The sequence below is a fragment of the Musa acuminata genome, chromosome BXJ2-11, assembly GCF_036884655.1.
Source record: "Musa acuminata AAA Group cultivar baxijiao chromosome BXJ2-11, Cavendish_Baxijiao_AAA, whole genome shotgun sequence".
Taxonomy (NCBI): Eukaryota; Viridiplantae; Streptophyta; class Magnoliopsida; order Zingiberales; family Musaceae; genus Musa; species Musa acuminata.
In genome coordinates this window covers 9827083-9971261 of record NC_088348.1, presented here as the reverse complement: position 1 = coordinate 9971261, position 144179 = coordinate 9827083, and the positions used below count along the sequence as shown (strand labels likewise).

General features: G+C 39.2%; 6 protein-coding genes across 15 annotated transcripts; 5 read left to right on the top strand and 1 right to left on the bottom strand.

Moving 5' to 3' along the window:
- The first annotated feature begins 44313 nt into the window (after nt 1-44313).
- LOC135627247 (uncharacterized) lies at nt 44314-45658 on the top strand. The gene has a single exon (XM_065133262.1). The coding sequence runs from the start codon at nt 44338-44340 to the stop codon at nt 45397-45399; it is 1062 nt and encodes a 353-aa protein (XP_064989334.1). The 5' UTR covers nt 44314-44337; the 3' UTR covers nt 45400-45658.
- Nucleotides 45659-48400: 2742 nt separating this feature from the next.
- LOC135626738 (mitochondrial import inner membrane translocase subunit TIM17-2-like) lies at nt 48401-51910 on the top strand. The gene is made up of 2 exons (XM_065132316.1): nt 48401-49233; nt 51589-51910. The coding sequence occupies exon 1, from the start codon at nt 48471-48473 to the stop codon at nt 49200-49202; it is 732 nt and encodes a 243-aa protein (XP_064988388.1). The 5' UTR covers nt 48401-48470; the 3' UTR covers nt 49203-49233; nt 51589-51910.
- A 653-nt stretch (nt 51911-52563) lies between these two features.
- LOC135627429 (indole-3-pyruvate monooxygenase YUCCA2-like) lies at nt 52564-60298 on the top strand. 2 transcript variants are annotated; one of them, XM_065133531.1, is made up of 5 exons: nt 52564-52711; nt 55211-58854; nt 59372-59620; nt 59713-59835; nt 59926-60298. In XM_065133531.1, exons 2-5 carry the CDS (start codon nt 58129-58131, stop codon nt 60142-60144), a joined length of 1317 nt encoding a protein of 438 aa, XP_064989603.1. In that variant the 5' UTR covers nt 52564-52711; nt 55211-58128; the 3' UTR covers nt 60145-60298. The 2 variants fall into 2 exon arrangements, with proteins under 2 accessions (XP_064989603.1, XP_064989602.1); XM_065133530.1 differs by having other exon boundaries at nt 52565-52711; nt 59920-60296.
- Nucleotides 60299-63573: 3275 nt separating this feature from the next.
- LOC135627990 (helicase and polymerase-containing protein TEBICHI-like) lies at nt 63574-101981 on the bottom strand. Of its 8 annotated transcripts, XM_065134497.1 has the most exons (29): nt 101754-101981; nt 101185-101645; nt 100779-101004; nt 99965-100694; nt 99702-99895; nt 97258-97322; nt 96303-96408; nt 96005-96205; nt 93944-94153; nt 87592-87753; nt 87258-87494; nt 78546-78758; nt 78091-78441; nt 77826-77978; nt 75581-75802; nt 74584-74802; nt 74363-74480; nt 71995-73034; nt 70008-70205; nt 69648-69907; nt 66837-67026; nt 66653-66766; nt 66223-66575; nt 65402-65510; nt 65191-65331; nt 64735-64831; nt 64555-64653; nt 63934-64148; nt 63574-63843 (listed from the first exon to the last, which is right to left on the bottom strand). In XM_065134497.1, exons 1-27 carry the CDS (start codon nt 101787-101789, stop codon nt 64571-64573), a joined length of 6489 nt encoding a protein of 2162 aa, XP_064990569.1. In that variant the 5' UTR covers nt 101790-101981; the 3' UTR covers nt 63574-63843; nt 63934-64148; nt 64555-64570. The 8 variants fall into 8 exon arrangements, with proteins under 8 accessions (XP_064990569.1, XP_064990566.1, XP_064990564.1 ...); XM_065134494.1 differs by having other exon boundaries at nt 63934-64476; nt 99702-100694; XM_065134492.1 differs by having other exon boundaries at nt 99702-100694.
- A 29083-nt stretch (nt 101982-131064) lies between these two features.
- LOC135627280 (protein BUNDLE SHEATH DEFECTIVE 2, chloroplastic-like) lies at nt 131065-134024 on the top strand. The gene is made up of 5 exons (XM_065133314.1): nt 131065-131298; nt 131368-131397; nt 131467-131536; nt 132711-132807; nt 133801-134024. Exons 1-5 carry the CDS (start codon nt 131137-131139, stop codon nt 133886-133888), a joined length of 447 nt encoding a protein of 148 aa, XP_064989386.1. The 5' UTR covers nt 131065-131136; the 3' UTR covers nt 133889-134024.
- Nucleotides 134025-135094: 1070 nt separating this feature from the next.
- Nucleotides 135095-140257, top strand: LOC135627521 (uncharacterized). 2 transcript variants are annotated; one of them, XM_065133650.1, is made up of 10 exons: nt 135096-135330; nt 136002-136138; nt 136226-136399; nt 136678-136914; nt 137000-137100; nt 137169-137241; nt 137521-137589; nt 137703-137810; nt 139413-139538; nt 139994-140257. In XM_065133650.1, the coding sequence occupies exons 1-10, from the start codon at nt 135174-135176 to the stop codon at nt 140186-140188; spliced, it is 1377 nt and encodes a 458-aa protein (XP_064989722.1). In that variant the 5' UTR covers nt 135096-135173; the 3' UTR covers nt 140189-140257. The 2 variants fall into 2 exon arrangements, with proteins under 2 accessions (XP_064989723.1, XP_064989722.1); XM_065133651.1 differs by lacking the exon at nt 137521-137589 and having other exon boundaries at nt 135095-135330.
- Nucleotides 140258-144179: the final 3922 nt, after the last annotated feature.

Here is a 144179-nt window from a genome sequence, read left to right as displayed (position 1 = left end):
AACAAATGTGAAAGAGCATTCCAAGATCTGAAGGTTGTTGTTATGGAAGAACCAGTGCTCAAATTTCCAAACTATGGGGAGCCTTTTGAAGTCCATACAAATGCTTTGGACTTCTCTATTGGGGGAGTACTCATGCAGGAAGGTCATCCGGTGGCCTACGAGAGTCGCAAGCTCAACGAAGCCGAGCAGCAGTATCCAGTGCACGAGAAGGAGATGATAGCGGTGATCCACTGTCTATGAGTTTGGCGATACTACCTTCTCGGATCGTGATTTGTGCTTAGGACAGACAACATTACTCTGAGCTATTTCCAAACACAGAAGAAACTTTCCCCAAAACAAGCACGATGGTAGGATTTCTTGGCTGAATTTGATATGACAATGGAGTATAAGCCTAGGAAGGCAAACGTCATGGCCGATGCATTGAGTCGGAAAATAGAGCACGTGAATGTAGTACAATTGGAGGGCAGAGGCCAAGCAAGTCAATTGCACTCTAACTTCCTTTCCAAGATCAGGGATGGACTGTATAGTGACCCCCAGGCAGTTATCCTGATGCAACTCATCAAAGAAGGCAAGACACGACGATTTTGAGTCCAGGAGGGACTCGTTTACACAAAAGGGAATAGGGTTTATATTCCCCGAGTGGATAATTTGAGGCATGAACTCTTAAGAGAGTGTCACGATTCCCTTTGGGCTGGACACCCAAGCATTCATAGAACGTTAGCTCTCGTGGAGAGGGCCTTCTATTGGCCGAAGATGGGGACTGATGTGGAGGAATATGTTCGAACATGCCTTACTTGCCAACAAGACAAGGTAGAGCAACGGAAGCCGGTGGGACTTTTGGAGCTGTTGCCCGTACCAAAAAGGCCGTGGGAGAGCATTTCCTTGGACTTCATATCAAGCTTGCCACTTGTAGGGAGACTCGGATCGATACTCGTGGTGGTCTATCGGTTTTCAAAGTATGCAACTTTCATTGCTACTCCCCTACACTGTTCAGTAGAAGAAGCGGCCAAGCTGATGATGAAGGATGTTGTGAAGTATTCAGGAGTCCCGCACAATATCATTAGTGATCGAGATGCTCAGTTCCTGGGACGATTCTGGACCGAGCTATTCAAATTGTTGGGGTCAAAGTTATACTTCTTCGTAAGCCTCCACCCCCAAACGGATGGCCAGACTGAAAGGATAAACTTACTCCTAGAGTAATATCTTCGGCACTACGTGAGTGCCAACCAACGAGATTGGGTGAAACTGTTAGACATTGCCCAATTCTCCTACAACTTGCAGCGGAGCTCTGTATCCAACAAGAGCCCCTTCGAGATCATTACAGGACAACAACCGTCGACTCCGCACACCATGGCAATTAGGTATACTGGGAGTAGTCCGTCAGCCTACCACTTCGCAAAGGAGTGGCACCGAAATGCAGATATTGCGCGGGCTTACTTGGAGAAGGTGGCAAAAAGGATGAAGAAGTGGGCAGACTTGGGAAGGCGACCGCAAGAGTTCAAAGTTAGCGATTTGGTATTGGTAAAGCTCTAACCAGCATCACTCCAATTCTTTAGGAACAAAATCCACAAAGGATTGGTGTGCAAGTATGAAGGGCCCTTTCCAATTATCAGCAGGGTAGGCAACGTCTCTTACAAGTTGCAACTACCGGCGTGGTTCAAAATTCACAACGTTCTTTATGCTAGCAACCTAAAAGCCTACCACTCGAATCTGCAAGATGCTTCCCGAAGTATTCCAACTCGGCTACCTCCTATCACAGCCTCCTAAGAGAAGCGAGTTGAAACCATTCTGGCGGACCGCAAGATAAAGCTACCTAATGGAGCTGAGCAGACAGAGTACTTGGTGAAGTGATGAAAGCTTCCCCGAACTAAAGCCAGTTGGGAGCCTGAAGACGCCCTACGACATGAAGAAGCAATCATCAACAACTACAAACAAGCGTCGACGAGGGCATCGATAGTTTAAGTGGTGGAGAATGTCACGAACGGTCGTCGCACACCCGCAATAACTCCGTTCAACGAACCGTTCGTCACTCTCATCTACATGTACAACTACTTAGCAGCCTGTTTTGCCTTGGTTTTGAGTCATTTTTCTTGTAAAAATGTAAGTTCGAACAAGTTACAGTGCTATAAAGCGACCGCTCACCGAACCGAGCAAAACAGCCCCAAAACAGCTTCGTTTTCGTGTGCCGCGGGCTGTTTTCTATAGCCCGCCTCCACTCACCAAAACATCAGCCATCTCAGCCCCTTTGAAACCCCCAAGTGGCATAGGGCTGGATGGGGCTTCGGTATAGTGTCAGGCATTGAACAACCTTTCGCAAGTTCGCACGTTACCTTGACGGGAACTTGTTGTCGCGCCCGGCACCAGGTGAGTAGTTGTTTGTGGACTTGCAACTATTCGTTCAACCCTCTAAAGTCTTTGTTTTCCCCCTCTCCCTCTTTTCTCTTGTGCACTCAAGGTGCTCATTGAATTGCTTGTAAAGCTTTCTCTCTTTTCGCGAGACGTCGGGACTTGTCCGTCGCTCGTTCTTTCGAACTAATCAACTTTCTCTTTTATAGGTCCTTCGGGACTTGCAAGAGGTTGCAAGTGGGCTGATCTTTGCGAAGCAATATCGCAAGGGCGAAGCACGACTTAGGCAACGCAAGCTAAGTTTGCATCTTTGCCACAAGGGTGCCTCGCGACTTTGGCAATGCAAGCTAAGTTCGCGTCTTGGCCGCAAGGGTGCCTCACGCCTTAGGCAATTCCAGCTAAGTCCGTGACAAGTTGGCAATTCATTAATTGATGTACGTGTTCCAAACTTATGAAGCCTCATTTTTCTAGTAACTTGAAACTTTCAAGATTCAAACTTAGTGGAAAGTGAACCTCTCTAAACTGAAATATAGATAGTGGTAATTTTTTTTGTTCCAAAACTTAGGTATGCTTTGGCATTTCCTTGTCATTGTCCATATGTCTTTGTTAGAACATGTGAAGCCATGAAATATCATAACATACAAAACTATTTCAGGACTCATTAACATGAATTTTAATCTTGAAATATTTCATAATTGAACCTCTAAGTGCTTGTTATTTCACAAACTGTTACCATGAAGACAAGTTGCATTGGCTAGTTTACACTAGTATTTATTTGAAGCTAATAAGGAAAAGTTTATTCTCACAAGCACTTGGTCTCTAAATCAACATCTAAAATTAAACTTTATTTAAGTTGTTTGTGTAGGGAAATCTTGGGGGTGACATCACATGCGCAACAAAAGAATAAAAAATAAAATCTTCAATTCCTAAAGATATGTTCGTTGTTGTGTGAAGATTGGTGCGCAAAAATTTACGAAATAGAAAACACACGGGTGAGATAGATTGTGTTACATAAGGAGATCGTATATCCATGAATCCCTGCAGATCTCTAGGAGAGGGTGAAGGAGGTCAAGCGCTCTCCTCTCTAGTGGTGATCCACACAGTAGGGCTGTGATGACGCTTCTCAAATCTTCAGGCCTGCTTTGAGGTAGAGAGGAGAAGGAGAATAGGAGAGGAAGCAAAAAGGTCTAGCCTATAAACTATTAAAACATTCATATTTATAAAAGTCCCTTGTCAACTTAACCCTAATGGATCCTCCCCTATTGGGTATCGAATCTTCATCCAACTACCTAAGCCTCTTAGATTAGTGGATCTCTATCCAATAATCTCTTATGGGCTCTTATTGGATCTCATCCATATGATCCAATAATTCGGGGGCTTATTGAATATCCAATAAGATAGGGGCTCTAGCGGATATCTCATATCCAAACCTCTACTTATCTTAATGCATACTATATATGTGTGACCCTCTAGGCCCAATATCGAGCTGGTCTTGAGTCATACCTATCAGAATTCCTTCTGACTCAATGAATTATTATCTCCATAATAATTCACTCGACTCATCGACTACGAATGTACTAGACCACTACGTCGTAGTCCCCAAACAATATAGGAGAATCCAATCAGTCCCTCATCTATATAATATTCTAGAGACAGTATACCGGGTATGGTGTTGTCAGACCCATATGGTTTATACTCGAGTCTCGCTCTAATCGGATTCTCCCGGAGAACTCTTTCTCTCTTATTCCGAATGACCTTGGCCAGAGATTTGTCTAAGCAAGAATACATGAGACATTCCTCTCATGACACAAAGAGTGGAAGATCCTCTATCGACACTCAATAGCCCTCGTAAGGTTGACTACCACTCCCGATGAATAGCTGTGTTAAATCTGGGACATCCAAACCTATAAGTCTGGTATTAAAAAAGTGGAGCACTCATACAGTACATCCTTGGTGTCTCAAGTTTAAGGACCAAATATACCACTGGTACTACGAAATCACTATTTGACAATAAGGCATCATCAACCATTCAGCATTCCGTAAGCGAATTAATCAATGAACTCATTCCCGAATAAACACTTGTATTATATCCCTAGTTTCCCTACACAAGCAGCTATGAGACTATTGAATCTCAGATTTTGATGATGATGTCAATTGTCATTTGTTATCTAATCCATATGTCGAGATAAGTGTGCAGGATTAACTACAATGAAAGTAAGACATGCAGTAGGAGTTGCGCCGGAGTCAAGACTATGGTCACGTTGGGAGTTCGAGAGCTCGACGGAAGTCCGGACGGTCGTCGGAGGTTCTACGAGAACAAATTCGAGAAGTCCAGGAGCTTGCCAAAGAAGCTCGTCGGAACTTGCCAAGTGGATCGTCGCAAGTCCAGGAGTTTGCCGGAAGTCCGCAGGAGCATCACCGAGGGTTCATCGGATGATCGACGGAAGCTTGCCGGAAGAAGCGATTGACGCACCGGAGCAAGTTGCAGTAAATGTCTTAAGAAATTCGTAGTTAGCACGATGATTAAGTTAGAAATGGGAGGTGATCCCATTAACTTAATCTTGGGGCAATTGGGCCCTTGACAGACCCAAATTAGGCCGAATGGATTAGCCCATTCGGACCCAAATTACTTGGCCAGAGGTGGCACCGCTTGGGTCGACGGTGGCACCGCCCAGGGCTCAGTCTCTGAGCTTTGGCTGGGCGGTGCAACTGCCTCTAACAGAGGTGCAACTGCCTGAGCTCGATCTCCGAGCTCTAGTTGGGCGATGCAACCGCCCCAGTCAGGCGGTGGCACCGCCTGAGCTCGGTCTCCAAGCTCTGGCAGGAGGTGCAACCGCCCTTAACAAGCGGTGGCACCGCCCAGAGGCTCAGTCTCCAAGCTCTGCCAGGCGGTGCAACTGCCCCAGTCAGGCGATGCAACCGCCAGACCCTGGAATTCCGGGAGATGCAGTTTTGAGCTCAGAATTCAAACTGGTTTGGGGCCTATAAATACCCCACTCTTTTAGCAATGAAAGAGCACCCAAAAACCACCGAAATCTTGATCTTACTCTGTGATTTTTAGAGCTCAAAAGTGTTGTATGAGTTAAAAATTCTCCTTCCTCTTTTCTTCAAAGTTTTGATTTGTCAAGAGAGGAAAGAAAATTTTGTAAGGGTTGTCTCCTAAGCCAGTCAAAAGGAGTGAAACTGTAAAAAGGTGGTTGGCCTTCGCCTATTGAAGGAAGGCCTCTAGTGGACGTCGGTGGAGGAAGCCAAAAGTGGATGTAGGTCAAGATTGACCGAACCACTCTAAATCTCAGTTTGCATTTACTTTGAGCATATTATCTTTACTGCAAACCTCCTCAATAGCTTACTGTCTTCTGCGCATTTACGATCGTGTTTTAAAGTTCAGTATTTTTCGAATCGGTATTTAGACGTAAATCAGTTTTATCGTACGAACATCATATTTCAGTTTACGCTTACATTCTAAGTTCCATCATAACTGCAAACTATCTTCATAGACTTGCTTTAACTGTATCTTGCTTGATCACAAGTTAAAGTGATTTACGAATCAGCTTTTTTATCGAAATTGCTCTTATCGTACGAACGCAGTTTTAATCGTCGAAAGTTTTCCGCTGCACTAATTCACCACCCCCCCCTCTTAGTGCTCTTGATCCTAACAGAGACCACCTGCATCCATCATATGGATGGGTATATAACACACCAGTCTATCCGGTTATCTCGATGTCCCTCTTGAGTAATTTATGACTGGGATTACTTAGGATCTGTGTTTAAAGGTGAATCGATCACATTATTGTGATTTTATCACGATCCAATTCCTATTGCACAGATCCAATGACATCACAATATATATATATATATATATATATATATATATATATATATATATATATATATATATATATATATATATATATATATATATATATGCAACAAGCAATATATAGTAATAAATGCCAAAATATAATAAGCAAAAACACTACGTGTCAAGTCACACATGCCATCACTCACGTGATTGGCTTACAGGGCACCTATGACTAGCAATCTCTCACTTGACCTAAAGTCAATCACCTATGTGTATGATCCCCATCAGACCTATGTAACGCTCAAAGACAATCTAAAACAACGGCTTTGTTAGTGGATCTGCAATATTATCTTTGATTGAAACTCTTTCCACTACTATATCTCCTCGGTTCGTGATCTCTCTGATCAAGTGGAACCTCCTCAAAACATGCTTAGATTTCTGATGAGACTTGGCTTTCTTTGCTTGAGCAATCACCCCGTTGTTGTTGCAATATAAGGGAACCGACTCCTTGCTACCTGGCACGACTCCTATATCTATGATGAACTTCTTCATCCAGACTCCCTCTTTTGTTGCATTTGCTGTAGTAATGTACTCTATATCTGTGGTCGAGTCAGTAGTAGTATCTTGCTTGGAACTCTTCTAGCATACTGCTCCTCCATTCAAGGTGTATACATACCCCGAATTTAACTTGCTATCATCGATATCGGACTGAAAACTTGAGTCCGTGTAGCCTTCAACCCTAAGGCTACTACCTCTATATACTAGTAAAAGATTCTTAGTCCTTCTCAAGTACTTAAGGATACACTTTACTGCTTTCCAGTGCTCCAAGCCTGGATCCGCTTGATACCTACTCGTGACACTCAAAGCATGCACTATATCAGGCCTGGGACATAGCATGACATACATGATAGACCCTATTGCTAAGGCATAGAGTATCCTACCCATGTTCGCCCTTTCTTTAGGAGTCTTTGGGGACATGTTGAATCTCGGATTTTGATGATGAAATCAATTGGTAAAGTGTTTGATCTAATCTATATGTTGAGATAAGTGTGCAAGATTAACTATAATAGTAGTAAGGCATAAAGCAGATGTTGGGTCGGAGTCAAAGATCGAACGATATGTCAAAGATTCGGACGATGTGCCAGAATTTTACTAGAAGCTCACCAAGAATTCGTCGGAAGATTGCCAAGAGTTCGTCGGGAGTTTGTTGAGATTTCATCGGAAGTTCATCGAGAAGTTTGCCGAAAGAACAATCAACATACCAGACAAGAGATTGCTTGTTTAAGTGTCTTAATTATCGTAGTTAGACCTTAAGTTGAGTTAGGATTAAGAGGTAATCCCACTAACTTAATTAGGGGCCAATTGGGCCCTTAACAGGGCTGAATTGGGCTGGTTGAACAACCCATTTAGCACCTGAACTCACGGTTAACGGTGGCACCACTTGGTGACCCAATCTCCCAAGTGGTATGGGTGGTGGTACCGCCGATAGTTAATGCTGCTAGCAGTGGTACCACCCTTATCAGGTGGTGGCACCGCCATAGCTCAGTCTTCGAGCTCTATCAGGTAGTGGTACTGCTCAATGTCAATCTACAGGCAGTAGTACCGTCCAATAATAGTGGTGGTACCGCCAGTACCCCGAAATCTAGGGATTGACACTTTTTTGCTCCAATTATAAAGTCATTAGGGCCTATAAATACCTTACCCTTTTCTGCATTAAAAAGCACGAAAGTGTGAATAAAATCTTGAATTCTTAGAGTGTTAGAAGTGTTGTAAAAGTACAAAGAGTCCTCCCTTTCTAGTATTGTGATCATTCAAGAGAGGTGTGAGACTTGTAAAGGTTATTTCCTAAACCTGTGAAAAGGAGAAAGCGCTGTAAAGAGGTGGTTGGTCTTCGTCTATTGAAGGAAGACCATTAGTGGATGTCGATGACCTCGACGGAGGAGGAATCGAAAGTGGATGTAGGTCACACCAACTGAACCACTATAAATTCTAGTTTGCATTTCTATTATTGCTATTTACTTACTTTGCAATAGCTTCACTTCCTTCTTACTTGGCTTTCACTACCCTTATGAACAAATACGCTTTCAAGTTATCTTCTGAGATCGTTCTTAACATACAAAGATTTTTAAATCAACGTTTTAATTTGCTGCACTAATTCACTCCCCCCCCTAGTGTCGACTCAATCCTAACAATTGGTATCAGAGCTCAGTTACTATTGATTTGGTTTAAAATCCAAAAGCGATGGCTTTTGTCGACAATCAAGAGGGTCATTCAATTACACATCCACCTATTTTCAATGGGACGGATTATACATATTGGAAGACTAGAATGAGGATCTTTCTAATTTCAATGGATTTTAAGTTATGGAATCTTATGAAAAATATCATTCAAAGGTCTTCTCTTCTAATGAACGATTGGAATAAGTTGGAGAAGAAAACTTTCGCTTTAAATGCCAAGGCTATGAATGCCTTGTTTTGTGCTTTAGATAAAAACGAGTTCAATCGAGTGTCTATTTATGAAACAGTTTTTGATATTTGGCACACACTCTAAATCACTCACGAATGCACTAGTAGAGTAAAGGAGTCGAAGATAAATCTTTTAGTTTATACTTACGAATTGTTTTAGATGAAGCCAAGTGAAACTATTGTCGATATATACACCTATTTTTCAATAGTTTAAAAAATCTTGGCAAATAATTTTTAAACTTTAAACTTATTAATAAAATCTTGAGATCCCTTCTAAAGAGTTGAACCCTAAAGTAACGACCATTCAAGAAACCAAGGATTTAAATAACTTTCCTCTCGAAGAACTTATCTAGTCACTAATGACCTATGAGATGACTTGTAATGCTCATGAAGAGCTTGAGAATAACCTTCCAAAGAATAGGAAGGATATGACACTAATAACTCATGAAGACCACTTGAGAGAAAATTCAAGTAATGAGGACTATGATGATGACTTAGCACTCTTGACAAGAAAGTTTAAAAAATTCATAAAAAGGAATAAATTTAAAAATGATACTAAAAATAAAATTGAACCCAAGAAAGAACAAGTTATATGATACGAATACAAGAAGCTAGAATATTTCAAAAGCGAATGTCCCCAAGCAAAGAAGAAGTAACCAAATAAGAAGAAAGCTCTTAAAGCAACTTGGAACGACTCAAGTGCATCAGAAGAAGAGGAGCCAACCAACACAGAGCAAGTTACTCACTATGCACTAATGGCTATCGGAGATGAGATAAGTAGTTCATTAGATGCAAATTTATCTTTTGATGAATTATTAAGTGTTTTTCATAATTTATTTGATGAATGTAAATTAGTTAGTAAAAAATATAAACTATTGAAAAAAGAGCATGCTTCTCTTGTTAGTAATTTTAATAGATTAAAAATTGAGCATAATAATAGTTTAGCTCCTTGCACAAAATGTGATGAATTAGAAACGTTTAAAAAGGAGAATTTGTAACTACATAAAACCTTAGAAAAATTTGAAATAGGTAGCAAATCCCTAAACATGATTCTTGCAAGTAAGAATCATATTCATAGAAGAGATGAAATCAGCTTTGTGAGTAACACTCATAAAAATCCAACCATCTTTGTTAAATGCCCAACTTTTCATGTTTCATCCCGAAACAAATGCAACTTTTATTACAAATTTGGACATATTGTCTATCAATGTTTGTTTAAGAGATATAGTCCACACAAATTGATTTGGGTTCCTAAAATAACCATTAAGAACTCCATGCAAAATGATAAGTTAAATCGACTAATTTTTTAGACACCCAAAGTCAAATGAGTACCTAAAAATCACCCTTTTTTGTAGAAATATTTACTATCATAAGCTAGGAGCAAGAGATGGTACCTTGATAGTGGATGCTCAAGGCACATGATCAGAGATACATCTCAATTCTCTAAGCTCACTAGCATAGACGAAGGGTATGTCATCTTCGAAGACAATAACAATGGTAAAATCATTGGCAAAGGAACCATAGGTAACAAATCCAACTTTTTGATTAAAGATGTATTGTTGGTTGATGGCTTAAAGTATAATCTTTTGAGCATTAGTCAATTATGTAATAAAGGATACATCATTAGATTTGAATCTAATGCTTGCATTATTGAAAAATCACACAAAACACATCTATGATTGCCCTAAAATAAAATAATGTATACACTATCAACATTGATGATCTTTGTGATAAAATATATTTTTTGATTTTGAATGATGATGCTTGGTTTTGGCATAGGAGATTAGGTCATGCTAGTATGAAACTAATCTCTCAAATCTTATCTAAAGAACTTATAAGAGGTATTCCTAACATTAAGTTTGTTAAAGATAATGTGTATGATGCATATCAACTAAGAAAATAAATAAAAGGTAGTTTCAAACCAAAGAATCAAATAAGCACCTCTAGACCATTATAATTGATCTATATGGATTTATTTGGACCAATCGATATATTAAGCGTTGGAGGTAGCAAATACGCCTTTGTCATTATGGAAGATTATAGTATATACACTTGACTTACTTCTTGGCACACAAAAGTGATTGCTTTAGGTATTTTTTTAAGTTTTATAAATTTATTCAAAATGAAAAAGGCTTTATGATTTTATTAATTCGGAGTGATCACGGTGGCAAATTTCAAAACCATGATTTCTAAAATTTTTGTAAATCAAATGGATATAACCATAATTTCTCTACTCCGAGAAATCCTCAACAAAATAGAGTAGTAGAAAGAAAAAATAGAAATTTATAAGAAATGACAAGAACTATGTTAAACGAACATAGCCTACCCAAATATTTTTGGGCCGAAGCCGTTAATACGATATGCTATGTTATGAATAGGGTTCTAGTAAGGCCATTGCTTTTCAAAACTTCTTATGAACTATGGAATAACAAAAAGCCCAACATTTTATATTTTAAAGTTTTTGGTTGTAAATGTTTTATCTTGAATGAAAAATATACCTCAGGAAAGTTTGATGCAAAATACGATGAACGAATTTTTCTTGGCTATTCTTCTATTTCTAAAGCATTTCATATCTTTAACAAAAGAACTTTGGTTATAGAAGAGTCTATTCATGTTATCTTTAATGAAGTTTTAGAACTTAAAAAAAATGAGTTTGATGATGATCTTAATTTTGATGCTTTGAATTTAAATGAATCCTCTCTTCAAACTAGCAACTTGGATACATCTTTCGAAATATCACCCAAGGAATTGAAGTATGTAGAAGCTCATCTTGAGGAGCTAATCATAGGAGACACATCAAAAGGGGTTCAAACTCGTTCTTCTCTTAAAAATTTTTGTGCCAACATCGCTTTTCTTTCTTAAATTGAACCTAAATGCATTGATGAGGCCTTGAAAGATGATTTATGGGTTATCGTAATGCAAGAAGAGTTGAACCAATTTGAGAGAAACGTGATATAAAAGCTTGTTTCTAGGCCAAATAATTATTTAGTAGCCAAGAGTTTCAACCAAGAAGAATGTATCGATTATGACGAAACCTTTACTCCTATGGCACGATTAGAAGTCATAAGGATGCTCCTTGCCTATGCTAGTAGTAATAATTTTAAATTATTTCAAATAGATGTCAAAAGTGCTTTTCTTAATGACTTTATTTTCGAAAAAGTTTATGTTGAACAACCTCCCGGATTTGAGAATGATAATTTTTTAATCATGTGTTTAAATTGACTAAAGCTCTCTATGGATTAAAACAAGCCCCAAGGGCTTGGTATGAGAGACTTAGCTCATTTCTTATCCAAAATAATTTCTCTAAAGGCAAGGTCGATACTACATTGTTTATTAAAAATTTTAAAAATAGCTTTCTTATTGTTTAAATTTATATTGATGATATTATTTTTGGTTCTACAAATGGATTTTATGTGAATCGTTTGTCAAGAGTACGAGGATAGAGTTTGAAATGAGATTAATGAGTGAACTAACTTTCTTTTTAGGCTTACAAATCAAACAACTTAGTGATGATATTTTTCTTAGTTAAATTAAATATGCATTAGACTTGCTAAAACGATTTAATATAGATAGTTCAAAGACTCTCAATACTCCTATGAGTACCTCCACTAAGTTAGACATTGACGAAAGTAGAGAAAGCTTTAATCCAAAAGCTTATAGGGGTATGATAGGTAGTTTACTATACCTCATCGCAACTAGATCGGACATCATGTTTAGCATAAGACTTTGTGCTAGGTTTCAATCTAATCCTAAGCCATCTTATCTTAAAGCAGTTAAAAGAATTCTTAGATATCTTAAAGGAACCACTAATCTAGAATTATAGCATCCAAAATCCAAAAACTTTGACCTAATTGCTTATGCTAATGAGAATTTTGCTGGATATAGAATGGATAGAAAAAGCACATCCGGAACATATCAATTCTTAGGTTATGCACTTGTCTCTTGGTCTTCTAAGAAATAAAACTTGGTTGCACTATCTACAACCGAAGCCAAATACATAGCGACGAGTGTATGCTATGCGCAAGTTGTATAGATGAAAAATACATTAGAAGATTATAAGATTTACCTTAAGAACATTTCAATAAAATGTGATAACACAAGTACAATATGTTTAACAAAAAATCATATTCAATACTCTAAAACTAACATATTGACATTAGACATCATTCCATAAGAGATAATGTTAATAACTATGACATATCTTTAGAATTTATTGATACGAAACATCAATTAGCCAATATCTTTATAAAACATTTAAATAAAGAATAATTTGATTTTATTAGAAGAGAGTTAGGGATGTTAAATTATCCGAATGCATGAATTTGATGTATATCTTTTTCAAACTTTTTTGATTTTTTTAAAAAGGCTTTCATGAAATTATTTCATTTCATATCTAAGGCCTTTATGAAATTCGGAATATCAATTTACTTGGTATCAAATTTATTTCATACCCTTGCTCCATCACTTAATGATTCTTGATACACTTAATCACTTCACTCATAGAATTCATTGATAAATGCATCTCTCACGAATTTCACTCTTGTGAATGTTTAATGAGAAATAGATTTGATTTATGAAGTTTTATTCATGAATTTATTTTTCATGTGATGCTCCTCTCCCATGAATTCTTCCTTATTCTTCTCATGAAAGATGAATTTTATGAATTCTAATGGATATCTTGATCCTTGAAAGATGAATTTTAGTGTGTAATGATTATTTGCAAGAATGGCTATTTGATTTCATATGGAAATCTTGATCCTTTTCTTGAATCCCTTCTCTTTGTTAAAATTGAAACATGAGTTAATGAAACTCATTTATTGTTTTGAATTTGACTTGATTCAAATCATTTCATGTATTTTGTTCTTAATGGATTCTTTCGTTACCTTTCTTTCACTTCTTCTTATTTTTATGATAAAAAGAAGAAAGAAACCTACATATCTAAAAAAAAAAACCCAAAAAGCTCTTGAGTAAAAATATTAGTTTATCCAAAAAAATTATCATGCAAAGTTTTTGCTTACCTTTCTTTATGGCTTGGATAAATTGGTGTGAAACTTGCTTAATGGTTCTCCTTTTTGTTTATCACACTTGCAGTGTTGAATGGTTTGGTTCTCCTTTTTGTTGATAACAAAGGGGGAGAAATGATATCAAAATGTGGCAAATTGATGATAAATTAGCATTGTAAATGTATGCAATGTATCTTATCATAAATGCTTATATCTTATCTTATCTACTTGTATGTTTTGCGAATGCTTGAAATATAATTGGAATCGTCAAATACATCGCAACACATCGCAAATGCTTGAAACATATCAAAATGTATTTTATATGCATTGTATATACTTGAAATATTTTATAAATGCTTGATAATTATCTATCATTATGATAAGATATCATGAGCTCAACTTGCTATTTATAATTGATATCTTGCCATGGAATGATGAATTGCTATCTTTGTCATCTTGCTAAATTTCATATTTGAAATTTGTATCATACTTGAAAATGATGATTGTCTATCATCATTAGACTTAAAAATGGATGCCAAACCTTAACATCATTTTTTATTGATAAAAATATGGTATCGTATTGATAAATCATGATAAGTATCATGATGTGCATGTTTGATAAGTTTAAAGAAATATAACTTATCGATTTGATGCTTGAATTCAAAGGCCTTGAATTTAAGAACATCTTTTAAGTATGGCATATAGATAGAGGGAGTTAAGGTTAACTTCGTCATTAATTGATTGTCATCATAAAAAAGGAAGAGATTGTTGAATCTCGGATTTTGATGATGAAATTAATTGGTAAAGTATTTGATCTAATCAATATGTTGAGATAAGTATGCAGGATTAACTACGATAGCAGTAAGGCATAAAGCAGATGTTGGGCCAGAGTAAAAAATCAGACGATACGTCGAAGATTCGAACGATGTGCTGGAAATTTGCTGGAAGCTCGCCGAGAGTTCATCGGGAGCTCACCGAGAATTCATCAGAAGATCACTGAGAGTTCGTCAGGAGCTCGCTGAGAGTTCGCTGAAAGTTCATAGAGAAGTTTGCCGAAAGATCACCGAAAGAACAATCGACATACCAGACAAGAGATTGCTTGTTTAAGTTTCTTAATTATCATAGTTAGACCTTAAGTTGAGTTAGGATCGTGAGGTAATCCCACTAATTCAATTAGGGGCCAACTGAGCCCCTAACAGGGTTGAACTGGGTCGATTGAACAACCCATTCAACACCTGAAGTCATGGCCAACAGTGGCACTGCTTGATAACCCAGTCTCCCAGGTGGTCTGGGTGGTGGTACCACCCAGACCGGGTGGTAGTATCACCGGCAATTAATACTGCCAACAGTGGTACCGCCCCTGTCAAGCAGTGGTACTGCCAGAGCTCGGTCTCCGAACTCTGTCAGGCAGTGGTATCGCCCGGTGTTAATATGCAAGAGGTAATACTACCCAATAATGGCGATGGTACCGCTAGTAGCCCGAAATCTAGAGATGTAATACTTTTTTACTCTAATTCTGAAGCCATTGGAGCCTATAAATACCCCACCCTTTTTTGCATGAAAGGGCATGAAAGTATGAACAAAATCTTGAATTCTTGGGGTGTTAGAAGTGTTGTAAAAGTGCAAAGAGTCCTCCTCCTCCCTTTCTAGTATTGTGATTATTCAAGAGAGGTGTGAGACTTGTAAGGGTTATCTCCTAAACCCATGAAAAGGAGAAAGTGCTGTGAAGAGGTGGTTGGTCTTCATCTATTGAAGGAAGACCATTAGTGGATGTCGATAATCTCGATGGAGGAGGAATAAGAAGTGGATGTAGGTCACATCGATCGAATTACTATAAATTTTGGTTTGTATTTCTATTATTGCTATTTACTTACTTTGCAATAGCTTCACTTCCTTCTTACTTTGCTTTCACCACCATTACAAACAAACATGCTTTCCAATTATCTTCCGAGATTGTTCTCAACATACAAAGATTTTTAAATCGATGTTTTAATCCACTGCACTAATTAACCCCCCCCCCCCCCCCCCCCTCCCCTCTTAGTGCCGACTTGATCCTAACAATACTCCTAGAAAGCGATATCCCATATCTCATCGGTATAAGACCTTTCTTAGAATTTTTCATGTCAAACATTTTGATAATGGTGTCTATGTACTTAGATTGGGACAATCCAAATATCCTCTTGGATCTATCTCTATAGATCTGAATCCCCAAGATATAGGATGCTTCCCCTAAGTCCTTCATGGAGAAGTGTCTAAATAACCAAGCATTTACTATGGATAGCATTCCTACATCATTCCCAATGATCGGGATGTCATCCACATATAACACCAAGAAGGTGCTAGTGCTCCCACTTACCTTCCTATATACATAAGGCTCATCTTCATTCTTAACGAAGTCATAAGATCTGATTGCCTCATCAAATCTTATGTTCCAACTTCGGGAAGCTTATTTTAGTCTATAAATGGATTTAAGCAACCTACACACCTTATCTAGGCAGTCCTTGGATACAAATCCCTCGGGCTACATCATATATACCTCCTCCTCGAGATTGCCATTGAGGAATGTGGTTTTCACGTCAATATGCCAGATCTCATAATCATAGTGTGCTATAATAGCCAATAGAATTCAGATGGATTTTAGCATGGCTATGGGTGAGAAGGTTTCGTCATAGTCAATACCTTGCCTTTGACAATACCCCTTAGCAACTAGCATTGCTTTATAGGTTTCTACCTTTCTATCTACTCCGATCTTTTTCTTAAAGATCCACTTGCAACCGATGGATACAATACCCTCGGGCACATCAACTAGGTTCCAAACCTTGTTGGAGTACGTGGAATCCATCTTAGAATTCATGGCTTCTTACCACTTCTCGGAGTCTATACTCATAATAACCTCCTCGTAGGTCTGAGGATCAATATCCTCAATATCCTCTTCTCCAATATGTCCCACATATCTCTCAAGATGATGAGATACTCTGCCGAACCTACGTAAAGTTGGAACTTGTGTGTTAGGTACCTGAACAGACTTGGGCGATAGAGTGATTCTTGAGCGACGTTCTCCAACCTTGCTCAACTCTATCATGCTCACACTGTCTCCGCCAAGAATATGTTCCTTCTAAAGAAACATCGCTCTCTTGGCTACAAAGACCTTTTGGTCCTTGAGATGATAGAAATAATACCCACAAGTTTCCTTGGGGTATCCCACGAACTTGCACTTCTCTATTCTTGATTCTAACTTATTGGGGTATCTTTTAATGTGGGCAGGGTAGCCCCAAATCTTAACAACCTTAAGATCGGGCTTTTTCCCTTTCCATATCTTATATGGTGTAAACACTACCGACTTAGTTGGAACTCTATTCAAAATGTAAGCTGCGGCCTCTAGGGCATATCCCCAGAATGAGATGGGTATGTCAGCGAAACTCATCATGGACCGTTCCATATCTAATAGCATATGATTCCTCCTTTCAAATATACTATTAAGCTGAGGTGTATGAGGAGGTGTCCATTGTAATAGAATCTCATGGTCCTTGAGGAACTGGGTAAACTCTGTACTTAAGTACTCACCTCCTCGATCTGATCAAAGATTATTGATACTCTTTCCAATCTGGTTCTCCACTTCATTCTTATATTCTCTGATTTCTTAAAAGCCTCAGACTTATACTTTATTAAGTACACATGTCCATACCTTGAGAAATCATCAGTAAAAGTAATGAAATAGGAGTAACCACTAATGGCATGAGTTGACATGGGTCCACATACATCACTATGTATGAGTTCCAATAATTTAGTGGCTCTTTCTTTAGTTCTATTAAATGGAGAGTTGGTCAGTTTTTCACGAAGGCAAGCCTCGCAGGTTACATATGACTCATCGAATGGATCTATATATCTATCCTTTAACAACTTTTGAATCCTTCCCTCGTAGATGTGACCTAGCCTACAATGTCACAAGTATACACTATTCACCTCATCTCATTTCCTCTTAGACATACTCACATTCATGATATGTGGAGTAGTGTCTAGCATAAATAAACCATTATGCAATGTTCCTCTTGTGATGATCTCATCATCTAACAATATTGAACAACCATCGTTCTTAAAAACTAATTTATATCCACTAACTATCAAACATGAAATGAAAATAATATTTTTGATAATAGAAGGAATAAAATAACATACATCCAATACAATAATAGCTCCACCAAGCATATGTAAGGTGACCTCACCAACAGCTATTATAGTAACTTTTGCTTAATTATCCATCTTGAGGTCCATCTCGCCTCTCGCTAGTCTCATAGGCCTTACCAAAACTTGTAATGAATTATAAATATGATAAGCACTACCACTCAATGTAGAGAACTGGCTTCTCTTTCTTAATAGTGCTCTCTACCTCCCTCAATATATTGAGGAGCTCCGGGAGAGTCACATCAAGCTTGTTCATTTTAAATTTCATTATGAACTGTGAAAAGGAATTTGGTAGGGACTGAAGCACAAGATCCACACACAGGTTTTCCTTTAGGACCATTCTTAGACCTGTGAGTTTCTCTATCCACTCAATCATCTTTAGGACATGGTTCTGAACCGGTGTCCCCTTAGTCATCCTAGCATGGAAGAGGCTCTTGGATAATTCATATCGCTGAGTCATTCCCTGTTCCTTAAACAGTTTATGAACATGTAGGAGAATGAATCTGGCATCCATCATTTTATGTTGTCTCTGTAACTCAGGAGTCATGGAGCCCAACATGTAACACTGAGCAAGAGTGGAGTCATCAATGTACTTCACGTAGCGTATGATCTCATCCTCGCTTGCCTCTTCCTCGGGCGTAGGCATCACTGTATCAAAGACGTACGCGATTTTCTCCGCTGTGAGAATAATTCTTAAGTTGTGGAGCCAATCCGTATAATTTAGACTAGTGAGGCGGTTGACATCAAGTATGCCATGTAAGGGATTTGAAAGCGATATTTTCTAAAAATAAAGATGCAGTAGAAATAAATAACATGCAGATTTTACAAAAATAAACAATCAAGATATGGACTTCTATCTTCTTAATATGCTCCAACTATTTTATTGGTAAGTCACGTGACACCCTCAACACATGAAACAGAAGTCTCCAACAAACTTCTAGTGGGGATCGAGATCCAATAAGTATCTTAGTGTGACCTCTATTAGGATTGAGTCCGCACTAAGAGGGGGGGTGAATTAGTGTAGCGGATAAAACACGTTGATTCAAAAAATTCTTCTTACGATAAAAACCAATCTCGGAAAGATAACTTGAAATCTCATTCGTATATGTAGTGAAAGCAGTCGGCAAGTAAAGTAGTTTGTAGTAAAGGTAAATTGCTCAAATATAAACGCAAATCGTTTTATAGTGGTTTGGTCGTTGTGACCTACATCTACTCCATCGATTCCTCTTTTGTCGAGGCCACTGACATCCACTAATGATCTTCTTTCAATGGGTGAAGATCAATGCCCTTTTACACCCCTCTTCTCCTTTTCACAAGTTTATGAGATAACCTTTTACAAGCACTCACTCCCCCCTAAATAGAATTCTAAACTTAGAATTAGAGGAGGGATTCTCTTAAGTGATTGCTACAGCGTTTTCCCACTTTTAAGCTCTTTATGCTTGTGTCTCTTAACCAGGGATGAGAGGGGTATTTATAGGCCTCAAGTGGATTCAAACTTGGAGCCTAAAAGAGTCTCATCTTGGGTTTCCTAGGTCCTGGTGGTACTGTTGCCTGTAGCACTGATACTGGGTGGTACCACCACCCAGTGTGGTGGTACAACCACCTGACACCCTGTTATTGGGCGGTACCACTACCCAGTGTAGTGGTACCATCGCTTGACAATCTCTCGGAGACTGTGTTTGGGTCATACCACTACTTGACACAGTCTCAGAGACTGTGCCATGACCGTTTCACCTATTGGGTCATTGTTTGGGTCTTCCACTTGGCCTAACACAGCCCAAACTTGGGCTTAGTTGGCCTAATTACATTCTAAACCAACTCAATTAGACTCTAAACTAACTCGATCTAAATATAATCAATTACAAGCAAATCCTATGTTGTTCGACATGTCATTGGTTCTTCCGGTGCTTCGTTTGATCTTCCGGCTCATCGTCCTCTCCTTCAGTGTATTGCCCAATCAGCATGTTGTCTTCTCGTAATATTTGATCTCCTTGGCATAATGTCCGGTCTTCTTGGCCCGATGCCCGAATTCATGAACGGAAGCCTTATGCCGACACGTCGACCGATCCTCTGGCCCGACGTCCAGTCTTCTGACATGTTTGCTCCGGCCCAACATTTGATTCCTCCTACTTTAATTGATTTACCTTTTCTAATTGAAGCTAGTCCTGTATCACTTAAACACATATTAAATCATGAACACTATCAATTGGTTTCATCATCAAAATTCGAGATTCAATAACCTCGAGGGACTCGACCAATCACACTAAGCCCGAAAGGTAGGCAACTCTTGCCGATCACAACTCCTTGTGATTTTCGTCCCGTTCGGCCCCCGAATCACCATGGTCTCGAGGGACTCGACCAACCATGATATTCAGTCAAGTTAATACCATTGTTACAAGATAAGTCTAATTCGATGATATACCCTTGAGGGACTCAACTAAGTATACCATGTCCTCAAGTCACCGGTGGCATCTCTATGCCATAGGCAAGATAGCGAATCGCGATATAGGTGAGTCTCAAGGACTCGACCAACTCAACCTACACCAAGAATCGCTCCCTACCTATAATGATGGAAGGTCGCGTGGGTCAATCTAATTGCCTCCCGTTTACCGACTTAATATTATCGAGAGAGGGGTTTTTTTTATTTGGTCTCCTAATACGATATATCATACACATACATATTTAATATATATCAACATCGCATGCAAATATATATATATATATATATATATATATATATATATATATACATATCTATTGTGTATATAAACAATCACACATCACATGAGCAATTATACCATATGATCATGGACCATAGTCTAATGTGATCAGGCCTGAGCCAGTGGGTATAATCACTCACATCAAGATCTATGTGTGCAACGGTGCATCTTCATGCCTTATTATCCTCCATCTCTTCATCGTCAGTTCCATCGGCATCTCGACGCATCTCCATGCATCGCGATCGTCCGTCTCGTGGGTCTCGCTATCGCTTCCACGCTCCCGCTGCGCCTTCTCTTATGATTACAACTTAATCATAGGCAAGCAGGCTTGACAATAAATGAGAAATAAAATGGAGGCTCGTAGGTCCCAATAATAATAATCACAAGTACACAAAACATACGGTCTATGATCATTCGTCCACGTATCGTACATCACATGTATAAATCATCATCATGTAAGACTACTAAATAATAATAATAATAAATAATCAATTAAACTTTTTAATTAATTAATTTTTTTTTTTTAATCAGGGACATGTAGGAAAATTTTTAAATTGTGAGGGGTATTTTCATAATTTGGGTAAAAGATAGAATCTGAAATTTCTAAAATTCCGAGGGGCAAAACTATATTTTGCCCAGAAAACCCTAAGCCCCTTTCTCCCTCTTCCCTACCATAGCCACCGCCACCGCCACCGCCACCGCCACCGCCACCTTGCAGACGGTGGCCTGTGCGGCGGGGGGGTGCCGCCCTTGCCCACGTGCAGTATGCCCGCGGGTAGGCGCCCCTATGGGCGCTGCCGCCTCCGCAAGAGGTGCTGCCCTACTAGGCAGTTCTGTCCGCGGGCGCAGCACCTACAGACACTGATGCCCTGTTATCACAAACAAAATTCTAAACAGGATGTTTAATATAATGCTTATGTATGTCCGTGTCTTTTGGTTTGTTCATACTTTGTACAGCATGTAGAGAGACGGTCGAAGGCTTAACAGCCCCATTTTAGTTGGATTTGGTGGCCTTTTTAGGCTTGTAAATAAATGTTGTGTCATGTGAACACTTGTGATAGATATTCGATCTATAGTGGACCATTTTGACCCTTTGTTGTGCTATCATTCAAAGCTTATAAAGTCTGTTTATAATTTGTATTGGCTATGACGTGTTTTCAAAAATGTTTGCTTGTAAATCCCGAGTAAGGCGCTTTCTCTAATCCGTTTTTTCTTTTGTAGTTCCTAAGGGACCATGAGAGGTTTCGGGGAGACTGGCCTTTACGAACGGACACGCAAGGGTGCCGCATAACTTAGGCAAAACCAGCTAAGTCTGTGACAGATGGTATCAGAGTGGGATAAGCACTCATAGAAACACTTGGCATGCAAACATAGGGAACCTAGCTGGGCTGCGTTGAGGGCAGTCAACACGCGCGACCATTTGAGGGAAAATGGGTATGGAGATGTAGGGAAAAGGAAGCGCTTGGAGGAACGAGCATCTGAGAATGGCATTCAGAGGAATGGCTAACCCTTCGCGCAAGAGGCACCACAAGAACAAGCAAGCTTGGAAGAATGCATAGCGCATAAAAGTTGGGATGGCTGAGTTCGAGCTACGGCTCAACGTTGACAACTATACTTGATGGTGCTCAAGGCAAGCGAGACATTTGGTAAAGGATGAGACTATGCAAGGTGAAATGGGTTGCTCAGTAACCAAAAGAGTTATGCAAAGCTCACAAAGGTGAGGGGAATTGCTAACTCGAAGAATTCGGTACTCATGCAAGGGCTTGTATGTGGACGATGGAATGTTTGCGGTTATCCCAAGGCGACCGAAACTCAGCGTCATGGAGCATTGAAACTTTCTTTTCAGCATGAGAAGGATACGTCCGTAGGAAGCTAAAGTGTGTAGCGAGTTCAACATATTGTTAGACTTTGAGTGGTGTAACGGGGGTCGTATTGATGTGGAGTCATAATTTAGCAAGTGCGTTTGCAGGAGGCAGAACAATGCATAGTTTGTTCAGCAAGTCAGAGTAGTCCAAGGGGATGGTGGTCTCCGAAACTTTCAGAGGGAAGGAAACGAAGAGAGATGTTGCTCCAACGGAATAGATACCCAAGAGGGATATGTCCCGACTCTCTAGAGGGAGAATCATGTGCAACGGACCACACATGTTGAAGAGGAGTACCTCAAAAACAACAACTCCACAAAGCTCAATGGACCGAGTGAGTGGCAAGGAGTCGTCGCATGATCTCGCTTGAGATAATGCATTGGTGGATGCATTGCGAGATCAAGTGGGGAAGCGACCCAAAGCAACACAAATAAAGGCACACTTGGAGTCAATATAGAGATTAGACTCAAGGGAGGGTTGACCCATGGAATGGTGGGTGCGAGGGTCACCATCAACTCAATGCAAAACGAGGAGCGGAGCAACCTGGGTGTAACTTGGCGAAGTACCCAAGTCGCATGAAGGGAGCCGACATAGAAGATGGAACATGGAGCGGAGGCACAAAGCTTTCCTTGGACAGAGGTCAAGGACATAAACTCTTGTAAAGGCAAGACCAGGATCATGTTGTTCCATGGGTCCCTCATTCTGATAGAGCAGGCTCATCTTGCATGATGCCAAAGACAAAGAGAGCTTCTAGGCACATGCACCTTACCTTAGAGAAGCATTTGACGAAAGAACTAAGGTGACTTAACTTATAGAGGTATAGTTGGGTTCAGAAGGCCTTGGCATAGGGCAAGAGGACACGGAGGGCGGTACTCTTAAAGAATATGCCACAATGTTGTCATTCAAGTTGCCATGAAGGAAGCAGTGTGTAGCAAAGACTGTGTTGGTAGGGGCAGAGGCCCAGGATCTAAACAATGGTGCACTAATTTTAGTAAAGTCGGTGGACTTCGAGAGCTATTAGGTGAAGTACTGTCTTAGAGTGGTGCTTTGTCCAAGTGTGACCCGAGAGTAGGGGAACGAAGATTGATTACCAAAAGAGCAAACACAATTGAAGGTGGAAGAGGCCTTGTGATGTATTGGCAAAGGCCACACATGGAGGGATCACAAATCAAATTTATCACACAAGGATCATAATGCAATGGAAATGTCACCAGGAGGTGACATGGTGCATCGGATCATGGTGGAACAGTTTGTGGCAATACGATACACATGAATCTAGTCACATGAGAGACTATATCATACAGAGGTATAATCGGGAGCTAGTGGGAGCTCCACTTCGGTTAATAACACGACGGCAAGAAGGGCTATGGATTCAAGGAGTGAAGGCCATGGTATCGCAGAGGCGGGTCTTCCGTGCGTACATCAAATTTTACATCAGATGAAAGCCTTTGTCATCAACATATGAGGGATGTGTACTACCGAGAGAAAAAGTTCGAATGCAAGTACCAGTGAGTCCCATGGGAAGGACATGATCATGGAGAGGTATGATCGAAGTAGTTGGAGAGTTGGACTACTCCAAAGCCCATATTCGCTTAAGAGAGTCTAACAAGTCAGAGGACAAGATCGAGTAAGCGAATGTTGCTACCAAGAAAGCTAAGGAGAACAGAATCAGTGTGAACCCTATAATATGATGGTAAAGACCATGCATGGGAGTTGTAGTCTATCTTTCCATCGATCAAGAGGAACTGCTTGGAGAGCACAGAGGTGTTGAAGCAGAGGATCAAAAGGGGCGAGGAAGTGACAACGAGTCCAGAGGGACTTAGCTACCCAAAAACCAAGCATCGGTTAGAATGAAGGTGGACTCGGAGGAGTGTCATAGTGCTATAGAGGCAAATCTACCGATCGTGAAGAAAGAGATATAGATGTGAGGCGACCAAAACTATTAGAGACTTACTCCAAGTTGGGGTGAAAACTTCCTGTATTCCAGAAGTTCGATGGCATTAAGAAAGTGAATCACAGTAGCCAACTCAACGCAAGGAGTGCAAACACTTCAAGTGCTTTAGAAGTGTGAGTAAAAAGCAAGCGAAGGCCAGTAACTAGCTCGATACATAGAGTACAACCCTCGAGGAGGTAAGCAAAATCAAGTAATCTTTACCTTATCAACTCTTAAGAGAATGGGTGAAACCGAGTACCCCAATTCTCTTATTTATCCAGCAAAGGAGCTCTACATAGGTTCAAAGACCCTTCGAAGATAATGGAAGATAATAATTGTCAAATCCTCACCAATGGTGATCATGCTAGTCATAGGTGCCCAGCAAGCTAATCACGTGAGTGATGGCACGTGTGACTTGATACAAAATCTTTTTACTTATTATATTTTGGCGTATATCACTTTATATATATATATATATATATATATATATATATATATATATATATATATATATATATATATATAGTGATGTCCTTGGATTTGTGCAATGGAAATCGGATCGTGATGAGATCACGATAATGAGATCGATTCACCTTTAAACACATATCCTAAATAATCCCGGTCATAGGTTACTCGAGAGGGACATCGTGATAACCGGATAGACTGGTGTGCTGTATACCCGTTCATATGATGGATGCAGCTGGTCTCATAGCTGCTCATGTAGGGACACTAGGGATACAATACAGGTGCTCATTGGAGAATGAGTTCACGGATTGATCCGCTTATGGAATGCTGGATGGTTGATGATGCCTTATTGTCAGACAGCGATTCCGTAGTCCTAGTGGTGTATCTGGTCCTTAGACTTGAGACACCAAGGATGTCCTGTATGAGTGCTCTACTCTTTGATACCGGACTTATAGGTTTGGCTGTCCCAGTTCTAATACAGCTGGTCATTGGGAATGGTAGTCGACCTTACGAGGGCTATTGAGTGTCGATAGAGGATCAGCCACTCTCGGCGTCATGAGAGGAATATCCCATATGTTCTTGCTCAGACAAATCCCTGGCCAGGGTCATTCGGGTTGAGAGAGAAAGAGTTCTCTGGGAGAATCCGATTAGAGCGAGACTCGAGTAGAAACCGTATGGGTCTGACAACACCATGCTCGATATACGGTCTCTGAGATATTAGATGGATGAGGGACTATAGGTACACGGTAACTGAGGACAGATAGGTCCAATGGATTGGATTCCCCTGTATAATCTGGGGACTATGGTGTAGTGGCCTAGAACGTCCGTAGTCGATGAGTCGAGTGAATTATTACAGAGATAATAATTCACTGAGTTAGAAGGAGTTCTGACAGGTATGACTCACGGCCAGCTCGATATTGGGCCTAGAGGGTCACACACATATGGTAGGCATTGCGATGAGTAGAGGTTCGGATATAAGATATCCAACGGAGCCCTTGTCTTATTGGATGCAGATCCAATACCCATTAGGGGAGGACCCATTAGGATTTGACAGGGGACCTCTATAAATAGGAGGGATTCAGAGTCTCATAGGCTAGAGAGCCTTTGCTTGCCTTTCCTATTCTCCTCTTCCTCTCCACCTCAGAGCAGGCTTGGAGTTTTGAGGAGCATCGTCGCAACCCTACTGTGTGGATCACCGCTAGAGAGGAGGACGCTTGACCTCCTTCACCCTCTCCTAAGGATCTGCCAGGCAACAGGGATATACGATCTCCCTAGGTAACACAACCTACTTTATACGCAGTTTTAAGTTTCGCGGATTTTGCGCACCAATCTTCGTACGACGACGAACATCTCTTTGGGAATCGGGGATTTTGTTTTCTTGTTTTTCCGCTGCGTATGTGATGTCGCCCACATGATTTCCCAACAGTGGTATCAGAGCCAGGTTGTTCGTGCGAATGATTGGTTTTGAACTGCGTGTGTTGTGTTTAGGAAGAATTTTGACGTCAAAATCGTTGACGCAAAAGCGAGGAAGGGCAGCAACAATTGCTGCCCTCGATCTACATGCATGCAGCCACCTGCAGCTACAGCCGCAACCGCAGCCAGGCAGCACAGCGTCGGCGCATGCGCAAGCGCTGTGCCTGCAGCAGCCGGCCGTTGGTCAGCTTGCAGCAGGCTTATGGCCGGCAGGGCTGGCAGCCCGCGGGTAGAGGCGCCTGCGGCCGCTGAGCCCGCGGGCAGAGGCGTCACGGGGCAGCAGCGCCTGCGGCTGCAGGCTGAGGCACCGCAGGGCAGTGGCGCTGGTGGCCGCTGCTCCCACGGGCCAAAAAAAAACCCGCAGGGGCGGCCGCCTGCGGGCGCTGCCTCGCGGGCAAAACCGCCCGCGGGGGCGCCCACCTGCAGTGGCAGCGCCGCCAGCGGGCGTGCTGCCCACAGGCGAGGGCAACGCCCAACCCCTCGCCGCACAGGCCGCCGCCAGCGGGCGTGCTGCCCGTAAGTGAGGGCAGCGCCCAGCCCCTCGCCGCACAGGCCGCCGCCAGCAGGGTGGCGGCAGCAACAGCAAAGGGTAGTAGGGCATTAGGGTTTTCTGGGCAAAAGATAGTTTTGCCCCTCGGAATTTGAGAAATTCCAATTTATTTCTTTTGTCCAAATTATGAAAATACCCCTATAAATTCAGAAATTCCCTACATGTCCCTAATTTCATAAAATATTAATTAATTCAAAGGTTTAGTTGATTATTATTTTTATTATTATCTAGTAATCCTACATGATGATGATTATTTATACATGTGATGTATGATGTGTGGACGGATGATCATGGACCGTGTGATGTGTGTACTTGTGATTATTATTATTGAGGTCTGCGAGCCTCCATGATATTTCTCGTTTATTGTCGGGCCTGCGTGCCTATGATTAAGTTGTAATCACATGAGGAGGCATAGCGGGAGCGTGGATGCGATAGCGGGACCCACGAGACGGACGATCGTGATGCATGAAGATGCATCAAGATGTCGACGGAACCGACGAGAATGAGATGGACGATCACAGGGCATGGAGATGCACCGTTGCACACATAGATCTTGATGTAAGTGATTAGGCCTACTGGCTCAGGCCTAATCATATTAGGTTGTGGTCCATGATCATCTGGTGTGATTGCTTATACACATACTAGATATGTATATATATTTGCATGCGATGTAGACATATATTAAATATGTATATGTGTGACTTGTCATATTAGGAGATCAAATCATAGAAACATCTCTCGATAATATTTAGTCGAAAAACGTGAGGCAATTAGATTGACCCACGTGGTCTTCCATCGTTATAAGTAGGAACCGATTCCCGGTGTAGGTTGAGTTGGTCGAGTCCCTCGAGACTCACCTATATCGCGATTCGCTATCTTGCTTACGATATAGAGATGTCACCGGTGACCTGAGGGCATGGTATACTTGGTCGAGTCCCTCGAGGGTATATCATCAAATCAGACTCATCTTGTAACGAAGGTGTTGACTTAACCGAGCATCATGGTTGGTCGAGTCCCTCGAGGCCATGGTGATTCGGAGGCCGAACAGGACGGGAATCACAAGGAGTTGTGATCGGCAAGAGTTGCCTACCTTTTAGGCTTAGTATGATTGGTCGAGTCCCTTGAGGTTACACTAAGACGCTGATTGGATCCTGATCCCCACTAGAAGTCTGCCGAAGACTTCCGTTTCACGTGCTAAGGGTGTCGCGTGACTCGTTAGTAAAATAGTGGGAGCATATTAAGATAGAAGTCCATATCTTGATAGTTTATTTCTTGCAAAATCTGCATGTTATTCATTTCTGCTGCATCTTTATTTTCAGAAAATGTCACTTTCAAATCCCTTACGTGGCATACTTGATGTCAACCGCCTCACTGGTCCAAATTATATGGATTGGCTCTATAACTTAAGAATTGTTCTCACAGCGGAGAAAATCGTGTACGTCCTTGATACAGTGATGCCTGCGCCCGAAGAAGGGGCAAACGAGGATGAGATTGCTCGCTACGTGAAGTACATTGATGACTCCACTCTTGCTCAGTGCTATATGTTGGGCTCTATAACTCCTGAGTTACAGAGACAACATGAAAAGATGGATGCCAGATCCATTCTCCTACATGTCCACAAATTATTTGAGGAATAGGGAAGGACTCAGCGATATGAGATATCCAAGAGCCTCTTCCGCGCTAGGATGACTGAGGGGACATCGGTTCAGAACCATGTCCTAAAGATGATTGAGTGGATAAAGAAACTCACAGGTCTATGAATGGTCCTAGAGGATAACTTGTGTGTGGACATTATGCTTCAGTCCCTACCAGATTCTTTTTCACAGTTCATAATGAATTTTAATATGAACAAGCTTGAGGTGACTCTCCCAGAGCTCCTCAATATGTTGAGGGAGGCAGAGAGTACTATTAAGAAAGAGAAGCCAGTTCTCTACACTGGTGAGACCAAAAAGAAAAAGAAAGCAGAAAGATCCCTTAAGAAGGTTAAGGGCAAGGGCAAACCAGGTAAAGCAAAGGTTGCTAAGAAAGACCCAGCAAAGGACAAAGGCCAGTGCTTCCACTGTGGTAAAGATGGGCACTGGAAGAGAAACTGCAAAGAGTACCTTGCAGAAAGGGCGAAATAGAAGCTTGGAGAAGTTTCAGGTACATTCATGATCAATCTCCAATTGTCAGATTTTTGTGATAGTGCATAGGTATTGGATACCAGTATTGCTTATCACATCTACAATTTATTGTAAATTCTAGCAATGTTGAGGGGAGATTGACGAGAGGAATATTGCATAAAGGTTTGTTTATGCAAGACACTACTCCATATATCATGAATGTAAGTATCTAGGAAACGAGATGAGGTGAACAGTGCATACCTATGACATTATAGGTTATGTCACATCCATGAAAGAAGGATTCAAAAGTTACTAAATGATGAATATCTAGATCCATTCGACTATGTGTCATATGCAACTTGTGAGCCTTGCATTCGTGGAGAACTGACCAACTCTCCATTTAGTGGAACTAGAGAGAGAGCCACTGAGTTGTTGGAACTCATACATAGTGATATATGTGGACCCATGTCAACTCATGCCATTGGAGGTTACTCCTACTTCATTACATTTACTGATGATTTCTCAAGGTATGGATATGTGTACTTAATGAAGTACAAGTCCGAGGCCTTTGAGAAATTCAGAGAGTATAAGAATGAGGTGGAAAACCAGACCGGAAAGAGTATCAAAACTCTTCGATCAGATTAAGGAGGTGAGTACTTAAGTACAGAGTTTACTCAATTCCTCAAGGACCATGGGATATTATCCCAATGGACACCTCCTTATACACCTCAGCTCAATGGTGTCTCTGAAAGGAGAAATCGTACGTTATTAGATATGGTACGGTCCATGATGAGTTTCACTGACCTACTCATCTCATTCTGGGGATATGCCCTAGAAACCGCAGCTTACCTTCTGAACAGAGTTCCAACTAAGTCGGTAGTGTCTACACCATATGAGATATGAAAAGGGAAGAAGCCTGATCTTAAGGTTGTTAAAATTTGGGGCTGCCCTGCCCATGTTAAAAGACACTACACCGATAAGTTAGAATCAAGGACAGAGCGATGCAAATTTGTGGGATACCCCAAGGAAACTTGTGGGTATTATTTCTATCATCTGGAGGACCAAAAGGTCTTTGTAGCTAAGAGAACAGTGTTCCTTGAGAAGGAACACATTCTTGGCGGAGATAGTGGGAGAATGATAGAGTTGAGCGAGGTTGGAGAACCAAGCTCAAGCACCACTCTACAGCCCGAGTCTGTTCAGGTACCTAATACACAAGTTTCAATTTTACGCAGGTCTGATAGAGTATCCCATCCTCTTGAGAGATATGTGGGACATATTAGAGGAGAGGATGTTGAGGATATTGATCCTCAAACCTACGAGGAGGCTATTATGAGTATAGACTCTGGGAAGTGACAAGAAGCCATGAATTCTGAGATGGATTCTATGTACTCCAATAAGGTTTGGAACCTAGTTGATGCGCCCGAATGTATTATACCCATCGGTTGCAAGTGGATCTTTAAGAAAAAGATCGGAGTAGATGGAAAGGTAGAGACCTATAAAGCAAGGCTAGTGGCTAAGGGGTATCGTCAAAGGCAAGGTGTTGACTACGACGAAACTTTCTCACCCATAGCAATGCTAAAATCCATCAGAATTCTATTGGCTATTGCAGCACACTCTGATTATGAGATCTGACAGATGGATGTGAAAACCGCATTCCTCAATGGGAACCTCGAGGAGGAGGTGTATATGATGCAACCTGAGGGATTCGTGTCTAAGAACTGCCCAGATAAGGTGTGTAGGTTGCTTAGATCCATTTATGGACTAAAGCAAGCTTCCCGAAGTTGGAACATAAGTGTTAGGACTCTAGCTTGGAGAGTCCTAATTGAGAGGGACATTCATGTAAAACTGTTAGGACTCTAGCTAGGAGAGTCCTAATTGAGAGGGACATTCTGTTAGAACTCTAGTTAGGAGAGTCCTAATTGAGAGGGGCATTCATGTAGGAGGTTTTTTCTTAGAGAAGAATTAGGAGTTGTAAGGGAATAGGAGTCTTGAGTAGGAGTCCTATTAGGAGTTGATTAGAAGTAAGAGTCTTAAGTAGGAGTACTATTAGGAGTTAGGGTTTAGAAGCCCTATAAATAGCCATGTATTCCTTCTCTTTTTTTAAGCAATAGATGAATCTTTTCTGCAGCCTTTGAGCAACAACTTGGAGGGAGGAACCCCTATAGAGTTCCAAGGAGGCCGATCCCCTAAAGAGATCAACCCTAAGTCTAAAATTTGCAAGGGTTCTAACACCTGGTATCAGAGCAGTGTTCTTGGCATCTTGTTGCCCTTTCACAGCCATCCATCAACCCTCCACAACCGCTTAAAGCAATTCCCACAATTGCTTAAAAGATCGTCACCAAATTCTGTCGTCATCTCCACCACCGCAGATCATCCTTTGATCTCCCCGTGAATTGCAATAGGTTCTGGTTTCCTACCTTACTGCTGCTGCAATTTAGTTATCCTTATTCAAAAATCCAAAAAAAAAAAAAATTATTTCTATATTGCTGCATAAACCTTTCGTCACAAAGTTTTCATCTCTACGACGAAAGACATATTGTAGAATTCCAACCGCATAGCACCATTTGTTTGATCTTGCTACTATGCTTTTTCTATCCAAATTTTTATGAAATTTTTATGACATCTTTGACACTTCCTAACAGCAGATTTCCCTTTGGTTTTTTCAAAAAATTCTCAATATAAACTATTGATCTTTTACGTCTAATCTGCTATACTTAAAAATATGCACTGTAAAATTTCAGCTGCATAGCACTGTTTGTTTGATCTTGATACTATATTGTTTCTATCCAAATCTGTACGAAATTTTTATGATAACTTTGAAACTTCCTAACAGTAGATTTCCCTTTGGTTTCATTAAAAAATTCTCAATATAAACCACTACGTCCAATCTGCTATATCTAAAAATCTGTGCTGTAGAAAATTTCAGCCGCATATTGTTGCCTTAACCCATCTATTTGCAATCTTTTTTTAATGAAATTTCTTATACACTTCATAGATCATCTTGGCTTCCATCTAAGATTGATCTATTAAGAAAATTCATCTCTAAAAATGATTTTATGTTACTGCAAATTTTCATCGTATCCCGCTAAAATTTTTGACGAGAATTATGTAATTGCAACTTGCACCAATTTCCTTGCTGTTATACTATCGAAATTTTCTTGATTAAATTAGATATCCTTGCTGTCATATAAACTGTGATTTTGCTATCAATTCCCTCCTCAATTCTCTCAAGTTTTTGATGGAAATTACGTCGAGAAATCGTTGTTTCTTCGACGACAATTCTACTCTTACAAGACAGCACATACTTGCTGCAACTTCCACGGATTTCTGTCAAACCTTTGCTATCATCTACCACAGATCTAAAACTTTCATCCATAACCCTAAAACTCTGCCAAACCACACCCTCAAACTGCACCCAAAACAGCCACAAAACAAGCCTAAACCACATCCTACATCCACCAATCCACCAACCCTTTCAACCATCACTTCTCTCAACCTATACATGCCTTTAACCCAACAACAAAAGAGAGATCTTAATATCATAGATTTGGGGGCATATACTATGGCATCTAAGGAGGCAATCAATGCTAAATTCGAAGCCTTGGAGGCGCGAATGGAGGATAAGATTCGGATGCTCTTTACCGAACTTAGATTGGGCCGACCACTAAGCCCGAAGAAATCATATCAAGGAGAGAGCTTTGCCCAATCACACCAAGCCCGAAGAGATGACTTCCAAGGGAGGGGAGGCTATATGACTGACCCCAACTATCCATGCATGAGAGTGGGCTTCCCTAGATGGGAAGAAGGAGACCCGATTGGTTGGATCTCGCGCGCGGAGCGATATTTTCGGTACCACAAAATCGCGGATGTATCTATGGTGAAAATTGCAGCTATACATCTTGAAGGGGATGCTATACAGTGGTTTACTGGTTTGAACATACTTATGGAGTCCTTTCATGGCGACAATTCAAAGTAGGACTACTGATTCGCTTCAGACCAACCGATTACAAGAATATTGACGAACAACTAGCAAAGATCCGACAAACCTCCACCATTCAGGAGTACCAAACCAGGTTTGAAAGGTTATCTAATCAAACTCATGATTGGTCTCAAAAATAGCTATTGAGGACCTTCATTGAGGGCTTGAAGCCGGAGATCCGAGGAGAAGTTAAAGCGCGACAACCGTATACGCTTATGGCAACCATCTCTTTCGCACGACATCAAGAGGAGCAATTGAACCATGAAGCTCGGAGGACTAGGGTCACTCCTCAACCAGTAATATTGAAGCCCTCAGCCCCCCCTACTATTGACCAAGTCCCTACACCAAAGAGGTTAACAAGAGAAGAGCTTCGGGAGCAATATGCGAAGGGGTTATGTTGGCATTGTGACGAGCCGTGGAGCCATGAGCATCGCTGTAGTAAAAGAGGACTTCTTATGATTGAACCGATAGAAGAAGAGGTCATTGAACATTTAGAAGAGAGCCTTGAATATGAAGAAAAAGATGCAGAAGAAGAGCCACAACCGACCGAAGTTACGGCACATACACTAGCTGGCTACTCAAACCCGCAAACGATGAAAGTTGGAGGCCTTCTCAAACAACAACCGATCACTGTTCTCATCGAGACGGACAGCACTAATAACTTCATAAATAGTAAGGTTGCTGTCCGTATGAACTTACCTATTGAGAATTGCAGCAGGTTTGTCGTTAAGGTCGCCAACGGACGGATTTTGAAGTGTAATCATAGGTGCCCGCAGGTGAAACTATTGCTGCAGGACCAAGAGATAATTGCATATTTCTTCCTCCTCCCTCTTGATGATCATGAGGCCATACTCAGAATTAAATGGTTGATGACATTAGGTGATATTTCTTGGAATTTTATGCAACTAATTATAAAATTTTATAGTAAAGAGAAACAGGTGATACTGCACAGGAAACGTAAGGGCGATGTAACGACGATTTGCACACAACAAATGGAGAAGGTTTTGCATAAAGCATGCAGCGGCTTTTTGGTACAACTTGAGCAGCAAACTAAGGGAGAGCCAACAAAATTTGAAGATCCAAATCTACTTCCTTTGTTTGCTGAATTTTCAGATATATTTGACGAACCGCGCAACCTACCTCTTACCCGTCGGCATGATCATTGTATAACGATTCTTCCAGGCAAATCTCCAACAAATGCTCAGCTATATCGGTATCCACATCTCCAGAAGGATGAAATAGAAAGGATTGTAAAAGAGATGCTCAAAACAGGAGTTATTCGACCATGTTGCAGCTCCTACTCCTCACCGGTGCTCCTCATACGAAAGGATGGAATATGGCGATTATGTGTTGATTACCGAGCTCTCAATGACATAACCATCAAGGATAAATACCCTATTCTAGTAGTAGATGAGTTGCTAAGGGAGCACAAATCTTCACAAAGCTAGACCTTCGATCCGGGTATCATCAAATACGAGTATGCGAAGAAGACATACCGAAAACCACCTTTTGAACACACAACAACCACTATGAATTTTTGCTTTCTTCAAAAGAAGGTGGAATATCTTGGGCATATCATATCAGAGGAAGGTGTGGCAGTAGACCCCTTCAAAATTGGAGTAATGCAAAACTAGCTGACCCCGAGGAACATAAAATTGCTATATGGCTTTCTGGGTTTAACAGGCTACTACTTCAAGTTCGTGAAAAACTATGGAGAGATTAGTGCACCAGTTACTTCCTTACTGAAAAAAGATGTCTTCCAATGGTCAGAAAGAGCCTCCGCTGCCTTCGACAAACTTAAGACAGCCATGACGACGACGCCGGTGCTAACACTACCAGATTTCAACCGACCCTTCATTATTGAGGCCGACACATCTGGAGTCGGAATTGGAGCCATTCTCATGCAAGATGGTCAACCACTTACATACACTAGCAAGGCATTATCTCCCTCCCATCAAAATAAGTCAACATATGATAAGGAGATGCTTGCCATTGTGCCCACAGCAACGAGGTGGAGACCCTACTTGATTGGTCGACGATTTCAAATTAAAACCGACCATAAAAGTCTCAAGTACTTTTTAAAGCGAAAGATATCATCCCCTAAGCAGCAAAAATGGGTAACAAAACTTCTTGGATTTGATTATGAAATAACTTACAAAAAGGGGAAAGAGAATGTTCTTGTAGATGCGCTTTCGCAGCTACCTGAGCAAGCTGAATTTTCGATCGTTTTACTTCCAACCAGCGACTTCCTTGAGGATATTAAGATGGAATGGCAGGAAGATTCGGAGACCAGTAAGAAAAAAAAAAAAATAGAGGAAGCACCAAGCTCCGTGGCTCATTACAATCGGGACTCAAAAGAATTATGCTATAAGGGACGTATTGTGCTTGTGACAAATTCTACTTGCATCTTCAATAGCAGATTTTGGACAAAGTTATTCCATATGCAGGGTACTAAATTGAAAAAGAGTACGACATATCACCCACAAACCAACAGCCAGACGGAAGTTTTAAATAGGTGCTTGGAGACAGCCCAAAGCCACCCACCAAATATGACTACCCAAAGAGAACTCCAGACCCAGCCAAATGCCATTATTGATCGACGGATCGTGACTCGACGATGACGACCCACTAATGAAGTGCTAATACAGTGGGTGAACCTACCAATAGAAGATGCCACTTGGGAGAACTATGACGATTTGAAGATCAAATTCCCAGAATTCACGAATCATCAGCCTCGAGGACAAGACTAATTTGAAGAGGGCGGGTCTGTTAGGACTCTAGCTTGGAGAGTCCTAATTGAGAGGGACATTCATGTAAAACTGTTAGGACTCTAGCTAGGAGAGTCCTAATTGAGAGGGACATTCTGTTAGAACTCTAGTTAGGAGAGTCCTAATTGAGAGGGGCATTCATGTAGGAGGTTTTTTCTTAAAGAAGAATTAGGAGTTGTAAGGGAATAGGAGTCTTGAGTAGGAGTCCTATTAGGAGTTGGTTAGAAGTAAGAGTCTTAAGTAGGAGTCCTATTAGGAGTTAGGGTTTAGAAGCCCTATAAATAGCCATGTATTCCTTCTCTTTTCTTAAGCAATAGATGAATCTTTTCTGCAGCCTTTGAGCAGCAACTTGGAGGGAGGAACCCCTATAGAGTTCCAAGGAGGCCGATCCCCTAAAGAGATCAACCCCAAGTCTAGAATCTGCAAGGGTTCTAACAATAAGATTTGATGAGGCAATCAAATCTTATGACTTCGTTAAGAACGAAGATGAGCCTTGTGTGTACAGGAAGGTAAGTGGGAGCGCTATCACCTTTTTGGTATTATATGTGGATGACATCCTCATCATTGGGAACGACGTAGGAATGCTATCCACAATAAAGGCTTGGTTATCTAAACACTTCTCCATGAATGACTTAGGGGAAGCATCCTATATCTTGGGGATTAGAATCTATAGAGATAGATCCAAGAGGATGCTTGGCTTGTCCCGGTCTAGGTACATAGAAACCATTGTCAAAAGGTTTGGCATGGAAAATCCCAAGAGAGGTCTCATACCGATGAGACATGGGATATCGCTTTCTACGAGTATGTCCCCAAAGACTCCAGAAGAAAGGGCGAACATGAATATGATACCTTATGCCTCAGCAATAGGGTCTATCATGTATGCCATGCTATGTACTAGGCCTGATATAGCGCATGCTTTGAGTGTCACGAGCAAGTATCAAGCGGATCCAGGCTTGGAGCACTGGAAAGCAGTAAAGTATATCCTTAAGTACTTAAGAAGGACTAAGGATCTTTTACTATGGAGGTAATAGCCTTAAGGTTGAAGGCTACACAGACTCAAGTTTTCAGTCGAATGTCGATGATAGCAAGTCGAATTCAGGGTATGTGTACACCTTGAATGGAGGAGCAGTGTGCTGGAAGAGTTCCAAGCAAGATACTACCGCTGACTCGACCACAGAGGCGAAGTATATTGCTGCATCAGATGCAGCAAAGGAGGGAGTCTGGGTGAAGAAGTTCATCACAGATTTGGGAGTCGTGCTGGGTAGCGAGGAGCCGATCTCCTTATATTGCGACAACAACGGGGCGATTACTCAAATAAGGGAACCCGGGTCTCATCAGAAGTGTTCTGATGAGGTTCCAGCTTATCAGAGAGATTGTAACCCGAGGAGATGTAGTAGTGGAAAGAGTTCCTTCCGAAGATAACATTGCAGATCCACTGACAAAGCCATTGTCTCATTTTGTCTTTGAGCGTCACAGGGGTCTGATGGGGATCAAACACATATGTGATTGGCTTTAGGTCAAGTGGGAGATTGTTAGTCATAGGTGCCCAGCAAGCCAATCACGTGAGTGATGGCACATGTGACTTGATACAGAATCTTTTTGCTTATTATATTTTGGCGTATATCACTTTATATGTATATATATATATATATATATATATATATATATATATATATATATATATATATATATATATATATATATATATATTGTGATGTCTTTGGATTTATGCAATGAGAATCGAATCGTGATGAGATCACGATAATGAGATCGATTCACCTTTAAACATATATCCTAAATAATCCCGGTCATAGGTTACTCGAGAGGGACATCATGATAACCGGATAGACTAGTGTGTTGTATACCCATCCATATGATGGATGCAGCTGGTCTTATAGCTGCTCGTGTAGGGACACTAGGGATACAGTACAGGTGCTCATTGGAGAATGAGTTCACTGATTGATCCGCTTACGGAATGCTGGATGGTTGATGATGTCTTATTGTCAGACAGCGATTCCGTAGTCCTAGTGGTGTATCTGGTCCTTAGACTTGAGACACCAAGGATGTCCTGTATGAGTGCTCCACTCTTTGATACCAGACTTATAGGTTTGGCTGTCCCAGATCTAGTACAGTTGGTCATTGTGAGTGGTAGTCGACCTTACGAGGGCTATTGACTGTCGATAGAGGATCAACCACTCTCGGCGTCATGAGAGGAATATCCCATGTGTTCTTGCTCAAACAAATCCCTGGTCAGGGTCATTCGGGTTAAGAGAGAAAGAGTTCTCTGGGAGAATCCGATTAGAACGAGACTCGAGTAGAAACCGTATGGGTCTGACAACACCATGCTCGATATACGGTCTCTAGGATATTAGATGGATGAGGGACTATAGGTACACGGTAATTGAGGACAGACAGGTCCAATGGATTGGATTCCCCTGTATCGTCTGGGGACTATGGCGTAGTGGCCTAGTACGTCCGTAGTCGATGAGTCGAGTGAATTATTATAGAGATAATAATTCACTAAGTTAGAAGGATTTCTGACAGGTATGACTCACGGCCAGCTCGATATTGGGCCTAGAGGGTCACACACATATGGTAGGCATTGCGATGAGTAGAGGTTCGGATATGAGATATCCGATGGAGCCCTTGTCTTATTGGATGCAGATCCAATACCCACTAGGGGAGGACCCATTAGGGTTTGATAGGGGACCTCTATAAATAGGAGGGATTCAGAGCCTCATAGGCTAGAGAGCCTTTGCTTGCCTTTCCTATTCTCCTCTTCCTCTCCACCTCAAAGCAGGCCTGGAGTTTTGAGGAGCGTCGTCGCAACCTTGCTGTGTGGATCACCGCTAGAGAGAAGGACGCTTGACCTCCTTCACCCTCTCCTAAGGATCTACAAGGCAACAGGGATATACGATCTCCCTAGGTAACACAACCTACTCTATATGCAATTTTAAGTTTCGTGGATTTTGCGCACCAATCTTCGCACGACGACGAACATCTCTTTGGGAATCGGGGATTTTGTTTTCTTGTTCTTCCGCTGCGCATGTGATGTCGCCCCCATGATTTCCCAACATATCAGTGCTACTGAGAGTAGATTATCCGCTTCATTTCCCAACAGAATGCCAATCAAAAGCGGAAGTGGTGCAAATCTACTTTGAAGTGACAACTAAGTAAAAGAAGAGTCGATGGACAAATTTGGTGGAGAAATGACCTAAAACTTCAAAAGTTTACGAGGCGATGCTCGTTAAACAAGCATCCACCCAGTTCAAGCAGTATGAGACATTTGGGAGACTGGCGCATACTGAGGATGGTCTTTTCTTTCATCTGAAGGATCCGTAGGAACTAATAGGGATCAACACAACTCAGCCAACCCCATACTAGAGTTAGAGTTATTGGCGAGTTGAAGCAACATGGTGGATCGAAAGTTCGACTACTCCACAATAGTAGTAGAGAGCAGCTAGGAGCCAAGAGGCATATTGTAGCTAGAGTAGAAGATTGAAGACTCAGCAAAGGCAAGGAGTTGTAGTGTCGGCAAAGGCTTCGATGAGGACGTCGAAGGAATAAGTGGGGGAGAATCTCACGGACAAAATTCTAAACAAGATGTTTGATGTAATACTTATGTATGTCCATGTCTTTTGGTTTGTTCATGCTTTACACAGCATGTAGAGGGACAGTCGAAGGCTTAACAGCCCCATTTTAGTTGGGTTTGGTGGCCTTTTTAGGCTTGTAAATAAAGGTTGTGTCATGTGGACACTTGTGAGAGATATTCGGTTTATAGTGGACCATTTTGACCATTTGTTGTGCAACCATTCAGAGCTTGTAAAGTCTATTTGTAATTTGCATTGGCTATGAAGTATTTTCGAAAATATTTGCTTATGGATCCCGAGTAAGATGCTTTCTCTAACCCATTTTCTCTTTTGTATGTCCTAAGGGACCATAGGAGGTTTCGAGGAGGCTAACCTTTACGGATCGATACGCAAGGGTGCTGCACGATATAGGCAAAACCAACTAAGTCCATGACACTATGGTGCCTCACCCCGCGGGTACAATGGCCGTAGGTGCCGTTGCCCCATGGTGCCTCTGCACGCGGACTGCCAGTGGCAGCACCAGCGGTTGTAGGCTGCGCCAGCGGGCTGTCGGCCCTCGTAGGTTGCCGGCCGCCAATAGCAAGCCTACTGCATGCAAATGGCAGCGAGAGCAACAAGGACAGCAACAATTGCTGTCTTTTTCGCTTTTGCGTTAATAATTTTGATGTAAAAAGCTTCTTCAAAATACAACACACGCAGTTCAAAACCAATTTTTGCACGAACAACCTAGCTTTGATACCACTATTGGGAAATCTTGGGGGTGACATCACATGCACAGCAGAAGAACAGAAAATAAAATCCCCAATTCCTAAAGATATGTTTGTCGTTGTGCGAAGATTGGTGCGCAAAAATCCACGAAATAGAAAATCACATGTTAGATAGATTGTATTACCTAGGGAGGTCATATATCCCTGTATCCCTACAGATCTCTGAGAGAGGGTGAAGGAGGTCAAGCACTCTCCTCACTAGTGGTGATCCACATAGTAGGGCTGCGATGACGCTCCTTAAATCTCCAAGCTTGCTTTGAGATAGAGAGGGGAAGGAGAATAGGAGAGGAAGTAAAAAGCTCTAGCCTATAAATTATTGAAACCCTCCTATTTATAGAGGTCTCCTATCAACTTAACCCTAATAGATCTTCCCATATTGGGTATTGGATCTCCATTCGACTATCCAAGCCTCTTAGATTAGTGGATCTCTATCCAATAATCTATCATGAGCTCTTATTGGATCTCATCCATAAGATCCAATAATTCATGGGCTTATTGGATATCCAATAAGATAGGAGCTCCGACGGATATCTCATATCCGAACCTCTACTCATCGCAATGCCTATCATATGTATGTGACCCTCTATACCCAATATCGAGCTGGTCGTGAGTCATACCTATCAGAACTCCTTTTGGCTCAATGAATTATTATCTCTATAATAATTTACTCGACTCATCGATTGCAGACGCACTAGGCCATTACACCGTAGTCCCCAGATGATATAGGGGAATCCAATCTATTGAACCTATCCATCCTCAGTTACTGTGTACCTATAGTCGCTTATCCATCTAATATTTCAGAGATTGTATATCGGGCATGGTGCTGTTAGACCTATACGGTTTCTACTCGAGTCTCGCTCTAATCGAATTCTCCTAGAGAACTCTTTCTTTCTAAATCCGAATGACTCTGGACAAGGATTTATCTGAGCAAGAATACATGAGACATTCCTCTCATGACACCGAGAGTAGATGATCCTCTATCGACACTCAATAGCCCTCGTAAAGTTGATTACCACTCCTGATGACCGGTTGTGTTAGATATGAGACATCCAAACCTATAAGTCCGGTATCAAAGAATGGAGCACTCATATAGGACATCCTTGGTGTCTCAAGTCTAAGGACCGATACACCATTAGGACCACGGAATCACTATCTAACAATAAGGCATCATCAACCATTTAGCATTCTGTAAGCGGATCAATCAGTGAACTCATTCTCCAATGAGCACCTATATTGTATCCCTAGTGTCTCCACATGAGTAGCTATAAGACCAACTGTATCTATCATATGGACGGGTATACAACACATCAGTTTGTCCGGTTATCTCGATGTCTCTCTCGAGTAACATATGATTGGGATTATTTAGGATCCGTGTTTAAAGGCGAATCAGGCTCATTATTGTGACCTCATCACGATCCGATTCTCATTACACGAATCTAAGGACATCACTATATATATATATATATATATATATATATATATATATATATATATATATATATAATATAAAGTGATAAATATTAAAATATAATAAATAAAAAAGTCACATATGTCATCACTTACGTGATTGACTTGTAAAACATCTATGATTACATGTTTGTATAATGATAAAATATGTCTATAATCTTAAGCACAGAATAGAAGATACGATGATGTACAAAATTACAGATATATTAGTTTTTACTTGTTTCAGATATATAGAGTTTTCATTATATTAATGGAGTTCTCCTGTAAATCTAAAGGTAATTGTGATCCACCTATTGGAGCAGACAGGCAGTAACAATCCCAATTGCTACAAACAAGTTCATCAAGTATTTGTCTCTACTAAATCTTAAATGTACAAACCTAAGTATGCACTGATACATGGCCATTTTTGAATTCAGACAAGTAGAAACCTCCACCACATTGAGACTAACATGGAGGACCTCCCCATGCTTGTCCTCAAGCACTTGGATTACCCCCTTGTGTGTCCTAAAATGGTTGGATCCATTCCTTGCAATGCAGGTGAGCTTTTTGAACCCACAAGCTAAGAGGGACATGCCCATCCCAATGACCTTTGTGGGAGTCAGAAACAAAGATCCCCCACATACGCCAAATTCTCCATCAGTAACCCCTAATCAAATGAAAGAAATTTTTTTTGTCAACCTTCCTCTCTGTTTCTTTGCTCTTTTATTTCTTTCATCTTCTAAGGGCCACATGTCCTCTAAGGGTTTGGAGCCAGGCAATGGACAGAGACAAACTGACATTTGTGATTGGGAAGTGAGCCCACAAGGACAGGAGAGGTGACAAAGCTCACCTCCGCTTTTGTCCACTCACTCTTCCCTCGCTGCATGGATTTCAAAAACACTTGGTAGGAAGGCATCAGTCCCTCTTTCTCTCACAACCTCTAACTTGGATGCATTCAGCAGTGCTTGGGATAGTGTGATCCCATGAGGTAGGACAATGGTTGGGCTTGGAGTTCGGGTTAGTTACCAACTATTTTGTTTGTTCATGGCTTGTTAATGTCCAAAGGCACTGTTTGAGTTGGGGAAAACACTGAAAGTGGCACTGTAGATGTTTGGGAGTCAATGGAGTGGTCACTTCACTGTTGTACTTCCAATTATATGGATATCCATGCTGTAATAGTTTTCTGTCCTTCTGAGTTCTGGACAACAGCAGCAAGCCTACTGTTGTCAAGCACTTCTGCTGAATTGGCTAATGAAATCCATATCTCATATCTATAAGCTCATGGATGGCAAATCTGGCCTCATGTTTTCATGCTCATTTGTGGCAATCTATACAAGAATAGACATTTGAAAATGAACACTCATATGAAATGGAATGTGGTGGTGCTATATGTCTTTTATGCAGAGTTCAAACTTTTACTTGCAGAGCATCCCATTGCTTACAGTGTGAGTGAACCATCTATGGAATACACATGAATGACAGGGGCATGCCTTGAATTGGGCAGTGATGCAGCTCAAGAACATCCAACTTTGAGGAAAGGGGACAGCAGATCACCTTTTGGACATTATGAAGTGTAAGGCTCCTTTAGTATGAAGGAGGGTAGTATATATCTGTCACAGTCAATGTGTAGTGGAGTCGTGGTGAGTGCATTGCAAGAAATCAAAGTAGCTTTGCTGAGCCATCAATGGCAAATATACTATTTTTCACATTAATTCCCTTTGCCAAATGTTGAAGAAAGAGTAGTGATAGGTGAAAAGATTTAGCTGGAGAAAGAACAGCATGACAAAAGAACATCAACAGTCCTTGTGGAATGAATCACAACCACTCCCCTAGCAATATAAAAAGGGAGACATTTGATGCATCACAAAACCTTTTTGCCATGTTTCTTGCACAAGACTTGGTCTCTAATCTTCATCTTGTATTTTTAGCTGCTGTATATATTTTTTATAAAAATAAAAATAAAATGATGAAAATAAGATTTTTAACCCTCACTCAATGCTTGACACATCACTACTAAATCAATATGTTTTATATAAAAATTATCAAATAAAATTTTATATTCTCAATTTTTATAAATAGATGAGGTACATAAGTAATCTTTTCGGTATAAAAATTTATTAAATATAATTTTAAACCATAACATTTGATAAGTGAATATGATACGCTATTAGGAGACCAATATATTTCGAGTAAAAATTCATCGGATGAGGTTTCGAATTCTCAATAACTGTAAGTGGTTTTGATACATCATCAACGGACTAATATTCTTGATATAAAATTTATTAGACCAAATTTGAAGACTATAAATGGGTGAATCATATTTGCCTAATCATCATTCTTATTTATGCATAAACCATACTGAATAATAGTCTATTCAAGAAATGTATATTGCCGCATCTTTCATGAAAATGGATCTTATCTACCCAACATTCGTATCTTCTTCATTTTCATTGTTGTTTTCGTAGAGATTAGGCTGAAGTTGATAGCATGCCAAACAGGAGAGGATTACTTGAACTTTCCTGTTCCTGTCGATGGATCAACGAGCTACAAGCCGCGTCGTTGTAGGAAGACTTACTGATGTATCTGTCCCTTACGAGGGAGTCAGTGTCCTCGCGAGGACTGATCTCACAATGATGGTAGGGCCCGCATGTTGCTGCAAGCATCCACCACGTCGAACAAGTTCATGAAATATTGAGTCCCATTAGACACACCAAATGCCGACCACAATTATTAGCCGATAATATAAGATCCCCATATCCATCATGGATTCCCCCCTCGCATCTAACCCCACATTTCAAGCCTTATAAATGGTGGTGCACCTCCCTCGCTCTTCTCTCACACCATCTCCTTTCGGTATGTGAGCACCAGAGAGCGAAGGAAGGACATGGAGAGCAACAGAAGCAGCAAGAAGAATGGTGGTGGTAAGCTCACTCAACGACTCGCTCGCATGTTCCGGTCCTCCTGCAAGCCTTCCACCTCCGTCTCGACCAATCTGAGCTCCACCGCCTCTACTCGGGCCCTCCTCGACGATGCTGTCCTTGAACCCGTCTTCGTGCCTTGCCGTCGAGACCGCAGCCTCGGTCGTCCACTCTCTTTCCCTGTACCGAACGATCGTCTCAGGCATAATACGGTGGGCGTCTGCAGCGGCTGCCGGCCGAAGCGTGCGGTCGAGTGTGAGCAATCTTCTCGATTGATGATGAGGAATGAGAAGTGGAAGGATCTGAAGGCGAGGAAGAAGGAGAGGAGAGTTAGGGAGACGGGTGGGTACTATGAGACCGGCGCGTGGGAGGGGAGGACGTGCCCTCCGTCTTCCCCTTCTTCCCCCTCGAACAGTTCTTACTACTACTACTGCTTTAATGGAGCCATGAAAGAAGAAACGAAGGAGATAAAGGTGGTCAAGAGGAAGAAGAAGAAGAAGAAGAAGAAGAAGAGGCTTGCGTCCAACAGCTATGGGTTCAACTGCTCTTCGTCGATGGAGAGCAACAATGACGGAGATGGTTTCTTTAGCAGCGAAGGAAGGGAAGTCGAGGAAGAGGAGACGGAGATGCTCTTCTCATCGCGGAGCTTCTCCTCCGACTCCTCCGAGTTCTACCAGAGGCCGACGTCCAAGAAGAAGAACAAGAACGTAAAGAAACCCCAGTGGGACAGAAGACGAGGGAGGAAGCGCGAGGCTTGGGGAGTCTGCAAGGGGTTTCAGCGCTTGCTCTCCGTCAGCTCTCCGGCAGGCAGGAAAGAGAAGAAAGGCTTCGCCGTGGTGAAGCGGTCGAGCGATCCTTACAACGACTTCCGCAGCTCCATGGTGGAGATGATCACCGAACGGCAAATCTTCGGCGCCCAAGATTTGGAGTGCCTGCTGCAGTCCTACCTGTGCTTGAACTCTTCCCATCTCCATCCACTTATCCTGCAGGCTTTCTCCGACATCTGGGTTGTTCTTTTTGGTCACTGAGTTCTGCTAATTCAAGTCACCGAATGCTATCTATCGCAGTGTCTTATCTTCTGATGTAATCCTAATCATGTTCATCAGTCCTCCGAGAACCATTCAACTCTGCTGTGTTTCCTTCTCCATTTCTGTTTACCCCATGGTTTGGAGCTTGAGCTGATATTAATGGATCACTTCTACTCTTCATGGGAGCCAAAGAGGGAAGATGTTGGAGCCTTGAGGAATTCTGGTGCAATAACGTAACATTGGTCTACTTTTACTCTGATATGGATGCTTAGCTGATAAATGTATAGAATTAGGTACGAAGTCATGTACCAAACGTTTGTTCCCTCGTTGTTCTGTAAGGATGATGTACCCATCAAACTGTGGCGCCCTTAAATTTAGTCTAAAGCAAGCTAGATTCTCATCTCTCTAGCTGCTTCGTCCATGGACGAGGCAAGCTCTCTCTAACAAGCCTCATCTTCCCACAGTGCCTAGCTATAACCTGCAAGCTTAACATAGACTAGCAAGACAATGCCTTACTTGAAGTGCTTGCTTGGTTATCAAGCAGCTACGTTGCCTCCAGTCCAAGAATCTTTACAGATGAAACAATAATTAAATGGTGCTGGATGATCTCCTGCATGCATAAGAAGGTCGACCTTCAACACCTCGAGTAATTCCCAACTCTGCTGTGTTTCTTCTCTGTCTATGTTCTCTATCCTACTGCATATATCAGGATGATTTTGGATTCCATGGGAGCCGAAGAAGGAAGAAGAAGGCTAGGGATGTTGAAGCCTCGAGGAATTCTGGTGCAGAAAAGTAACATTGTTCTGCTTTTACTCTGAATCCAGCATATGGATGCTTGGCTTATAGATATTACTGGAATAGGTACAGACTCAAGGATGACTTACAAAGTCATGTACCAAAAGTTTGTTCCCTTCCTATTGTTTTGTAAGAATGATGTACCCATCAAACTTTATGGCCCTAATCTTTCTTGTCCGCAGTCTAAAGCAAGCTAGATTCTATCTATCTCTCTCTCTCTCTCTCTCTCTCTCTCTCTCTAAGCAACGTAGCTGCGAGGCTCATTGACAAGACAAGCTATCTCCATTCCAACATGCCTCATCTTCCCACAGTGCCTGTAACCTGCAACCTTCACATACAAGAGCAAGTCAATGCGTTGCATTTAGCGCAAGCTTCCACAGTGAGTGCTTGGTTATCAAACAGCTACGTTGCCGCTTTCCTGATGAAATTATAATCAAAGTGTTGGACGAGCATCTAACACCACACGTACTTTAAACTTTGCTGTAACACATGGAAGAAAACATCGCAGGAAAGTTGATATGACTTGAATTTGAATGAGACCCAACAAGAGAACTAAAACCTTTTCAATTAGAATGAGTAATGTGCATGTGGAAACAAAAGGACCCTTGCAAAAGCAAAGGACAAGTACTCTTTGTCTTTCTGGTTTTTATTGAATCAATTAGAATAACCAGACGAAATATTTTCATGTAAAAAATGGGGATAATTGCAGCCAGTAAAAAGCTGTCATGCTCTGCTCTGCTCACAGAGAATGCTTGTTTGCAGAGGGGATACTGGAACCAGATGCATAAAACTGTGGCTTCGTCCTCCCAAGTTGTCAGCTATTTCTTCAGAGGAGAGGAACGTTTCATCGGTTACGTAGACACAGCCACCAAAGCTTCGGGGATACAGAGAGAGAGAGAGAGGGGTTGACAGGCGGCAAATGGAGACAGGGTAATTAATGGCAGCAGCTTTTTTTTGCCGACATCGCCTGTGTACTAGAATGGGCAACTCAAGAAGAAGAAAGAAGAATGCAGTGGTGCTGTGTGCCTCAGCTGTCTGTCATCAGTTGAAAGAGGCTTAACTGGGCGGTGTGGGTGGATGGATCGGTGCCTCATGTAACCTTCTTTTTCTTGTAATGTTTTCACTCTTATCAACTGATCTTATCTCAAGGACTTAATGGGTTCCTCTCTCTTCTTCTTCTTCTCCTTATGAAGCTGCATGTCTTTTCTGAGCTGACGACTTCTGCTGGATGCAGCTTTATAGAACACTCGACATGTAATTCTCCTGACCTATGATTGGATGTTTCTGCTTAAGAACTTTAGGAAATCTTCATAGAGAAATTGCTCGAAGCCTAAAGATGGATGGGAAACAAAGACTTTTGATGTCTTGATTCCCTGTATAACTTACGTGACTTAATTGATCTGGAGTCATGTGTTAGTGATTAGGATTCACATGCCGATTGATAATAAATATTAATTTTATTATGCTATATACTTAATGTTATTGCATCATATACCTATTTATAAAATTAATATTACTATTTCATTCTCAATGGTAGATAGGTAGAACAACAAGAGAGAGAACAATCACAAAAGAAAAAAGGTGTTTGTTTTGGGGGGTCAAAAAAATTATGATAGTAACTTTTAACGATTTACATGAACCATTTAGTCATTATCAAGCCATATATTTTCTTTTTTAGTTAAGAAGTAATTATCTATAAAAAAATAAAAATCATAATATCCTAACTATTTAAAGTCCACTTCATAAATCCATTTGAGCTAAGAGTGCTTTTCAGTTCATATGCTTAATGTTAATCATATTATACATTAATTCTTTACTAGTTTTTTGCAAACCAAATAAGATTTTTAATATCATAGTATCATAGTTTCAAATTTTTTTTAAATATATATAACATTGTAAAATTGGGAAAACATAGACAAGATCCAAAGAATTTCAGGAAATTTCAAAACCAAAAAGAAATTTAATTTGTAGAACATTTACAAAACATATAAGTTAGAGGTTTCAGTTGTTGCCTATTCTCTACATAGAACTTTTCTTTTTCAAAATAAAAATCATAATGAAAAATATAATATTCTCAGGATTGGATTTCTCGGCCGTGGTGTTCTTGGACCGATCCGGTCTTGGTCGAACCGACCCAGTCCAATACTATCACCGGGTCGGATTCGCTCACCGCCGTAGTCATATATTCGTGGTGTGCGGTCTTGCGACAACCGCTTCCTTGGGTTTCTTTTCGGAGGTAGGGTTTTAGATAGGGTCGGAGGAGGAGGAAGCCGGCGATGGGGACGCCGGAGACGTCGCGGGAGCCGTGCCCGGATCGGATACTGGACGACGTGGGCGGAGCGTTCGCGATGGGCGCCGTGGGGGGCTCTGTCTTCCACTTCATCAAAGGCCTCTACAACTTCCCGAACGGCGAGCGCCTGGCCGGCGGCTCCCAGGCCGTCCGCATGAACGCCCCCCGCGTCGGTGGAAGCTTCGCCGTCTGGGGCGGCCTCTTCTCTGCCTTCGACTGCTCCATGGTCTACCTCCGTCAGAAGGAGGACCCCTGGAATTCCATTCTCGCCGGCGCCGCTACCGGAGGCTTCCTCCAGATGCGCCAGGGTCCCGGCTCCGCCGCTCGTTCCGCTCTCTTTGGCGGCATCCTCCTGGCCCTCATTGAGGGCGCCGGGATCATGCTCAACCGCGTTCTAAGCGCTCCCCAGAACCTGCCCCCCGTGTTGGAGGACCCCAATGCCCCAGTCGTCCCGCCCAATATCACCGCCGCGGCCTCTGCTTCCACTCTGGGGTTCCAGCAGACGGCTTACCGAGCAGAGCCCCTCGGCACGACGTCTTCTTCTTCTTCTACTTTGTCATCGTCATCATCTTCTTCATCTTGGTTCGGGGGGATCTTTGGTGGTGGGAAGAAACAACAAGAGAATGAGGCAAAGAGCGAAAGTGGTGGCAGCAAGACGGAGGTGTTGGAGAGCTTTGATAAACCTAGCACACCTATTCCGAACTTCGACTATAAGTAGATGAAGCTAGGGAGGATTTTGCAGGAAACAGGTGAGTTTGTGATCTGTTCTACACTATTTATTTGGGACCAAATGAATTCTAGTCATAAAATGGGCATATGCATTTTATGTAGCTTATTGAAAAGTATATCTTTGTCTCTTCTGTGTTCTTTCAACATTGGCTTTCTTCTCCATTCTTTTATTTGTATTGACAGCCTTTTCCTTTGGTGGATATAACTTGTACATATATTCTTTACTATGCCTGCTTACCTAAGTTACCGCCACAGGAAGCTTGGTTTATTACCTAGCACTTGTTCAATAGTTCATGGTTGTTGCACTCTTATTGAAGCACTTTCTTGAAAAAATGTAGGAAATAGAAAGGTGTCACAACTTTAAACAATTAGTTATCATAAATCTTCTAGTTCTAGTTATTCTTTGCATTCTAGTCTATCACAGGAAGTAGCGACAAGAGAAAACATAAAAGAGATAAACTAGTTAATATAAGGCATGGGATTGATTTTCAATTCCTTTCGCCAGCATAAACTTCCTCCAGTAGGAGGGAGGGAGATTGTGGGAAGGGGAGAGAAGCATGCAGGAGGGAATGGGGAGGGTGTTGTCGGGGACGCTCCATAGGGGTGATGGCGAAGGAGGGGGAGAGACAACAAGAGGGACGAAAGAGGAGGGAAGGGGATAGGGGTATTATGGAAGCTCAACAGGGCGGCTATGGGGGAGGGGAGAGAGATAGCAGGTGGGAAGGAGAGTAGGAAATGGGAGAAGCATGGAGGAGAGAGGGGGTATCAAGGAGGCTTGATGGGGACGGCTTTGGAGGGAGAGATGCCATGATCGGAGGGCTGCACATGGATGCAGGGAGGAGCGACAGCGAGGAGCTATGGTCGCTAGGGAGGGAATCATCGTTGAAGAGGCGGTGATAGTGAGGAGCTACGGTACCAGATGACGAGGAGATGGGGAAGTGTCTGAAGAGGAGGTGGCGACTACAAGGAGAAGCGAGCAATCACAAGAATGAAAATAGGGTTTCAATCCGTCAAACTCCTATTTATTTGTATTATTAGTAAAATTACATAATATATACTTGGATCTTAGTTCTCCTTTTCTAAGAGCTTTAATGACTTCTACATAACTCATTTATAGAATTAACTCTATTTAGATTTTCTTTCACTACAACAATATTATTAACAAATAAAATATATGCCTAGGAGGTCTATAGCATACATGTTTGGTAAGTTTGTGCATTATTGATTTGTAAGGATTTAACGTGGATCTTTGATGAAGTTCTATGCTAATAGAAAATTCACTACACTTTCTATAATTCTAACACTAGTGATTACATTTTATAACATCAATAAAATTAGTAGATATATATTATTTTAAATCCATTATAATAAATTTCTAGGAACTTTAGCATTCTCTAAATGAATGAAAAGCATATACAAATTTATTTTCTTTTTATACTTTCTCAATAATTGTTTTAATAAATAAGTAACCTTAATTGTTATTGATCCTAAAACCAAATTGACTTTCAAAGATATTTGTTTCACATCTTATTTGACTTTCAAGCACTCTTTCCGAAGGTTGTATTGTGTGGTCCATAATCCTAATTCATCAATAGTTAGCACAGTGCTAGATATCACCCTTATTTTTTATAAATTGGTGTTAAAAGCTCCTCTTCTATTCACAAGATATCTTTTCTAAGTCTCAAAATTTTGTTAAATAAGCTATTCAACCAAATTATATCTTGGTCTCCTAAACTCTTCCAAACCTTAGTAGGAATGTCACTACCTGTTTGGTAGTTTTGGGCTTTTAGGATGAAGTTGCCATGTTCTTCAGTTACCGAGTACATATAGCTGTGGAACAATGATCGAGACCATATAGTATGAAGTGTACCAAAAGTATGTACTTGTGGATGGATTACCTATATACTGCACACTAGAAGTAACAGGTTAAAGATTTAAAATAATGGCCACATGCTTTTTATTTGCAAAAAGATGTCGTCAGGTTTATCATTTGCTCAATGATGCTGCCCTCAAAGTGAAAAATAAAGTGGAAGGTCCTGGTTGTCTTATAATAGATATTGTGATTTTGTGATATCAGCAAATGTACTATTTGGTAAGAGTAAAGCCTAACTGATTCAGTGGTTCAATCTATTGTCTACATAATGATGAATGGAGTTTTACTAGTGTTTTGATAACGGTATTACATTTTCATTTGGATTCCAAGATGCATCAGGATTTCTTTTTTATGTTTGGTATCGTGGTCCTAGTATTGATTGCCCATGTGGCAACCAGAGATCATATGCATGCACTGGCACAGGTGCTGCATTTTTAGGAACAAAATTTTGTTTGTTCTCATGGGAGCATTAATTTTGTTTTTGCCATTTTTGGTTTTGTAGGGGATCTGATCATGGATAAGCTGTGAGTATTAATAATTTGGCACCTGAAGGCGACAGCACTAGAGCAGTAACTTGCATCTTTGTATTTGAAGTCTTCACAAACACAAAACTGGCAACAGCCTGCTACTCAGCTTGAACACTACCTGCCCTACAAGATGGCTGAACATTATCATCCTAGTTAGCTAATGTTTTATATGCTAAAATGACAGTTGGGCCATTTTGTGAGGATTCTAAAATATGTTTTTATATGTATTATATGAAGCCATGGGAAAACTCAGCTGAGTGTGTTTGTATGTATATATGCTCCCTTTCTGTGGCTCAAGGAGTGATTGTGCTATGATCTTGTCTATTATACATGAGTTTTTTGCAATGGGTAAGTGACAAAAGGTGAGATACGAATCCAGGATCTTGCGATATAGTATCAAAATCAAAGTTTTTACTAGTTGATAATTTAAAAAAATGTATCAGTTGAGGTTTTGAACCTTCAACCTTTGATAAGTCTATTATATATGCATTGCTAAGGCTGCCAGGTGATGGACATGATATGCTGGCTGACTGTGTGGAGTAACATAGGGATTCAAAGTCCCAGTCTAGAGGACTTATAGCTTCAGTTCTTAGGATCATAAGATCATGTGTTTGTTTGGGAGCCGACTCATGGGAGCATAAACTCAAAGGATTTCCAACATTTGCTATGGCACAAGTTGTAGTAGGAAATCTGGGTTTAATAATTCATATTTGTCACACTGATTTAAACTTATTAGATATTATTTGGTAATGTTGGTTGTAGTTATTTAGTTTCAGAAATACTTTCATTGAATGATGTCAGATAAGTTTGCAACAACATGGTGTGTTAACTCTACATTTTTTACTGACATCTTGCACTTACCATTGTTGACTTAGTTTAATCAGGAGTCATATCGAGAAAGTGTGACATTCTTCTTTTTTTCCTTTCTCTAGGTACTTCATTTGCTGTTTGGACATTATTATGTGCAGTGCTCAGGGTGTTCTTCTACTTGTTTTTGCCTAGCTGCACATTGGATCAGGACTCCTGGGGTGCACCACCTCCTTCCTGAGGAAGCTTAAAATTATTGTCATTCTTTAGGACTTTGTCAGGAAAGTAGAGGTCAGTATTCTGCCTACCCAATCTCTCTCTCTCTGAACTAGCATAGTGAGAGCCTGCCTATTCTTCCATTTTTATGATCAAATCATCTGTTTGGCAAATGCTAACCAATATAGCTGTATCCCATGACTCCCACGTGGCAAGGAGTCTTTGCTACATTATTGAGCATTACCAGGATCCCCAAAATCTGTGGTCAGAAACAGGGAATGTTATTGGTAGGTAGGTCCTAAAGGCATCACAGTTGTGTAATGTGAATCATCAGTGGTTGCTTGTCTCTCTTACCTAATTAGATCACTGTTGTAGATTATTCTCCTAGTTTAGTTTGATTAGGAAAGTAGGCGGCTGAGAATATATTGATCTTGAACAACATTTTGGCTGCCACGATTCCTGCTTCAAAGATAAACATCCTGGTTTCTTAGTTTGCACTGTAACATCAGTCTCAGAGCTGCTGCATTTGTTTCTCTTCTCTTGGTATCAGCTGAACATTGAACTACTAGATCTTGAGTTCCTTATTTGGATCCATCTTCTAAGTTCTGTACACCTTGATTTCTTCTTCAAGTTCACCGCACTTCCGTTGTAAATTGCATTTTCTAATAATGATTCCTGAAATGAACCTCTCATTACATTTGCTGCAGTGGGACAAGCTTGCCAACTTCTCCACCATGGTACTTTGTAATTTATTTCCTCAGTCTGTAAAGTTGGCAGCATCTAGAAATCATGCTTCTTTTTCCTTGCTCTTGATTTGAGATTAACGGGTTCTCCTTGCAACCCACTTGCCCTTAATGGCCATCCTTGGATTAGAATTGCCACGAGTAGAAGAGTTTTATTGTGTCTTGTGGAGGAAGTACTATTAGAATGTTTGGTATATTATGAAAGTGCTATGGCCAAGAAAATCATGGAAAAGTTGCATTCTTTAGGCTATCTAATCACTCGAGTGTCATTATAATGAACTCAAGTGGTGCTGGGTCTAATCGTCCCTGCCTACTGATAGTTTGTGGATGAAATGATGTTGATTGGATGGGAGTATATGATGGAAATCATATGAAAAATTTGGGCAACTAATTGAATTTATGGTGTTGCCCAAATCTTCAAGTACACATTGTGCCTCAGCTTATATATATATATATATATATATATATATATATATATATATATATATATATATATATTAGCCACTGAAAGGTTTGGGCAACTAATTGAGTTCAAATTTATGGTGTTATTGTTGTAAGTCAATTGTTTATCTTGTCACTTGAAGTCTTTGTTCAGCCTTACTAGAGTACCTTTGTATTGCAACTTCTGCAACTAAATAGTCACATTAATGTCTTCCTTGTGGCCAAGAGTTGTACCTTTCTGAAGAAAACAACCTATGGTTTAAGCATGGTACAAAACACCATTGTTCTGCTTTGATACGAAAGAGAGAGTCTTATTCTGCAATGTTGTCATCAAAGTTATGTCCTCTTCTAGTTTATAAAGCACATCTTCAGTAACACTCATCATCAAACTTTATTAAGATGCTCCACACATTTGTGATGTTTTTCTACTAGTTAGCTCTTTCAAACTGACTCATTGTTTAACTTAAGATGATTCACAACGAATGTTGGAAGTGAATTGTTATTTGAAAAGTACAGCCATGTTATACAAAAGAACTCGGAGGTCTTTCAAGTTATGGGACGAGACACTAAAGTTTGTCCCACATTAAAAGTTAAAAAGGATGAATGTGATCGTAGATAGAGCTAGATGATTATAATATGACTCGTTTTATCGATTTGTATAAATATATATCAATCGATCATTGATACAGTACATATCGAACTATATCGATATATCGTTAGACATACTGACAAATCGGCATGTATCGTCATATTGGTCTCCTATCGGATCAATATGTATTGCTTGTACCGGACAATATGCTATGGTACGATGAATATTGAATTATACAATTATTAACTCGGGTTTATGCATTTTAAACAGACCTTTAGTGTGTTTTGAGGTGATGTTTTTATTTCCGTCCAACATGTTAGATAGAAAATTCTATGCACTTTATCTAATCTAGGCATGGTTGACCCCACTAGTTTGTATTTCTATTTGCCATTTGAGTTGGTTAACTTTGCTCTTCATGTGCTTTTTAGGCAACTTATTCCTTCTTTAAACAGAAGCAAGAAAAAAAGATGTAATGAAGCTGAAAAGGTGTGTGTAATATCACTTCTCAAAAATATGACTTGTGAAAATGATCTTTGAGCTACAGATGGTTAATTAAGACTTGATGCTTTCACCTTGTTAACAACAACGTATTGATCAAGAGCACAGCTTTTTCTCATCTCTGTTTTACACCCTGCAATGACTGAACTCAGCTGAATTTTCTGAAGTCAATGATAAACCTAATTCTATCTTGTCTTGGTGGGCTTGCTTGATAAATAAGAGAATATGAGTACATAAATAGGAGCTTGTCTTACAGTCTCAAAGAGAAGATTGGTTCTTGATCTTATGTTAACATTACTGCAGGAAAGGTGTTCTTCATTAAATAATAGCAGCAAACAGCCTGAGCTTGACATTTGGCGCACTTGGCAAAGGTACTAATTTCGTTCCATCCTATCATTTACGAGTACTATGACATTCATTCTTAGGTACACATAAGGAACCTAAAAAAGTGTATTCATATCATAACATTTTCTCTGCCATTTAGCCTATTTATTTAATAAGAGTAATTTGCATAATTACTTAGTCCTTCTTGAAGTCATTACTAAACGAAGACATAAAAGGAATAGAGTAATAAATGAGAAGCAACAAAGTTAAAGCGAGATTTGTCATATATCTCGATGTATTGTTCGGTATGGATGATATATATCGGTCTAATAGAAGATCAATATGAGTGGTATATATCATTCTGTTGGTATCTCCCATCGTATCATATGGTATCTCCCATCGATACAATGGTATGGACCAATAAGGTGAATCATGAGTTAAAGATGGAAAACTGATTTAAGATATAAAAAAGATTGAATTTTGAACTAAAAGAGAAAGACATTTGTTGGTAATTTCTTATTTCAAACCTTTTTTAATTTGAACTCTTCGGCGTAGATGATTGCACATGGACATTTAGCACTCGGTGGAGTACTTGTGCTGAAAATTAATAATCAAACTTGATTGTGTAAATTAATAACCAGGCTAGCATTTGTTATGATGGCAATCAAAACCACTTCTTTGGTTTACTAGATTATTCTCAACGGTGTTGATCAACCTTATATTCAATGTTTTTCTGTATTCTAACTCAACTATATACTAGTAGGCTGTAGCACTAATCAATCAATGTTGTTTGTTGATTAGTGGTAGTGTACCAAATCCATTTATTAGCTGTCGAGCAATTGAAATCCCATCCTATAATTTTTTTATTTTTATTTTACATATACTGGTTTGATGATAATCCACTTATAAAAGATTGACGGTCGAACCCTCATCCAATAAGCCTTTTTTTTTTTTTGAACTTACCACTTTTGAAAAAAGAAAAATGTTGCTTGTCGAGGACAGCTTATTGATGACTAAACTAGATTAATCTTATATGCTTTATGCGACTAATCTCTCCCTCTCTCTCTCTCTCTCTCTCTCTCTCTCTCTCCTCTCCTGTTATCGTTTACCTGTATTCCATCTTCTATTTAGTGGCATTCTGGTCTTTAGTGTTATTTCACCAAGGCATAGTTGGGATTATACATTTCTCTCGATCCAACATGATGTAACCAAAACACTATCCATTCTAGAGAATTTGGGGCAATTTTTGGTATTCTTTGTGCATTGAAGTTTGATGGACATCCAAATGAACATCCAAATGCACAGCCAAAGAAGTTCCTTGGGTGCTTCACTTCCTTTCTCTCGAAACATCAAAGAATTTCCCAGACAAGGACAATGCTGTTCTCAAGTCAACCTTGATAACCTAGTTTGATGGAGAATGTTCTCTCCCAAAAAATTAAAAAAACACAAATAAATAAATAAAGGCTTGATGGAGTATCTTTGTATTCCATCACACACAGCACAACATTTGTTTTTAAGGTGAAAGGCCCCACAAAAAAAAGAAAAAGAAAAAGAAAAACATCATGAACTCAAATCAATATGGAAGAGGCCCACAACACAGCATTATAAACTCTAATCACTCATGTAAGTGTGCTTTATTTTACACTAAACAGCCGCACTTTGAAAGCTTTTCACAAGATAGATGTTTAATCTATAGATGTAGCTTTGTTGCAGCTTTCTGAGTGTGATATGTTTTAATATATAGAGACAGATTGGTAGCTTCGCATAATATATATGCCCAGTGTCTTAACTGATACAGTTTCCCAAATAAGTTGGCCATGTCTTTTCACCTTAGTCTTATGATCATCTTTCTGATGGAACATTTTTATCAATTTGAGTAGCACTAAATTGCCTGTCTTAAAAATTCATGGGTGGATTCATAGACTTTGTGCTACATCTGTAACATCACAATATATATTCTCCTATTAACTGAAATGAGGTGGTAGTAGTAGTAGTAGTAGTACTAGCAGTACAAGTTGGTTAGGTTTGTGCCTAAACCTTGTGTCTCAACAATTTTCATGTGCGAGTGATCGTCCACACAGCTTTATGTGCATCAAATGTCAGCAAATTTATTTCCTACCACTTTTTGTGTCTCCTCTCATCTATTTCCTGTTGCAGCAATAAATTATTCCCATTGTGATTAAACTAGAAAATGCTGTTGGTTGATTATACTTACCTAATAATGAAAATACCACAATTCAGTCTTATAATGATTATAACTCAGTAAGGACAAGCATTTTAAACTAGTGATTCCAGCTCATATGATCTCGATATATGTGTGGTAGATCCATTGGTGGTCAATAATGTTGTGGGGTTAGGCAACATTTACGCCATAATAATTAAGAGAATGTTGAGTGAAACCCACAATTAAAGGAGAAAAGAACAAAAAATAAAAAAAATAAAAAAAAGAGGAATGAGAACAAAATTAATGGATGCTTGAGCTTTGTTCATAACATGTGAGTTATAGTAGTGGTGATGGTGATTGATGACGAGAGAGATTGGAGATGGCAGAGCTGCATCTGTATAATTAGCTCGCCACAACCTCTCACTCGCTCTTCACTATCTCCTCACCTCTGCAGCTGATCTAATGCCAGCGTTGAGGCCTTCCCCATAAGAGTAGGAGAAGTCCCGCTTCTTTCTCTCAGCCTAACTCATTTTTGGATAAGAGCAGAAGAATCCTTCTCATCTGTTGAGCACCAACATCCTCCGGATCCACTCGCCTCTCTCTCTCTCCTCTCCCTCCTACTTCTACTTATACCAGTGCAGGAGCCAACCATGGAATCCCTGTGAAGAGAAGATCTTTGGTGGTCTCCGTGCGCGCCACTGCCGACCCCACTCCTCGCCAGATCTTTAGCTTCATGAAGCGTTGGCGAGAAGCTGAATGCAAACGAGTCCATGACCCATTCTACGCCGGAGATGGCCGTAAGGTGGCGGTGAACCCTGTCGAGATCGACGGGAAGTGCATATGGGTGCTGGGGCCGATCATCGTGGGCGGCGGCCCGTCCGGGCTGGCCGTCGCCGCCTGCCTCAAGAAGAAGGGAATCCCGTGCGTCGTCCTCGAGCGCGCCAACTGCGTCGCGTCGCTGTGGCAGCTCAAGGCCTACGACCGCCTCCGCCTGCACCTCCCCAAGAAGTTCTGCGAGCTGCCGCTGATGCCGTTCCCCTCGTGGTTCCCTACCTACCCCACCAAGCAGCAGTTCGTGGCCTACCTCGACGCCTACGCCCGGGAGTTCGGCATCCGGCCTCGCTTCGACGAGGCGGTCGTCGCCGCCGAGTACGACGCGGTGGTCGGATTCTGGAGGGTGAAGACGGCGGTGGTCAATCAGGGCAGGGAGGAGGGCGGCAGGGAGTACATGTGCCGGTGGCTGGTGGTGGCCACCGGGGAGAACGCGGAGGCGGTGGTGCCAGGTTTCGACGGCGCAGGGGACTTCAAGGGGCCCATCCTGCACACGAGCCTGTACAAGAGCGGCGACGCCTTCCGCGGCAAGCGGGTCCTCGTCGTCGGCTGCGGCAATTCCGGCATGGAGGTCTGCTTGGATCTCTGCCACCACGGTGCCCACCCCACCATCGTCGTCAGGGACTCGGTGAGCTTCGTAATACGTATTTCTCTTCCTTCCATTTACATATTCTTTTCTGTAGCTTCTGCATGCATACCACATTCTGTCGTTCGATAGGAATAGCAAATCATTAAGTTCATATGTGGTGTTAAATTACTAATACCTTTTGACTATGTGGTTAATGGCACTGTCACTAATCACCGGCAAAGCGCGTTAAATGAGTAGTTCTTTGGCATGCAAACAAAGACGCTACTTTTGCTCCACTGCTAAATATCTTTAACCAAATTCTCGCGTTCTCAGTTGCCACATCCAAGAAGCAGGCTCTTCTAACTCCAATACTGACAAGAAAAAGAATGAGTTTATCCTCTCTCTCTCTCTCTCTCTCTCTATATATATATATATATATATATATATATATATATATAGAGAGAGAGAGAGAGAGAGAGAGAGAGAGGGGATGTGGAGACTCCACCTGCCAAGATTAGTGTCGAATATTCCCCCACCTTTTTCTGATCTGCGTGGTTGTAATCTTCGACGTCTGCAGGTGCACATCCTGCCACGGGAGATACTCGGACGCTCCACCTTCGGCTTATCCATGTGGCTGCTCAGGTGGCTGCCGGTGCGCGCGGTCGATCGACTGCTGCTGCTCGCTGCCCGTCTCCTGCTAGGAGACACAGCCAAGCTTGGCCTGCCGCGGCCGCAACTCGGGCCGCTCGAGCTCAAGTTGCGCTCCGGCAAGACCCCGGTCCTCGACGTCGGCACCCTTGAGAAGATCAAATCGGGAGCCATCAAGGTCGTTCATCATCCCGCCACAACTCGGGCAGGTTGCATCGTTTTCATCCTTCTCACCCTCGTTCTCACGGTCTCTACCTGCGCCGCATGCAGGTGCGACCTGCTATCAAGAAGCTCATGGAACATGGAGCGGAGTTCACGGACGGCAGATGGGAGGGATACGATGCTGTAGTTCTAGCGACTGGCTACAAGAGCAACGTGCCCTACTGGCTCAAGGTACGCCATCATCCATCCGATACGCACAGAGAAACCGGTGCGTGCTGTCATTGTAGTGATTCGACATTGGCATTGGTTGGGCAGGAGCAGGAGTTCTTCTCGGAGAAGGATGGGCTGCCGAGGAGGGCCTTCCCGTATGGCTGGAAAGGGGAGAGAGGGCTTTACGCCGTCGGATTCACCAAACGCGGGTTGATGGGTGCTTCCCTGGACGCGACGAGGATTGCCGAGGACATCGAGCGATGCTGGAAGGCTGAAGTGAAGACGACGATGGCCTTCGCATGCGCACCAACACGACAAGCGCAAGAATGAGAGGCTTTGAGGGGTTGATTGCAGGAGGAGGGAATCATGTAATGACTAACTTATCTGTACAGACGTATATTGCCACAAAGAGTTGTTGGGAGTCAAAATCTTTGTTTTATGTCTAATGCAATAAAACAGACAAATCAAACTGAGACTCAAAGATCTTAGAGACTTGAGACGTCCACCTCTCTAAGGACCACTACTACTGCGCCATGATCTCATGCCCCTCACAATCTGAAAGGTTGTAGATTCAATGACCTATTCACCATGTTTGCTCGTAACTCTCTTCCTTTGGGCCTTGAGAAGGCCAAAGTAGAGAGTACCTCGTTTCATCAACATGATAGTTAGAGAGAGAGAGAGAGAGAGAGAGAGAGAGCAGAATCCAGTGGGGGAATCGAGACCATGTGAGGATTCCCAAGGTGAAATGATTGAGGAACGAAGGGAGGAGGAAGTGGCGGTCCCAAGTACACTGACATACCAACAAAGGAACAGGGAAAACGCACGCTGGGGGCACCTGATGGAGCTCCATCGACGCCCCCAACATATGAGTGGGATCTCTGTCACTCGCCCCCCCAGTGGCCCGCATCCATCTGATGATTGACTGCACTTTTTGTACTTGCAACGCCGTGCAACTAATCTCATCCTTGTCATGGAAGTTAACACCCCGTCTGGAACCAGATTTGCGTCCATGGATGAGGAAGGTCGATGTTCCCAAGTATAGACCTGCGTACTTTTCCATGCATGTTCTCCAACACATCTCCTCTTCCTGCATGCATACTTTTGGTTAAGAGCCGAGTTTAGCATCGGGAGGGAAACAAAACACATGTACTCCTCCTTCCATGTTTTGTACTGCAAAGTGCGCAAAAGTGGGAACCTCCTCCTTCTGCAGCCCTCCGGAGAGTGCATGCGCGCGGTGGCTGCTGCTTTTGGCCCCTCCAACTCGGTGGCAAATGGGTCCCCGGACACATGCGGCGCTAAGAATTAGCACTCAGTTACTTGATTGCCTTTGTGGCATCATTATTGGCCATTAGGACCATTAAATGGCTGTGATAAGGCCAAAAAAGAAAGAAAACACCCTACGTTAAGAGCCGCCCCACTTCCATGCAGCAAGATGGTCACCGCCATGCTTTTCTTTTCTTCTTCGGTGGTCACGAATGATGATGATGGCTTGGTGCAAGCTTTCAATCAATTCACATGATTCCTCATGGCTTTCAAATATAAACACATCTGTCGATCTCATCAGGAGTGGGACTGCGGCAACCTTGTTGGCCCTGATTAAGTGAAGAGACTGATGGCAAGCAAGGCCACACACTGCTCTCTTTCTCCCCCCTCCACCCACTTGAGGTCATTATTGCGACCACAGCAACAGGGACAGCCTCTCCGGTCTCTTGTCTCTCTCATCCACCGTCCAAGTTGGAATGGGAGAGCGGAGGGAGGCGATTCGTTGCCGTCATAAAGGAGGGCAGTGAGGAGGCAGTAGACCAGTTTGGCTGTTGTCCATTCACCTCCGAACATAGTAGTCAGAGAATCTAGAAAGGAATTAGGGATCTTCCCAGTGAACTGCACTCACCACTCCATGATTCTTACTTTCACTTTCTCCATGTTGTTTGCTTGCATATCTCTCGGTCAGTTCTAATAATTATCATTTATTAATTATCTATAATTAACTATCTTTAATATTTCGATCCTTTGATTTATCACTAAGTAGGTATAGTATTTTCATCAAAATAGTAAGAATAACTAACTACAGAAGATAACATATAATTAGTCCTTGTTTTATGAATACCAATAACCGAAAGAAAAATAAGATCAATAAAAACTCTTCTTTCAATACCGAGAGGGAGGTGTGGCGTGGGAGGCATATCAAAATTCAACACATGGCCGATCATCTTATTGATCGGTGTGAAAAGATTATGAAGATTAAGATTAATTTATGACGGCTGTATTTTCATAAGTTAGGATTAGGATTTATTAATTCTAGTTATTTGAATCCTACTGGCCCTTTGACATCAGGTATATGCTCTTCAAGGTTCCATTCTGACTTTTGTTTGAGACAATTGAGTCAGTCAGGAGGTACTGACTGCTTCAACTGGCCGGCTTCGGGTTAGAGTGAGGCGGGAGGAGCAGCGCTGCGAGGTTGCAGGTGAGCGGAACTCGATGGTGAGCGTTGTCAGATCCACTGATCTTGAGCAACTCATGTAGGAGGTGGGAAACTCGGTGCATCCCAACACCAACAGTTGCCTCGGCCACCCAGCCAGTAGTCTCTCGGTGCAGCAACCTAACTTTGTCGCCGGGCACCCACATGGCCGACCCCAGCGCCATCCCACAGCGGCCCTTCTTCCTTGCTCCGCCGGCCCTCTCCCAACCCCCGTCTCTCTGCCACTGCCGCTCCCAGCCTGTAGCCCAATCACGTCGCGCGGAGGTGGTGGAATCTTCAGCCATGATGCCAAAAGGCCACCGCAAAGGCGGTCTTTGTTACCATGTGAGGAATGTACTCATCGTGAGCACATCAACAACAGCACACAAATGTGGGGTTGGTGCCGGATGTCGATCCTCTGAGAAATCCCCACAAATTATGGACGACAAATCCGCCAGGACGCATCTTAGTGACCACATGATGATGCTTCGGGGTGACCCCTGAAAACTTTTTCCAACAGGGTGGAGAGATGAGTTGTGAGGGACGCTGCCTCCCTGGGCTCAACAAGTTCCAATGGCTATGTCACTGCAGCACACTCTACTCTGCGGTTGCCTTCGTTGTGGGACTGGGTTATTCTTCGGCTTCACCACCATGCCATGACAGGAAGACGTCAACCACGGTTTTCTAAAACCAGCGAATCCAAGCCAACCCAACACTATCAGAAGTGGCATTCTGCTCGCCTGCAGGATCGACAGCATCAGTTCGCAAACAACAGGGATCAGGTTTCACGACCACATTAATCATCCTCGTTTTGCAGGGCTCATTGAATAGAAAACTCTGTTGAACGTCACGACAAATACACAATTTATCCAAAATGGTCATCATATCATGTTGGTTTGGGTGATCACCTTGTGTGGAAGAATATCATTTTTGTTGCTGACGTGAATGGCGCAACACGTCCAATGTCATCCTGTTTGCTTCTGAATTATATCGGCTTTACATCACAAACCAAATGCAAATTCCCTATTTGCCCTTTCTAAACCCCATTAACAAGCCCGCTAATCCAATTTTAGCAGATGGTATATAGACCAATACAAAAGAACCTAACATCCTAAACGAATGCAGGGGATTCTTGAATCTTTTCTCCTCGCAAAATTGTTACAATGATTGCATTTACGGTACATTCATTATGCTACACTTGCTAAAGTACAAGAACACTAATCCAACAAAAAATTATAAAGTACACATCTAAAGTACACAACAAAAAAAACACACACATATCTAACACACTATACTTAGGCTTGACAAATTCCCAACTGAATTATTTTAATTTACGCTTCAGAAGTCTTTGTTCAATCCAACATATGTGCTAGTCATCATTTTGGTTTGAAATTTGCTTGTGGAAGAGTAAGTTGTCAATGATTCAAGGGCTATGGGAAATGAGAATCGGCTACAACATTTGCTCCTTACCTAATTTGTTGGTTTTGTTAAATAGCTCATGGTCCAAAGATTTGCACTTCCATCACCAATGTAATGACCAGCTCCAGCTGAATGCAGACCAAGTCATATAACTGGTAAAAGCACAAAACCCATGTTAGAAAATCTGGAAAAGAATCAGTTATGAGTTTGTATGCTGTCAAAAGGAACCAATATAACTGCACCTATTTCCTTTTTCTGCTCTCTATTGATTGTGATGAATTTATGGTTGTACTTGGCTTCTCAATGCGTTCAGTGGCTCATAGGAACCGCAGCTCCTAAATCATAGGCAGAGTTTCTATGACCTGCACCTATAGCTGCATGATACAATGCCTGCTTACCCAATGGTCTGCAAGCAACGGTAACCGCTCCTGTGGTGTCTGTGTGATGAACCAAGCACCTAATAAGATCCACAAGTATTGAAACATGACTATTGCAAATCTGTTATGGGCCATATCTTGAGCTTCAGAGCCAGACAAAAAAACTGAACAATGAGGGCGCTGACTGCAAGAATTCAACTATTAACTTTGTCTGAAGATGACACTTTGCATAAAAGTAAAATAGTAGCAAAACTTGTTTTCAGAGGTTCTAATGTTCCAAGGATACACCTGAGAGCCAAATGAATAGGTCTGAAAGTCGGGACTTCAACCTAGTTGAAAGTTCCAACCAATGGCTAGAACTTTGTTAGGCACACAATTGTCATGACTATTCAAAAAAGCCTAGTGGCACTGTCACAATATCACAAGAATTAAAAGGCATAAAGAAGTAATATGCTCTTAAAAATTTCTTTAAAAAAAATCCAATACCTGAATATTGATTTCTTCAGTGAGAGTTTGAAGGTTCGACCCTGAAAGGCTCCAGGGAACCCCATGCTTTTCCAACCATTAGTTTGACACGCAAAGGTACTGGAACAACCAATAAATCACTTAGTGAAAAAAAAAAACACGAGGCACTTCAAGCATCCCTAATGTTTTAATGGGAGGTACCCAGAAGTGACGCAGCATTCTCCATGTTCATTTGAAGCAAAATCCCTGCTTCCTTGATGATACCTGGGTCAACCTCCAATACCAATTCATCATGTACCTATACAGCCAGAACAAGAACAATATTCATCAACCTAGATGTCAAAGTTATTATATAAATATGTCACTTTGTTGTTTGATGTCAAACTTATTATATAAATCTAAATACTTCGACAGTCCTTAACTAAAATATACGACACGGTAAGGAATTGCCCAACAAAGAAAGGAATCAATTGATTTATTTTTAATCCAGAACTTATGTTGTTGATGGAAAGCAAACAACAAAGTAGCCACAACAATATTAACTTGTTGAGCAAATTGTGTAATGAGTAGAGTAAATGGCGATGCCAACATCATTTTCATTTTAAGTTCTTCAAGGAGAATATTGAAGAAATTTCAGTATGATCTGATGATAACAACCTGCAAAATTATACGACAACGGCCTTTGACATTTGAGAGTTTCACTGCAAGATCATTGTTCAGATTACCATTTGATCGCCCATCAACAATTACAGAATGAATGTTTATCATAGCCATCTTAATTATGTCTGCAGCAGATCCCTGAAAAATGAACATTCAATAACATTGAAACATGGAGAACCCAGAGATAAGTTTAAAAATTCCTAGCCACCTGACAAATGGAGTTTACAGCTTGTCTTTGAGCTTTAGCCTTCTCTTTGCTATTTCCAAACTTTATTTTTGATAGAAAACGTTTCCTGCCCATCAATGTTTCGACATATCTGCATCATAGTATGGTAGTGTAAATTGTCAGTGGAAATACAAAAAACAAGCATGACGCAAGCCATAATTCACAAACACAGTAACAAGAGCAAACACTCTATTAGCTGAACTGTTTGATTGAAAAGGGGAAATAACGAAAAAGAGTAGATAGTTAAAGTAGATCAGGCATCTCCTCATTCCAAAAATTGAAAAGCACTGATCAAGAAGTAATTGAAAGGGTAACCATGATGAAATGCGTATTCTCAAATCAATAAGTTGATAAACATGAATTTCAAACAAGAAATTCAAGAAGGTACACAAATCAAGGCATGTCATAGAGATTCAAACTGTCGCCAAGATTAAACAAATCCCTTACTAGTTGCTATCATTTTCTTTAGGCTGAAATACTAACACCACATGCCGAAAATCATCAGCTGGATATAAAGTCCAAGATGATTAAGGCCACCATTAATATGAACCTTAACTATTGACTGTGAAATTTCACTTTATTCATGATAGATTGCACATTCAAGATGATACATATTGATTATTATATTATGAAGTATGTACAGAAAGGCCACCACTTTTGTAACCTAAAATAATCAAAATTTGAAAGCTCAAACAACAACAAAGTTGATGTTTCACGTAATTAATTGTAGAAACATTACCAATATGTAAGATAAAGGCAAAGAAATAGAGATGCACACATCAAGTATTTGAAGATGAACCAACCCTTTCTGCCGGCAAGATGCAACTGCTTCAGAAAGCCAAGCAGAAACACCAGGAAATGAGTTTTTAAAGCTTTGTATTTTCTCTGCAGCTTCTTCGGGGCTGCATTGAAGTTGTTCTCCAAGAGTGTTAGCTCCCATACCATACAGGATACCGTATATCAACCTTTTAGTGTAGTCTCTCTCCTCAGAATTAATTGCAGACTCTGGCTTACAAGTCCATCTTGAAGCTATCATTGTAAAAACATCACCATCTGGCTTACTTAAAAGTTCAATTAGTGCTAAATCTTTTGAAAAATGTGCCATTATTCGTAGTTCTATCTGGGAGTAGTCAGCTGTTAGCAGCAACCAGTTATCCTGCAACCAAATGCCACTGTTAATGATGCCAGACAAGTCAGATCTATACAGAACATGATTTCAAAAAGAAGCATTACTTGAGTAGGAACAAAGATGTCACGAGCATTGATAAGATGATGATCACATTCTGATGAGCTTGAGCTGTTTTGATCAACTCGATGGGTCGTAAAAACTACCATATGTTGAACACACTACAAAATCAGATTTAAAAGGTCAGTCAATTATTCAATTTTATGGCAGATAAGGAAAAACAGAAGAAACCTGAAGATTTGGTTCCTCCATAGAAAGGCGTCCTGTTGCTGTCGAGGTCTGGAGCCAATGTCCTTGTATTTTGTACTTTTGGGACTTCACACACAGCTGAGCCCTTGAACAAATTGATCCAAGTGTACTGTTCAAGAGCTTCGACAGGGTTCTGTGTTCCTTAATTACCGAAATGATAGGATGTTGACCCCTACCATTGACACTTGAGCACTCAGAAAAACCATATATTGAATCAAGAACATTAAGTGTCATTATTACAGGCATAAGTGTCAAAAACATGTCAAATCAATTGTTGATGCCTGCATTGTCGTGTGATGAAAATCATCACATGACAAAATGCAGGGTCTGCAAATGCTGTTCATGCCCATTAGAACAATAATTGAAGTAACATATGTTAATAATAAAACAATAAAATATCAAAATAAAAATATTCAATTCATCATCCATGATGGAACAAAATATTCTATGACAGCATTTCTGAATCCATTCCAAGTTGGTTTTCTGACAAGGAAGATGCAACTAGTACCAACACCACTAGTGGTGCCATGGGATCATCAAAGTAGGAACATGCTCAAAAATTGCTCTACCCTAAAGATACAATATACAGGGCCACCATCATTGACATTGCGACTATGATAAAAGTTTGACAACAAAGTTCACTGCCTGCCAGCATAATTGCTTGAGGGAATAATGTTGTATCGACTACTAATTCCAGCCACTGATTGTCATGGCAGTTCAGGACCGCTGATCAGGCAAAGAGACATTATCTAGACATCAACAACCATCCAATAATTTATTTCAGGGTTCTAGTCCGAAAGAGCTAATGATCGATCTATAAAGTAATTAATATAGGAATTCCATTAGATAATGATGGAAATCCTCCACTTCAACCACTAGGTCAATCCCTCCCGGGTCCTGTATCATCCAGTAGGGAGAAATTGGACCATTATTATTGCTAACAACAGTTGAGGAAGCAACTCTGTTGTGCAAGCCAAATGTGACCTACGTTCATTGTGCTTGTTGCACAACACAACACCTGACAATTGTAAGATTTAGAACATACTAGCTATGTCAGAGACAATTGGGTTCAATGTGACTGTTGTACTGGTTCCCACAAGGGTGGCTCCCTTATCCCACGAAAATCTACTTCTAGAAGGTAGGAACGTGAGAATAAAATACAAAGGTTTGTGTCTTACAAAATTCCTATTGGCCCAGAAAAAAATCTAGAAATTTATATTAAATGTTTTTTAATGATTTTAATGGTAGTGAAAATTAAAAAAAAAAGATCTTCCTAATCAAACAGTGGACACTAAAGATACAAGCTTGTTCTCTGAAACCATGATCTAAGTTCTTACAGTGGCATTCATCTCTTGTTTACATGTTAAAAAGGAAACAGCAACGAAAAAAACCAAATCCCCAGTGATGACTGGATATGGACTTACTCCAAGTGGTGAGGCGTCAATTAAGAATGTACACCATGAGAGATGGAGTACCATATAAGAATGCTACTGTGGTCCGACAGGAAGGCGCTATGGTAATTAAATGTTTATCTCAAAATTAAAATTTTTTTTATGGAAAATGCTGTGGAATAGATTGCATACTTCCGACTACATCACCAAAGTCATAGACTCACAGGTCCTTATGACTGGTGTGCAAGTGTGTGGAAGAATCCTCAATTCATTTTTGTTTTCCACCTGTTGCTTTGCTTGCTTATTATGGAACATGACCACCTGAGATCACTTTTAATTGAACTTCAATGATTCTGGCAACTGGATGGGAAATGGTTGGAGGGACAACATGGCAATGTAAGAGAGGAGACGATCTTATCCAGGACAGTTATTGCAAACTCCATATGGCAACTGTAGATAAACAGAAATGAATGTCATTATCGTAACCACCAGACCAATTTACATTCTATGCTTAGGAAACTGGATAAACAGAAAATAGTGTCAGCCACTATCAATTTCCTGAGTAATATCCAGAGGGAATGTTCAGATATATAGAGGCAAAGATTCTCCACAAGAGAAGATGCGTGATTTTGTAATACTATGTGATGGATCTTATTCTTCTAATGATGCAGGTTTGGGATACATAATCAAAACCAAGGATGGTCTACTACTGGTTGTGTGGGCTGTATGGTGCAAGTCCCAAGGCAGGCTGAGGGCAGGGCCATTTTGGCAGCCTTGAACAAGGCAAAACTTCAAGGATAGAGGAATGTAGTTGTTTGTACAGACTCTCTTGAATGAATCAACTTTGTAAATGATCACAAGCAGCTGCCTTGGCACCTACAGAATCTACAATTTACTTACTTTTAGTATTACTTAATTCAACTCACAAATTCCACAATGAATCTGTTGATTCCGCATCATAGGATCGGTCAGTGTCACAATGGATGAATCAAAATTTTCTACCTATGTCACACATAGTCTTCATCTATAATGACTGATGAATCCAGAATTTTCAATTGGACCTAAACTAATTCTGTCAATTGATCTTTTCTTACCATAATATTTTGTAAAACTTGAAACTTACGTAAGTGTCTTATCAACATATGTAGCAAAAGAACATACGGCTTGCCAAGGAGGTCGACGTTGTTAAATTCTAACATATACAGTGAATCTATAATGATTCAGCGCATAGACTAGTGAACTGGGGAAAGGTGACTAATTCTATAGCTTTTTGGGAGGACAATTTTGATGGGCATGTAATGCCTTTATCCATGTTCTACGAGAAGTTTGAGTTTTATTGAAATTACCGTTCCTTCTCAAAAAGAAAACAAAAAAAAGAGATAACATATAGCAAAGTAGATACCTTAACTGATCTAAAGAATGCTTATCTGTGCTAGGATGTAGTTTTCCCTTATTACGTCCCTGAGGAATAGGCAACTTTAAATGTGTATATAGGACATTTGCAATATCTGCAGCAGTATAAAGTGAGAAGGCCATCCCGGCAAGTCTGTAAGCTTCCTTCTCCAGCTCCTTCAACTTTCTCATTAACACATGCCTCTCACGAAGGCATGCCTCCATGTCAACAGCCATGCCCCAATGTTCCATGTCAGCAAGGACTTCAACCTACAATGATTTGTGAAAAAATAGGGTAAGAAATCAGATGTGGTACAAACAATGCAATGACTAATTATTCTGTGAGAGCTTAAAAATCAATAAAGAATACCAATGGATTCTCGATCTTCATAAGCACTTCAACAAGTCCCTCTGCAACCAGAAGTTTCCATAAAACAGAACCTAAAGCACGTACTTGTGCCACACGGCGGCAACAACCATTATGTGCTGCTTTACGCATTTGATTTCTCCACCTACCATCCCGATTAGCAGCTGCAGCAGCCTCATTAGATAACCGTCTTTTGACCACCTATATAATGGCATGAAACAACACATTTCCAGTTGTCAAATGTTACTTGAAAAGTTCAGAGTTTCCAATAAACATTCTCATTGCTGGTGTATAAACCAAAAGATGAAGTCCAAATAAAAACTTCTGTGACTAATAGGTGGTCTAAATCTAAGAAGATCTAGAAACACTAGGCAGAAAGCCAAAGCATACATATGAAGTATGAAACAAATAAAGAAAATTTTCTAAATCTCTAATGGTAAACTTGAAAGTTCTATAAGAGGGCTAGCAGCAAACATTGGTTCTGGCACTACAAGTCCATATAAAACTTGGCATGGGTTCAAGTAAACCAACTTCTCTGAATGCAACTGTCAGATTGTACATCTAACCCTCCCCAAATCCAATGGTGATAGGAACATCATGTAAGATTGAATGATCAAATGACGCAATACACATAACCGCATGTGCCATCAACCTTGACATTCTCAGCAAATGAAATGATTAGAAGAATAAGCCCACTAAAGAAAAGAAAAAGGAGTAAAATGCAAGAGACTAACATAGAAAAACTAAAACATGATAAAAACCAAAAAACAGACATTATTATGTAGGACACTATTATATGTCCTAAGGAATGTGCAAGTTCAATTTTAAAAAATAATGTTAGCAGTAAGTTAATATCTCAACTTCTATCTCTCATGGAACAATGTGGAGACAAATCAGGTCCTTACAGCCTTAGGACATGTGAACAAAGATGTCAATATCTTAGCACAATAAGTACAAGTTTTTTGTAGCATTTTGCCATGTAGATAGTGTGCAACAGTGGAATGTGACAACCAGCATGGTCCCATACAAACCAATATTAATGAGACAAGTTACAGAATGCAGCATCTATATTGGATACTTCGAAACACATTAGACTATGTGGATCACCAAATACATATGCAATGCTCATACCATCTAAAAAGGCAACCAGACAACAGGCAATATGTACATAATTTGGGAATTTGACATAATATGATATAGACAGTCTCCAACATCAATTAAGTATTTTTGCATGGTTGGTATACATTACATATGTGTTTCTGAATTAACAAGCTGTAATATCCAAACCATTTTGAGCCAGCTATATAAATCCTTTTCCTCAGCAAGCTTAGTTTCATACAATCTGGAAGATTAAAATAATTACCTAAATAGCAGATTAAGTATCCTATATGCAACAAGTGTAATTAAATGCCATGTCTACACGTCATGCCTTACTTTCTAAAAAATCATTGTGTCATGTGCATGTCTCATGCCCTGTCCAAGATTCATAGTATAAGCTGTTGATTCGATATATAAGCATACCTTTGGCAATGTAAAGGGTGAAGCACCAGTCCCTAACTGGGATATGAAAGGGTACAAAAGGCATTAAAGACAAATATGACAGACATATCAAGGCCCTTGCCCATCTAAAATTCAATTGGTAGAGTTTTAGCCACTAAACAATTTTTTTAAACCATCCTATATATATATATATATATATATATATATATATATATATATATATATATATATATATATATATATATATATCGAACTCTACCAACTAACAACTGAAACAAATAATAATAATGCATCTGAAAATTACAGCATTGTTGAAAACAACATCACAAATTAGCCTAACAAAGAGCTAACTGGAACCCTATGTCAAATGTTCAAGCAAAATGTTCCCACATGAAAATAAAACATGGAACATAAATTCAATATTCAATATAATACATATAATACAATTGACATCATTAAACTAAATGGATCATGAATTTATTAAAACTACCTTCTCGAGGTTTGGAGTTGATTTGCTTTCCTCATCAGGCCAAAGAATCCATGACACCAAGCATAGATCAACTCCATTATGCACAGACACAGATGGTAATAAAATAAATGAGTCATCAATTATCTTAATATCGTCCCATTTTATATAGTCACCATTGAGCCACCCAATTTTCTGGACAGAAGCACAAGGAAATTTTAAAGCCTGAATCTGTATTTTTAAGTTCCAAGTTGTCTTCCTAACACCATCTTGCCCCATGATTTTAGTAATCCTGTTCCATCTGCTTCTTGCAAGCTCCCATATGTCAAATTTATCTAAATTACTGCAGGCAGCCAGATCTTTAGATAAATTGCAATAGTAAACTGGTGATTTATCCCAACAAACGGCCAAGCCAAAAACTTCATAAAAGACAGAAGATTGCGAGTTTGGTCGTTTTAAGAAATGAAGATCAAAACAGAATTCATTAACTGAAGCCCACTTATCCAGGAAGCAGTCAAATCCACCAGGAAAACTGCTTGCACTAATAGGACCTTCAGATTTCTTATTGCTGGTATTCCCATTTAAACCAACCTTATCTCCAGGTCCAGGGTTACACTCGACTCTCATCTCTATAGCAGCATTAGCATGGTTAGCTGTTTCCCTCTTGATCAAGCTCCCAACATCGGTATCATTACCATTATACTGCATTGGTATTGCTGAACTTGTTTCTCCAGCAGCCTTCATTGTCTCGACTAAAATTTCTCTGTTACCTATAGGAGAAGCACTATCAGAGTTGACAATTTTATGATCTGCAAGTAGACTTTCAGCAGGCTGAACATCTTTGCTAGGATCTTCTCCGAAACAGGGCATTTTACCACCTCCAGGGGACTCGACTATATCAGAAAGCAAGGGTCGTGAAAACTGGGGCACATGAACTCCAAGTGACTTTAAAGCAGAAAATGCAGCAAGTCTTGATTCCTCTGCTTGGTCAAGAACAATTTTTCGTGCACTATTCTTTATCTTCTTGGCTACACCAAACTGCATGCGTCGAAGCTTTGAATCATCTAACGTACATTCCAAAAACATAATATTATCACGAAAAGTTCACACCAAAAGGTATTAATTGGAAAACTAGCATAAAAACATGATCAAGAAAAAAGTAGTAAAATTATATATTAATATGAATAGAACCAATCAACAAGAAGAAGAAGCTCCAATATCCTAGCCATTTGGGTCACTTATGTTTTTCTTTTGCCGCCGCTGAGCTCGATAATCATGCACTGTACCAAGCATGATTACAAATTTTGCCAAATTTCTGAAGAATTGGAATATTTCACACAGTGATACTCATGATAGTGACATGAATTATATTACTGTTTCACTATATAGTCTGAAAACATCACATAGTATTGGCAAATTAAGCATCAAAATTAAACTGATCATTGAGTTTCATTGATGACTACAAATTCACATATAGTCATTAATAAATCAAAATGTAAAGCATACATCCTTTGCTTACAAGTTGGATCCATCTACTTTATGTTAACTACTGGTCCAAATTCCTTGCCATATAACATCTTCCTCCAACAAGCAGGAACATGCTATGCCACAAGCCTAAAAAGCCTGCAGCACTGCACCTCTCCTATCACAGGAAGCTTCAAGCTTTTAACCCAAGAAAACACATCATTGACAATGCAGAATCAATTTACCTGTACGAGTTTTAAATAACCTCTAGTCCATGTTTTGAACTTCTCAACAATTACCTCCACACTTGGTGTACAGACCCTTTCTGCAACATCATATGCCATAACAGCAATTATAGATGAAAACAAATTCTTTTGAATATTTTTCCATGTTCTGTTTTTAGAAAAAGATGCAAAAAATTATAACCATTACAATTTTTTTTTTAAGGGCGAAAAACAGTCTATACTTAGACGACAACTATCAGATGATCTTGTTATAAAAATTCTACGGTAATACAAGGACAACGTCTTTAGCAGGAGAGAAAATATAATTTATATGGTGCCAACACCAGCAATCAGTTATTTGTGTGTAAATTTTATTTGAATTTAGAGCAAACTATTTGGTCGCCCAAATAATGGAAGAATTTATAAGTAAATTGGCGAAGAAAAGGAAAAGCAACATAGCAAACTTTCTCATTGACTTCAAACAAAGCTAGGCAAGCACAAGTTAGAGACAACGACTGTTAAACTCAATTATATTTAGCTTAGTTTTCTTTACAAAAGGCCAAGAATAAGTGTGGGTACTCAAAATATTAAAGTTAGTTTTCTTTACTCAGACCAAGAATAAATGTGGGTACTCATAATATTAGAGGTCAACTGCCATGAAATGATAAGAATTTGGAGGAAGATCACATAAAACAAGAAATCACCTTGGTGAGTCCATGCAGAACTATCAAACATAGCTTTAACAATCTCAGTAACTGATGCTTCAGCAATGGCTAGAGGAGTCCGCAGACCAGCCTTATAAAGTGCCCGTGCTCTTGAACCCTTTCCAAGGATGGGAAATAACAAGAAATATGAAAATGGTTTTTCACATAACATAAAGTACAAAGAACAACACTATTCAGAGTAGAAGTTTGAGTCGTAGTACTTTAACATGTGGTATTGTAGTAAGTTCAACAATCTCTGCCCTCACTCCAAATGAAACACGATTCTGGAACTTAGCAACAAGCCCTTGTAAATCATGCCAGCCAAGCCTCTCACAGAATACAGACACCATCAAGGCAAATCTGCCAGCACTTTCCTGTAAAGCTTGAAGCATGCCTCTAGCAACTCTGAAGGCTTCACAAACATCAGAAACAGGGACCTCCTGCATAAAGGCAGATTTATAAGTAATTCACAGAAGCAATCTGAAAATATAATCATGCAGAGTTGTAGACAACTCATTTTATACAGAAAAGCCTGGAAATCTTCTACAAGGAAAGAAACAATGTAGTCAACTATGACAAAGTTAATGAAAACAGCCCGAACATAATGAACCAAAAATTATAAAGTAAGCAGCTGCATATTAAAGATAAAGATTAGTTTGAGGCATCAAAATCACATACATACACACATGAATATCCACTTCATGTGATTCCAACAACAATGCAAGCAACCAGCCACCAAGCCAAAGATGAACCATCAAATGCAACTTTGATGAGTCATATGTACTGTGAAACAGCCACTTGTTCGAAATTTCTCAATACAAATGCGACAGACTGGCAATAATTATGGATAAAAAGTTAGCCTATCAACATTTCTTATATGATTAATTATTAGCCAAAAATTTCAGAAAATATCCTTCAACATGTAGTGATGGCAACAGGATGGTATGCAACAACAGAACTAACAAATTATGGCACAAGAACAAATGATCTTATCAAGCATCATATAAGCAGTGGAAAATTTAACATTCACATCCAAGGTTGTCCTTCGTTTCAACATTTATTCCTTGACAACCATCTTCATGCGTGAAGATGATCTCATCATCGGAAAGGTCTCTGCTCTTTTTTATCACAGTTATAACAAAAATGATTAATTATAACAAAACTATAGCTCTTAAGTTAAACAAAAAAATTCCCGGAATATGATGAAAATCAACTCACCTGTACAAGCCTTGATAACATCAATGCAACATAAAAACGTTTTGATACACGTAGAGTTTGTTCATTGGATAACATTCCATTGTCAACTTCCGAATTTCGAGTTTGAAACTTTTCATTCAAACCACTCTTTTTTCCTCTCAATCTATTTTGAACAGGCATCGGTGCACCATGAGCCATGCGCATCAAGAAGGGTTCTGTTACACCCACTCGATTGCCAACTGACTGCATTTATCAGATTTTGGAGAAAATCAGAGGGATATAAAAGCAGCATGGGCTAGCAGTAATTGACAAAGACAGAAGGGAAAACTGAATGTCAAAAGAAAGCTGTACAGTTGTTACAAACTAATAGCTCGAATATCTGCCAACAAATTACAGCTATTGCAAAGTTGTCTAGCATAAAATAAACTGTAAAAAATGTTCAAGGTGATACCATAGAGAAACAGCACAAGGATCCCAACTTTCAGCAACTACATTAAAAATGTTAAGAATTCCAACATTGAAAATTCCAAGGCATCACATCCAAGGTTCTTAATTTCATACCGTACCGACGTTTCGAACTTTTCTCAATATGGTACGGTATGAGTGTACCGAGCGGTACATCAGAGTGTACTGCTCGGTATACATATATATATATATACACATATATATATATATATATACACATATATATATATATAAAGAAAAAGGAGGCGTATGCTGCCTCGACGACGTTGCGTCCTTTTCGTCTCCTTGTCGCGTCGGATGAGGAGAAGACCGTGTCTTCTCCTCATCTGCGGTGTTCGATGAAGACGTCGAAGGCCGCAAACATCTCTGAAGAACGCAGCGACGACTGCAAGCGTCTCCAACCTTCGGCAAAGAACATGGCAACGAAGAAGCCGAGCCACCACCTCTCCATTACCTCTTGGACTGGGATCGTCGAGGGAGGGCGACGTCGGATCGGGAAGCGTCGAGATTCTCTCGATTCTTCTCCCTCTTCTCCCTTGACGCTTCTTCTTCCCTTGTTGCAACCAGGCTGATACCGTCCAGTAGCGGGTGGCGACAATTGAAATTGACCGTTACCGACCTGTTTCGAGCAGTAACGGTTGAAATATTAACCTTACTACCCAATACAACCCTGTAATGTCCGATACAGGGCTAGATCAACGGTACCGCCCGATAGCGAGCGGTCCGTGTATCAGTCTGCTGGCGGATCGGTACATACCGTCCAGTACGGGCGGTATCATTCAAAATTAAAATCCTTAATCACATCCACCCCTAAAAATTCACATATAGTCAGTTCTCGAAGTGTCTCAATGATGACTTAATCCAGCTAATAACAAAATGAGCAAAGCACAAGAAATATTTGCACCTCAATAGCAGAAAAGGTATATCTACACCTCATAGTACTGTAAACTAATATTTAGGATCGTAAGACATTTTGTTTAAAATTTTTCTGATGTAGACAGCATTTTGTAATTGACCACATATAATTTCTTAACAGTGGCAAATGTTACATCCTTGTCTAAAATATGATATTGGAATATCATATCACCTTGTTCTTCATAACTTGAGTATCCCCACCTCACAGGAGCGAGAAATGCCTATGGCAGCAAAACTCTCCAACAAACCAAGCAAAAGGAAAGAAATGAGTAGAATATGATCATTAGTTTTTTCAAGGTTTCTAGTACCAACCATGGACATAATTTCTTTTGAAGCAAAGAAAGACCAAAGTGGATTTTATGCTTGAGTGTTGAACACATCAAGAATTTTGCAAAATTAGTAGCAGAAAACTGTATAAACTTCAAAAATGGCGGCAACCTAGACCTTCAAGATTAAGAAACCAATAAAATGGAATCACTGGAAAAGTCTCTGAAAAAACCCATATCCAAAAGATTCAATCTTCCATACTCATGATAAACGTTTCAGTAATAACTCTAACCAGGTGATACAATGCTTCCCTAAAAGTGTCTCATCTTTTATTTATTATTAGATTACTTATCCAAAGCAAATCATGCTGCCATGTCCGACCAGTTTGCAGCCTAAAATAGAAACAGGTACTATAATCCTTTTCTATGCAATACAGAGCAGAAACTACAAGCTTTCATAACAGGAGAACAAGTATCAAATACATGTATAAACACGGGGAAGGAATCAATATCATAATTGATGCAACTAACCACAGACATGTAAACTTTGATAAGCTAACACATACCAGGTTTTCAATGAACAAGACGAAGAAGAAAGAACAAAGGGCTAATGATCACACCTGGTCAAGAGCACACATTTCCATAAATCGTTCATAGTATAATTCCCAGTCAGGTTCAACTTCAACATTAATGGGAGTAACCAAGTACACTAAGTGCAAATCAGATGCAAGAACAAAACCCTCTCTTGCCCTCAAAAGATCATCCAATACAACCTGCAGAGAGGAAGAGATGTGGAATAAAGTCGAGCAAAGAAAATTAAGTTTAAATTAAACCTATAACAATAATAGACAGATATATATGACTTTAAAACTTGCACAATCCTACCAGTGACTCTTCAGGGGTAAGAGAACTTCCAAAAGCAGCACGTCCAAGCGGGGTTGTGCTGTACAACTTGGTATCTTCATTCCATTTGAGAAATTTCTTGTGACACAACCATCGAAGAGAATCTTGAGCAGATTTAACAACATCTTGGAATGGCTTTGTTGAGTTCAGAAGTGTGCATCTAACATAGCGATTGATGTCATGTGCAGTTTGCACAATCCCACCAGCAACAACTTCCATTATCGCATGAGTCATCCCATTTTTATCTTCAGATAGACAAGAGTGCAATGGGGGGCAGCAATCATTCAGTATAGCAGCAATTCTTTTGGCCTCATCGGCCTTGCAGATAAGAATCTGGTTTAGAAAAAAAATGAAAAAAAAATTAAAAATTTATGTTACTCATTCAGAGATACCCAACCAAACAATGAAAAAGACACCCATTGAAGACAGCAACTTACACTCTCCCCTTTTGTGTCTATCCCAGTTCGACCTGCCCGACCAGCCATTTGTCTATAGCGTGTCCCATCAATAAAATCACGACCAACCCTTGGTTGTCTGAATATAACCCGTCTTGCAGGCAAATTGACTCCAGCAGCCAAGGTAGAGGTAGCAGTCAAAACACGTACAAGTCCTTTACGATAGCATGTTTCAATAATCTCTCTTTCCTCAACCTGTAAATGTTGTGGTGTGATATGGCTACAAATACAGAATAAACACACTACATATATGACAGCTTCATGTGTTCAATAAAACTACTAAACAATGTTAAAAGCGAGTTCACAGCCAGTTAACTCTACGACACACACACATACTGTTGAAGTAAAGAACGCTTCAAAGAATTACAATGACATCAAAGAAAAATGGGAGCTTTACTAAAATTTTATGTTTATGCCTTTTAGTGCCACAAGTAGTCTAGGACAGAGGAAGAACATAAGGATGATCCAAATTTATATGGGCAAAACCATGACATAATCAACACAACTTAGCGATATCCAGAAACATATAAGTGCACATATGCACAATCATTAGGAGAAACCACATGTGCACACCTAGACTCCCACTAAAAGTTTATGCAAGCCAAAGGAAGAAATAGAAACAAGCACATTAACTTGATCATAACTTGTAAGAAGCAAAGTTCCTAAATTATTTGTACTTAAGTGAGCAATCAATATATGAGAATCCTGCTAAAGAGTCCTGTATTATGCTGCCCAATATGTAATGTATACCATGGGTATATATGTCTCAGTGAAGTCACCAGGCGAGGCGAGGCGAGGCCCGGGAGCCTCGTAAATGGTCCTAGAAAGTGCCGCCCAAGTGCGTGACTGAGCTCATGAGTCGAGTGGTTCAGAGGTAAATGTTGTTCGAGTCGAACTTGAACCGAACCTAATTGGAGTGGCCCCTTGAGATCAAACCATAACAATGTGTCTTCCAAACAACCCCCCAACACACACACACACATGCACAAAACCTACCCCTTGGAAAACCTAATCAACAATGGGTATTCCTCTCCATCGACAAACGATGACAATGTCTTCTTCAAAAAAGAGGCTTCCATGCATTGAGAGGATTTATAGGAAGCTCTTCTTCTCACAACAACTCTCTTCTTTCCTTCCCATTGTCATCTCTATTCCCTCATTGTTGCTCCCCCCTCCTCCACCTCGGTAGATCCCCTCACTATCCTCGCCTTATCCTCAACCCTACCTCCCACCCCTGCCATCCTCCAGTGTCAAGCTTCCCAACCTCAACAACCCCCTCTCCTTCCTCCTCCCACTTCCCCTCCCAACTGATAGCTACCACACCCTCCTCCTCTAATAGCTCTTTACTCTCCTCCCAATCAACAACAACCCCCTTCTCATACCATGGTAATCCCCTCTCTCCTCCTCTAATAATCCCCTCTCTCTCCTCCTCCAATAGCTCTATGCTCTCTTCCCATCTGACAGCAATCCCTGTTCCCAACCCTAATAGCCCCTCCTCATCCTCCTATGTAAATTTTCTTTTAATATAATTAATAAATTTTTTAAAAGATTGAATTTGTCATTCCTACTACCTAGTGTTTTGGATTGTCACTACAATTTTCGATCTTAAGTCATGGTACCTCAAATGAATATCAATAACAAAATAAAAAGAGGATCATGTATGGAAGTTTAATTATTTAAAGGACCCAAAGGATCCTAATTTTGTATCATGTATGTTTTATGATAAGAAACCGAAAGGTGCCATGATTTGTTCAAAACAACATCAAGTAGGGACTTTCAAATATGTTTACACATCTTAAAAGTGACGTGCAAAGGTGATAGAGGCATATATGAACAAGAAAAAGATGCAAAAGATTGAATCACATGGTTGATTATCTAAAGAGGAAGAGGAAGATGTCGAGAATATTGGAGATAGTGTTCAAGAGAAAGATGGCATAGAAGAGGTAAATGCCAACGATGAGAGAGTATCGGATAGGAGAGCAATGAAGTTGTTATTGTAAATATGTGAAAAATTACACAAAAGAAAGGACAAATGGGCTTGTATATGTTTCAAGAATCAGATAAAATTATGTAAAGCCAAAAAAGGGCAAGGTTAAGGCAGATATGATAAAAAAGCAAGAAAATGAACAATTCAATATATTGGAGATAGTGTTCAAGAGAAAGATGGCATAGAAGAGGTAAATGCCAACGATGAGAGAGTATCGGATAGGAGAGCAATGAAGTTGTTATTGTAAATATGTGAAAAATTACACAAAAGAAAGGACAAATGGGCTTGTATATGTTTCAAGAATCAGATAAAATTATGTAAAGCCAAAAAAGGGCAAGGTTAAGGCAGATATGATAAAAAAGCAAGAAAATGAACAATTCAATATGTTACTTCTTTTATGAGGATGTTGCTCACTTCTTCTACAAGGAGGTATTCTTTTCATTGCAACCCGTTAGATAGCTCTAAGCATATGATTAAAGCTATTGGAAGACATGATCCTATATTAAAGTCTTCAACATATAATAAGTTGAGAGTTACAATATTAAAAAAGTTGAATTACACAAATAGTTTGATAAATAATCATAAGGATGCATGGGCAAAACATAATTGTAAATTATTCTATTATGTTAGATGCATGGACCAATAAAAGATGAAGTATAATCAACTTGTTGGTCAATTGTTAATTAGGAGCTATGTTGGTTAATTTGATTGATGTATTTTTTATAAAATATAAAGAAAAATTTTTTTAATAACATGACAAGTTTGTAGAAAAATAAGAGCAGAACATTGTTCATGTTATAACACAATGGAAGCAATTATATCTTAGCCGGTACATAATAGATGCAACTATATTTTAGCTAGTACGATTTTTTTCTTTGAATATTTTAATTATCTTGATTTTATGTTTTAGACACTTATCAATTATAATTTCCTATTTTTAGGTAAGTTACTCCAAGCAAAAAGGCTGCATTTGTATTGGACTCCATGTGTGACACATTATATTTATATGATATTACAGGATATTAAAATGGTTATTTATCTAATATTAGAGGATATTAGAATGGTTATTTATCTAATATTAGAGGATATTAGAATGATTACAGACCTTGTAGATTGCATCTCTATGATCTTTCAGCATATTATTTGTGTAATTCAACTCCTTTTCAAATGATGGAACTCTCAACTCATGATAAGTTAAAGATTTTAGGACTGTCTTACAATAACTTCAATCATATACGATAATTTAGAACCATAGCTATGCATGACTTTAACTAGTTCTTGAAACATATACAAGCTCGTTGGTCCTTTTTTATGTAATTTTTGACTTCTTGGCAAAATTGACTTCCTTTGCTCTTCTATCTATTATTTTATTGTTACTAGCAGTCCTTAAAGATTGCATCTCTATGATCCTACATCAGACTTCACCTTATACTCTCTTGTCGCTAGCATTTACATATTTCGTACCATCTTCCAATGGAACGTCATCTGCAAGATTCTTAACATCTCTCTCTTCCTCTTCAGATAATCATTCAAGTCATTCAATCTTTTGGGTCTTTTTTTCATTTACATAGATGCCTCTATCACCTCTACAAAAGCACTTTTTACATACATAATCATTTCTATAAATCCCTACTTAATGTTGTTTTGAATGAAATATGCCACATTTAGTTGTTTTATTGTAAAAAATGCATGTTAAAGCATTATGATCCTTTGAATAATTATAATTTCATGCAAGATCCATTTTTGAGTTACTTATAGATGAATCACTTGAGGTATTGCCTCCGGTATTAAGGATTCAAGATCCCAAAACTGTAGTGGCAATTTCAATCATTTAAACAATTCATATATTAACAGAAAAAATTAACATAAGCGAAGGAGGAGAAGGAAAAAGAGGATGGAAAGGGGGTTATTGGGGTATGCTGAGGGACTGATGTCAGATGGGAGGGGCACAAGGAGCTATCAGGTAAGGAGGGAGAGGGGACTATTGGGGTATGGAGAGAGGGTTACTGTTGGTTGGGAGGAGAGCAAGGAAATAATCGAGGAGGCTATGGTTGATGTAAGTTGAGAAGGAAGCAGGAAGCCATCGGAGGAGGAGAAGGGTGTGGTGGTTATCACTTGGAAGAGGAAGAGGGAGGAGGCAGGGTTGCAATTGTGGTGGAGAAGAGGAAAAAAAAGGGCGTTATAGGGAAAGAGGAGGCAGCAACGAAAGAAAAATGAGAGGGGGTTATCGTGGAGGAGAATAAGCAAGCAACGACAGTGAAGGAGGAAGGAGAGGGGGGTTGTCGGGAGGAGAAGGGGGTGGTGGCGAAGGATGAGGCTATCAGGTTCGAGGGGCAACATTAGAGGACAATAATGGGGGCTATCGAGAAGAGGGGTCAAGGGAAGCTCGATGTGGGAGGGTGGGAGGGATGACTACAGAGGAGGTGTAGGCATGGACAACAAGAGCTATCGAGGAAGAAGAGAAGGGAGGGAGGATGAGGAAGAGAAGCAATTGTAGCAGAGGAGGGACAGGGGGTTGTCAGGGTTCAAGGAGGCTCAATAGGGAGGGGTAAGGGGCAACTAGATAGGACGAAAAGGAGGGAGGGGAAGTAGAAGAGAGTTATCACTAGAAGAAGCTGTCAAAGATCGTATGGAAGCCTATTATCGAAGGAAGATGCCATCATCAATTATCGATGGAGAGGAAGGCGCTAACGCCCTTCATTAATTAGGTTTTCAAAGGGGCATGGGGTTGATCCAATTCGATCAAAACAAAATTAACAAACCATAACATGACTCAAATTAGATTTGGATGGATGCTGATCTGGTTTGATTGAACCAACAACTCAGATTGGGTTTGGCTCATGAGAGTGCCAAAACCTCACGACACCTAGGCTCAAGCACGCACCTGCGCTACCCCAATTCATGGCACCCACTCGAACCACTTACCGGGTCCTTGGGCCTCGCCTCACCCAAGCACCTAGTCAAGACTACGATGATCTTATTAACACAGATAATAAGACAATGTCAAAATCGAAAAATATATACATATATATACATACATATACATACATATATATACATATATATACATACATATATATATATATATATATACTTATATATACATACATATATATACATATATATATACATATATATATATACATATATATACATATATATATACATATATAAAAGCTTATGGTAGAGTCGAGGAAACAATTCATAAATTTTACATGAGAATTAAACAATTATAAGGACAACATTGCAATCATAATATAAGGACACTATTTAAACCCAAAATTGTTTTATAGCAACTCCATTATAAAGTTAATGCAGAAGTTGTATCCGAATTATATCAGGGCATTGCAAGATTAATTCTTAACAATAAAGCTCATGATAAGATCATAAATGAATTATCAAGGCCATTTTAGAATCTCTATAGCAATTCGATCTATTGAATCTCCGACTTAATCTCCAGGTATTTGTAACTTCATATAATTAAACACCATGTAAATGTTTAAAGTAAATTTACAACTAAATAATGGAGTCTATTTGGAAATCACACCAAGCATACACCAATTTGGTATTAATATTTCGAGGTTGACTTGTAACACTTCAAGTTATGTACGAAATTATAGTGTCTTTAAGAATATAACTGTACAGAAACAATTTAGTTTTAACAAATATATTATTTTTTATAAATGAAGCAACTAATTACACTTAATTTGTATGTCAACACATATTCACAAAGAAAAAAACTTAATGGAGCATCAAGATGGAGCATCAAGGACTACATGATTTTATTCGCATAAAATATAATCAAGCACTTAAGGCTCATTATAATTTATGAGATACCATTGATCCCATTGCATTAGATGATATCGATGATTCAAACAAATGGCTAGCGGGAGAAATGGGTGCTAACTTGTAAAATGCCAAAGAAGATCTTATTTTTTATGACAATTTTTCGTCAGGAGTTATAAAAAGAGATTAGGGTGTTGAAGAAATATAAATATACACAAGATAACTCTTGAGAACAAAGATGGATGCAAAAACTTCAAATTTATCGCTTGCCTGTCGAAGAAGAAGAACCTTATTCCGAAGAAGATATATAAGAGCTTAAGGGATATAAATCAGTTGAAGAGGAAGATGAGATAAGATTAAGAATGATGAAGTGGATTTTGATGATCATTGATGTTAATCTTGTTTTGTTTTGTCATTTTGTTATTAGATTTTGACAATGTAGTTTCGTACTTTAAATGAATGTAATTTGATATGTTATTTTTATTTTAGTGATCATATTCCTTAATGATAATACATTTTTTAGAAACTTTAATATTCACGAGCACCAAGTGCTTAGAGCTTCGGGCTTTTTTGGCACCTTGGTAGCACCTAACGCTTTTAACTACATTGATATCTTGACACCAGACATGTATTGATTCCTGGCCAACTGATAAGGATCCGATAATGCACCACCAGTATATCAATACAAAGCACATTGGCATACCAATTCAAACAGGTTGGAGGGGGAGGAGAAGAGGTGAAGGGGAAGGAAATATAAGAGAATGTAAAGAGAAATGGAGTAAGAGGAGGCAGAGGAAAAGTATGGAAACGGTGAGCCAGCAGACGACCTAAGAATATGGGCAACAACAACGACCAACTAATGCATCATGTGACAGCGAGCGACAACAATGAACAATGGGTGATGCAAGCATCAAATGATGTCAAATAGTGGACGATAGTAGCAAGAAACAGGAGACATGAGTAGTGGACAAGACGAGGCAAAGAGAATTGAGATCGAGAGAGAGTGAGAAAGGGGAGTTAAACAAACAATTGTCACTATCAGAAAAAAATAATTTTGAACTATAGAATGAAATTGCATGGTCCACATGTCATCCATGCCTAAACTGATAAATAATGCCTAATACACAACAATCCAAGCAAAATTTAAAAACATGGTACATATGACTTGTCCAAAAGGATCTGCTCAAATTACCAAACCAACCAAAACAGCCCAAACCATTCTTGATAGCTTTATTTCTATCGATTTTGGTTAAAACTTAGCGAATTTTAACCCAAAAAAAAAGAAAAAAATTCAAGCAGTTTGCAATAAGGATATAAAGCTAAGCACCTAAACTAACTTGCGAGTGATGATTGAAGTATTTGACACACCAAATTAAGGCTTTTACAACAACAACCATTTATTATCCTTCAATTTGCATAGAGAAAGAAGCAAAAAGGACATGATGCAATCCAGTGATTTAAAAAGCATTAGGCACCAAAAGGCGCCAAGGTCCAAAAACGCCCGAGGCGCTAGGCGCTCGTCCGAGCGAAGCGAGACACTAAAATATAAAAATATATAATACAATTAATAAATATAATTATTTAAATAAAAATATGATATTAAATTAAAAAAATCTTACAAAATCACAATATCACATTAACAAAAAATCTCAAAATTCAAAACAATAACAATAATTTTAAATAAATAAAAATTAGCAGTATTAAAATCAAAATAATATATTATTAATCTAATAAATAAAAAAAATTGTTACTAGTACACAATTAACAGTATACTATTAATATACTGTTAACAGTATACTATCGAGTCGATGTGAGAAGAGGTAGCAGCGAGCAACGACAACGGCAGCGGGAGCGGGAGAGGCGAGCGGCGATAGTGGCAACGGCAACGATAGCAACAAGAAGCGACAGAGCAGTGAGCGACGACAATGGCAGCGAGCAGCGGCAACGACGAGCGACGACAGTGGCAGTGGTAGCAACGAGAACCAACAGCGGGAGTGGCGAGCGACGACAGTGGCAGCGGAAATGGTAGTAGCGAGCAGCAACAGCGGGAGCAACGAGCGGCAATAGTGGCAACGACAGCGGGAGCGGGAGCGACGGCAGTGGAAGTGGGAGCGGCGAGCGACGATAGTGGTAGTGGTAGCAACGAGCAGCGATAACGGTAGCAGCGAGCAGCGACAACGGTAGTGGTAGCAGCGAGCAGCGGGAGCGGAAGCGGTGAGTGGCGACAGTGGCAGCGACAACAACAAGCAGCGGTAGCGACAAGCAAGGTTAGGGCTGGGAAGTCACGAGAAGAAGGCTGATATTGGTGCTTTAGTTGGTTTGATTGAACCAATTAAAGCACCGGAGATCGAACCAGACCTAAACCGCTGGTTCGGTCACCTGGTTTAACTCGGGCGCTCGCCCGAAGCGCCCGACACCTGGGCTCAAGCGAGCACCCAGGCGACGCCTCTTTGAAGAGTGCCGCCTGGAAATGAAGTGAGGCACTCAGGCCTCGCCTCACATCGCCCGAGCGCCTGGCAAGCGCCCGAGCGTCTATTGAAATCACTGATGCAATCCAAGTTAAAGGGTTTGAACAATTCAAGTCTATATTGTTTTTAATTTGTCTAATGTCAAATTAGTTAGAACAAAGGGACTTCTTATTTTTTGATATTCTCGTTCAAATTTGTATTTCTAAATAAAAAAATAATTCAGTTTGAATTTATTTTGATTATGAAAAACATAATTTTTAGGATCTTCTAGAAAAAGAATGACAGTAAAATATAAGCCCTAAAAAGGAACTAAACCAAATTAAAAAATTAAATGATGAAGAAAGATAGATTTGATGGATTCAACATTACACGTGTGCCCACGTATGCAAATAAACACAAACATGATTACACATGTATAGTACTATTATGTAATTAAAAAAAGAAAATAAATACCGTGAGGCCAGCATGATGATATGCAACACCAGATGGGAGAGTTTGTTCAAGAATAGGGTCCAATCCAGCAGGAGACCTCCTTAAAGCTTCAATTGCAGCAGAAGCATCATTAAACTCACAGTCTTCGTGAATACCATCAGAAAATTTCTTTGAAAATCTGGCTACATGCCTTGCAGTTGACTCGCATCCTTTACGGCTGGAACAGAATAAAAGAACTGAATGACCATCTTGAACAACCTGCACAAAGGGTGATATAAGGCACTCGAGCATGTTAGGCAACCAACTTTCTTAAATGTCAAGCAGAAAGCCCACAATGTGCACAATATAATCATACCTCATTGCACAATTCAATGATGTGATCTGGATCTTTACCCCCAAGATCAGCAGTTTTTGAGATAATGCGGACGACATTCATTTTCTTGTCAAAAATGGTATTTCCAACTTTAACGAACTCTTCTAATGGAACAGGCCGAAAATCCGTCTGATAAAGAGCTGCCTAAATCATATAGTAATAACCATTGAAATATTTTAGTACTTACACTAGGACATACAGAATTCAGGAAGAAACTCACAGATATAAGACAGCAACCATGATGTTCATTTTGTTTTCCTAACCAACGTGGTGAGCCTTTCTTAATAATCATCAATTTTCATATCCTAGTGAATTATGCATCTGACTATCCGCAGATACTTCTCTACTGATCATTATGTGCATAATTGTTAATTATCAATTGCTAAAAGATAAGAATTTCTTTCAAAAACATAATCAGCGATTCAGCTAATCACCAACAGATCAACTTCATGTTGAAAAATGCAAGTAACAGAATTCATGCACAATGACTGAAATAGTGTTGAATTACTAACCTCTATGATCAACAAAAGATAAATACAAATTTAGAAAGTATGAAAACTCCATAAAAAGGACATACCTAGTGCAGGAGACTCTTACCAATACAACATCTAGGTAAAGCAGTATTATCTCATTTATAAAGAGGTATGAAAACTCTCCAACTGCCCTTTGTGCTAGAACATGGGGCTAGAAATGATACATTGGTCGTTTCTACTCTTTAGTTTCTACCAACTAAAAATTACTCAAAACTTACTTGGAAGGCTGTTTCCAAGAACTGAGAACTCTATACAATATGAAAATTTACACTGCTTAGCTAACTAATAAAGAAGCAAAGGTCTTAAAGAAATCAGAATTGATGTTGAAACTTGAAACGAACTATAGTTTAGTTTGATTTTATAACTGTCTTGAAAAAGAAGAGAAATCCACATACAAATTTACTAGCAACTACTTCTACTAGATTGACATAATGCCAACCACACTTTTTTTTTCAGTCTGAGCACTTTATCCCAAAAGCACTTAAAATAATGCCCAGAGACCAGTTAAATGTTAAGTACACAGATATACACCTCAATGAATATTTTGGAGCAGAAAAGATCTGTGTAACTAATGCAAGAGAGCATCTGTAAATTGTATCCATCAAAGAGTAGAGTACATCATTTTGGATAGTCGAATTCCCGTTCAGTTCTATCATGATCATTCTATTCATTAAAAAAAACCACAAGTATTTATCTCGGTTAACAGGCATGAGTGCAGATTGTTTAAATTTGATACGTGCTGACAAGGCAGAAAGCTACTGGATTACAACCCAACAGAATAAAGAGAATTATAGATTTGTTTACAACTTGCAAGCACATCAAAAGCACAACACACAAACATGTAAATAATTTCCACTGTCCCAAACAGACTTGGATAAAAAATGATCAAAAGAAAGCACCAAGAGAGAAGGCAAAAAACAAGATGCAACAAATAAAAATAATTATATACCCAACAGATTGTAAAACAGGAAAAAGTGCCTCCATGAAACCAAGAATCTTATGATCCCAAGCAGGGACTGCAACGATTTGTGAATTCAATCGAGACTAATTTGGAAAGATTAAAAGGAAGACCTTTCTAATCAGGAGGTATTTATTCGCTTTCTTTAATTAGAGAGTAATTAAGATCTTTAAGATTATGATTAGTATGTTTCATGCATATTAAATATTGAATAATATTTATGATAGTAAAATAAGTTTTATTAAGTTTTATTAAAGTTATTTAATACTGTGATTAGTCATTTTAATGATGATTTAATCAAAATTTATTCGATTTTATATCAATTTAATGTCTTTAATACCTATTAGGGTGTTTGTCATGTTTATAATATTGAAAGAGAAGTAATTAATGAAAAATTAACTATGTTAATCGTATAATTAGTGTATCTAATAATGATTTTATCATAATTTAAATTATATTGGATTAAAATTACATATTTAATGTTTCTTTTATGTGTTTGACATATATATGATGATAAAATAAGTTTAATTATGTTTTATTAAAGTTATTTAATACTGTGATTAGTCATTTTAATGATGATTTAATCGAAATTTATTCGATTTTATGTCAATCCAATATCTTTAATACCTATTAAAGTGTTTGCCATGTTTATAGTGTTAAAAGAGAAGTAATTAGTAGAAAATTAACTATGTTAATCGTGTAATTAGTGTATCTAATTATTTTAATACTTCTTTTATGCATGTAACATATTTATGATGATAAAATATGATTAGTTATGTTTTAATAAAATTATTTAATATTGCGATTAGTGATTTATGATCGATATTTAGTCAATTTAATATGTTTATACTTTATAGTTTATTTGATTTAAATTTGGTAGGATCATGGCACCAAAGGAACAGCCACGTGATGATGCATGGGTTCATGCCCGAAAGATAGATGGAAACCGTCATCATTGGCAAAGTATTTATTGTGACTACATTGGCAAAGGTGAAGGAATAACTCGGGTGAAAATGCATTTGGCTGGTGGGTATCCTGATGTTGCAAAATGCAAGAAGGTTCCAACAGAGATCCGTAAATTATTTCAAAGCAAGCTTCAACAAGCAAAGGAAGATACATTAAAAAAGAAGGCAAGAGTTGAGGAAGAATATTATAGGGCTACACAGGAACGAGTTTATGATCAGTATGAGGGTTACGGCGATCAAGTCGACCCGGATCTCATAGTTGGGATTCGTGCATCATTGGAGCATCAGTATGCGGTCAATGAAGCAATGAGGCATCAACGACCTGACTCATAATTGGAGCATGGCAGTGGTAGTGGAATCCAGAGGTCAACCAACATAAGGCAACCAACTGCTCCTTCTCAGTTAGGCCGAACTAGTAGCATGAGGTATGGTGGACTCCGTGATTTTATGAGAGGTCTTGGCAGGAGGTTTGCACCAGATATTGTTGATATTGATCCGCAAACCTATCCCCCACAAACAGCGAAACAGACACGGATAGATAATGCATACACAAAAGAAAAAAAATGGGATATTGGGAAGGCAATCTCAAAATGGTTCAACTTCCATAGGATTCCAGCCAACACAGCCCAAGGTCCATATTATCAGAGCATGATCTCTTCTATTCAAAAGTCTAGCATGGGAATCCAACCTCCAACACCGAAGGAGATTTACGGCGTGTACTAAGATGAGGAGGTGGCAAAACTAAAGGATTGGATCAAATCCTTCAAGAGGTAATGGGACGAATATGGGGTGACATTGATGTGTGACAGTTGGACAGGACCAACAAGAATGAGTATCATAAACTTTCTTATTTATTGCAATAGAAGAGTGGTGTTTCATAAGTCTGTTAATACTTCTGAAAAGATCCAAGATGCAAACTACATTGAGAGCTTGACGGACACTATGGTAGAGGAGATTGGACCATAGTATGTTGTCCAAATAATAACCGACAATGGAGCGAATTTCAAAAAAGCCAGTTTGCAATTGATAGAAAAAAGAAAATCTTTGTTTTGGACTCCATGTGCAGCTCATTGCATAGATCTAATGCTGAAGGATATTGGTGAGTTGGATGCGGTCAAGAAATGTGTAGCTCGAGCACAATCAATTACAAAGTTTATATATAATCATCATTGGGTCCACGCTTTAATGCAAAAGTATATAAACGGTGAGATACTTCGACCTGGAATTACTCGGTTTGCTACCAATTTTATTGCATTAAAGTCATTACAACAAAAAATGCATGGCTTGAAGGCAATGGTTACCTCACAAGAGTGGTCTGAATCCAGATATTCGAAATTGAGCGATGGAAAGAAGATAGAAAAGTCCATTCTTTTCTCAAGATTTTGAGAGACTACGGCAGAAATCATAAAAGGTGTGAAACCACTTTATATTGTCCTTCGTAAGGTCGATATGGACAAGCATCCACAGATACCGTATCTTAAATATATGCTGATTTCAACAAGAGATGAGGTCATGAGAGCATTCAAAGATGATTTTAAGGTCGACCAATACGTACGATTCATTGATCGTCGGACCAAAGTTTATATGGATCAAGATATCCATAATGCAGGTAAATTCATATTCAGAATAATTTAATTTATTATTATTTAGATAATAAAAAATCATATTAACAAAATTATGTTTTGTAGCATATTATCTAAACCCGGCAATTCAATATCGATATGCTCTCGGAACGCAAAATAATTTCCTAACGACACTACGAAATGTTATATATCGGCTCATACCAAACACTACTGAGGCAGCCGATGCTCTTATGGAGGGTCGATTATTTCGAGAAACAGTTGGTTCATTCTCCGACGTTGTAGCTGTATCGTGTCGTTACACTATGGATCCTGGTGAGGAAAAGTTATGCATATTGATTATCAATTATATTTAATGTTAATTATTTGTTATGCTAGTAAAATCTTATTTATATCTTTTTGCAATCGAGTGGTGGCTACAATTTGGAGGGGATGCACCACATTTAAGGAAGGTTGCCGTTTGTATACTTTCACAGACAACAACATCTAGTGGTTGCGAACGTAATTGGTCAACGTTTGCATTGATTCATACGAAAGTCCACAACATACTCTACTACAGACGGTTAGAGAAACTAGTATATGTCCATTATAACATGTGGCTAAGATTGCGATGTGCTGAGTTGGATAAGGAGTCAGAGGAACCAGATATTGATCCCATTGACCTCCAATTCTACAACAAAGATTCAGAGCCAATGTTAGACTGGGTTGAAGTAGCAAAGAACCAAGAGGATCCTCTACTTGATGAGGCGGGAGATCCTCAGCGTCCTTCACGTTTTATCACCGAGGCAATAGAAGAAGAAGAAGCACAACCCCAACAGATGGAAAATCCCCCTCGATTACAACGTGGTAGAAGTCAAACTGCTCGAGGAACTACCGACACCCAACGGTCACACTCGTCCGCACAACGTGCAAAGGCAAAGGGGAAGGCAGTAGCATCAGTTGCATCGTTGGAAAGAATCGAGTCGGGAGACGAGACACCTTCACAATCACATTCAGCAACTCGCTCGGTCCAGAGACATGACAGCAACATGAACAGCAGTGCCTCGACAGATGATGGCGATGATGCCGGGCAATCGTTGGTCTCGTCTACACAACTTGAGGGTGGTGAATGGACTGAGGAATGTTTTACGCATGCCACTCAAGATTCAGATCATGGAATTCGACAAGGTACTGGTCAAGTTTATGCGCGGAAGGAGAAGAGGAAGGGGAAGGCGGTGGATGAATTTGAACAAATGCAACAGAACATACATGATATAGACACAGAAAGAGGCTCATCATATTCACAACTATCGTATTATGGAGAATCATACGGGCAACAACAGTATGGTAATAGTTGGTCATCCTTCTCTGAGCAACAGTATGATACAGAACAGCAAATCAGTAGCGAAAGTAGAAGCTCTGACATTCACCAATATATGTCTCGAGAGCTGCCTTGGACAAATATGGTTCATAACGATCAGTCTACGATCAGCACCACATTGATGCATCAATGGTATACGGTGTATCAATACACTATGTCATGGGATCAATTTCATGATTGGGTCCAACAAATGTATCATATTGATATGCAGATGTATCGGATTGAGGACCCTGATCCACCACCCGTGGAGGCCCATCGTTCGTTTTGGTGGTAGAATCAACAATTAAGTATATTTACATATGTGATTATTTAATTCATTTGAATTTTAGAGTTTATATTGTAACAAAATAATCTAACAATTCAAATGATTTTTCTGTAGATATTTCAATCTATGACGGGCTGAAATACGAACCTCGAACAAGACTAACTCAAACACCAAAAAAGATATGTGATACTATTCTTACCTAATTTACATTGAGTTTGCTAAACTTATACTATTACCATATTTATTTGTAACTTAAAAACCCTATCCTAACTTTTTTTTTTTTTCAGGTATTTTCGGAGGGTTTAACGAACTAAAATCAGGTGTACCGCTCGGTACACCGTACCATACCGTACCGAGCCAAGCTTGAAACACCGGTACGGTACGGTATTGCGAACCTTGGTCCCAAGTATGAAAGAGAAAACCAAAATAATACACTAAAGACATAAAGGGTGAAAGTTTGAAACCACTAAAAACAAAAAACAACTAATCCAAAGAAAATAAAACCAGCAGCAATGGCCACTGTCTAACAAGTGATCATCATAGAAAGGTAAAACCATGCAATCGCAAAATACATCAATGTCCTGTGTCATAACCATTTTGGGATCATACATATACAAGTCAAACTATCCATAAGTAAAGAATATCTGAAGACAATAACTAACTTCCCACATACCTGAAGCCAATCAGCAACAGCTGCTACATTAGGCATGGTGGCACTCATTCCAACAATCTGCAAACCATGAGCTGGGTCAGCCTTCCCACTACTAGCTCCTGAACTTCCTAAACTTTCTCCGTTAGATGAGTCAGAGCTTCCTTCGCCAGCAGCATAGCGAAGCTTTGTCAACATTAGCTCCAACAAATAACCTCTGTGCTGATCTGCAACCTATAATAGCAAATAAAACGGACAGCCTTATGTCAAAATTGTGGAGTTCAACTTCCGGAAAAATATAAACAGCTGCAATTATACCTATATATAGGCCATCGTGTCAAAGTTTAAACCATTGTTATCTTCATAACTAAATGAGGATGGCAGTTGTTCCTATTCTCCAGATGGCCACATAAACTGAGAATTAATATAGGTGCTACTTGGTTATGTTTGGCTCGATTCTCAGAATCTTATTCTCAAAAACATTTTTCTTCATGAATGAGAACAGATAAGAGTTTATTATTACTTTCATTATTAGATATTTGCTTGACCAGTCATGTTTCAAAAACAGATTTACAGAAAGAAACAGAGACAGAGGGGGGGGTAGAGAGAGAGAGTCTTGCTAAAAGCCTACATGTGGTGGATGTCTACATCCTTATACTTTATTTCATTCTCAGAAATTTGTTTTCATTTATTTGTTCAGTTTTATTTAAGCTTATGCAGGTAAAAAGAGCATCAGATAATAGAATATAATCATATATATCTACAGTATGTTTTTGTGTTATAATTGTTCTTATTATAACAAATAAACCTCTTTGAGAAGGAATGGAGGCCTTTCTCATTGGGGATTCTTACAAACACTAGGATTGACCGAAAGGAACAGTAGGCAGAAATACAAGAAGACAAAGATCTCATTGGGAAGAAGAGAAAACTCCCACAGATTACTTATTATGTTGCTTGGCCCCTACAAGCTTATATTAAAGGCTTAGCGTTTCCACTCCACCTTCTGAACTTCTTCCTTGGCATTTCACTCCACCTTCCGAACTTCTGATGCCAGATGGTCACATCCATGGTTTGCAGTACCGGTCCGTACCGCCCGGTACGGGCGGTATGTACCGGTCCGCCAAACTTTCGGTACGTAGACCATATGTTACCGTTCCGACACTGTAGTAGTACTGTAGCAGTGTAGCACTGCTACAGTGCTCGACACGCCTGAATATACCGCTCGGTACACCTGGGTGTACCGAGCGGTATACCGTACCATACCGGTACCGAGCCCAGGTCGAAACTCCGGTACGGTACGGTATTGCGAACCTTGGTCACATCAAGGTCAAATTAACTGTCTAAGTTAGAGGTAGTTTGGGTCTGATTGGTGTGAGACAGTTTTCCTAATCCCTGATGTTCTTGTGATATATTTAATCAACTTTTATTTTGACTGTAACCGAATCTAAGCTGGAATTGTATCATCATGTTGTATTGATTAATTTCCAAATTAACATATTATTTACCTCAAAGTATTTATTAAATCACTAAGCTACCAGTAAACAACCATCTGAGTAATGCTATTTATCGCAATAATAAAGGTACAGGAATCATGCACCCAATTGGCAACTTATATTGCACATTATGTAGTTTCCTGCTCAAAATATTGCCCAAAATTAGACAGAGCTGAGCAAATTAACAACCTATTATCGCCAAACTTGATGGACGACATGCAATGGTGAAAAAAGCCACACACCCCCTAATTTCTGATCCAACAACCCTTCTTGCTTCTGGTTTGGCTACACAACTCACCATGTTCTTTCTTGTAAAAGCATAATATGTACCCACAAATGTGGGTTGGTGCCTAGCACTTAAGATTCACTTTATAAGCGCCATAAACATGGAAACTACGATACGCTCATTATCGATCATTCCATACTACAGAAATCAGGATGAAGAGGTTTTGGAGAGTTTGAACATTAATGATCGTTAGAAATCATTAATGATCATTAGAAATCATTCCATACTACAGAAATCATTCCAAAAGAACAAGAGTTGGAACAAAATAAAAGATACAAGGTCAAGGATCAAATATAAAATAAGTACCATATGAAGTTCATCTATCACGATAATTCCAAGTTCAGAAAGGCGACCTTCCTCCAACAAGCGGTTAATTAGAGAGTTTGCCTTCTCAATGGTACATACAGCCACGGATGTATCTTTAGGAAGTGATCCACCACCTTGATTTCCATAAAAACTGCGAACATGCTTACCAAGTGGCTCAAGAAGTAGTTCCAAATGTTCAGCCTAAAATAAAACGAGTGGCCATTTGTAGCACATCAAAAAGTATTAGTTTAATATAGTAATATGAGTAATTAGATTTGACACAAATAATGAAGTGCACCTTTTCAGCACAAAGGGATACATATGGAAGGACAAGAAGAGCCATTTTTCCGGTCGATAAAACTTGCCTCAACATCAAAATTTCAGCCACGAAACTCTTACCAGAACTGTCAAACAGCTGCAAGACCATCAACATTCACATGCTTCACATAAAAAAGTTCTGAAGCCAATATATGATAGCCAACAAAGAAAATCAAGAAAAGCAAAATTAATTCCAATGATTTGTAGGTAGAATAACTTGGATTTACGGGGATGTAGGATCAATAAACAGTGAATTTAATGTATTCTTGTATCCAAGGATTCAAGTAATGAGCATGTCGCTCAATATGTCTCCAACTAGTGCATTATCCATAACAATTCCAGGGCGTATTGGATGTGATATAATGGGAGAAAATTTTCAAAAAAAAGAATCAGGAGTTTCCTAGGGTTAATTATTCTTACTAAAACTGCTCTGTAACTAGAGATCTTTGTAGAGAAATGTTAATATTTGAAATTCAAAAGATAACCCTCTAAATAGTTTGGCAAAGAAGCAACCCAAAAGGATGCAAACATGAACTCACAAGAAAGATTGAACAAGTTGCAAAATGTGTTTATCCCTCCAGTTTTTTCTCAGGCTAGGGTATTTCTTGACTGAACTTTGTGATTTCAAGGCCAACCACATTAATATCCTACCCTTGGTTTAGGTCTAGCAATATGAATTGGAGAAAGGACTTTCCTGGAGTGCCAATTGAAGTAACAGTTCTCAATATTAAGAGCACTAAATAAGACCATTGACATAAAAAGGTCAAAAACAACAAAAGAACAAGTGGCTCAATGGAGTGAACATTAAAATCTTGTAAAAATTCATGCAACAAGAACTAGAAAAGTTTGAATGCAAAAGTCAGGAAACAATTTCAATCAAAATGCTCCATAAGTTGGATCATTTCTTTTTTCAAAATTCCTTAGTGTACACGTACCTTGTAGTTGCGCAATACACAAGATTTCTTTTCTCTAAGACGCCATCCACAAGGAGACATTCCACCTAAGATTCATGAAAGTTGTCATAAGTATATGAAAGTCAACATGTTTCAAATAACATTATGTTGTAACATGTTATGGTTAACCGTGATTCATCTAGTCCTTGCTGAACCTCTTATAAGACCCACTATATTCGACATGTTAAAGAACAAGTGCAGATCTCGGTGCAAGAATGAACATTTGTAAGTGGAAGTCATGGTTATTGTGACCATGCATAAATTTTGTAAGTGCATGACTAATAATCCAATTTATATTCATATGTACTCTTAGCCACAACAACTTAAATTTATACAATCGGAAAACAATCTAAAAATTTAGTAGGCACAAAATTTTAAATTTAGCAACAATATTTGCTATACAGATGCAAAGAACAAATATGAATAGGTGAATAAAATAAGAAGACTGTCTCATGAATCAAGGATGCCACCAATATATCGAATATTAGAATATTAGATAAGATGAATAACAAATACTGAAAACATGGGTCACCTAGGGGCTGTGATTCAACAACCAAATCAGAAATTCAAATCAATCCTGCTATTTGCTAAATGAAACAAACTAATCAACCAGAACTTTCAACTATCAAACCTAGTCTAAAACACTTATGAATATTTTCTAGGTCAATTAGGGCACGTCATGGTCAGATTTAGACTCTCTTTCATCATGTCTAGTTAACATCAGCTTAGCTTTTTTCTTTTTAGGTTTAAGTGCTAAACGGCTGGAAAAATGTGCCAAAGAATCAAAAAGGAGAAGACAACAGCAAATAGAAGCATGGTTGCAAAGACATGGTAAATCAAAATATCTTTACAAGAAAAATTATATAACTATCAATGTCTCCCAAAATTTGATACGTTCAAGAATAATGCAGGTAAATACGATAGTCAAGAGAAAACATCAATAAGGATACACACATCAATAACGACAATGCAACTTTATGTATAGTCATAAGTCATAAATGTGGATTGTCATACAAAATGGGTTGTACATACCGATCCAACGACTCACCAAACCGTTTCAGTCAATACATTGGACGTGTGAGGCGTATCAGTAACAATAAACATGCCTCATGTATCACATGATACGATCAAAATATGACTGTCACCAAACAATACCAGGCTAAATTTGATTCACACCAGCCCTCAATGGTCAAATTAACGATTGGGTGTTGTTTTGGGCTTATAAGGGCCCCTCCCTCCCCCGTCTTCCACTCACTCTCAATTAACTTGCTTAGTCCCTCTGATCGATGATTCGTGGCAGTCATTTGGATAAAAGATGGATTGGAACTCGAGATCCAATAGAATTTGCCTCAAATTGAAGGTATTTAGCTATGCTCTATGTTTTCTTCATCGTTTATGTAGTTAGCATCAAGAATACTGATAAATATTGATTTATTAGGGACTAATGATTAATTAAGGCCTAATTAGAGGTATTTAAGAAAATTATTTAGATTAACAAATGATGAAGGGTCGTTCAACAAAGTTCTTGCTCATGAATTCGAAAACATAAGAATTGCAATTTTCGATCCTTATAGTCTAGAATTTCAACTCATTTATGGCATAGGTATACTTTTTATTCTTATTTAAATTTAGTTTATATACCAAGAAATTAGGATTAAAAAACTTTAAAATAGGGTTTTTCTAATTTTGACTGAATTTCAGCCATTTTTTTGGTTTACCGGTACTGACCGGTATTTATCGGTCTGGCAAAGGGCCGATACAAGTGGTATATGAGACGACGACCCATGATCATAATTCATAAAACTATTGTGCAAACTTGATAACAAAGGTCGTTCCCTAAAAAATAAGAGGAAATGTAACATCCATCACATTCCAAAAAAAACATGGAAGAACCAACACGTGAGACCCAAGGCTGCAAAAACTAATTATAAGACACTAAGACACCAAGAAAGTTCTCATATGTCAGTTTGGCCTATTGGACATACAGCTTACTAGCAATGGCATAGGGGTCTAAAATACCAGGAAGAACTCTAGCCATAAAGCAGGCATTAAGCAAAAAAAAAAAAAAGGAATTCACAAAAAACAATGAAAATCAAAGGAATATTTTCCATATAGTTAAAGAAATTAGAACATTAACCAATCGATTAAAAATTAACTAAATAACCTAGCAGAAAGGCAATCGCCTTTGGGTAATATAAAGTGACCCTCCAATTTTCAATTTCTGCTAAAGAAATTTAAATATTTTATGGACATCCAAAAGATCTAGAACTTTCTCCCAATATCTCTTTAAGCTTTAATTTTAAAACATTTAGAATTCATATTATATAACACCACAAGAACTTTGCAAGCTTCCAAATCTCTCATTTGCATAATTTTCAGCATCCACACCTTCAGTTAAACAGAATATAAAAGGTTATATGTTAAACCTGCCAAGGATAAAGTTCTGAGATTCCTTTCCTCTTGTATATGTTGCAAACCTCTGGAGGAAGCCAACTGTGAAGTTGCAAACGGTATTTTGGAGGCACAGAACTGGAGGGAGTGCCAAACTCTTCATAATTGCCATTAGCGATTAATTTGTTCTTTTGTTTTCTCTCTAAATTAGCTGAATCATAGCCAGTTCCTGGCAGACAAACAGGCAACCTTACACTCCGAATTTGACCCATGTTGTTTTCTTGAGTTGGCAAATTACCTTTCCCAGGACATGCATCCAAGTCAGAACCAGCTCCAGTTTGATACGATTTTCCAGTCGATGAAGATGAACCACCAGAATTACAAAAAGAAAAATCAGAATTTTCTTTAGGAGCTAAGCAGTTTTCCATATCTTCCGAATGTTTCTTAAAAAGCAAGCTGTCTAGATGTTTCTGTTGTATATAATTACTATTTGCAGGTTCGACACTGACACCAATAGCACTTTGATTTTTCTCTACACCACGCTGACGGAAGCTATCCTCACAAGAGAAATCAAAATGCTTTACAGGCAGCGGGGATACTTCAATATGTTGACTGATCTTGAGCGATGTTTTATTTTCTACAATAGGTTTCTCACCAATTTTCTGAGAAATCTTTGATGCCATGGAGCCACTATCTAAAACACCATTAGTAGCTCTACAGGAAGATTCATCTGTCCGTAACTTATTATCAGATGTTCCACATTTTGAAAACTGCAAACCTTCAGGCAAATTACTAGCTGCAGGAAGTAGACCATCAGCGACTTGAATTGCTTCAGACCAAAACTCGTCTCCAGGTGAGAATATCGAACATCTTAATGCAGATTTTGGGGTATCATTGGTAACCCTATTATTACAACACATACCAATCATATAATGTCTTGTCTTAGTGAAGCTACCATCCGGGGTAGCAGTGCATCTTCTCAAGCTTACAACTCCATCAATTTCACTGCAGAGTTTAACACCTGGCACCTGCATATACTTGACCTTTTAACTTCTGCCATAAAATATGAAAATGAATTAAACAAAATTGTAACAACGCATATTAAGTTCCACCTTATTATTTACCACTTCTTCAGCCACAGGATGCAACTTGTGTGTTGGTGGTTCAGGAAAAGCATGGGAAGTAGTTTCTGCCTCAACGAGCATATCGCTATGGTCCAAGGCACATTGCCTTTTACTCAATGTCTTGCTGCAAACAGCTACAAGCGATGGACTACCATTTCTCTTTTGGCCCTTTTGATCTGGTTCCAAAGGAACACTTTCAGCAGATGGTAGATCACTGGTCACAGAACATGTGTAAAATTAAATCAAAACAGAAATCGCTCCAAAGCGACACAAAACACATCACCTATCAAAAGATTCAAGATAGAGACTCAAAGATTTACAAGAACACAAAACCTAGTGCATTATAAGGAAAATGAAAGGGGCACTTGAATCATAGCGGAAACAAGGTCATCACCTGCAGTACAAAGACAGAAAATCGGCGGCAAACCTCTTGAGTTCTAAATTTCCTTCGTTGCTGGTCTCGCAAGCCAATACCGCCTCTGGAGAATCTTTCTCTGCAACAACAACAGCAGAAGGAGGCCGAACGAAATCAAGATGATCCCCGGACCCACTTTCTTGACCAGGAGCAGTTCTCGATGAACTCCCAGTTTCCGCGGAATCTGAAACCAAGTCGGGCTTGCGAACAGCATCAGCGATCGAATCAATCTCCGAAACCAGATTTCTTTTCACAAGGTCATGCCTAGGCGAATTCCGAGTCTGACCCTGGCCGGCGACCGATACAACGTCCGGAGACCTGGCCAGGAAGCCATCTAGGGTTCCCTTGGCCCCAGGAGATCCAGCGACCGGGCTTCTGGATTCTTTATCCGGCTTTCCATCCTTGGGCAGAGGGGTTTTACGTTTTCTTGAAGCAAAGAACTGGTTTCCAAACGAAGAACACGCTATAAGCTCCAAATCTTGGCGAGATGGACTCCGAACGAGAAATAGAGATGAATAAGAGAAAGGTAAACAAGGGTTTCCAGAGACCTGATCGATGCGAGCTCGAGAGGGATCCGAGGCCATCGTCAGAGCGAGATAGAGAGAAAGAACGCCGGCGTTCCTCCTTCTTGGCAGAGGAGGAGATCGGTGCTTGTCCGCTCGACGACAATAGTGGGCCGCCGAGCCGATTTTGAACGCGAGGAACAGCCAAGATAACCACACTCGAGGGCAAAATGGTGCGTCGTTGTATCGCGTCTGCCCTACCGGACCTTCTTCCTGCGGCGATGGAGACTGACGCTATAGATGATTGATGGACGGTCGCGATCACTTTTCAATTAAAATACATGATCAATATCAAGATCCAGAGGAGTAATGATCAGGGCCAAGATGTTAACACACGAACGGCTAAGATTGGTTCCTGACACACTACCGACTGTCCGAGGACCCGGATGCGAAGAACTACGAGTTATATCGATCATAAGAACTATGATTGGTTCTCCACACATTACACATATATGTTATTCTTCTTCTTCTTTTTCCAAAGATAAATCTATATTAATTCAAAACTCTAGAACATCAAAGATTTTTTAATAGAGAATCTTTTTGTTAACGAGTTTTTCGTAAAAGTCGATGCTTAGAGCACTATGATATGACTATTTTGTCAGCTTCAAATATTATCATAAATTTTTTTTTAACTAAAAAAATCAATTGCTTATTGAATATCAGGGAAGGAAAACAATCTGCATTGGCACAACAAGTTATTATTATGAGCCATTGCTTGATCTCAATATAATATTTGACTTTTATGAGATCTTGGTTTTATTCTTGAATGGATACAAGATTAAACATGTTCATCGATGGTTAAAACAAGCATCTATGTGTCATCAAAATTAACTTATTTAGTTAAGAAATTATCATAAGAAATGAAACTTACTTTTTGTTGATGTCTTGATGTCATGAATCGGTACGGCTTGATTATGTCCCGAAGGCATGAAATCATCTAAATGACCCTCGTGATGGTTGGATGAGGGGGTCACACTACCGGAGACATGTTAGTCAAGATGGACTTTGGGCATCCAAGGTAGCTTGGAGGTTATGTCAAGGTAGGCTTTGGTCTCCTCGGGGATCTTGGGGGTGTGTTGAGGCGTGCCATTACTTCGTCAAGGACTCTGCACAAGAGGTTAGTATCGGGGAGATTTCCTTACCCGACCCTTTCAATAGTAAAGTTAGCTATTTATGGAGTAATAAAAGCAAGGGGGTTCAGAGTGTGGGGGTCCAATCCTTGTTCAAACATTAGGGATCAATTTTTATACATGTGGAGCCGACTAGAGGGGACTAAGGCTAGTAAGGACTGCCTATACCTTCTGTAACATGGTTGGGTGGGCGACTAACCCATACACTCCCTACGATGTGAGTCAACCTATTTGGGCTCCTGTAGTGTAGCATCGATCTATGTAATCCTATATAGTGCGGAGCTAGTGAGGCACAGTTGAGAGAGCATCGCCCACCATCTCAACTCTTTTCTGCATCAAACGAGAGCTGAGCTATCTTCCATACTGACTCCATGGTGGTTGCAACTTGCAACCTATGGCTAGTGTTGGAATATTCCCTATTCATTTGTCTCCCCCGGAAGGAGTGCTTCAGGGCTCTAGCGAGGGGGCTTAGGGCATGTCATTTGGCCTTTTCATTGGTTGGGGCCAACTTTTTCTAATCGGGTTTTTCTGATTCATAGGTCTCGGGTGCATTTAGCCTACTATCTCTATCATAGTAGATTTATCATAGCGCAGGTTAGATTTCCCCGACTCATGTGTCTCGGGCACATTTGGCCTTACGCCTTCGTTACAACAAATTTATCATAGCGCATATTGGATTTTCTAACTCACACACACCTTGGGCACATTTGCCCAAAGTTGCTGTCATAGCGGATGTCTTTAGTGTGGGTCGAATTTTTCTGACTCATATACCTTAGGTACATTTGCTAGAAGTTACCACTGTGGTGGATTTATTATGGCACAGGTCAGGTATCCTGACTCACACGCCTCGGACACATTTACCCCAAGTTGCCACCGTAGCAAATTTATCATGGCATAGGTCGGGTTTCCCTACTCATACGCCTCAGTTTGCCCCAAGTTGTCACCATAGTGGATTTATCATGGCACGAGTCGGGTTTCTTGACTTACATGTCATGGGCACATTTGCTTGAAGTTGTCATCATAGTGGATTTATTATAGTGTAGGTCGGATTTTTTGACTCACATGCATCGAGCACATTTGCCCGAAGTTACCGTCATAGCAGATTTACCAAGGCTTGGGTCGGATTTTCCAACTCACACGCCTTGGGCATGTTTGCTCGAAGTTGCCGCCATAGTGGATTTATCAAAGCGTGGGTTGAGTTTCCCAACTCATACGCCTCAAGCACATTTACTCGCTACCATAGCGGATTTACTTAGGCGTTGGTTGGGTTTTCCGATTCACACATCTTAGGCACATTTGCCTGAAATTATTGCTATAGAAGATTTATCAACACATAGGTCGGGTTTTTTGACTCACACATCTCAAGCACGTTCGCTTGAAGTTGTCGTCGTAGTGGATTTATCATAGCGCAGGTCAGGTTTTCTGACTCACATGCCTCGGGCACGTTTGCTTAAAGTTACCGCCATAGCGAATATATCAAGGTGCGAGTCAGGTTTTCCGACTCACATGCCTCGGGCATGTTTGCTTGAAGTTGCTACCATAGTGGATTAATCATGGCACAGGTCGGGTTTCACGACTCACATTCCTCAAGTACATTCACTCGAAGTTGCCACCATAGCGAATTTATCAAGGTGTGAGTCGGGTTTTCTAACACACACCTCGGGCACGTTTATTGAATCTTGGATTTTGATAATGAAACCAATTGATAAAGTTATAACTTAATGTGTAAAACTATCTTCGATCAAAAAAGATAAATTGATTGAATCAAGAAGAATCAAACATTGGGTTGAAGTGAACATGTCAAAAAATTGGACGTCGGGTTAGAAGACTGGTCGACATATCGGTAGAAGGTTTTATGCCATGAGTTCGGGCATCGAGCTAGAAGGATCAAAAATGATGCCAAGCAGATTGGATGTTGTGGAGGTCAAAATGTCAATTGGACAATACGCTAAAGGAGAGGACGATGCATCAAAAGGTCAAACGAAGCGCCGAAGGGTTGGACAAAGCGCTTGATGAACTAATGATAGGCCGGACAACAAAAGATTCAAGTTTTGTAATAATTTATCAATATCGAAGTAGTTTAGAGAGCTAATTGAGTTGGTTTCAGGTGTAAGGTGTTGGTACCACCTAGTGTCAATCTATAGGCGGTGGTATCGCTAGTACCCTGAAAACTCGGGATAAGACCCTTTTTAGCTCCAAATTTGAATTCATTTGGGGTCTATAAAAACCCTACTCTTTCCTGCTTGGGGTAGCAAGAAAAAGGAGTAGAAATAGTTTATTATTCTGAGTTGAAAAAGTGCTAAGTGTCCTCCTCTTTAAGTTTTAGGCTTAGTCTAAGAGAGGTATGAGGCTTGTAAAGGTTGGCTCTGAAACCTATGAAAAGGAGAAAGAGTTGTAAGAGGATAGTTGATTTTCGTTTATTGAAAGAAGATCGTTAGTGAACGTCGATGACATCGACGAAAGAGGAATCAGGAGTGGACGTAGGTCACGATGACCAAACTACTATAAAACTCAATTTGCATTTTTATTATGCTTTTCATTTATAGTTCTAACTGATTTATTTGCTTACTATACTTATTATGTTTATAAATATTTTTAAGTTAAACATCTTTCCGATACGAGTTTTATCGAATGGAATTTTAGAATCGCTAGAAGTTTTATGAAAGCATTAATTCAACCCCCCAGTGCCGATTTCGGTCCTAACAGTTGGTATCAGAGCAAAGTTTCTCTCTGTTTGGTTTAACACCTAAGAGAGATGGCTTTTTTCAGCTTTCAAGAAGATTACTTTATCATTCATTCTCCTATATCCAATGGGACGAACTACACATATTGAAAAATATATATGAGACATTTCTTATTTTCTATGAATTTAAATTTATAAAATATTATTGAAAATGACTTTCAAAAATCCTCTAGACTAATGAATGAATGGATTTATCTAGAGAAGAAAATTTTTTCTTTAAATGTTAGAGCTTTGAATGGTCTATTTTGCGCCTTAGACAAAAATGAGTTTGATCGTATTTCTTTATGCGAAATAGCACATGAGATTTAGCACGCAGTAGAAATAACTCATGAAGGCATGAATAGAGTAAAAGAGTTTAAGGTCAATCTTCTAATGCATAGTTTTGAATTATTTCGAATGAAACCAAGTGAAACCATTGGAGATATGTACACTCATTTTACAAATGTTGTCAATGATTTAAAATCACTTAGTAAAAGTTTTTCAAATCTTGAACTTATAAACAAAATTATAAGATCTCTTCCAAAAAGTTAGGATCTTAAAGTAACAGTAATACAAGAAGCAAATGACCTAAATAATTTTTTGCTTGAAGATCTTATCGGGTCTTTAATAACCTATAAAATGACTTGTTTGAAATATGATGAACATGAGAACAACCTTCTAAAGAATAGGAAGGATTTGACACTTAGAATAAAAGAAGACCACTTGAGAGAAAACTGAAGTGATGATGATGATAATAATGACCTTGAACTCTTAACAATAAAATTTAAAAAGTTCATAAAACAAGAATTAAAGAATAAAAATGAACTTAAAAAAAATATAATAACTTATTATGAATGTACTCGGCTAGGGCACTTCAAAAGCAAATATCCGCAAAAGAAGAAAACACTCAAGACAACATGGGATGAAACGAGTGCATCCAAAGTCGAGGTTGCAAACTATGCTTTGGTGGCTTTCGGCAACAAGGTAAGTGACTTAACCAAAACCCCTTTACTTTATTATGAAATTACTTGATGCATTTCATGAGTTATTTTTTAAATTAGGAAGAAATATAAAATGTAAAAAGGAGGGGAGAAGAGGGTTTGGGGATCATGCTTCTCTTTCTAGTGATTTTAAAAAATTAAAAATTTTGATCATAATAATTACATGTTAACATCTTGCAAGAAGCAATAATGTGTATCTTGATTATTTGCGTATTACCTTTCATTTCCAAATGATGATGTAATGCATTTGTATGAAAGACCAGAGCATCACACAAATTAAAACTAATAAGGGAATGCAATTTTTTTGGAAATTTATCTATCCTATCGAGTTTTCAATAAGAGATTGAAAAATCAATTTATGTCATTTTGAATCTCTTGAAAGTGATTTTGAAAATTTGATGCTTTGAATTTGAATGTTTTATCTAAATCTTACACTTGATACTTGAAATTTTTTTATTATAATCTTGATAACTTGAGATTTCTTATGTATGAATCAAGTTCTCATATGTTTCTCTTTGCTATAGAGATGTTTTTATCCTAATCATGATCTTGATTCCTCAATATTTGACACTTGAGATTTTTTTATGAATCAAGATCTCTTATTTGATCTCTTATTTGATCTCTTATATTTCTTTTTGTCATTTACTAAAGAGAAAAATTATCGAAATGAATCATGATTGTTCTTTTTTATTACAACTTGAAAGTTTTCTATGAATCAAAATTTTTCCTTTCACTAAAGAAGAGATTCATCCAAACAAATCTTAATTCTTTCACTTGATATTTATGAATTAAGATTTATTATAAATCAAGATTTTTCATTAATTGTCCTCCTATGATTCTTCTTGGTATTTTCTAAAGAAGAGTTATTCAAATTAACCATGATATGTCATTGGACTTCTTGATGTTTATGACTTTAATTTTATTATGTACAATTGTCTTGTATTTATGATTTGTATATCTCATGATATGATTGAATCATTGATTAAAAAAAAATTTATATTATTGTATTCTTCCCTTCTCTTTGACAATAACAATGGGGGAGAAAGTCTTACTAGCTTGCATATCACAAAGAAAAGAAAATTTGCTAACTTGTACATTTCAAGGAAAGAAAACTTGCTAACTTGCATATCACAAAGAAAAGAAAATTTGCTAGCTTGTACATTTCAAGGAAAGAAAACTTGCTAACTTGTAAAAGGAAGCAAAAATTGCTAGCTTGTATGTTACAAAACAAAGCAAAATTGCTAGGTTGCACATTTCAAAGAAGCAGAAACTTACTATCTTGCACATCTGGATGTCCTGTATGAGTGCTCCACTCTTTGATATCAGACTTATAGGTTTGGCTGTCCTAGATCTAGTATAGCTGGTCATTGGGAGTGGGAGTCGACCTTACGAGGGCTATTGAGTGTCGATAGAGGACCACTCTCAACATCATGAGAGGAATATCCCATGTGTTCATACTCAGACAAATCCCTGGCCAGGGTCATTCGGGTTGAGAGAGAAAGAGTTCTCCGGGAGAATCCAATTAGAGCGAGACTCGAGTAGAAACCGTATGGGTTTGACAGCACCATGCTCGATATACGGTCTCTGGGATATTAGATGGATGATGAACTATAGGTATACGGTAACTAAGAACAAATAGGTCTAATGGATTCGATTCCCCTGTATCGTCTAGGGACTACGGCGTAGTGGCCTAGTACGTCCGTAGTCGATGAGTCGAGTGAATTATTACAAAGATAATAATTCACTGAGTTAGAAGGAGTTCTGACATGTATGACTCACGGCTAGCTCGATATTGGGTCTAGAGGGTCACACATATATGGTAGGCATTACGATGAGTAGAGGTTCGGATATGAGATATTCGACGGAGCCCTTGTCTTATTGGATATCCAATAAGCCCATGAATTATTGGATCCCATGGACGAGATCCAATAAGAGCCCATGAGAGATTATTGGATAGAGATTCACTAATTTAAAAGGCTTAGGTTATTGGATGCAGATCCAATACCCACTAGGGGAGGATCCATTAGGGTTTGACAGGGGACCTCTATAAATAGGAGGGATTCAGAGCAGGCCTGGAGTTTTGAGGAGCGTCGTCACAGCCCTGCTGTGTGGATCACCGCTAGAGAGGAGGACGCTTGACCTCCTTCACCCTCTCCTAAGGATATGTAAGGAAACAGGGATATACGATCTCCCTAGGTAACACAATTTACTCTATACGTAGTTTTATGTTTCGTGAATTTTACGCACCAATCTTCGCACAACGACGAACATCTCTTTGGAAATCAGGGATTTTGTTTTCTTGTTCTTCCGCTGCGCATCTGATGTCGCCCCCCAAGATTTCCCAACAGTACCACCACTTGCAGCCTGACACTAGGCAGTACTACCACCCAGTCTAGTGATACTACCACCTGGGAGACTATGTCTGGGCTATACCACCATCTAACATAGTCTCAGAGATTGTGCCATGACGGTGCCACCTGTTGGGTCATTGTTTGGGCCCTTCACTTAGCCCAACACAGCCCAAACTTAAGCCTAATTGACTCCTAATTGAGTTTACTCAAGTCCAACTCAATTATGTGCTAACTATGAATTTTAAGACATACACTAAGTTAAATAAGCTCGGTTAGTCTATGTTTCTTTCGGCGAGCTTCCGACGATTTTCCAACGAACTTCCAACGATCTCTCAGTAATGTTCCAACGGACTCCCAGCATGCTCCTGGACTTCATGATGATCTTCTTAGCAAGTTTTGATGAGCTTCTTTGGCAAGCTCCTGGACTTCTCGGTCAATTCCAATAGAACTTTCGATGAACGTCCGGACTTCCGACGAACTCTCGAACTTTCAACGAAATCTCGTTCTTGACTCTAGGACTTCATTTTGCTTTATGCCTTGATCGTTATCATAGTTAATCCTGCATACTTAAAGTCTACTTCGATCTAAACAATTATTACTAAGCTAATCAAATGTTGTCCGGCATGTCATTGGTTCATCGATGCCTCGTTCGATTGTTGGGCGCATCGTCCTCTCTTGTGGCTTATTACCCAATCAGCCAGTTGACCTCCACAACTATGATTTCTTTGGTCCGATGCCCAATCCCATAGCCCGATGCCTTCTGTCGATATGTCGACCGATCCTTCGGCTCGACGTCCAATTTTCTGACATGTTTATCTCCGGCCCAACATGATTCTTCCTGCTTTAATTATCTCTCCCTGATCGAAGCTTCCTACGTCACTCAAAATACAGATCAAATCATAAACACCATCAATTGGTTTTATCGTCAAAATTTAAGATTTAATAATCTCTCCCTTTTTTTTGATGGCAACCAATTGATGACGGAGTTAACCTTAACTCTCTCTATCAATATGCCATATTGATAGAACCTTGAATTCAAATTGAATTCAAGTCAAAGTAATATTTAATCATGAATATTTGTAACATATGATTATAAAATCATGCATAATCAAATTTTCAATACATCATTCCATGCATGATCATCAACATAACTTCTCTCCCTTTGTTATTAACAAAAAGGAGAAGTGCAACTAGCAAGTTTTAGAGATATGCAAATTTTGTAACATATTGTTTATCAATTTACAACATCCTTAATCACCAAATCATCATTAATTTTAAAGATATGCAAGATTGTAAAGTTTGCACTTTTGCTTCTTAAGATAGGTAAGCTAGCAATTTTTGGTGATGTTCAAGATAGTAAGTCTTTTCTTCTTTTTTGAGAAGTGCAAGTTAGCAATTTTGCTTCTACTTGGGATGTACAAGCTAACAATTTTTGCTTCTCTTATAAGTTGGGCAAGCTAGCAAGTTTTAGATATGCAAGCTAGTAATTTTTGCTTCTCTTTTGAGTTGGGTAAGCTAGCAAGTTTTAGATATAAAAGCTAGTAATTTTTGCTTCTTTTTTGAGTTAGGCAAGCTAGCAAGTTTTAGATATGCAAGCTAGTAAAATAATAAGTTTTACATCAAGCAAGCTAACAAATTTTGCACTATGCAAGCTAACAAATTTTACATCATTTTAGAATACACAAGCTAGTTCTTTCTCCCCCTTTGTCATTGTCAAAAAGAAGGGAAGAAAATAATTTTGTAATTCTTTTTCCCTTTACAATAATTTTTAAATCATGATAAAAGTAAAGTATCAATCTTATTTTAATATATTTGTGCATTATTATAGTTTTAAATTAAAACATGCATAATTTCAAAACCTTACATTTCATCCTTCATGCATGATACCAAAAATAAATCATCACTATGGCATATTATACATGATACTCAAGCATTCATGATACATCATTTTAGCAATAAATTATAGTATTACATGTATCATTCCAAATCATAAATAATTCAAATCATGATGGTATCAAAATATTAAATTATATTACATCCTACCATGCATGATCATAACTTCTCATTTGTATGCATCAACATAAATTCATGAGTATTTCATACATAGTATCATATCATCACATGAAGAATATCAAAAGAATTTTGGTGATGAGATATACTGAATATAAGGAATTATAAAAATCATATCATGAAAGATAAGATCATGTGAATACCAAAAGACATAATTCATATAGAAAATTTTCTCTTAAACAAAATGCAAGAATCATATGAAAATAAAGAGTAAGAAATCTTGATTTATAAAAGAAAATCTCAAGTTAAGAAATTAAGAAAAGGTTCATGATTCGATTAGAAAAATCTTATTTAGATTCAAATCATCAAATCATCAAAATCATAAGAGATTCAAAATGACATTAATTGATTTACCAATCTCTTAAGATACTCGCGATTTTCTTTCTCCCTTTTGTCATTGTAAACAAAAACGAAGAAGGGAAGACATTCATAACAAAAATAAAGTCATAAATTCTTAAGATATCAAGTAGCATATTATGGTTTGTTAGGATAAGTCTCCTTTTTTTTTGGTGAATAGCAAAAAGAAACAAAGAGAAAATGATCTTAATCCATAAAAAGATTTCAAGTATCAAATATTGAGAAATCAAGATCATGAATTGGATTATTTTCCTCTTTAGTAAATGGTAAATAAAAATATAAGAGATCAAATAAGAGATCTTGATTCATAAAAGATTTCATGTTATAAATCTCAAGAAATTATGATTTCGATAAAAGTCATTCAAATTCATTTTCATAGTCCAAGAGATTCACAAAAGCATAATATATATAGATTCATACATCTTTTATCGAAAAATCAATAAGCTAGAGATGTTTCATTTTCAGTTGTTTGTTTCATACAAGCATGCCTTTGTCTTTTTTATGCCAAATAAAAACATACATCATTGTTTAAGACTGAAAAATAAATTTCATTATCATGACAAAAAATGACACATTAAACATATGACTTCTTTAAACAAGAGATTTGATTTATCATTTTAATTCTAATGATCATATATTTTCCTTTTTATGTGTTTTATTTTATATTTCATATAAATATGCTCAAGTTTTTCATATGAAAACCATCCATCTTGTTTAAAATCGAAAAAATAACTTCCATTGTGACAAAGATCAATAAGCCATGAATCACAAAAATCATCATGCATAATTTTGAAATATAAATTTATTAAGCATGATCATTATGCATCACTACTTTGGGCATGACATCAAAATATTGTTTGAAGTTTTCAAGGTATAACATGCACAATTGCAAACTATAAACTCATTAAGCATGATATCATGATTTCATAAAGCATTTTCAATCAAAATAAAAAATCATCAATTTAGATACACATTATTTTTTTTAACATACATAGGATTAATCATTAGATTTAAATCTAGCATATTGTTATATTTTTATAAAACATGTAATTATCATTATCATTTTCAAAATTAGCTAGAAAAAGAAAAGCATGATCCCCTTTTATTTATTTATTTATATTTTTTTACATATTATATACTAAATTAAAAACAACATATGAAATGCATCAAGTAATTTCAAAATAAAGTAAAGGGGTTTTGGTTACCTCATTGTTGAAAACCCTTAAGGCATAGTTTGTCACCTCGCCTTTGATAGTTTGTTCTTCATCTTCGGATGTAATCGATGTTGAATCTCGTATTTTGATGATGAAACTACTTGATATATGTTTATGATTTAATCTGCGTTTTGAGTGACGCAGGATGCTTTGATCAGGATGAGACAATTAAAGCAGGAACATCATGTTGTGCCGGAGGAACATGTCAGAAGATTGGACGTCGGGCCGGTGGATCGGTCGACGTATCGACAGAAGGCTTCGGGCCGTGGACTCGGGCATCGGGCCAAGAAGAGCGGGTATTGTGCCAAGGATATCGGAGTTGCGGAGTCAACAGGCCGATTGGGCAATAGGCTGCAGGAAAGGACGATGCGCCGAAGAATCGGACGAAGCGTCGAGGGACCAATGACATGCCGGACAACTTGGTTAATTGCTTAGGATTAATTGTCTCGATCGAAGTTTTATTTTAATTGTGCAGGATTAACTATGATAACGATGAAGACATAAAGCGAAACAAAGTGTCAGAGTCAAGCGCGAAGGATTTGTTGCGAGTTCGAGAGTTCGACGGAAGTCCGAAGGTTCATCGGGAATGCTACCGGAACTAGCCGAGAATGAGTTGGGAGCTTGCCGAAGGGTTTTTCGGAAGCTCGTCGGAAGGTTCGTTGGGAGTTCGCGGAGCTCGCCGAGAAAGATCGGAGCTTGCCGAAGAAGCTTGTTGGAACTCGCTAAGAACAAATCGTGAAGTCTAGGAGCTTGCCGGGAGTCCGCAAAATGGTTTCCGAGAGTTCATCGGAAGACCGCCGAAAGTTTGCCGGAAGCTCGCTAGAAGAAGTCTTGACTTGCGGACTTTGTAATAGCTTAGAAAATGTCTTTAAAATCATAGTTAGCACATTAATTAGGGTTAGGATTAGGTGTTAATCCTATAACCCAAGTAGGGGCCAATTAGGCCCAAGTTCGGACTGGTTTGGGCCAAGTTTGGAGCCAAACCAAGTGAGCTGAAATAGTGAAAGAGGTGGCACCGCCCCAGCCAGGAGGTGGCACCGCCTGGGCTAAGCCTCCCAGCGAGACTGGGCGGTGCAACCTCCCCAGCCAGGAGGTGGCACCGCCTGAGCTCAGTCTTCGAGCAAGACTGGGCGGTGCAACCTCCCTAACAGAGAGGTGGCACCGCCTGAGCTCGGTCTTCGAGCTCTGGCAGAGAGGTGCAACCGCCTCAGTCAAGAGGTGGCACCGCCTGGGCTCAGTCTTCGAGCTCTGCCAGGCGGTGCAACCTCTCCAGTCAGGAGGTGCAACCGCCTGATCCCGGAATTCCGGGATTTGATCGTTTTGAGCTCCAAATTTGAATTGGGTTGGGGCCTATAAATACCCCACCCATTCAGCACTGAGAAAGCAAGAACTTACCCGAAATCTTGATCTTTTCAGTGGTTCTTAGAGCTCAAAACTGCTAGTTTTCCTCCTCCTTCTGTTCTTCAAGTTTGAGTTGTGAAGAGAGGAGAGAAAACATCTGTAAGGGTTGTCTCCTAAGCCCGTCAAAAGGAGTGAATCTGTAAGAGGGTAGTTGGCCTTCGCCTATTGAAGGAAGGCCTCTAGTTGACATCGGTAACCTCATCGGTGGAGGAAGCCAAAAGTGGAGTAGGTCAAGACTGACCGAACCACTCTAAATCTCTGGTTTGCGTTTATTTTGAGCACTTTATCATTACTGCAAACCTCCTACATAGCTACTGCTCTCTGCGCTTTTACGAACGAGTTCTGTGCAGTTTACGTTCACGTCTTAATTCCATTTACAAACTGCAAACTGCTCTCTGCGCTTTTACGAACGAATTCTGTGCAGTTTACGTTTACGTCTTGATTCCATCTACAAACTGCAAACTGTCTCTCTGCGCTTTTATGAATGAGTTCTGTGCAGTTTACGTTTACGTCTTGATTTCACTTACAACTGCAAACTGTCTTCTGCGCTTTTTTTACGAACAAGGTTCTGTGCAGTTTACGTTTACGTCTTTTGATTTCATTTACAACTGCAAATTGTCTTCTGCGCTTTTACAAACAAGGTTCTGTGCAGTTTACGTTTACATCTTGATTTCATTTAGAACTGCAAACTGTCATCTGCGTTTAGACGCAAACTGCGTTTAGACGTAAACTGCGCTTAGACGCAAACTGCGCAAACTGCGTTTAGACGTAAATTGCATTTAGACGTAAACTGCACTTAGACGCAAACTGTGTTTAGACGCAAACTGCGCTTAGATGTAAACTGTGTTTAGACGCAAACTGCGCTTAGACGCAATCTGCGCTTAGACGCAAACTGCACTTAGATACAAACTGTGAATCAGCTTTTGCATCATAATAGTTTCTATCGAATGAACGCAGCTTTCGGTTTTAATCGCTGTAAAATTTCCGCTGCACTAATTCACCCCCCCCTCTTAGTGCTCTCGATCCTAACAATCGATTCATCCCATGTCGCCTTGAGTGCCTTCTTTTTCTTTGATAACTTCTTCTTTTTAAGTTTATTTTTAGATTCTTGTTTAATGAATTTTTTGAATTGAGTCGTGAGAAGTTCAAGGTCAACATCATTATCACTTGAGTTATCACTCAAGTAGTATTCTATTGTTTAAAGTGTTAAATTATTTTTTATAAGAATTAAAATGGATTCAAATTTAGAGCTAAAAATTTGAATCCCTAGGATTTCGGGGTACTAGTGGTACCACCGCTTGCTAGTCTGACATTGGGCGATACCATCGCCTGACACTCTAACACTAGGCGGTACCACTGCCTAGTCTGGCGATACCATCGCCTGACACAATCTAAGAGATTGTGTCCGGGTGGTACCACCGCTATACCCTACTATAAGACACTGAATGAGCCAAACATTAGGCCCAATTCAGCCCTAATACAGGCCCAATTAGCCCCTAATTGAGTTGGTATTGTTTCACCCCAATATCTACTTAATTAGACCTAAACTAACTCGATCTAGATAAATTATTATAAAGCATGAATCATATGTTATCCGGCATGTCATTGGTACTTCCGACGCTTCGTTTGATTCTTTGGCGCTTCGTCCTCTCCTTAAGTATATTGCCCAATCGATATGTTGACTTCTGTAACTTCTGATCTCCTTGGCGCAATGTTTGATCTTTCGGCCCAATGCCCAAACTCACAGCACGAAGTCCTTCTGCCGACACGTCGACCGATCCTTTGGCCCGATATCTAATCTCCTGACATGTTCAACTCCGACCCTGTTAGTCGTAGGTGCCCAACAAGCTAATCACGTGAGTGATGACACGTGTGACTTGACACAGAATCTTTTTGCTTATTATATTTTGGCATTTATCACTTTATATTAACTATTGCTTATATACATGTATATATTGTGATGTCCTTGGATTTGTGCAATGGAAATCGGATCATGATGAGATCACGATAATGAGATCGATTTACTTTTAAACATAGATCCTGAATAATCCCGGTCATAGGTTACTCGAGAGGGACATCGCGATAGCCGGACAGACTAGTGTGCTGTATACCTGTCCATATGATGGATGCAGCTAGTCTCATAGCTGCTCGTGTGGGGACACTAGGGATACAGTACAGGTACTCATTAGAGAATGAGTTCACTAATTGATCTGCTTACGGAATGCTAGATGGTTGATGATGCCTTATTGTCAAACAGTGATTCCGTAGTCCTGGTGGTGTATCTGGTCCTTAGACTTGAGATATCAAGGATGTCCTGTATGAGTGCTCCACTCTTTGATACCAGACTTATAGGTTTAGATGTCTCAGATCTAGTACAACTAGTCATTGGGAGTGGTAGTCGACCTTATGAGGGCTATTGAGTGTCGATAGAGGATCATCCACTCTCGGCATCATAAGAGGAATATCTCATGTATTCTTTCTCAGACAAATCCCTGGCCAGGGTCATTCGGATTATGAGAGAAAGAGTTCTCCGAGAGAATCCGATTAGAGCAAGACTCGAGAAGAAATCGCATGGGTCTGACAGCACCATGCTTGATATATAATCTCTGGGATATTAGATGGATGATGGACTATAGGTATATGGTAACTGAGGATAGACAGGTTCAATAGATTGGATTCTCTTGTATCATCTAGGGACTACGGCGTAGTGACCTAGTACATTCGTAGTCGATGAGTCGAGTGAATTATTATAGAGATAATAATTCATTAAGTTAGAAGGAGTTCTGACAGGTATGACTCACGGCCAACTCGATGTTGGGCCTAGAGGGTCACACATATATAGTAGGCATTGCGATAAGTAGAGGTTCGGATATGAGATATCCGCCGGAGCCCCTATCTTATTGGATATCCAATAAGCCCCTGAATTATTGGATCCCATGGACAAGATCCAATAAGAGCCCATGAGAGATTATTAGATAGAGATCCACTAATCTAAAAGGCTTGGGTAATTGGATACAGATCCAATACCCACTAGGGGAGAATCCATTAGGGTTTGACAAGAGATTTCTATAAATATGAGGGATTTAGTGGTTCATAGGCTAGAGCATTTGCTTGCCTCTCCTATTCTCCTCCCCCTCTCCACCTTAGAGTAGGCCTGGAGTTTTGATGAGCATCATCGTAGCCCTATTGTGTGGATCACTGCTAGAGAGGAGGATGCTTGACCTCCTTCACCCTCTCCTAGAGATCTACAAGGAAATAGGGATATACGATCTCCCTAGGTAACATAATCTATTATATATGCAGTTTGTTTCACGGATTTTTGCACATCAATCTTCGCACGAGGACGAACATCTTTTTGGGAAATTGAGAATTTTTTTTTCTTGTTCTTCCGCTGTACATATGATGTCGCTCCCAAGATTTTCCAACAGTGGTATCAGAGCCAGGTTGTTCGTGTGAATGATTAGTTTTGAACTGCTTATGTTGTGTTTAGGAAGAATTTTGACGTTAAATTGTTGATGCAATAGACGAGAAAGGGCACCAATTGTTGTTGCCCTTGCTGCGCTCAAGGATGGTTGCATGCTTGCCGCCATCTTCGTGCAGGCAGGCTGCCTACAGCGGTGGCGTGCAAGGGTGGCGCCTGCGGGTGTTGGACCCGCGGGCAGAGGCGCCGCGGGGTAGCGGCACCTGCAACTGCTTCTCCCGCGGGGTTAGGCGCCGCAAGGCAGTGGCGCCTGTGGCCACTGCTCCCACGGGCAAAACCCCTCCGCAGAGGTGGCGGCCCGGCGGGGCGGCACCGCTAGCGGGCGTGCCGCCCACAAGCGAGGGCAACGCCCCGCCCTCCGCCGCACAGCCTACCGCCGGTAGGGTGGTGGCAGCGGTGGCTACAGTAGGGGAAAGGGAGAAAGGGGGTTAGGGTTTTGGGCAAAAAGATAGTTTTGCCACTTGGAATTTGAGAAATTCCAATTTCTATCTTTTGTTCAAATTATGAAAATACCCCTAGAAATTCAAAAATTCCCTATATGTCCATGATTTCAGAAAATATTAATTAATTAAAAGGTTTAGTTGATTATTATTTTTTAGTATTATCTAGTAGTCCTACATGATAATGATTTATCCATGTGATGTTTGATGTGTGGACGGATGATCATGGACCGTGTGATGTGTGTACTTGTGATTATTATTATTAGGGTCTACGAGCCTCCATTATATTTCTCGTTTATTGTCGGGTCTATGTGCCTATGATTAAGTTGTTATCACATGAGAAGGCACAGCGGGAGCGTGGATGCGATAGCGGGACCCATGAGACGGACGATCGCGATGCATAAAGATGCACCGACGAGAACGAGATGGACGATCATAGGGCATGAAGATGCACCGTTGCACACATATATCTTAATGTGAGTGATTAGGCTTACTGGCTCGGGCCTGATCACATTAGGTTGTGGTCCATGATCATCTGGTGTGATTGCCTACACACATATTAGATATGTATATATATTTGCATAGATATATATTAAATATGTATATGTGTGACATGTCATATTAGGAGACCAAATCATAGAAACATCTCTCTCGATAATATTAATTCGGTAAATGTGAGGCAATTAGATTGACCTACGCGGCCTTCCATCATTATAGGTAGGAACCGATTCCCGGTGTAGGTTGAGTTGGTCGAGTCCCTCGAGGCTCACATATATCGCGATTCGCTATCTTGCTTACAACATAGAGATATTACTAGTGATATGAGGACATGGTATGCATGGTCGAGTCCCTCGAGGGTATATCATCAAATCAGACTCATATTGTAATGATGGTGTTGACTTAACCGAGCATCATGGTTGGTCGAGTCCCTCGAGACCATAGTGATTCGGAGGTCGAACAAGACAGGAATAACAAGGAGTTATGATTGACAAGAGTTGCCTACCTTTTGGGATTAGTGTGATTGGTCGAGTCCCTCGAGGTTACACTAAGACGTTGATTGGATCTTGATCCCCACTAGAAGTCTGCCGGAGACTTCCATTTCACGTGTTGAGGGTGTCGTGTGACTCGCTAGTAAAATAGTGGGAGCATATTAAGATTGAAGCATATATCTTAATTGTTTATTTCTTGCAAAATCTACATGTTATTCATTTTTGCTGCATCTTTATTTTCAGAAAATGTCAGTTTCAAATCCCTTACGTGGCATACTTGATGTCAACTGCCTCACTGGTCCAAATTATACGGATTGGCTCCGTAACTTGAGAATTGTTCTCACGGCGGAGAAAATCATGTACGTTCTTGATATTGTGATGCCTACGCCTGAGGAAAGGGTAAGCGAGGATGAGATCGCTTGCTACGTGAAGTATATTGATGACTCCACTCTTACTCAGTGCTATATATTGGGCTCTATGACTCCTGAGTTATAGAGATAACATGAAAAGATGGATGCCAGATCCATTCTCCTACATGTCCGCAAATTGTTTGAGGAACAGGGAAGGACTCAGTGATATGAGATATCCAAGCGCCTCTTCCGAGCTAGGATGACTAAGGGGACATTGGTTTAGAACCATGTCTTAAAAATGATTGAGTGGATAGAGAAACTCACAGGACTAGGAGTGGTCCTAGAGGATAACTTATATATGGACATTGTGCTTCAGTCCCTACCAGATTCCTTTTCACAATTCATAATGAATTTTAATATGAACAAGCTTGAGGTGACTCTCCCAGAGCTCCTCAATATGTTGAGGGAGACAAAGAGTACTATTAAGAAAGAGAAGCTAGTTCTCTACACTGGTGAGACCAAAAAGAAAAGGAAAGCAGAAAAGTTCCTTAAAAAGGACAAGAGCAAGGGCAGACCAGGTAAAGCAAAGGTTGCTAAGAAAGACTCAGCAAAGAACAAAGGCCAGTGCTTCCACTATGGCAAAAATGGGCACTGGAAGAGAAACTGCAAAGAGTACCTTGCAGAGGGGGCGAAACAAAAACTTGGAGAAGCTTCAGGTACATTCATTATTAGTCTCCATTTGTCAGACTCTTATGATAATACATAGATATTGGATACCGGTAGTGCTTATCATATATGTAATTCATTGCAGGTTCTGGCAAGGCCTAGGAGACTAGAGAAAGGCGAGATGGACCTCAAGATAGGCAATGGAGCAAAAGTTACTGTAATAGCTGTTGGCGAGGTCGCCCTACATCTGCCTGGTGGAGCTTTTATTGCATTAGATGCATGTTATTTTTGTTCCTTCTATTATCAAAAACATTATCTCCATTTCATGTTTGACAGTTAGTAGATATAAATTAGTTTTTTAGAATAATGGTTGTTCGATATTATTAGATGATGAGATCATCACGAAAGGAACATTGCATAATGGTTTATTTATGCTAGACACTACTTCACTTATCATGAATGTAAGTGTGTCTAAGAGGAAACGAGATGAGGTGAATAGTGCATACCTATGGCATTGTAGGCTAGGTCACATCCATGAGGGAAGGATTCAAAAGTTGCTAAATGATGGATATCTAGATCCATTCGACTATGAGTCATATGCAACTTGGGAGCCTTGCCTTCATGGAAAACTAACCAACTCTCCATTTAGTGGAATTGGAGAGAGAGAGCCATTGAGTTGTTGGAACTCATGCATAGTGATGTATGTGGACCCATGTCAACTCATGCCATTGGTGGTTACTCCTACTTCATTACCTTTACTAATGATTTCTCAAGGTATGGATAAGTGTACTTAATGAAGTATAAGTCCGAGGCCTTTGAGAAATTCAGAGAGTATAAGAATGAAGTGGAGAACCAGACTGGAAATAGTATCAAAACTTTTCGATCAGATCGAGGAGGTGAGTACTTAAGTATAGAGTTTACTCAGTTTCTCAAGGACCATGGGATATTATCCCAATAGACACCTCCTTATACACCTCAGCTCAATGGTATCTTTGAAAGGAGAAATCGTATGCTATTAGATATGGTATGGTCCATGATGAGTTTCGCTGACCTACCCATCTTATTATAGGGATATGCCTTAGAGACCGCAGCTTACCTTCTGAATAGAGTTCCAACTAAGTCGATAGTGTCTACATCATATGAGATATGGAAAGGGAAGAAACTCGATCTTAAGGTCGTTAAGATTTGGGGCTGCCCTGCCCATATTAAAAGATACAACCTCGATAAGTTGGAATCGAGGACAGAGCGGTGCAAGTTCGTGGGATACCCCAAGGAATCTTGTGGGTATTATTTCTATCATCTCGAGGACCAAAAGATCTTTGTAGCCGAGAGAGTAGTGTTCCTTGAGAAGGAACACATTCTTGGCGGAGATAGGAGGAGCATGATAGAGTTGAGCGAGGTTAGAGAATTAAGCTCAAGCACCACTCTACAGCTCGAGTCTGTTCAGGTACTTAACACATAAGTTTTAACTTTACGTAGGTCCGGCAGAGTATCCCATCCTCCTGAGAGATATGTGGGACATATTAGAGGAGAAGATATTGAGGATATTGATCCTCAAATCTGCGAGAAGGCTATTATGAGTATAGACTCCGGGAAATTGCAAGAAGCCATGAATTCTGAGATGGATTCTATGTACTCCAATAAGGTTTGGAACCTAGTTGATGCACTAGAAGCTATTGTACCCATCGGTTGCAAGTGGATCTTTAAGAAAAAGATCAGAGTAGATAGAAAGGTAGAGACCTATAAAGCAAGGCTAGTGGCTAAAGGGTATCGTTAAAGGCAAGGTGTTGACTATGACGAAACCTTCTCACCCGTAGAAATGTTAAAATCCATCCGAATTCTATTGGCTATTGCAGCACACTATGATTATGAGATCGGACAAATGGATGTAAAAACTGCATTCCTCAATAGGAACCTCGAGGAGGAGGTGTATATGATACAACCTAAGGGATTCGTGTCCAAGAACTGCCCAAATAAGGTGTGCAGGTTGCTTAGATCCATTTATGGACTAAAGCAAGCTTCCCGAAGTTGGAATATAAGATTTGATAAAACAATCAGATCTTATAACTTTGTTAAGAGCGAAGATGAGCCTTGTGTGTATAGGAATGTAAGTGGGAGTGCTATCACATTTTTGGTGTTATATGTGGATGACATCCTGATCATTGGGAATGACGTAAGAATGCTATCCACAGTAAAAACTTGATTATTTAGACAATTCTCCATGAAGGACTTAGGGGAAGCATCCTATATCTTGGAGATTCGGATCTATAGAGATAGATCCAAGAGGATGCTTGGCTTGTCCCAGTCCAGGTACATGAAAACCATTGTCAAAAGGTTTGGCATAGAAAATTCCAAGAGAGATCTCACACCGATGAGATATGGGATATCGCTTTTTAGGAGTATGTCCCTAAAGACTTCAGAAGAAAGGGCTAACATGGATATGATACCTTATGCCTTAGTGATAGGGTTTATCATGTATGCCATGCTATGTACTAAGCCTGATATAGCACATGCTCTGAGTGTCATGAGTAGGTATCAAGCGGATCCAGTCTTGGAGCATTAGAAAGCAGTAAAGTGTATCCTTAAGTACTTGAGAAGGACTAAGGATCTTTTACTAGTATATGGATGTAGTAGTCTCAAGGTTGAAGGCTACACGAACTCAAGTTTTTAGTCTGATGTTGACGATAATAAGTCGAATTTGGGATATGTGTACACCTTGAATGGATGAGTAGTGTGCTGGAAGAGTTCCAAACAAGATACTAATGCTGACTCGACCACAGAGGCGGAGTACATTGCTACAATAGATGCAGCAAAGGATGGAGTCTGGGTGAAGAAGTTCATCATAGATCTGGGAGTCATGCTAGGTAGCGAGGAGCCGATTTCCTTATATTGCAACAACAATGGGGTGATTGCTCAAGCGAAGAAACCCAAGTCTCATAAAAAATCTAAGCATGTTCTAAGGAGGTTCCATTTAATCTGAGAGATCGTAACGCGAGGAGATGTAGCAGTGGAAAGAGTTCCATCCAAAGATAATATTGCAGATCCACTGACAAAGCCATTGTCTCAGATTGTTTTTAAGCATCATAGGAGTCTGATGGGGATCAGACACATAGGTGATTGGCTTTAGGTCAAGTGGGAGATTGCTAGTCATAGGTGCCCAACAAGCTAATCACGTGAGTGATGGCATGTGTGATTTGACACAGAATCTTTTTGCTTATCATAATTTAGCATTTATCACGTTATATTAACTATTGCATATATACATGTATATATTGTGATGTCCTTGGATCTGTGCAATGAGAATCAGATTGTGATGAGATCACGATAATAAGATCGATTCACCTTTAAAATAGATCCTGAATAATCCCGGTCATAGGTTACTCGAGAGGGACATCGTGATAACCGGACAGACTGGTGTGTTGTATACCCGCCCATATGATGGATTCAGCTAGTCTCATAGCTGCTCGTGTGGGGACACTAGGGATACAGTACAGGTACTCATTGGAGAATGAGTTCACTGATTGATCCGCTTACAGAATGCTGGATGGTTGATGATGCCTTATTGTCAAACAGTGATTCTATCGTCCTAGTGGTGTATCTGGTCTTTAGACTTGAGATACCGAGGATGTCCTGTATGAGTGCTCCACTATTTGATACCAGACTTATAGGTTTAGATGTCTCAGATCTAGTACAACTAGTCATTGGGAGTGGCGGTCGACCTTATGAGGGCTATTGAGTGTCGATAGAGGATCATCCACTCTTGGCATCATGAGAGGAATATCTCATGTATTCTTTCTCAGACAAATCCCTGGCCAGGGTCATTCGGATTGTGAGAGAAAGAGTTCTCCGAGAGAATCCGATTAGAGCGAGACTCGAGAAGAAATCATATGGGTCTGACAGCACCATGCTTGATATACAATCTCTGGGATATTAAATGGATGATGGACTATAGGTATATGGTAACTGAGGATAGACAGGTTCAATAGATTGGATTCTCTTGTATCGTCTAGGGACTACGGCGTAGTGACCTAGTACATTCGTAGTCGATGAGTCGAGTGAATTATTATAGAGATAATAATTCATTAAGTTAAAAGGAGTTCTGACAGGTATAACTCACGGCCAACTCGATGTTGGGCCTAGAGGGTCACACATATATAGTAGGCATTGCGATAAGTAGAGGTTCGGATATGAGATATCCGCCGGAGCCCCTATCTTATTGGATATCCAATAAGCCCCTGAATTATTGGATCCCATGGACAAGATCCAATAAGAGTCCATGAGAGATTATTGGATAAAGATCCACTAATATAAAAGGCTTGGATAATTGGATGCAGATCTAATACCCACTAGGGGAGGATCCATTAGGGTTTGACACGGGACCTCTATAAATAGGAGAGATTCAGTGGTTCATAGGCTAGAGCATTTGCTTGCCTCTCCTATTCTCTTCCCCCTCTCCACCTTAGAGCAGGCTTGGAGTTTTGAGGAGTGTCGTTGCAGCATTACTGTGTGGATCACCGCTAGAGAAGAGGATGCTTGACCTCCTTCACCCCCTTCTAGAGATCCGTAAGGAAACAGGGATATATGAACTCCCTATGTAACACAATCTATTATATACGCAGTTTGTTTCGTGGATTTTTGCGCACCAATCTTCGCACGATGACGAGCATCTTTTTGAAAAATTGGAGATTTTATTTTCTTGTTCTTCCACTACACATGTTATGTCACCCCCAAGATTTTCCAACAAACCCAACGTTTGATTTCTCTTGCTTCAATCAATTTGTCTCTCTTTGATCAAAGCTAGTCCTGCATCACTCAAAACGGAGATTAGATCATAAATTAATCAATTAATTTCATCATCAAAATTCAAGATTCAACAATTGACCCATGCACTCCCTACGGTATGAACTAGCTTATTCGAGGTGTTGAATGTTGGATTTTGATGATGAAATTAATTGATAAATTATTGATCTAATTCATTTGTTGAGATAAGTGTTGTAGGATTAACAATAACAATAAATAAGGTATAAAGAAGATGTTGGGCCGAAGTCAAAGATCGAATGATACATCGAAGATTCGGACGATGTGTCAGAAGCTTGCCAAGAGTTCATCGGGAGCTAACTGAGAGTTCGTCAAGAGTTTACTAAGAATTCATCGGGAGTTCACCAAAAGCTTGCCAAGAGTTCACTAGAAGTTCGTCGAGATTTCATCGGAAGAATAATTGACATACTGGACAAAGATTGCTTAGTTAATACCTTAATTGTCATAGTTAGAACTTAGATTGAGTTAGGATTGGGAGGTAATCTCACTAACTTAATTAAAGGCTAACTAGGCCTAAAATAAGGCTAAGTTGGGCTGGATAAATGGCCCACTCGACCACTTGGAGCCATACTAAGTGGTGGCCCCACCCAAGGTGGGCGGTGGAACTGCTTGGGGCTCAGCCTCCCAAGTAGTTTGGACGGTGGTACCACCCAGACTGGGCGATGGTACCGTCAACAATTAATGTTGCCAAGCAGTGGTACCACCATAGCCCGGTCTTCGAGCTTTGTCAAGTGGTCATATCGCCCAGACTAGGTGATGGAACCGACCAGTGTCAGTCTGTAGGTGGTGGTACCGCTAGTATCCGGAGACCCGGGATGAGACACTTTTTGGCTCCATTTTTGAAGCCATTGGGGCCTATAAATACCCCACTCTTTTCTGCATGAAAGAATAACAAAGTATGAATAAAATCTTGAAGTGTTGAGGTATGAAAGTATTGTAAAAGTGCCAAGTATCCTCCTCCTCCCTTTCTAAGTCTTGTGATCATTCTAATGAGGTATGCCCTTTGTAAGGGTTGTCTCCTAAACCCAAAAAAGGAGAAAGTGTTGTAAGAAGGTGGTTAGTCTTTGCCTATTAAAGAAAAACCATTAGTGAACGTAGGTCACAACGATCGAACAACTATAAATGTGGTGTGTTCTTTTCTTATTATTTACTTTCATTACTTAACTACACTCTACATTGTTCATTTACTTCAAGTCGATATCATCTCGATACGATTTTTTCGTTATATTTTTACTAACTCGGAAAGATTTTGAATAGCAACGGTAATTTTTATCACTGTACTAGTTCACTCACCCCACTCTTACTAGCGTATTAATCTTAACACAAGTTCCTATAACACTGTCGATCCTTATTGTCTTGTGCAGATCGGAGCTAACGAGGTACAACCGATAGAGCGTCACCCATCATCTCAGTACTTTTCTGCGTCGGATGAGAGTTTGAGCTATCTTCCACGCTGATTCCATGGTGACTATCAATTGACAACATGTGCTAGGAATATTCCCTACCACTTTTAACTCTCGAAAGTGAGATCAGTTTGTTCTAGATTTGAAATCTTAAGAAAATCTCTAAATTAGAAGCTATCAAATACTGCTTTTTTGCAAACTGTTCCTCTACAAAAGAATATACTTATGTCTGCATGCCAAGGATCCAGATCTTAAAGTAGCAACCCTCTTGCTAGGATGATAGAGAAGGAAAAGTAGTCTCCATCTTACTATTTACTATTGACAACCACTATAATTTTATTAAAAATAATAAAATATTATATTATTATCTATAATCTCATTAACATCGATTTTACTATTTTATTTTTTTCTCACAATCTTTGCTGCCGTTATTTTCAACAACGCTATCTCAATCATACTTCGTTGACACTCCTTTGGCATGCTCCTTATTATCTCATGCTTTATTGATAACTTATCTCATCGTTTTTTTATTATCTTATATTTCATTGACCCTCCCTCTCTATGTTTTTATTGTCATGTGTTTCGTCGATGCTTCTTTATTTTCCTATATTTTATGTTGCCTTATACTTTATCAACACTCCTCCTTTGGCGTCGACTTTGCTTGTTATGAATGTTATCACCATCGATCTCCTCCGACACCAATTATCCCTCCTTCCACACTTTGATATCTTCGACTACAACAGAAGCATATGATATTTACATTTATTTGTAAAGGAATAGTTTAAACATATTATGTTATAAATTATTCAAATTAAAAAGAAAAAAAATTTCTTTTCAAAAGATTTATTTGAAAAGATGGTTTCTTTTGTAGTTATTTTGATAGTTATTTTTCAAAGGTTGTATCTTTTAAGAAACTATAAATAGGTATTTGAGAGTAAATAATATAAACATCTCTTTCATACTCTTCTTCTTTACTCTTCAAGTGATTAAATTAGATATTCTCTAATTACTCTTTGAAGATTGTTTATTATTTGCTCAATACAGATCTTCTAAAGGCTTGTTATATTCACTAAAACTATTTGCATCAAACCCATAGCAGTCTTATTGAGAAGAGGGTGCAAATATCGTTTTTAGGAAAATGTTTATACATGTTTCAAGCCTAAATATATTTCCTATAGTATTTTTGATCTTGTATTTGTTATTTGTTTCTGTAGTGTTTTCATCCTCTTCTTTATCGTATTTTTCCAATAATCTAAAAATGATATTTTGTGAGTTTATACAAATTCACCATGGAGGCTATAAATACCATCAAATTATTGAATTAAGATTTTATTCGTTTTGATCGTTTTGATGAAACGAATTTTACCCATTGGCAAGATAAGATGAAGTTCATGTTGGCTGCTTTGAAGATCTTCTATGTGCTTGATTCTAATCTTCGACCAATTCCTGATTCAACCGACGATGACACCGATGAAGTCAAGGCTGAACAAAAGAAAAGAAATGAAGATGAAGTCATATGTAGAGTACACATTCTCAATGCTCTTTTGGACCGGCTTTATGATCTTTATATGGTAGAACCATCTGCAAAAGCAATTTGGAATGTTTTGGAATTCAAGTATTATGCCGAGGAAGAAGGTACAAAGAAATTTTTAATTTCTAAATATTTTGATTACAAGTTTATGGATGACAAGCCAATCTTGGCACAACTGCATGAGTTGCAAGTCATTGTTAATCAATCGAAGGCTGAAAAAATTGAACTTCCTGAACCTTTTCAAGTAGGGGCTGTAATAGCCAAGTTGCCTTCATCTTGGAAAGGGTATAGAAAGAAGATTTTGTATGACTCTAAGGATATATCACTTTGGAGCAAATTAAAAAACATCTTCGAATCGAGGATGAGAGACAAGAGTGAGAACTCTTTTGGCAATATAAAAGCAAATGTTGTGAATCAGCCTAAAAATTTCAACAAAAGCAAACAAAACAAGAAGAATCATTTTGGCCCCAAAAGGGATCAAAGAAAATTTAAGAAGCCAAAGAGTAGAGGATGTTTTGTTTGTGGAAAACCTGATCATTTTGCTAGGGATTACAGATTTAAAAAGGGCCAGAAACCAGAAGTCAACTCCATTGAGGGATATGATAATATAATCACTATGATGAGCGAAGTGAATGCCATATTTGGCAAGGTTTATGATTGGTGGTATGATATTTGTACTATCATCTATGTTTGCTATGATAAGATACTCTTCAAAACTTACAAAGAAGTTACAGAAGGGCAAGAGATTTAAATGAGGAATGAAGTTTGTTCTAAGGTGATTGGCAAGGGAAATGTGGAACTCACTTTCACTTCGAGTAAGAAAGTCACTCTTATTAATATTCTTCATATACCATATATGAGTAGAAATTTAGTGAGTGGGAATCTCCTTGGCAAACCTAAATTAAATTTATATTTGAATCCGGGAAGTTAATTTTATCTCGTAATGGAACTTTTGTTGGAAAAGGCTATTTCGCTGAGGGAATGGTCAAATTATCTATTGTTGACAATGATTCTAAATTTAATAAAGATATTGCTTCTATTTCTATTATTGATTCTTATTCATTATGGCATAATAGATTAGCACATATTGGAACTAGCACCATTAGATGAATGGTTAAGTGTGGCTTAATAAATTATTATTTTGATTATCTTAATAAATATGAAATTTGTATTAAATCAAAGATGATGAAGAAACCCTTCAAAAGTATTGAAAGATATACTAATTTGTTAGATTTATTATATTCTGATATATGTGAATTAAATGACATATTAATAAGAGGAGGTAATAGATATTTTATTACTTTTATAGATAATATGTCTAGATTCACATATGTATACTTATTGAAACATAAAAAAGATACTTTTAATGCTTTCAAGGCATATAAAGCATAAGTTGAAAATCAATTAGGGAAGAAAATTAAAGTTTTAAGAAGTGACAGAGGAGGAGAATACTTTCCTCATGAATTTAACTTGTTTTATGAACAACATAGTATAATTAATGAATGTTCAGCACCTAGAACACTTGAGCAAAATGGATTAGCAGAAAGAAATAATAGAACTTATCTAGAGATGATTAATGCTATATTATTACATGCTAAATTATCTTATAATTTGTGGGGAGAACCTTTATTGGCTGCATGTCATATTTTAAATAGAATTTCCTTTAAAAAGAATAAGATCTCTTCATATGAGTTATGGAAATGAAGCCAACCTAACATTGGTTATTTTAAAGTGTGGAGTGTCTTGCATATTGTAAGAATAATGATACTCAAAGGATAAAGTTGGGACCTAGAGGAATCAAATGTGCATTTATAGGCTATGCCTTAAATAAAAAAGCTTATAGACTTCTTAATTTGAAGTCTAATATTATAATAGAATCTCGAGACGTGGAGTTCTTTGAACATTTAATAACTTCAAGTAATAATATTCATCCTTCAACTAGTGAAGAGTCACTAATGGAGACATCTCAAAAGGTTGGTGAGCAACCTAATATTCCTTTGATTGGACATCAATCAAGTTCACAAAAGGTTGGAGAGCAATCTCATAAACTAAGGAGAAGCACTCGTGTATGAAAAGCAAAAATAATTTCTCTTGTTTTGTAAGTGGAAGATGATCCATTCACCAAACCTCTTATAAGAGAAGTTGTAAGATCAACATCAAAATGGATGGGGCTAAAACTCCTTAAATAAAAGATCCACCAATGATAGCAACCTTACTCAACATTATGAAATGAGTAATGAAGAATTCAAAGGGTAAGAACAAGTCATTGACATATAGAATGGTTTAGCATTTTGAAATATTTAACGAGTCTCATCTAAAGATGTTAAAGTGCTGGTTGTCACCGAATGAGAGTTGAGTTAATTATACTCTTAATGAAGTTCAGTCAAGTTAGGACAAGTATCTCAAAGAGTGACAAAGATACTATAAGAACTTCACCTATATAAACTTAGAAGTGGTGCCACTTCGGTTGAGAGTTGGAGTTTTCTCTTATAAAAGTTCATGAACTTGGATGAGCCCAAGGCCATATCAGGGCTGAGCGAGATTTTATGAGGAATACAAGGATGCTGTATTTATATGTGTGATATCACTAGTGTTGTCATTAGGAATAATAAATTTAAAGCTTAACTTCACTTTATAATGCTTACACTAAGGTAATATTCAAATCGAAAGATATATTACTTTATTCATAAATATTATTTAATCGCTTGGAGAAAATTTTAAATTTGAACAAGTGAGGGATTGTTATAAAATTATTCAAATTAAAAAGAAAAAAAAATTCTTTTCAAAAGATTTATTTGAAAAGGTGGTTTCTTTTGTAGTTATTTTGGTAGTTATTTTTCAAAGGTTATGTCTTTTGAGAAAAATAATCTATAAATAGGTATTTGAGGGTAGATAATGTAGACATCTCTTTCACACTCTTCTTCTTTACTCTACAAGTGATTGAATTAGATATTCTTTAATTCTTCTTTTAAGATTCTTTATTATTTACTCAATGCAGATGTTCTAAAGGCTTATCATATCTACTAAAACTATTTGTATCAAACCCATAGGAATCTTATTGAGAAGATAATACAAATATTATTTTTAGGAAAGTGTTTATACACGTTTCAAGCCTAAATATATTTTCTATAGTATTCTTGATCTTGTGTTTGTTATTTATTTCCACAGTGTTTTTATCTTTTTTTTCATATTTTTCAACATATTAAAAGATTTTAAAATAAAATTATAAATAGTAAAAGTTGTAAATAATAATCCAAAATATCCCAATCATATTACCTTTTTACCCAATACACGAGAAACAACAAAAGGGTATATCGGTCAATTTAAATCTCCTGTGGTAAACGAAGTAAATACAAGGACAATCCGCCTCATCTTATTTCCGCCGCCGAAACCCCCAGCCGATTCCCACCACCCCTTCTCCTTGCGTCATCCTCCTCCATTGTCATGGCGAGCATCGTGTGCTTCGCCACCATCGTGGGCTCCGTCGACTCACCCCACCGGAAGCCTTCTGGTTCCTGTTCTAATATTTCTCTCAAGTCCAATCTCCTCTTCCCAAACCCCATCTCCCGTGGTGTCAACCCTAGCTTTCAATCTCTCAAGGCTAAGGTGAGTGCTGTTTGAGCTCCTCTGGATTGATCTTTCGCTGCTTCTTCATTGAAGTTTCTTCCTGAGCAGGCTACAGAGAGTGATTCTAATAAGGCTAAGGTGAGTGCTGTTTGAGCTCCTTTGGATTGATCTTTCGCTGCTGCTTCATTCAAGCTTCTTCCTGGGCAGGCTACAGAGAGTGATTCTAATAAGGCCACGAAACTGAAAAGCCTCATATGTGCTGATTGTGAGGGGAATGGTGAGTGATTGACCCTGGGTTTCCTGACTTTTCTTGATCTTGGATGTGTTATTTATGTCAAGAAGCTCTTTTTCATTCATCTGTAGGTGAAAAAAGTGAAGATGGCAGCTTTATCTTTTCTGTTGCTGTTTTTTTCCTATTCTTTCAACCGCAGTTGTCTAACTTTACGACGCAGAGCATGTTAGATTTTGACGTAATGCAAGCATTATAAGCTATTATAAGTAGCAAAATATATTGAATTGCTATTAGAAGCTATTTCTTGTAGTTTATCATTCAATGTAACTTGATCTTGTCTTTGCGACTTGTGCAGAAGAAATTAACATGGTATACAAATTCAGATTTTTATTGTTAGATCTCTTAGGAGCTCTAATTAACTACATATCCATTGACACTTTGGTTGTTTTGTGCTTGATATTCCATTTCATTTTGATTTAAAAAACAATGGTTTTCAGACTGATTTTTCTTGGTGGATTCTTGTTTGGTTCATTGATTATGAACATGATGGAAGAAGTTCCAATTCACGTATATGTTTATGACAGCTGCAATCTTGTTCACGTTTTTTTTTTCTTTATTTTCTTTTTCATGTCATTTTTACCCCTACACAGTTTTAGAATGGTTACACGATCAGTGCTTTAGATGAATTTTCTTTAGTAGTTTCAGATTCATATGCATAGGGAAGGAAGGAATCAAAAGATTTCATTGTGACGATAATCATCTAATAAAGTTACAACAAGAGAAAGAGGAACATAAAATGATCCTTAAATCTCTGGTATTGAAGAATTCATGTTGTCCATAGTATTTAACTGGCTATTATTAAAGTGCTGTAATTTTTGCAACTCCTGATATAATCTGTCAAGTACACGAACAAACTACAAACAATTACTTCACTAAAGATATCACTCTGTTAAAAAGGGCCTTAGTGTTATTTGGTACATATTGAATCTTTGGATGCTAAATGCTAACTGCTTAAAATAGGCCAGCCAATTGGCTGGCTAATTTTGCTTGAACAGCTGCTTGTGATGTTTTTTGGGAAGTCTACCTTCCGATTTGGCTTTTTTGGTTCGCTGTGACACGAACATGCTGGGTTGTATTCGTTTTGCTTAGCTTATCAATATAGTTTTTTCTCTTTCTTTTGGAAAAAAATGCAAACTGCTTATACCATATCTGATAACAGGTGCAAAATTGTGCACACAATGCAAAGGCACTGGTGTGAATTCTGTCGATCACTTCAATGGGCAATTTAAAGCTGGAGCACTGTGTTGGCTTTGCAGGTAGGTGGTTGATCGAATAAATGCAGCACTTCCTCTATCAGGCACATCGATAATATTCTCTTACACACATGGGTAGTACATTGATCTGATGAAAGACAAATTTCAAGAGCATTAGACAATAGATTAGTCATATGATTAGATTGGTTGTGCTTGCTATTTTGTACTTTAGTCTGTGAGTTTAGCAGATGAAAAATATGAAAAAGAGTGAATGAACTGTAATTGTGATTTACTTTGATGTTTGGAGATAGAGGAAACATTTTTATTGCCTATGATCATTTTGGAAAAGTGAAATTAAAACAAATTCCAGTTGTGTGCAGATCTTGAGGTGACCTTCATATGAAAAGGATTGTAAACAGAAAATCAACCTAATATAGAGTGCCAAACGGACTCTCCTGGGGTGAAAAATTATCTGATCTGACCTAATGCAGTGGTATACCTTTTCTTGAGAATCAATTTTTGGCATTGCCTTTGGTCTTGAAAGGCATTCTTTTTCTTAGGCTTATGTATATATTACATACCCTTGATAGGATCAACCTGATGCAGTGGTATGCTTTTTCCTTAAAATCAATTTCTTGGTCACCTTGGGTCTTGATAGAATCTTTTGGCTTGTGTTTTTTGGTTGGCTCATGGATAGGAGATGTCTTGATCACAAGTTAAAGTTGAACCTGGTTCACGACTGAATCATAGGTGGGAGCATTGGCGATCAACTTGGCATCTGCGCTGACATTACCAATACGACACTAAGCATCAACCTTACCTTACCTGTCTTTGACCTTTCCTGTGCATTGTCTTTGTAGTTATCTGAATGTTTGGTCTTAGGGTACAGTTGCTAGGCGCTTCAGTCTTGTAACCCATATCTCATTTTACTACTTCAGAATAAACCGAACAGGGCTGCACCTCATTTTGCTAACTTTTTAGAGTAGTGAATTCTGTTTTGAGAGTGAAAATTATTGGATCTTACACTGCTGATGCTTATATCCTTCATCTTTGCAGAGGTAAGAAGGACATCTTATGTGGAAACTGCAATGGCGCTGGTTTTATAGGTGGCTTTATGAGCACGTTGGATGACACCTGTACGTAGCTTATTAAGATGTTCAATGGTCATGTTGTGATTCCTCGTGGAAATCGATGCTTCACTTGTTGAACTTCTGGCCCAGTTTTCCTGAAACTTCTGTAAAAGAGTTTGAATTTTAAGTTTATTCAGGTTTCCCAAGCAATTCTTGAATTCATATAAATGCTGCTATAATAATTGCCAATGCGGTTAATTATATATTAGTTATTTTTAGTTTCAAGAGTTATATTAAGATTTTTATAATTATAAAAATAAAATATTTAATTTCGTTTCTTTCATATCGTCGAATCTGTTGATGAAAATATTATAGGGTTTATTATTAGCATGTGTAGCATTTTTATCAAAAAAAATAAAATTAAATATTTTACTTTCGTAAATATAAGAATCCTATTGTAACAAATAATTTGTAATTAGTCTTGAATCAATGTAGCTTGTTACAAAGATTTTATTCATTTTTTGAGATCCCAAGATTTTTTGATTGTTTTGAATAGCTTCGGCTTTGAATTAATCATAAGATTTGTATCTTTATAATTGTGCAAAACGAAGTAATTCGCTAAGAGTATTGTTGAGTTGATATCTGATTCAAATCATAATCAAATACACATTCTATATTTTGTTATATTTTGATATCAAGTGCTACAAATTTTGAAGACGAAAACAAACATACGGTGAACTAATATTACTAATATCCACTGAAAAATTGTGAGCATTATAGATAAACTTTATATCCTAAGGAAGAAAACATTCTAACATGTTCTATCGCAACTAATCTTGATTATTTTAGATATGATTCTATCTTGTGAATTCGTATCAATTTTAGATCACAAATTGCATATAGAGATAGCAACATACTAGAAAAAGAAAATCTAATGTTCATCATTTATGGACATAAGAATTGACATGTCCGCATGCATTGTCCATGGTCCATGGGGCATCACACGTGCGAAGAAATGAAGCGGCGGCGACTTTGGATGGCGAAGTCATGCATGTATTACTACCATAAAAGGAGCATATAATCATGTAAAGTCGATTAATCCATGATAATAAACCTCGTAATGCAACGCCCATCTTTAGTATAAACTACGTAAGTGTTTCCGTCACATTGAACGATGCGAACAGTACGTGTCAGCTCGGCCGCTCTCGGTGACGTAACTGATGATCTCATCGCTAGCTCGTCGATCGAGGGCTGGTATAACTGACGCGCGCCGTGGCGTTACGTGGAACGGCTGGGCCCTTCCTCTCTCTGAGGCGCCACCGAAACCACCTTCCTTCGCCACATCTCTACACGACGGTGATGGCCCTCGCCGCCGCCGATCGGGAGCACCAGATCGCTGGGGATTGGTACTCCGTCCCGGATCTCAGCCTCCGTGACCATCGCTTCACCGTCCCACTCGATTACGCCGCCCCTTCCGGCCCTACTATCACCGTCTTTGCCCGTGAGGTTGTCGCCGGTAACGTGTCCTTCTTAGAATAATAGGGTTTTATGAAATGGCTGTGTGGTACTCCACTGCCTTAAACAGAATCTGTCTTTTCTCTCCTCTATCTCTGCATCTACAGCATTAGCAGAAATTAGTAGAAGGGTAACGCGTCGTTGCAAAATGCTCTCCAATATGTTTTTCTTGATCGCCAGTTGGTTCGCTTTCTAGATGTGTGACAGTCCACTGCCTTCTGGAGAATCCATCTACACTCTGCTTTCTCTGAATTAGTGGAAAAGCAAAGGGTGTAGTGATTATTGCTATTTGAATTTCTGAATCATATGCAAATGGAATTCTTGTTGAACGCTTTCTAGCCATCGAAAGAACGAATCAGGAGTTGGATCGACTACAGGATTAAATTTAGAATAACTGATCACTTGATGCGGTGCGTGTTTAGGAGAAGATTTGGTTGAATTATTGATGAAGTCATTTCGTGGACGGTTTAGCTTCTGAATTGGCTTCAGTGCAAGAAGCATGCCAATTTAAGGTGCTGTTGTGGGGCTTCCACCCGAAGCCTTGTTAACACGTCACTTTCAAGCACCATAGGAGCGATCAATCACTCCTGTGCTACTTAGGAGCGAGCATTTACTAGTCCCTATTCTAAGATGTTCCATCGTCTGTAACTCATATCTCCATTTATTTTGTAGCTGGGAAGGAAGAGCAACAACTGCCCTACATACTGTTCCTACAAGGTGGACCTGGATTTGAAAGCCCTAGGCCTACTGAGGCTAGTGGATGGCTGAAGAGAGCATGTGAAGAATATAGAGTTGTTTTCCTTGATCAGGCATGATCTAGGGTTTCAAAGAATTTCAATCTTTTATTTTTTTATAATTTCACTTCATATTTCTCAGATTTTACCTCTCCTTGTCAGAGAGGAACAGGTTTATCGACTCCCTTAACAGTGTCATCTCTTTTGCAAATCACATCTTCAGCAAAGTTGGTTGAGTACTTGCAATATTTTCGAGCAGATAATATAGTAAAAGATGCTGAGTTTATTCGCACACATCTTGTACCGAATTCTGGAACCTGGATGGTGTTAGGGCAAGTATAAATTCTGCCATGAATGTTTTCTAGAGTTATTGAATGCTTCATGTGCCAAATATATATTACACCATGATTCTCGGACCTGCCATTCTGATTGTCATGTTTATTCAAAGATGATTGTGTGAAATTTTATAACCTGAGATATTGGCAATGTTAAATCTATTACATTTCTTGGCCTATCATATAGAACTATCTAGTTTTTCAGCTTCTGATGATTTTATATGTGAAATGAATACTTTGATAAAGCTCAGTTACTTTGCATGTCTTTTACTGGTGTAGAGCTTCGGTGGCTTTTGTGCAGTTACCTATTTGAGTTTTGCTCCAGAAGGCCTCAAATCTGTTCTTTTAACTGGTGGGCTTCCACCAATTGGAAAGGGTTGCACTGCAGATGTTGTATACAAAGCCTGTTTTGAGCAGGTTGTGCATCAAAATGAGAAGTACTTTAAGCGGTTCCCTCAGGATGTTAAAGTAATTTGTGATCTTGTGACTTATCTGGCCAAAGCTGAAGGTGGAGGGGTTAGTTGTTTTCTTATAATTGCAATCTTTTTAATATTATAGTAATGCTTTAACTAGAGCATATAAGGTTTCTATATCCGATTAGGTGCCTCTTCCATCTGGAGGTATTTTAACCCCGAAAGGGTTGCAAACTCTTGGCCTTGCTGGCTTAGGCTCTAGTGGTGGTTTTGAACGTCTGCATTACATGTAAGAAACCATTTCATTTTTAATATCTGTTAGCATTTGCAGCTTGGTCTGACATATTTTTACTACAGGTTTGAGATGGTCTGGGATCCTGAACTAGTTCCGGGCACGGGGAAGCGCATAAGTTATTATTTTTTGAAGGCTGTAAATATCATTCTTTGCCCTTTTTCCCATCTTTGCATTTTTTTTATATTGTTAATCTATTTGAACATGTGCACAGTCTTCTTTGAACTATTTTTTATTGTACGTGAACACTTAAATGGATGAAAGCTATGAAGGAAAACAAAACTCTGATGCTTCCATGGTTCATGGATCCTCGTGTTGTATTCAGTTGTGCATGTTTCTGGTTTAATCATTTCCCACTTCAGAATTAAATGAAAGAGTCCTCAATTTACAATAGTTGACTTAATATCCTTCTGGCAGTTTGAGAGCTGGTTAGATTTTGATACAAACCCACTCTATGCTCTTTTGCATGAATCAATCTTCTGCCAGGTAACCAAATGTTTACCTCCAACTAAAAACTTCCTTTCGTTAACCAGATGTTGTAACTTAATACATGTTCTTGTAATTTGTTTTTTTGTTGCTTATTCCTCTTTCTGATGTAGGGCGCTCCATCACAATGGTCTGCTCAAAAAATAAGGGGCAAATATGAGAGCATTTTTGATCCAGTCGGAGCTGCAAAAGAAGGTCGTCCTGTGTTTTTTACTGGAGAGGTAAGTGTTGATCATAGAAAGGTTAGGCATCTTTTGAAAATTCATGATTCATCTGAATCTTTGTTAGCAGAAGTATCACTCATGGAGTCAAGTTTCTTTGAAGTAGAGATAATACATATGTGGATTGGCTTGACTTGTGAAACCCAAACCCATAAATGCATTTAAGTGTTGTGCAACAAAGAAATATTGATTAAGTTAAAGTACAAAAAGATATATATTTTCCTTGTCAATATATTTGTGGGTATTTTATTGTGCTCAATTTTACCTTGATCCATATTTTTATCAAGATCCTGCTTGATGCATAACCTCAGAGTTGTAGCAAGCTAATTGAACTGAAGGCATTGCACATGAAGGCCAAAGCATTTTATCTTTCAAGTAGTTTTAGGTCAGGCTATTGAAGCTAGGTGGATGAAAATTATTGGATGGGCCTAAATGATGTATTTCTTAGTAAAAGGGACTAGCTAATGAGAGTTTAACCTAACATTTTTGTTCATAGACTTATTGCTGGTAATACGTTATTGCATCAAGTAAATGTCCCTAGATATTTGTTGAAAAGATCTACAGAACAACTCAGTCTTAATAGCGACCGTCCAATTTGTGATTGTTTCAATTGCTCATTTCAACCATGGTCACCCAATAACGAGTAAGATTAAGATTGATTTATAAGAGTCTAATGAGTATACTACTATCAATTTTAGCTTAAACATTTTGACCAATAATCTCGACCAAACGTGGTTGATAAGCCAGTTAACCTATCAAGCTTGGGTCATGACATTTGATATCAGAACTGACCTAGTGTTTAGGCATGGTGAGGGGGCTCGAGTAAGAAAGTGCTATCCATCGATGGAGTTAGAAAACTCATCACGGCGTGGAGCAATCACTAGGCTATGCTTCACAAGCACCATGCCAGAGTTTGATCTGGGCTATGTTGGGTTTTAATGAGGACGTCAAGCCCTTGAGTGAGAGAAATTATAATACTCCGATTAGTTCTACATCAAAAGTGAGCAAGATTAAGCCAGTCACTGAGTTTGTAATTCCACCTCTTACAGGCTCTACCTGCTTTGATTGCACTGAAGTCCTTGATCGGAAAGCCTAGTCATTAGCTATTTCATCATGTCTTGAGAAATAATTTAATCAAAGGATATAGCTTGCAGATACAACATGTGTACATGTATCTTTCCAATTACAGGGTTTTAAACCTCAACTACATATACAGTGAACTACTAAGAGATTGTGACTTTAGCAAATTGAGGAATGAACAAAAAATTTCTTGTACCAATTAAGAGTTGTTATATTTGATGTATAAATTATATTGAAGAAAAATAACAATTCACTGGCTCTTTGCTAAATAGATAAGAGTTAATTGTGCATCTGTTTGTTATACATTTGCCTTTCTAAGTAACATGTTCTTTTGAGAACCTTTGGACCTTTTTGATGCTATTTGAGCAAGCTTCCTGTAGCTTGCTAAGTTACTAACATCATTGCGAAGCTTGTCAGGGTTTCCCAGAAATATTTTTACACAAAGAAAGTCATTAGTCATATAGTATGGTTATATCTTTGTTTTTGCTAAATCTTAATATTTTCTTTGGGTTTTCCACACAGATGATATTTCCATGGATGTTTGAGGAGATCCATGCTTTAGAACATTTTAAGGAAGCTGCTCATTTGTTGGCTGAGAAGAAGGATTGGCCACCATTGTACGACATTAGTAGATTAAACAACAATAAGGTCTGATACTTTGACATGCTTTTTCCGTAGATCTTTCATTGATTGTTTATTGTTTTATTTAGGAGCAATTACTATTCTCTGAGAGAGCAAAGTTCCTACTTTATGGACATCGAGAATAATCATAGACAGATAGATGAGCTTAAACAGTATCTTCTATTGGCTTTTGACGTTCATAGACACAGACATGCGTGAACCTTAGTTTGTTTTGCTGGGAGCAATAATCTTTATTTCAGACTTCAGATAGTATAGTTCTTTTTGCTTTACTGTGTCAGAAAGCATTGTATGTGATATTAACTTGTAATGGACAGGGATATATACATTGAACTAAAACAGAACCATCCATGCATATGTACTTGCACATGCTTTTGATGATCATAATTGTACACTTCGAATCTCTTTCCTACTAGTTTTTTTGTCCTTATTGCTGTTGCGACCAAAATTCATACCTCATGCAGGTTCCTGTTGCTGCTGCTGTTTATTATGAAGACATGTACGTCAACTTCAAACTGGCAATGGAAACAGCTTCTGAGATTGCAGGGATCAGGCTGTGGGTGACAAATGAATATATGCACTCCGGACTCCGTGATAGCGGCTGTCAAGTCTTTGAGCAGTTGATGGGTATGCTGCAAGGCAAGAAACCTTGGTTTTGATTTCTAATTGAAGCAAAATGATGTGACTCTTCCCACTGATTATTATTATACTTTTTATCAGCTTCAGTTTATTTGGATCAGAAAAGCTGGACTACCCCCTAATTATTTTTTTTTTAATTTTATTTTGGCATATAAGCACAACAACATTTTAAATCCTTTTTAGGTTTTCTTATATTGTCCTATTTGATCATAAGCATCATTGCAACACTTGTTGATAGGTATTAATTGTGCAATGAGATGACATTTAATTCTTTGAGCTGTCATGGAATCTTCTCTTACTCTAGTTTTGCTTTCTTTACCTCTTTTTAAATGTTGAGTTACATCTGAAAGATGCAGAAAATGTTAAATTTGGAGAAAGATATTTGTGCAAAGTTAGATGCCCATAGAAGGTGGGATGAATGACACACGAGTTCGAATTACATTCAAGAAGGTTACAGTTGTTAGTGTTGCATAAACCAAATGTGTAGAGGGAACAGTTGACTGATATATTTTCTTAGACCAGTAGAGTTAATTTTTTTGGTGGGATGGGTTGTTCAAACTCATATTTCTAATATCCACAACTGACCAACTTAATCTAACAGTCATTCTTTTCCACAAAAAAAAGAGCCGTCTAACTCCAAATTCCTATTGCACGGCACTCTATGTTCGTCAGGGAGTCCAGAGTGCATATATTCATTTGAGAGCCTGCATGCAGGGATGGCATGTCATGTTTATCCATCGCAGGTTAGGTCCTTTTAGCTTAAGGTGTTTGTTAATTGGGTTTTGATACTTGAATATATAGTCTGATTTGTTATGGAGTTGGGAGTACTTTATCCATTGTGATTCCCTATCGACTAGATATTAATTGGATTTTGAGATGGGATATCAGATGGGTACCAAAATCGGGTTCGAGTTCTTGGCATAGTTGATCCCATTTTCGATATAGCTTACAGCAACCTTTTCGCACTGCAATGATTGATGGTGAAGCGATGTCAGAGCAGGATAGGCAGCAAGACAGACGGGGAAAGGAACGTGATAATATGCTATAATGATTTATAACGGGTTGGTCATCATTTGGTTTCGATAAATTCTAATCACATACTTTGATATGATGGTCGAGGAAAATAACGGTACCACAAAGGACGTGTAAATTATTTTGGTGAGGATCGATAAGACCCAAATTCGACTTGGATAATGACAATAAATTTTTTAATGTAGAAGCTTAAGATGAATTGATCCTTTTGAGATTACTAGTTCCCAAATTTATTTTTTTTTTCTTGCTAACGTACTAATTTCATTATTTTCAATAAAATAAAATAAATATTAACCATTTCTCACAGAATGGATTGAAAAAAAAAATGCTAGAAACATAGTAAAATTGTTTTCCAATGTGATAAGAGATATTATCGATTAATCATCCAACACTTCATCGTAAAGAGAAAAGAGGAAGCTTGACGAGAAAGACTATCACAACAAGCTTCCTTCTTACCAAAATATGACCAGAAAGATAATTATAAGCTTTCTTTTCCTCATTTATCATCAGAAAGATAATTGCACATTTCCTTCTTGTCATTTATGAGTAAGTATAAAAGTTGGCTTTAAGAAGAGAAAAAAAATGATTGGAAATTATTCACACATGTACTCATACACCTCGGGTTATTAACTTGGGTGTCGAAGGGATTGGGTTGAGAAACCTCTCTCGATCTTCATGCAGGTGATACCTTAAAAGCTCTTTGTTTTCACCTCAGAGACATCTCGGATAACCCTTCACATACGGATCCGGACCATATTGAGCTAACCAAGATGTCAACGATATTTTTCCATAATATTTTGGTGCTACAAGAGAGACCCGATATCACAGGAACATTTGTCTACCAACCCTCTCAACAAATGCTTGAGCGAGGAAACCCTATCCCCAACCAACAATACTTTCACTCAAGGGGGTAGTAGGTAACCTTTCCATACGTGGATGCATCCATCTCGATGCAAACGTCGACATGATACTAGCACCCATTCAACGATCGGAGGGTGACCTCGAGTCACCTACTCGTCCCCGATGAAGTGTTCCTAAATCATACCCAACAGGTGCATATGCTAATGGGTATGATGCAAGTTGTTGCTTTGCTCTTGCCCCCACTCGACGCACTACCAATATCTTAAGAGCACCCGAGGCCCATCAAACCATCGGTCGAGCAAGTACCTCGTTCCCCAACTATGGAATTCAACAGATTGCCACACTGTCACTCTGTTACATTTGAATCCCAAACCCAATCGACATATTCGATAAATGATTCTCTAAGGATCTAGCTATGACAAATGGACTAGTACTTAGAAGAAATGTAATGAGACGTCCAATAATCTAAAAGGGAATGATCGACCAACCCCATCTCGAGTCAATTGTTGTTCACCAAAGACATTCAGGAGGAGCCAATCCCAACTAGCTTCTATCTCTCGTCATTGGAAGCTTTTGACGGTAATACCAACCCACCAGAGTACATCACTACTTTTCATGCTCAAATGTTGTTATGCGATACTTTGGACGCCCTGATGTATCATATCTTCCCAACTCCTCTAAGAGGCTCGACATAAGATTGGTACACCCGTCTGAAGCCGCTCTCTATCAATTCCCTTGTTTAGCTCATTGAGGAGTTTGAGCTTCATTTCCTTGGGAATATATACCTAAAGTCATTAGCGATAATGTTTCTTGGACTTAAGGGGAAGAGGAGACGCTCTCGAGCTTCATCGCTCAATTCACCAATAAGATCTAAGACGTGCAAGATGTTCATCCATCACTTATAATATAGACTTTTATAATGAGACTCAAGTTTTCTTGTCTTTTTTAGTTGTTGGTAGAGAGACCACTAGCGATGATACCCGAAGTACTCCAATGAGCCAATCAATACATCGTTGTCGAGGTAATTGTCTCGGGTAAACGTGAAAAGACATGCAAATGAGGATTGACATCAGAGAGCTAAGAGGCAACCTAAGTCATGCTAGTATTACCTTACAGTGGTCTCCATACTAAAAAAGGCATGATTCAAGGCATTGCTTATGGATCCCCAAAGTTTTGCTAAGTCCTTCTCGCACCCGGAACCGGTGGAATCACTAATCAAGGTACCCTTGGATAAAGCCCATCCCGATTAAGTTGTCAAAGTTGGGGTGATAGTTCCCAAGGTGAAATAAGTGCAACTCATCAATTTCCTTAGGGAGAATGATAAGATGTTTGCATGGTCACCAAGAGATATGCTGGGAATCAACCCAGATGTAGTCCAACATTACTTAAACATTTCTCTCGAGGTATGACCAGTGAAACAAAAGCCTCATAAATTTGCCCTTGACCACCAGCAAACAATCAACAATAAGGTAGATAAGCTGTTAGTAGTAGAATTTATTACCGAGGTGCAATACCCTTAGTGGCTCGCCAATGTCATACTCATTAAAAAGTCTAGTGGGAATTGGACGATATATGTTGATTATACTGATCTGAACAAGGCATGTCTGAAGGATAGTTATCCTCTTCCTCATATTGATCAGTTGGTTGATGCTATCTCAGGTCATGAGCTCATCACCTTTATGGATATATTCTCAGGATACAACCAAATAAGGATATCATCAAGGGATCGGGAATATACTTCCTTTATCACCAATTGAGGCATGTATCATTACCGAGTCATGTCATTCAGGTTGAAAAATGCATGCACGATGTACCAAAGGATGGTGAACAAGATGTTCAAGTACTAGATCAAAAGAAACATCAAAGTATATGTAGATAATATGATAGTCAAAAGCAAAATGGTTGACTCATACTTTGCAAACTTAGTCGTGATGCTTCAAGTTCTAAAGAAGTTCAATATGCACCTCAATTTAACCAAGTGCACTTTAGGAGCCAACTAAAGTTTCTCGGATTCAATGTACATCAAAGGGGAATATATATGAACCCTGAGAAAGTGCAAGCTAGGCACCTTCCTATTCAAGGAATGGAGATTCATGTCTCTAAAGGATCACAATCACA

What these genes read in the sequence shown, in the direction of transcription:
- LOC135626738 (XM_065132316.1), top strand. Translation starts at nt 48,471, where the DNA reads ATGGGGACGCCGGAGACGTCGCGGGAGCCGTGCCCGGATCGGATACTG.
- LOC135627280 (XM_065133314.1), top strand. Translation starts at nt 131,137, where the DNA reads ATGGCGAGCATCGTGTGCTTCGCCACCATCGTGGGCTCCGTCGACTCA. An exon ending in GTGATTCTAATAAGGCTAAG is followed by an intron (nt 131,398 to 131,466) that starts GTGAGTGCTGTT and finishes CTTCCTGGGCAG; the next exon opens with GCTACAGAGAGTGATTCTAA. An exon ending in GCACTGTGTTGGCTTTGCAG is followed by an intron (nt 132,808 to 133,800) that starts GTAGGTGGTTGA and finishes TCATCTTTGCAG; the next exon opens with AGGTAAGAAGGACATCTTAT.
- LOC135627521 (XM_065133650.1), top strand. Translation starts at nt 135,174, where the DNA reads ATGGCCCTCGCCGCCGCCGATCGGGAGCACCAGATCGCTGGGGATTGG. An exon ending in CCAAAGCTGAAGGTGGAGGG is followed by an intron (nt 136,915 to 136,999) that starts GTTAGTTGTTTT and finishes ATATCCGATTAG; the next exon opens with GTGCCTCTTCCATCTGGAGG. An exon ending in GTTATTATTTTTTGAAGGCT is followed by an intron (nt 137,242 to 137,520) that starts GTAAATATCATT and finishes TCCTTCTGGCAG; the next exon opens with TTTGAGAGCTGGTTAGATTT.
- LOC135627247 (XM_065133262.1), top strand. Translation starts at nt 44,338, where the DNA reads ATGGAGAGCAACAGAAGCAGCAAGAAGAATGGTGGTGGTAAGCTCACT.
- LOC135627429 (XM_065133530.1), top strand. Translation starts at nt 58,129, where the DNA reads ATGAAGCGTTGGCGAGAAGCTGAATGCAAACGAGTCCATGACCCATTC. An exon ending in CCATCGTCGTCAGGGACTCG is followed by an intron (nt 58,855 to 59,371) that starts GTGAGCTTCGTA and finishes CGACGTCTGCAG; the next exon opens with GTGCACATCCTGCCACGGGA. An exon ending in ACGTGCCCTACTGGCTCAAG is followed by an intron (nt 59,836 to 59,919) that starts GTACGCCATCAT and finishes TTGGTTGGGCAG; the next exon opens with GAGCAGGAGTTCTTCTCGGA.
- LOC135627990 (XM_065134494.1), bottom strand. Translation starts at nt 101,789, where the DNA reads ATGGCCTCGGATCCCTCTCGAGCTCGCATCGATCAG. An exon ending in TTTCTGTCTTTGTACTGCAG is followed by an intron (nt 101,005 to 101,184) that starts GTGATGACCTTG and finishes TTCTGTGACCAG; the next exon opens with TGATCTACCATCTGCTGAAA. An exon ending in ACATCTTTGTTCCTACTCAA is followed by an intron (nt 66,576 to 66,652) that starts GTAATGCTTCTT and finishes ATTTGGTTGCAG; the next exon opens with GATAACTGGTTGCTGCTAAC.